Below are 138,828 nucleotides of genomic sequence, written 5' to 3' on the forward strand. Positions count from 1 at the left end.
CTATTGTCGTACCCACTCCTAACACAGTCTTTCCCGACTAGTTGGAGGGGAATGGGAATATTGGTCATATTAAGAAAAATATGGAAAATATTCTTTTATTAAAAAAAAAAATATATATAGAAACTAGCCGACCTGGCAAACGTTCTGCTATAAACTTTTATACAAAAATAATAAAACTCGAGGAAAATTAGTTTATATAGAAATATATACAAAAATCAGCTAGCTAAAATACATACTTATACTGCAGCGTTAAGTAGTAGAGAAATATCCCCATTTTGGCAAAAATAATTTTCGTTTATTATCATCATTATTATAATTAGGTAATTATAACAATGATGTTTACTGTAATTTATCTTGATTAAGATGATGAACATTACTAACCCCTTCTCCTAATTATTATTTTCCTACGATTATTATAGATGAGTAAAACTTTATACTATTCTAAAAAATATTCGCCAGAGCTAGCTTATGTGAGTAATCAACCCATATTCGGCTCACTGCTGAGCTCGAGTCTCCTCTCAGAGTGGTTAGGCCACTCCACCACGCTGGCCCAATGCTAATTGGCAGTTTACGCTAACCTACTTAACAAACTCCATAATTGGATACCGTACTTACTTACTATACTATACTTAGATACGTGATAGCCCAGTGGATATAACCTCTAATTCCGGAGAGTGGTGGGTTCGAATCCGGTCCGTGGCATGCACCTCCAACTTTTCCGTTGTGTGCATTTTAAGAAAATTAAATATCATGTGTCTCAAATGGTGAAGGAAAACATCGTGAGGAAACCTGCATACCAGAGAATGGTGGGCTATTGGCCTAACCCCTCTCATTCTGAAAGGAGACTCGAGCTCAGCAGTGAGCCGAATATGAGTTGAAAATGATGAACGAATGAGTTTTATAATTGGTTTTATAACTCTTGATTCTTTGAAGGCCAATGAAAATAAAGTAGGCCTAAGTTTGTTACACTAATTGAATCAAAAAATAATCATTAATTAAATCTGATAATACCATAAAAGTTATGCGTGACAATACATTTTGACGGCCTCCGTGGCGCAGTGGTATGCGCGGTGGATTTACTAAACGGAGGTCCTGGGTTCGATCCCCGGCTGGGCAGATTGAGATTTTCTTAATTGGTCCAGGTCTGGCTGGTGGGAGGCTTCGGCCGTGGCTAGTTACCACCCTACCGGCAAAGACGTATCGCCAAGCGATTTAGCGTTCCGGTACGATGCCGTGTAGAAACCGAAAGGGGTGTGGATTTTCATCCTCCTCCTTACAAGTTGGCCCGCTTCCATCTAAGACTGCATCATCACTTACCATCAGGTGAGATTGTAGTCAAGGGCTAACTTGTAAACAATAAAAAAAAAAAAAACAAAATATAAACCTCTTCTATTCTTTCATAGTGCAAGATATAAATTGAACAATCTACTAAAAATAATTTAATTTTATAAATAATAAAAATACTTTCGTAATGTTTCTCGTAGGTGCGTGAATTTATTCAATTCAATAACTTCAATTATTATCCAAAGTGTAAAATAAAAAAGTGAAAATGGAAAGTAAATTGGAGCTTTATTATTTATGTCTGGCCTTAAATATCTCCTTTGAGATGCTAAGTTACAATTTATCGACGGCGTGCTAAAAATGATATTCCTCAGGGCCATCCGAATAATTTACCTAATTCGTTCGCCCATCAGCTTCGTTCAATGCCGTCCCTTACAAAGCCTAAATAGCAGTGTCATTCAAACCTGCGTTTGTAATTGTTTGGTATGTTTATTTGCAAGATATTTTGTTTTTTTCTTTCTTGTATTTTTTTTCATTCTTTACTTGCGGACACCCGCGACTTCATCCGCGTGGAATTCAGTTTTTCACAAATCCCGCGGGAACCATGGATTTTCCGGGATGAAAAGTAGCCTATGTATTAATCCAGAGTAAAATCTATTTTCATTCCAAATTTCAGCCAAATCGCTTAACTAGCCGCAGCGTAAAAGAGGAACAAACATACTTACACACTTACACACAAACTTTCACCTTTATAATAGTGTGATAGTGTGATGTGACAAGTTAGCCCCTGATTACAATATCACCTTTAAAAAAAATAGATTTATCGTGGCATTCCCCGAGTGCCTCAATTGTTTTTTTTTGTTGGATACAGGATACTTTATATGTATAAATTGTTGCAGGTCTCAACCAATGTTCAGAGATGTTAAACTTGTCTCCAGCAAGTTATAGGAATGTTGATGATGAGGAGCGGACGGTGAACACCAAGAAGATATACTCCAGAAGGCCCTGGTATGCGCTGCCAATTGACCCCATAGAAATTATAAAGGAGTCTGGTGGTCCGTACGATATTGGTAAGTCGAAAAAGTCAACAATAGGGTAGTTGACTCATTTAATACAGGGTGCTCGGGAGTATATGACAAATCCACTTATAGGATCTGAACTGCATAATAATTTTTTTTCTACTAAAAAAAACTTTTTATGTTTTCTTACAAAGTAATTCAAATAATTCCGACTATCCGTGTAACACACACCTTTATCTATCCTTGCATTTTAAAATACGTAATCGTAGTGGTAGTAGTGCACATAGTTCGAAGAGCCGATGGACGTTGGGGTCCCAAAGTGCTGGAATGGCGACCCCGCACTAGTAAGCGCAGTGTTGGCCGACCCCCCACCAGGTGGACTGACGACATCAAGCGAGTCGCAGGGATTCGCTGGATGCAGGTGGCTCAGTATTGTGATGTTTGGAAGTCCTTACAAAAGGCCTATGTCCTGCAGTGAACGTCCATCGGATGATATGATGATGATGATGATGAATCGTAGTGGTAAGATTGTCGATATCTCGGTATCCGTACTCCGCACTTCACTATTAAGCTACTTCATGATATTTATCAATTAATAATTTAGGCTAGGTCATATTATAAGGATGCGATATAAAGGACACAATTTAAGATCTATTTACAAAATATTTTTTTTTACTCTGAAACTATTCATTTTATAACACATGTTCCTTTTTAATTTTTAATTATATTTCCTTAGAGAATATAACTAGAGTTATGGGAAATACTCCCGAGCAACCTGTATAAACAATATTAATTTCGTGTAGTACATAGAATAAAGTCCGAAATATATCGATATCAATCAATAAAGGTCAAGGATTTCATATAAAACTTAATTTAAAAATCACGTATTTTTTAAAATTTTCCAAACGTTAAAAACGTTGTCGTCCATTTTGTGACGTCACTAACACACTTACTAAACTACGAACTAATTGTTTATAAAATATTTTTGTCAAACAATCCAATTTGTATAGGATTTGTCAAAGTGACGTCATGAAACAGATAAAATATTGGATTATCGTATTGTCAAAAAATATTTAAAAATTTAAATTTTCATTTATTCACGTCTCAAAAAAAAAATGATAATCTCTTTTCAATCTAGTAGGACGATAATGAACAATTAAAGAACATTTAAAAAATGTGTCAATAAGCCTATTGGTATTATTTTGTTTCTGCAAAAAACATACTTATGATTTATCACTAGAAAAAGCCCCGCGGTTTAAGCCGCGTAGTTCAGTACAGACTAAAAGCTAACCGTGAATTTAATATTAAAATATATATAACAAGATTATATGATCTTCTCTAGTATACGACGAGTATCCCGACCCCGAAGAAGACCCTGGACAGCCAGAAGTATCTCGAGACATAATCTACACGCCAGTAGAAGACCCGGTGACTCCTATCCAGGTGGAAGCGCTGGGACAGGTGGAGTCATCCTCTAACACGGGATACGATCAACCCACTGCTGTCACTACTGTTTCGGAGTTCTCTTTCGCCAATGCTATTAATTTAAGAGGTAAGTTGATATAATTTATTTTTTACTAGCGGGCGTCCCCGCGTGGAATTAATTTTTTACAAATCCCGCGGGAACCATAGATTTTTCCGGGATGAAAAGTAGCCTATGTGTTAATCCAGAGTAAAATCTATTTCCATTCCAAATTTCAGCCAAATCGCTTCAGTAGTCAAAGCGTAAAAGAGGAACAAACAATCTTACACACATTTCACACTTACATAATATATTATTAGTGTGATTAGAGTGATATTAGTGTGACTAGCGGACGCCCGCGTGGAATTCAGTTTTTACAAATCCCGCGGGAACCGTAGATTTTTCCGGGATGAAAAGTAGCCTATGTGTTAATCCAGGATATTATATATCTTCGTTTTAAATTTCAGCCAAATCGGTTCAGTAGTTGTGGCGTTAAAGAGTAACAAACATCCATACAAACTTTCCCGTTAATAATATTAGCAGGAATTTCTGATGCTCTAAAGCTAGCTATATATACGTAATATTTTAATTTATGTGGAGTTAGACGTGTTACAACTTATGTCTGCCACTGAAAATTCAAAAAGCTCACATGCCTGCAGCGCTAACGGCTTGACCGCCGATAAAATTGATCAGTTTTATCGGACGTCAAGCTTTAGCGCTTCAGGATTATGAGATTACTTGATCGTCAGTGACTGACATTATGCAGTGGTTACGACTTTAGATTACCGTACCGTAGGCTCATGAATAAATGAAATTAAATAACTTTTTATTTGTGCTATTAAATAACAGATGCCAATATAAATATCATTAGGCACGCAATTTAAAAAAAAATCTTGCTCATACGAGTGTAATGGATGAAATGAATTAATAATACAAAAAATTAAAAAATAAACAAATAACATAAATTAAGAAATCTTAATCTTTCCAAACATTTGTATGTTTTAAATCATAAAATCTTAATATCGTCTAAATTTCTTACACAACTGGTTGAAAATAATTTTATTTTACAATAAATTAAAAAAAAGTGTGTGTAAGCTCCGACCCACGACTGGAGTTTACACTTTCAGATCGTCTGTCTAAATAGGTGTATGTTGCCCCGCAGCATACACTACGTATGTCTCAATACCTATGCCTAAAAAGTGAAAGGTGCGCAACCAAGGAGCAGCAGGCTGCGGCATACACGGTGAAAGGTGCGCAGAATAGGTTGCGCACAAAAACGTAACGCTGTCAATCGTTCATCAATTTTTTTGCCCATATTTTTTTTATACCGGGGGCTATTTATGAAAAATCGATTCTCAAGGAGTAAACTCCAAAAGCTCATACAAAAGATAGTAATTAGACAAAAAGGCCACTCAACATAGTAATTTCGTAACAGTTTAGTTTTTGATGAATTAATTTATTTTGAAAATTTGAAGTGTTAATTGTGGCAGGCGAGTTCGACATGAATATGCAATACATTTTGATTAGCTATTGTGCGCTCTCGACCTTTTGTTATTTTGCGAGTTATTGTTTCAGTAAATTACTTTTAAAACTAAACTTTTATAAAATTATAAAGTTTTTACAATCTTTTATTTATTAAGAAATTAAATTTATATATTTAATATTTTGTAAGGTTTGATTGAGATTTTTTACGCTTGACAATTCAGTAATATAGAGCCATAGAGCACTATTGTTTATGGTATCGAAAACTTTGAAATTGGAATCTAAACATAACTTCTGAGTTTGGCGGGAAAATCGTAGGAATCACATGTAGTTCTCGTTTTATTTCCATTGATTAGATGCATTTTATTCATTAACCGACTTCAAAAAAAGGAGAAAGATCTCAATTCGACGCGTATGGTTTTTTTTAATGTTTGTTACCTCATAACTTCGTCATTTAATAACCAATTTTAAAAAAATTCTTTTTTTGTGTGTAACTTGTTACTTCCAGGTTGGTCCCGATAAATTTCACGAAAATCGGTTTAGTAAAACAGTTTTTATTTCATCAGTGTAAGAATTTTTAGTGAGAGACGTGATAGCTCAGTGGAAATGACCTCTGCCTCCAATTCCGGAGGGTGTGGGTTCGAATCCGGTCCGGGGCATGCACCTCCAACTTTTGAGTTGTATGCATTTAAAGAAATTAAATATCACGTGTCTCAAACGGTGAAGGAAAACATCTTGATTAAACCTGGACGCCAGGGCATTGGGCATGGTGGACTATTGGCCTAACCCCTCTCATTCTGAGAGGAGACTCGAGCTCAGCAGTGAGCCGTATATGGGTTGATAACGACGAAGAATTTTTATAATCAATAAAGTATTTTTTGAGTTAAATAGTAACATTAGAGAAAAATCAAATCTCGTATCTCGTATGATATTAGTTTAGGTATTTTAGACATACTAAAACGTATAAGATCACACATTACGAGTGGTCAAATAAAAAGACACCGATAAACATTTTTACAGCTTGGAACACTGTCATGAATTTTGTAACAGGAGAAAGCTTTTAGGAAATGGCGCTCAAAGAACATAGCCTTGGATCGTTATAGACGGTTGAGAATAATAGATCGGAAATTGAAGTTATGTTTACAAAGCATTGTTGTAAGTTATTGTTACTAAACTCTGTTTCTTTCTTCTGAGACTTTCTGAGATACCCGGCTTACTGGGGTACAAGACGGGTTATGTGGAATTTACCACTAAAACTCCCTCGGTGGCCACCCTCAGCGCATTTTGGTAGGCTCCGAGACCTTACTTAAGAGTGCGCAATATGTAATTTGGTCGTTACAAATGGTTCTGGATCTCAGATTCTGGAAAAGTTAGGAACCTGATATTTGAGTAAATGATATTTCAAAGAGTTAGCTTCGTTATGACTATACAAAATACACAATTTGTAAAACTTTTCTCGATAGTTTATTTTTTTGAAAAATACATGTTTTGCTCACATTTTGCTTTGAATCTCAGGAAAAGCAAACTTATTTTCTTAAACTTTTGTTTTGTATAGAAAATTAGGTATATATCTTGAATATGGCTATTTTGTTTTTAGTTATGTTGTTTAATTTACTTGCAATTAGGTAAAAATGGTTTTGGCGCTCACGTCATAAAATTTGCGTCGCGCGTCAATCGCTCCGTGCTTTTCACTCACGTGAAAGTCATAATTCGGCGTCTCGCTTGCGCTTCGAATTTTATCCATATCGTACCGACGTGCTGCGCGCTCTTAAACTCGCCGGTGCTTCCGTTGCACTATGCCTCTGGTGCTCGTAAGCTTTTTGTTTTATATACCACGTTGTAGCAACTTGAACCACTCTAAGCTGCTACGAGAGTAGTATTGAATGCCTAGCAAGCAAAGGATTGAACCACGAGCGAAAGGTTCCAAAAATACTATATGCGTTGCGAGGTTATTCGAAGGCACGGGAGGTAAAAATACATGATGTGAAAATAAAAAAAAAACTAATACTAAATAAAATAAAGTTACGCTAGACAAATAGTCCGTTTTCCGTAGATGTATCGCAAGTGAGACACATACGATCAATCAATCAATTTATTTATTTGCAGATACATGCATTATATATACAGGTGGTCGGTAGATGTAGATGGTATATGTATCTTGCCAATTTGGTATGCAAATTATTTATTAAGTATTTCATGATTCAAATGACAATTTCACCATTTAAAATTTACATCTTTACAATAATTTTATAAGTAAATATTTTATAATTATATTACTAAAAAGAGTTAGTGTGTACATTTTAAATATGTAATATTCAATTATAATAGGAAAAGATTAAACATGTGACAAAAAAAAATAATAATATTGTATATGTAACCTATATAAAAAAAAAATTAAAATATGTATGGAAATAACTATAATATCAACTTAAATACTCATTTACACTGTAGAATGCCTGTTGAATTAGGTATTTATATAAACTATTTTTAAAGCAATTAACGAGGTCACTTAGACCGCATATCTTGAACAATACCCCTTGTTCAACAGAAACAGCGTTGGTGGCGATCAATGGTAGCTAGTGCATTTTGCATCTATAAAAAGCTCGCCACTGCACATTCATTTGTCAATAGATATATAGTCTGACAATGATGTAGGCGTTGCAATTTATCAAGTTTAACGAGTGATTAATTGAAACAGTGCATTGGTTTTTGTGTGCGATGCGAGGTTATTCGAGAGCACGTGAGGTAAAATACGTTATAATGATGTGAATAAAATTCCAATACTTTTTAGAATTTAAACTATCGTGAATGTTATTCATTCGGCCGTGGCTAGTTACCACCCAACCGGCAAAGACGTACCGCCAAGCGATTTAGCGTTCCGGTACGATGCCGTGTAGAAACCGAAAGGAGTGTGGATTTTCATCCTCCTCCTAACAAGTTAGCCCGCTTCCATCTTAGACTGCATCATCACTTACCACCAGGTGAGATTGTAGTCAAGGGCTAAACTTGTAAAAAATAAAAAAAAAAAGCGTTTCATATAAATTGATTATGAAACAAGGCTTAAACTCAGTTTGGATCGTGCCGCGATGCAAGAACGAGCTCATGACTTAGGGCCCTGTATGGGTTCGAAACTCGGCATACTCCGACCTATCACGTGAGTTTTGGCCGTGTTTCATAATCAATTAAAATCCAATACTAATTAAAATAAAGTTACGCTATGTAACCAATAGTCCGTTTTTGGTAATTGCATCGCAAGTGAGACACATACGAGGTCAGTTAGACCCCGTATCTTTGAACAATAAGTCTTCTCCCAACAGAAGCAGCATTGGTGGCGATTGGCGGTTTTTCGTAATTGCATCGCAAGTGAGACACATACGAGGTCACTTAGACCTCGTATCTTTGAACTTTGTCTTCTCCCAACAGAAGCAGCATTGGTGGCGATTGGCGGTGCTAGCGCGGCTGTGGTCCTTCTGCTCGTGATGGCGGGAGTGTTTTGTGCGAGGCGTCGTAAGAACAGCCCAAGCCCTGTACCGTCGCCGCCTATCCTGGTCTACCCTCCCCACGACATTGCTGCATCGTGCTATTTGTAAGTGCCTAAACTATTTTTAACTTTATTTATTTATTTATTTGGTCCACCAGTGACTGTTGCAGCATTTACACAAATACAATTAAAAAAAAAACACAAACACAAGGCTCCGCACAATTAAATGCAATGCAATTAATTTATTGTGAAACACGGCTAAAACTCTCGTGATACAACGTTGGCCCGACTAGTTACGAATCCATACTGGACATCCCCGTCTCCTCGACGAGAGGCAGCTGCTATCACTGACCGTCGACCGCCGTCGAGAGTCGACTGCAGTCGACAACCGCCGTCGCCTGCCGCCGAGACGTTACCGACTGCAGTCGTCGGTAGCAACTGTCGCTCGTGTTAATTTACCCTAACAGACGGAGGAGACTGAGACGGAACCAATGTAGTAGTAACGATTAGTCGTCATTTTGACGATAAAATGATGACTAGTCGACGTTCCGTGGTTTCACCCGCATAGTTCCCGTTTCCGTGAGAATACGGACACAAAACATAGCCTTTGTCACTCACAAATAACGTGGCTATCTAATGGTCAATAATTTTCAAAATCAATTCTTTAGATCCAGAGATTACCCCATATAACACCACAAACTTTACCTCTTTATAATATCAATATAGATACATTTTAATCAGGCTACTGTATTTGAATACATTTTTTCTTTGACTTTTATCTATACTCTATACTTAATATATAAAGCTGAAGAGTTTGTTTGTTTGATTGGACGCGCTAATTTCAGGAACTACTGATCCGATTTGAAAAATTCTTTCAGTGTTAGATAGCCCATTTATCGAGGAAGGCTATAAGCTATGTATTGTCCCCGTTTCCCTACGGAAACGAGAACCACGCGGGTGAAACCGCGCGGCGTCATCTAGTTTTAGGTATAAATATCTAAGAACTCCTTAATCTTGACAGACTTATTTCCGGCATGAAACCATCATTAATCATGAAATGGCATCCAGCCGTAATAAGAAATCTACCAATAATTATTATTAATGCCCACATTCATCAATAACGACGGAAGTTTTCTCTTTTCATTCCTTTCTTTTCCGACGCTTGATGGAATTTCCCAGCCCTACATATTTTCTTTGCACTATACCTATTAAACGTCTTTGGGTTGATTATGATAGTTAATATCTATACGCGCATAATATAAATATAACATGCTTTTTTATAGCATGAATATGTCATTGGATAAAGTGTTACTTAATACCGAAATGTTTGAGTTTGTGGCGTATTATAATTAATCATCAATGCTGTATAACGTATATCATATTATAGATATAATCTTTACTAATATTATAAATTCGAAAGTAACTCTGTCTGTCAGTCTGATCAATAGCAAAATCAAAACAGTAGCAAAACATAGCGTAATTTTTGACCCTAAAATTAAAACACAAGGGGTGAAATAGGGGTTGAAAGTTTGTATCAAAAATTCTTTATTTTTGGAGTTACAGTTATAAAAATGTGTATAAAAAATACGAAATATAATGTGATTCAATAAAAAGTTTACATTGATTTCCACGCAGATGAAGTTGCGGGCGTCCGCTAGTATCTATATTATATAAATATTACATGCTTTTACTTTTATTATAGCATGAATATATCTTTTTGTTCGAGTTTTTGGCATAAAAATTGATCATCATCTATGCTATTTATGGTATGCCATATTATACATAAGAGTATAATTGTTTATAAATGGTGTTCCTTAAATTTTACACGGTTATATTCTATTTTCTACTCAATCAAATGCCAAATATATCTCTGCGTAGACTGACACCTACAATCTTAGAAGTCTTTGATCATTACAGTCGTACTTCTAAAGGCTAGGCTTTTCAAAGGAACGTCTTACATTATCTGGTAATTTGTGCGAATAATGCTAGCCGACGTCATTAGGAATTACGACCCTCATTAGCAAAGTGGAGCGTGTGAGGAGTTTACTACACCGGTGCTAGAGTTACCAGGTGTGCGGGAAATCCGGGAATGTCCCAAAATTTTATGGCATCTCCAATATAATTGAACTTTTTTACTCGGACTCCGAACACATACTAAAGACTAGTTCGCTGTGCAATGTTTATCAACAAACAAATTGAAAATGAGGGTATATTATAATAAATTTAATTAATTTGTTCTTAAATTAATAACAATATTTGAATAATTAGATATACTTAATATCTTTCTTGATAAAATTAAAATAAAAATACATACATAATTCCAAAAAAATAGGCGTGGAATGACATGCGTTTTCTACCTTAATTTTTAATTTGTTTGTTGATAAACATTGCATTGTGAGTTAGGCTAGGTTAGTGTAGTTTTTTTTACAAAAAATATAAATATCTATTTATAATTTTTGTTAAGTTAGTAACATGTAAGGCACTGCAGCCAAGAGAGAGTTTCATAGTATTTCATCGGGCGTGTCTTTTCTCTCTGCATATTGTGATAAAGGCGTAAGACACGATTCAACTTACACCTTCACTGTTCCACTTTGTTATCACCCTATTAGCTTTAAATACCTATTGTAATACATAACTTAATGCTGTTCTCGTAAGACCAAGACCTGTAAGCAGCATATACCGAGAGTAGATATTAAAAAAAAATCGTATAAAAATTACGAGACGTAAAAATATTATTACATTATGCGGTGATTTTAATAAGGTACAAATAAAAATCTATTAATTTAATTAAAATCGTTCTACCTCGTCACCCTAGTATTGTCCCAAAATTATACCACCGTATTTGGTTACACTAACTTAAGCCGTGTTTATACGTCTTGTGCTCTTTTATGAGTGAAATGTTGCTTCAAAACGTACGTGCGATCATTAGATATATTGCTATTTAATGTAATTATGTGTGTAAGTGCTATTAGCAGGAAAGGGCGGATTAACTGAATAAAGTTATGCTCGTAGTTTTGTGTATTTCTAATTATATCTAAATAATTAAAGATCTTAGACGTTATCTTTTCTTGATGTGGTTAGCCACATACATAAAGCCTAAGTGTATGTGGTACACTAAATTTTATCAGTCCTGAAATATAAAGCACATTCGTTTTTTTACAGATAGGTTTTTTGATACAAAAGTTGTCCCCTTTTTTGAAAAAATACGATGGATGCTTTATATCTGTATATAAATGTAAATAATTGTCTATCTTAAGTTACACACAGTATGTTAATAAATGTGTAAGCTGTTTCCGCTAAAAAGAATTTGAATATAGAACACTAATTCAATAGCGATACAATTATATTTTTCTTATCTTTCAGGTACAATTTTATCTTTTACACAGAACACAAGAGTTTATCTTATCTTTCTTACAGGACAAAGGAGGTGAACTTCTCGCTGCCGACGCTTCGCTCGTCCTCCCTGGGGGAGCTGCGTGACGTCAGCGTTTCCAGCCTCAACAGTGACGTGCTCTGCCCGCCCACCTCTTCACAGTATCGGTCCAATTCGTTCAGTGAGTCGTTTTGAGTTTACTTGATAGAGAATAGAATAGAATAGAATAGAATAGAATAGAATAGAATAGAATAGAATAGAATAGAATAGAATAGAATAGAAATCATTTATTTGTTAACACAACACATAACTACATAATAACTTAAAACTAATACATTTACATCGTAATAATAACTTACAACAAATTTTAGCTGAGTCAGGTCCTTTTTCTTTTTTTTGGCACAACATATTTTCTATATATATATGTATAGAAAATATATTGTGAGTACATCAGTACCCACAACGCTGGTATTCTGTCAGACCCTTAGGAGGGAAGAACAGAACACATAAAATAATTATATCGCTAAGAAAATAAAACAAAATACAGTAGTGTAATCTCAGAAGACCAAAAAAAAAAAAAAAATTAATCTCAAAAGCTAGCAAACACAAAAGAAAAGAAAAATTTAAAAAAAGGAAAAAAAAATATATATATAGAATTAATTGTTTATTATTAATTAATAATTAATAATTGCCACAGTCTGCTTTTTGGCAATCTAACAAATACAAGCGAAAAATTTTCTTAAAAGTAAATTTATATTTTACCTCCGGAATAGGTGTTCCAACATTTTGTGGCAAGATATGACCGAATGGTAGACGTATCGATCTTAATTAACAATCTTTTTTTAGTATGATGTATGGGTCCATTTATCTAAAGAATCTGTACTTTAATACTTGTTCATTTCTGATGTTGTCTTTTTACTGATAATTGGTATAAATCCTCATACTCCATACATACGTAACGTGATAGCCCAGCGGACATGACTTCGATTCAGAGGGCGTAGGTTCGAATTCGGTCCGGGATATGCACCTTTTCAGTTATGTGCATTTTAAGAAATTAAATATCACGTGTCTCCACTGTGAAGGAAAAACATCGTGAGGAGTCCTGCATACCTTAAAATTTTCTTAATTATCTACCTGTGTTACTCGTAAGTGTGCTAATTAGCAGCGTGGTGGACTAAGGCCTAACCCGTCTCATTTAGAGAAGAGACTCGTGCTCAACAGTGAGTCGAATATGGGTTGTTAATGATGATGACGATGACTCCATACATATATCCATTGGTAACGTATTATAGTACGGATATGACCATGCATTCGTTTATATGTACTTTTAATTCATGAAAGACCGCCGGCTGTCCGCGCCTGTCTATACTAATATTATAAAGAGGAAAACTTTGTTTGTATGTTTGTTTGTTTGTTTGATTGTAATGAATAGGCTCAAAAACTACTGGACTGATTTTAAAAATTCTTTCACCATTCGAAAGCTACATTATCCACAAGTAACATAGGCAAAATTTTATTCTGGAAAAAAATAGGGTTTCGTAAGATATTTGGGTTTTTCGGACACAAGGTGTAAAAAATCAACCAGAAAAGTAGGGTAGGGGTAGGTAGGGGTAGTTAAAAGTTTACATCGAGTTTCAAGTGGACGAAGTCGCGGGCGTCGGCTAGTGCAAAATAAAGCACAATAAATCGATGTTTTTTTTAAAAATTTGTTTTATGATCACATTCTTGCAAAAATTACATTTAAAAAGTAAACTAGTTTTTAGTTAAATAACAAAACAATAAAAACTAGAACACTGAACTGTTTTCACGAATAAAACATTTTTATGATTCCTACCTACTTTTTCATTATGTTTTACGCAAAGCAGATCACGTTGTTTTGCAAGATGGTTATTATATTACGTCACGAGCGACCCGCCTTCGCACTTTCTGTTGTTGTTATTCATTTAACCCCTTTTTCAAAAGTTCGACGACATTAAACACGTCATACGTATAATATTTCCAATGCGTATTTTTGTAACAGCTTTTATTTCTGTGGGCTTCATAAGAAGACTGAGTCACTCAGCGCGTGATGCAGCGAATTATGCTTAAAATATCTCTGCGTGAGTGAACCACAAATGAGGAGATCCGCAGAAGAATTGAAGATACCGACATAGCTCAACCAAGGGAGGGGCAATTGTTCAAATTGGGCTGATGGACGTTGGGCACCGAAGCTGGTCCCAAGCGGGTTCCAAGCTGGGGTGCTGGTTTAACTAATGTACCTATATACATTTTCATTAAAGTAGGCTTGGTTTACAAGCACTTTTGATTCGTCAAGTTAGTTTATGATACTGATTCGAAGAATTGACAAAAGCCATCAAGAAAGACAGCAATAACTTTTAAGCCTGCCCCTATCAACCATATTTTACTTAACTACCATTTCAATTATGGTATGCCGTTTGGTGCACTGCGTGTAAGCACTTTTCAAGGCGACAGTCTCGGTTTTAGAGTTTGAAAATATTTGTCTAAAATAAAAATATCTAGTCCAGTTTTAACTCCACTTAACTAAATGTCTGGAGTTCAAAGCGAACTAGCCACCTGAAAGATGCAACTATAAATAGTTTTCAGGCCATGCATCTAAACTTAGGCAGTGAAATCTGCTTAAGTAGGCCCTAGTGATAATACTGTGAAAAAATACTATTTAAGATGAGGTTAGTGAGGTCCCCACACTTTTGCATTTAAACCTCTTCCTTAAATTGTACAAGGTATTTAAATAGACAAAATATCCTGTGCCTCTATTGAGAATAAATATATTATATGTAATAATAAACTAAGAATCATCATCATCATCATCAACCCTTATTCGGCTCACTGCTGAGCTCGAGTCTCCTCTCAGAATGAGAGGGTTTAGGCCAATAGTCTAATAGCGTGGTGGAACCTAAGAATAAAGTCTTGAAATTAAGTTTTCGTATTGGTAATGTTTTTTGTGCGCTTATCTGAGGAAGTATTACTACCTTCTATTCAAACAATTACCAGCATTGCTGTGTTACGCTTCAAATTGCAGAATGTGTTACTTTCAGACATGCACATTGCACAGCATTCTTTTGTTAAAGGCGAAGATTTTCACTTAATATTAGGTGTACTATATTATTTTTCTCATTTTTTTTTTATTTTTACAAGTTAGCTCTTTACTACAATCTCACCTGATGGTAAGTGACGATGCAGTCTAAGATAGAAACGGGCTAACTTGTTAGGAGGAGGATGAAAATCCACACTCCTTTCGGTTTCTACACGAGATCGTACCGGAACGCTAAATCGTTTGGCGGTACGTCTTTGCCGGTAGGGTGGTAACCAGCTACGGCTGAAGCCTCCCACCAGCCAGACCTGGACCAATTAAGAAAATCTCAATCTGCCCAGTATTCATAAATAAAGAATATTTCCCTTGTTTTCCTTTATTACTACGACTTACCGTTTCGGGACATAATACTTAATGGTACTTATTAATATTGATTAAGTAATGCGATTACAACGAAAGCAGTTTTCCAATGAATAACATATTCGTTTTGTTATCTTCCGCAAAAATATAAGAAAACAAAAGAGGCGAATATAAGCAAAGAAGTGCTTTTTGTAAAGCTATTCTGTATATCGATATCTTTTAACAATCACGTCACAAGACATTTTTTATACTCGTAAAACTAATTTTTATAGAAAAATAGATAAATTAATTAATTATCTATGGTGATTTTAATGCAAAGGCATGCTTAGAATAAACCACAAATGTAGACCCGATCGTGATATACATTACTAATATAAATCAATTGTATTACGTAGATAGTGCTTAGCCTTCTACGATATTTCTTCGTAGAGCCTCTACGGCGTAGAGCTTAGCTTTTAATACCTAAATGTTTTCTTAAATACAGTTATCTAAAGATCTACCTAAAGGTATACAATTAATCTGTTTTAAAGTTAAGGTTAAGTTAAGTTGACCTTTAGCAGTCCTTTTAAAGGTCTGTCTTCTCTAGACTTGATTATACTTGACGCCAAGAAGACGCTTGAATAATGATGGATTATATAAAATCGGCAGTAAATTGACGCTCAGGGAAATGGAACGAGATATAAAAGATACACTAATTGGGTCAAGCGGCTAAAGTAAAACTGACTTGTAATTTGTGACCCTGCAATCTAATTTGCTGAGTAAGGTCTCTTCTAAAATTACAATGGATACTATTTGTTCTACGAGTAACTCACAAAAACTTTAACGAAAAAGTCTGAATTTTACAGATGAAATCTAAAATTAGTGCCGGTATCATTTGACTAACGAGTTTACTTACAAAAACTGTTTCGAGTTTTGTTATGTTAACTTTAATGAAAATAGTCCATAATTTATAAATAAAATCTAAAATTGTAGTGGGTGTGTGTACCAACTATTGAAAAATTTAAAAAATTAGACTATTTAAATTATGTAAGTGTTACTCACATGATAATAGTGGTAATATGACCGACTAGTTACTGATTAGTTACTAAGTCCAGAGACCCATAATTGGCATTCAGTATTTGCAATTTCTTTTCATGCTTTTTTTTCTTTTTTTTTATGCATACAATGAAACATTGTGTCGCTGAATCTCAGTAACTGATTTTTTAATACGTTTTTTGCTCAACTTCAAAAGTTTTTGAATACCGAAATATTAGCTGAAATCCTAATTGAGACTTACTACTTCGGTAATTTTCGGCGATCCAAAGTCCAACGCATCAACCATTATTTATTATTTAATGAGCCTCAAGGCACATTTGTCTGAGTTGTAAGGCAGTTCTATTTCCAGCTCAAACCAATTATTATAAATAGGGCATGAACTTTGACCAAAATTGCCCAACTCACTCAGTTAAAGGACAAAATATTAATTATGGCTTAACTAACGACTCTGTTGTTAACAAATGTAGGGCAATATGTTTTGTAATGTTTTGTTACATTCTTATATCGATCGCGATAGACATTATATATATATATATATATATATATATATACTGATATTATAGATGCGAAGGTAAGTCCTTCTGTCTGTTACTTTTCACGGTTAAACGGTTGAACCGATCAAGATGAATTTTGGTATTGGTAAATGGGACATTGGAGCAAAACATAGAGTACTTTTTGATCCTAAAATAAAAAAGACGAAATGAATTAGGGGTTGAAAGTTTGTATGGAAAGTCCTTCATTTACAGTTTTAAAAATTTGTTTATAAATCTATAAAAAAATACGGAATATAATGTGATATAATAATAAAATCATCCCATAAAGTGGTGAAATAGGGGTTGAAAGTTTACATAGATTTTCACGCGGACGAATTCGCGGGCGTCCGCTAGTAAACATATAAATACAATTTAAGAGTATCTTTGTAATTTTAACAGTTTATATTAATTGTATGCCTTTAGTTAAATCATATGTACTATGTACTGTATTTAAGAAAATACTTAATAAATCAAGCCTCTACGCCGTAGAACCTCTACGAAGAAATATCGTAGTAGGCTAAGCGTTATTTAATACAACCTAATACACTTAGTTTATATTACTATATCAAGGGCGGATCTTGTAGATTTGTTGTTTATTTTAAGGATACCTAACTTTACCTCTTTACAATATTAGTACAGACACCGGTGTATATATTTTTTTTATTCATAAAAATTATAAGCTAATAAAACAATATAAATGCATTAATAGACCATCGTTCATCTATGCAGCTGCACGATCACGGATGACGACGTTCTGGGTACGAGTTCTAGCTCATAATACTGAGCATTTCTTTCATGAATATTTTTTCTTAAAAAAAATTCACCACGGTTTTCGTGGGGGGGGGGGGGGGGGAGTGTGTGACACAAGTGCACCCTCTTGCTTCTATTAAGTCAGTTCCTCATTCGCACATCAGACAGTGATTGTTAAAAAAAATATTTAACACTAGCGGACGCCCGCGACTTCGTCCGCGTGGAATTTAGTTTTTCACAAATTCCGCGGGAAACAAGGATTTTTCCGAAATAATGTGGTAATGCAGACTTTAATCTATTTTCATTCCAAATTTCAGCCAAATCGCTTCAGTAGTAGAGGCTTTAAAGAGTAACAAACATCCATACAAACTTTCGCGTTTATGATATTGGTATGAAGTAGGATTATCACCCTAAGCTTATCAACGCAGAATAGCGTGGTGGTCTAAGCTTCATATCCCTTCTCCTATGACGCAGTTCTAATCCAGTAGTGGGCTGTCAAAATAGGCTAATAATGAAGATTAATAAAACTAAATTTGTTAATTATTCGTTGTACTTACGAGTAGGTAAACATCATAGATATTCTATTATAAAACATAACTCAAATGCAAATTGTAAGCAAATAAAATCGCTATACCGTTACGAAAACGGCTAATAAATCTAACAAACTATATAAATATATAAGCACCTCTCATAACGCAGCGAATTTATTAACGTGAACATACTTATAATTTACGACCTAACAGCCTTTTTATACGTCAAGGTGTAAAAATATGTTGCACTAATCATTGTAAAGATTGCTTAATAAAAAAAAATGTTTTTCAAAAATATATTTTAATACAAAATGTAATTAAAAATTTATATTATGTATATAATTATTTACGAACTAACAGCTTTTTTATGTGTCAACGACCAACGTGTAATAAAATGCAATTGTAAAGTTTCCTTTATAAAGTAAAATGTTATTGAAAAAATACGTTTTCTCGGTCCTTTGTTTAAGCTGGACTTAATAACGGCCTTTGTGATGGTAATAAAACAATTTTAAGACTTAACGACGACGAAATTCTTTTTTTTTAATCTCTACAAGTTACTTGACTACAATCTCAGCTGATGGTAATTGATGATGCAATCTAAGATGGAAGCGGGCTAACTTGTTAGAAGGAGGATGTAAATCCACACCCCTTTCGGTTTCTACACGACATCGTACCGGAACGCTAAATAACTTGGCGGTACGTCTTTGACGGTAGGGTGGTAAATAGCCATGGCCGAAGCCTCCCACCAGCCAGACCTGGACCAATGAAGAAAACCTCAATCAGCCCAGGCGGAGATCGAACCGAGGACCTCCGTCAAGTAAACCACTGCGCCACGGAGGCCGTAGTTATAGTTTATTATATTGTGTAAACGTTCATTATTTTATGTAAATGCATTGTTTATCAATTTTACTAAAATAGGAAAGTGAAAATACAGAGGGTATTTGCGCGCATATCAAATAAATGTTTACTTTATAAATGTTGAATAAGAGTTGAAGGGTTATGAATACCTTATATACTACGAGTGAGTGGGTTCTTCGTTAGACAGCACTTATAAGGCCTGATGACCTTAAGTAGGTAGTAGAAAGTGGGTGGATGAAGAAGGCGAAGAATGTTTTTCTTCACAAAGAGCTAGCCAGCAGTGGATAAATAAAATAAATAAAATAAATAAATATACTTAAACAATACACATCACTATCTAGCCCCAAAGTAAGCATACAGAGTAGCTTGTGTTATGGGTACTGGTATAATGGATGGATACAGGATGCTGAAGGCTTCTAAGGCAGTACTAATGTTAAGCTCACTCTGCAGACGGCAGAGTGAGCAGAGTTAAATATGTTATAATTGCTGATAAAATATATTAGGCACATGATTTGACTTAACTTACCGTCTCTAAACTTCATCTTAGTCTAGAAATCAATCTTGGATACTCGTAGAGTAGATCTTCAGATGAGATTATAGCCAACCGTGATAATAGAAAAAGGCGTGATTGTAATAATATTAATGTCAGAAATAAAAATAAATTTGTTGCACACCACACTAGTTTTTATTAATCGCAAGCTTACCGAAAAATCTTATTGAAGTGTTAAAGATTATTTAAACAATAAAAAAAGCCCTCTTTTCCTGTCCATTGGACTATTGGCGTATCTAGATTCTAGACCCACTCCTAGCACAAGCTTTACGCTTTGGTTGAAGGGAAATTCAAAATAAATGTTAAAAAGTAGTTGTCAAATATTCTTTTACATAATAAAAAAAGAGTATCGAGCCTTGCTCTAAGCTGTTGTAAAGTTCCCGCTAAGTAAAGACGAAAGATAGCCTTGGATAAACATTTATCATCGTTTATTCAATAAATTAATTTGCGTCGGCCCTAATTAATCCGCAGGTTGTGCGCACCCTAATGAAAATGAATTATACAAAATATAGGTATAAATGAAGTCTTTTCTGTCTCTTTAATCTATATTCTACTAATAAACGCCAAGTTTCACCCGCACTGTTCTCGTTTCAGTGGGAATACGGTGATAAAATATACCTATCTTACTCGCAGATAACGTAACTTTTAATTGGTGATTTTTATTGATGATGAAGTGATTTTTAAAATCTGTTTAGTTTAATCATGTATAAGTTTTAAGTTAAGACACGTCACGTAGACACGTCCGTGAACACACAAGGTTTCACCTGAAAACCAGCGCCACAGCTCGCTGTGGCATCGTGCTGAGGTGGATACCTTTTTTGTCCACGACCAGATGTATTATATGTTATGTTTGTTTATTTTTATTTCATTACTTGTGTGTGGACAAATAAAGAGATTCTATTCTATTCTATTCTATTCTATTTAGAAGTTTAGACGTTAAAGTGTATTAAAGAAACAAACATTCGCATTTATAGCATTATGAAAGTTTGCATCCTTTAGAGAGAATAAGTGTACGTTGAATAAAATTAATATTTATAAATATCTCAGACCAATTATTGTATAGGACCTGCCTCGCTAGACGTTACTTTTCTGTCAAAGTATATGATCAACGATCTAATGCAATTATAAAAACTATCTCTATAGAATCGATGTTAAATAGTTGTAATCGTGTTCGTCGGTTAAAGAGCTCCGTAAAAATACTCTTTTGTGTAATTGAATTGTGTAAAAAACGGGCATAAACTTCTAGTTTAGTATAAGGTATATATCAAATTTAAGCTCGTTTTCCTCAGACAATGACAGACAATTTTTGTGACTATGAGTGCGATACAGGTCCTTCTCTAATTGGTCTGAGTAAAAATATAATATGTAGCGAAAAAAGATGTTTCTTTAATTTGGTTTGTCTTTCATTGGATTAGCCAACCCTTGGAACTATTGACGTATTTGCATGCATTTAACTATCCCGATGATCCGCGCGGGCCGGGGGGCGTGTAGCGATGAATGAAAATCCCACGACTGATGCGCCTCACTTCCCCACACGCACGATTTCACACCCGCGCAGTTTTTCCCCCCGTCACCCGCATATCACGGGATTGTCATAAATGAACTTTCCAGATTATACGCCTGAACCTATGTTATAGGTTGCATTTAACATGTGGAAATAGTATACCGATTCAAAAAACAAGGCACTAATAATTTAATAGCTATTTAAAAAAACAACTTGCTGTTTACATAAGTTTAGGTAACCACTAACAACATCTAATTAATAACGTATTTTATATTTAGGTAACTAAGTAGTTACCTAAATATAATAACAAGAACTAACCAATATATTTAGGTAGTTTGGATAACATAATATAATGGATTTTATACTGTTATTCTTTAAACTCACATACTTAGTTTATAATCCAATAAAATACCTATAAGACTTTTACATAAATGCTTTCGCAGAAAAAGGTATTCGCCGATATCTTTTATCCATTTCACGTAATCCTACCTCAGCTTCCAGAATATAGGTACTATAATATGTTGAACAAATTGTAGAAGCTAGTTCTAGACCATTTTTACAACTACCATTTTGTGGATTAGGTATACGGTTTACCTACATGCTGTTAGATTTATTTTATTTCACTGCCAGCTTTATTGCCTTTTTTTAGTTTAAAAGCAAAGTATTGTACAAAATTTCCATCGCGATAAACCGTTTTTCACGCAGAGGCGAAATAAATTTTGTCAAAAAATCGTGCAGAATATTATTAATTGTAGCAAAAATGTTCGTGTAGCTCTTCGTATTGTAAAATATTTTAAAATATATTTTAAACACAAACTTTAATTCTTAAATAGTACAGTCGGGAAAGTAGTCGGGCATACTCCGACCTTATTAGGTCGGAGTATGCCACGTGAGTTTTAGCCGTGTTTCATAATGAATTGATATGAATAATACTCATGATAGATTAAATTATTTATTATTTATTATTTGACGGCCTCCGTGGCGCAGAGGTATCCGCGGTGGATATACAAGACGGAGGTCCTGGGTACGATCCCCGGCTGGGCAGATTGAGATTTTCTTAATTTGTCCAGGTCTGGCTGGTGGGAGGCTTTGGCCGTGGCTAGTTACCACCCTACCGCCAAAGACGTACCGCCAAGCGATCTAGCGTTCCGGTACGATGCCGTGTAGAAACCGAAAGGGGTGTGGATTTTCATCCTCCTCCTAACAAGTTAGCACGCTTCCATCTTAGACTGCATCATCACTTACCATCAGGTGAGGTTGTAGTCAAGGGCTAACTTGTAAAGAATAAAAAAAAAATCCAATTTAGATTTTAGCCAAAATATTATCAAAGATATATACCGAATTTGGGTCAAATCGGACAATAGGACGAAAAGTCTAACTTAGCTATATAGATTTGTCTCACAATTACCTAATTTAGCTATTACCTAATATTGTCTCTCACAAAATACTAACAAGGCAAGTTAACCTTGTGAAATATATTGGTTTTTTCTTCTGCTATGGTCGAGATGCTATGCGGCTTTAGATCACGCGATCCTAGGTTCTAGTCCCGGATCAGGCTGTTAAATGTTCTTTTCTTTGTCCTTCTTTATCCTTCTATCTCAAAGAAATTCTCACTCAAAAATTTTAGCTCGAAGTTAAGAAATGAATGGTGTGACTTACGTGTAGCCGTGATAGTGGAGGGTGTGGGTTCGAATCCGATGCGAGGCCTCCAACTTTTCAGGTGTGTGTATTTTAAGAAATTAAATATCACGTGTCTCAAACGGTTAAGGAGTAAGTAAGTATCATGAGGATACCTGCATACCAGAGAATTTTCTTAATTCTCTGCGTGTGTGAAGTCTGCCAATCCGCATTGGGCTAGCGTAGTGGACTATTGAGCTAACCCCTCTCATTCTGAGGGGAGACTCGAGCTCAGCAGTGAGCCGAATATGGGTTGATAATGAGACTTGCTTCTAAGTAACTACACTGCACTGCCTGTGTAGTTATAATATATTTTAAAGTTTATTTATGTTAGTAACTGGCTTAATCGATGTATAATTTGCTAACTACCGCACCCCTTGACAGTCACGCCCTTGCTTATGAATCATAAATATCGACCATGGCTTTTTTACAAAGAAAAATTCTTTAGAAATTAAAACTTAATATTCTTGGAAAAACCTTCACATTTCGAAGTAGCCCTTTGTATTAAAGTACCAGAAATAATTATCACCATCAACTTTTGACGATGTAAAAACAAATAATATAAACATGTGAAAAACCTAGGTTAAACTTTATCTGAATATACAGGGTGTGCCATAATTAATGGTTAAAACGCAAATCTTAGATACAACACCTAATTATCTAAAAGTAGTTTGAATAGTTTCCAAAAAATCTTCAGGGTACTAAAATGTATTACAATATCTACCTACTTCTTTTTTTATTTTTTACAAGTTAGCCCTTGACTACCATCTAACCCAATGGTAAGTGATGATGTAATCAAAGATGGAAGCGGGCTAACTTGTTAGGAGGAGGATGAAAATCCACACCCCTTTCGGTTTCTACACGGCATCGTACCGGAACGCTAAATCGCTTGGCGGTACGTCTTTGCCGGTAGGTGATAACACGTAAGACATTAAAACTACTATACTTTTTCTCTTATTTATTTATTTACAATTATTTTTTTTAATTTTCAACAACGTTTGTAAAATCTTATTTATAAAACACACTTAAAACACTATTAAAAATTTATTATGTTATTCAAGTCTACATCTACATTATTCATGTTATATGAGTTTTCAAGTTGATATTTTAGTCTAGAAATGTTACATACTGATATGTGACCTAGAAGCTTACACACACACTGAGATGTGACCTAGAAGCTTGACTATTTTAGTATCTATCTTATCGAAGAATATCCTCACAGATACCGTATCGGACCAATATTTTTCTTCGATATACCTCATGTAAAATGTATTTCTTTTATCTTCCCGACCTTCTTTTGAAAACAATCCTTTATCTTAGTGAGTGGAGGGTAGACCAGTCGGTCTACCCTCTATACTTATATTATGAAAAATAGAAATACATTTCTCTTTTTTCAAAATATACAAAAGCGCGCGGTTTTTTCATGACACTAATAAATTGATCAAATAAGCCTATTTCCTTGTAGTATGAGATCCGGTATAAGAAAGATATACCCTCATTTGTTATTTATTACGGATCAGAAAAAAATTATACAAAATGTTCAGATTATCAGAATGCAAGTTAATTTTTATTTGATAGTGGATCAAACCCCACCTTTAGTGAAGTTTAGTTTCAGGTGATTTTATACTTGATAATTATTTTTGAATAGTTGCTTCAAGTAATGAAAGTTTAGTATTTTCTACTGCAAAGTAAGTTTTTTTCCAAAAAAACTTACTTTGCAGCATATTAAATGAACATGTTTTTAAGCTAGGCTATTAAATGAACAACTTTGCCTAGTACATTTTTTTTTTCAGTGTGACCGTTAAAAGTGTATACCAAAAATATCGCTTATCATAAAAAAATAATTAGTCCCGTTTTTTGAAAAAAACTTACTTTGCAGTAGAAAATACTAAACTTTCATTACTTGAAACAACTATTCAAAAATAATTATCAAGTATAAAATCAACTGATGGTGGATTTTTGTATTTTGTACAAAAATCAATAGAACTTAAAAACCATGAAAAACCGCCTAAAATATATTGTGTTATTTTAGTAGGTCTTGACGTCAGCTATCACTTTACAAAATAAACAATAAATCTGCAAACAAACAAATAAAACAATAAATCTTTAATCTATATAATATAAGTATAAATTGTGTAGCGTCAGGAGATTTTACAACCCTAGTACACCTAATAGTGCCCTAGTTACAGGCACAATCAAATTTAATATGAAAATAAATAAAAAAACTCGAAACAAAGAACGTTCAGGTACGATGAGCCTTATCATCAAGTGGCGATCTTTTTAAAATAGCCCTTGGGTAGGGACATTGCGTGGAAACGTTGATTTGATAAAGAAAATATGAAAATATTTTCTTGTTCGTTGTATTTCTAAAAATATATTTTTATTTCCCTTAGCTTTATGCGCACATTTGGATCGCCTGAAATTTATAATCACTCTATCTTAAGACTATTTTAAGACGATATTTTTATTTTATTATGGATTTGGATTTGCCTAGTATATAGTAATATTAAACTTGTTTGTTAAATAAAGTTACAACTTACCATCAAACTGCAGATGTAAATGAATAACCGATTCATTTTGCTGTTCTCTGCCAAGCATAGAGAAGGTAGAGTAGGTAGGTAGGTACCCAGACGCTAGAACTATACAGCCTTTCAAATTGAATACTGTTTACCAACAAATAAATTAGAAATGAAGGTAGAAAATGCATATCAATTCATAACTTTTTTATTTTAAATTAGGTTTGGTTCGTTTATAAAGTGTTCTAAGAAATATATATTAACCATATATAATTGTTCTAGGCTTATTAATCAAATTTATTTTCATTAATTTAAGAACAAGTTAATTATAATTATTATTAGGTTTGAAATGACTAATGATTTAAACCTCATTTTTTATTTGTTTGTTGGTTGGTAAACAGTACTCATCGAGAGAGGCTGTAGTATAGAACATGTTTTTTTTACAATCGAACATTTCCCGGTCACAATTACTAACGTTCGATAGTAATAACCCCATTAGACCCCAGCGTAATATGTGCAAATTCCCTCGCCTATAAGAAAAGATCCTTGTTGTTCTAATCTTACGTTATTTAAAATTGATAAACAAATTGGTATTTATATTTAGGTGCTTTAAATTCGTGATTCATAATATAATCTATAAAGTTAGAAATTATCTTTTGATCGACTGTTGTAAAATCCTATTATAAACTGCCTCTAGGCTTAGTCGCGCCCAAAAGTATAACCATACGTTCTCAACCTTATTTTTTCTATTGCCATATGTGTGAATATTTTTTTCCCTTAATTTTTTAAATCCGAATAAAAACCACATTTTGCCTTCAATCGAATTTAACGCATATTTGGTATGTAGTACTACAGTATGTATTTGTTTTAAAAATATAAGAAATTGTGACTATATTTTTTAATGCCCACATTTATCAATAGCCCACATCTCGTACCTATGTGTTCCAAACAAAAGTCTCAAAGGCCCAAAAGGGGGATTATTGCTCATGTTGAGAACCTATGAGTTGTCCCAATTAGGAGAAAAGTGCCCATTGAATATTTATAAGCTTTACGGTGCGGTGCGAATACTAAATTAAATCAACAAAAGTTTTCTTCGAAGTTGTATAGAATAAATAGCTCTACCATTGACAAAATACGAGCAAGTTTCGTGTAAACTTCATATTGTTCACCCAAGTTACAGTCACCCAAGTGCTTCTGGAAACAACTGTTTTGTTTTCGTTTAGAAACAATACACATATAATAAAGGTATTTGAATATATGATGACCGTTACTGGGAAACGCTAGAATCAATACATGTTGCTTATTACATGTTCATTTTGCAACATAGATAAATAAAATTTATATTTATTAAAATATGATTGTAATATAGTGCACTAGCAGACGCCCGCGACTTCGTCCGCGTGAAATTTAGTTTTTCACTAATCCCTCGGGAACTTTTCCATGGACCATGGACTTTTCCGGGATAAAAAGTTTTTTCAAATTTCAACTAAATCGGTTTAGTAGTTTCGGCGTTTAAGAGTAACAAACATCCATACAAACTTTCGCGTTTATAATATTAGTAGGATGAACAATTAAAAGAGTAACTCTAAAAATGAAGGACTTTCCATACAAACTCTTAACCCTTTCTATTTTTATTTTAGGGTCAAAAAATATCCTATGTTTTGCCCCAAGGAGTTTGTTGTATACTAGTGTTGTCTTCGGCGTCATTCTGAATTTTAAAGTTTTGATGGGAAGTTGATGGTCAGGATTAGATGCATTCGTTATTTTACGTGTAATACTATTTTAAAACCAATGACGGAGTTGACGGACATCTAATAATAATAGTTTTTACTCGCCAAAGTATTTTTTTCACTAAACAGCTTTATGTTTGCAAGCCAGTTCGAAATTTAAATTAAACCTTTAAGTTACATAATTGGTCGCCATGTTGTGGAGTGGAAGATCGTCTTATTTTTAATTTACATGACAACTATGATTTTACATAGTAATTTATTTGGCTGCAAAACAAACTTATTCACTGTGTTTAACACAATTTTAACACCTGTTTATTGAATGAAAAGGCATTCAATAAACAGATGGACGAAGGCATTTTCTAACTCGGTTATTATTAGATTATTAAGGATATCGAAATGTTTTTAGAAATATTAAACTACAATGCGCAAAAAACTTATCAAAAATATGTTTTTATTAGAACTGTTTAGGTATAAGAAAGAATGTTTTTCCCCATTCAAATGAAAATCTTCATGAAATATTTCTTTGATCTTAAGAATACAGTAAGTTACTCTTAGGACTTCTCGGCTAACGGCATGGATAGGGCCTGTAGGTACTAGAAAAAGGACCTAGAAGTAGTTGGGCAGACGACATTGAAAGGACGGCTGGAAAACAGTGGAAGAAAAAAGCCACAGATAGAGACTACTGGTAATTTCTGGAGGAGGCTTTCACCCTCAAATAGAGGGGCTTCGCACTAATTTTGTTATACTACCTATAAAATACATGTACTTAGTACATTGTTTTTAAATTTTAGAGACATACATGCCTTGCTCTTACATCAGAAATTAAAGAATTACCGTGTAATCTGGGACGGACGTACCATAAAAATATAATATAGTATTTATAAACTTGTTACATAAATTAAAAGTATAAAAATAACCTCTGAATGATATTTTCAGCTACATTCAGGTGTGTGTGTGTATAATGAAGGCTCACACACACAGTTACCCCCAGTAACCGCACCGTGAGATTATCTGCTCCCAGTTAGCTCCGTTCCGTTGCCGATTGCTTTCGATTCGGATCGCGTGTGATCTGGGTTCCGATTCACTGATTTTATCTACGTTTGATAGGTTTAGGATTTGTGAGCATGTACTGTATAACATTTTGGTAACATTTCGCATTATGTACATAGGTACTGCGGTCAAGTAAATAATAATATCAAAGTAAAAAATAGAGCCTCAATAACTCAACGGTAAGAGCGGTCGGACTCATCACCGAAGGGTGGTTGTTCGATCCCCGCCCCGTTGGTCTATTGTCGTACCCACTCCTAATACAGTCTTTCCCGACTAGTTGAAGGATAATGGGAATATTGGTCGTATTTAAAAGATATGGCAAATATTCGTTATAAAAAAAATTGAAATTCACTTATTTTAAAAAGGCTACAAAAAATAATTCCGAACTATTTATTCGTGGCTAGTTGCCTCGACTGCTGGACGAAGTTATAGTTATTAGATAAGTTAGTTTATATTTTCTATATTCTTTCTCAGTAGCTTTTCAAGCGCTTTTGAAACGTCAACTTTGACTATTGGTAAAGACTCTACCATTAGTTCGAAAGGCAGGTTCTTCTGAGAAGATCCGACAGGAAACTCAACATTTGCTCTTTTAAAATCATACTGTTAGAGCGAGGGCACACTAGCGGTGCGTTGCCGCAACGTTGTTATGTCGCAGCGGCGCGTAGCAGCGTTGGACAGTCTGTAAATCCTTGTGAAGTTGTGACACTGAGCGGTGCCGCTCTGACGTCGCAATGCATTTACCCCTCCCCGCCTCGTATCTATTGTTGCAAGTCCGGTGCGGCGCCTAAGCGCGTCGTGTGACATGCCACAGATATCTCTATGTAAGACGACGCAGTGACACCGCACCGGCGCCGCACTGACGCCGCAACGCATCGTGTGCCCCCGCTCTTATGTCACACGACAGAATATCTGCCTCATTGGGCCAGTGGTTAGCCTATGTAGTTTCAAATTACGAAATCCCTGGATTCCAGCTTTTCTTTTTCTTCTAAAAATTTCACAGTAAACATTCTCAGCTCGGAGTGGAAAAGTTGTTGTAAAACCCTCGTTCCTCGAATAGTGATCGGAAAATTTTAATATTATTATCCCAAGCCATTAATTTTGAACCTCAATTTAACTTTTAAACTAAACATTATTTAATTAACATAATTTTACAAAGGGTCGAAAACGTTTACAATTTATAAATCCTTCCTAACGACATTTTGTTAATGAAAATAAATGTTCATGGTTATTTATAATACCTACAAAGCCTTTAGCTTAGTTAGGTGCCATAGAAGGTAAATGTAGGCGGTCCGACAACTTCCCGAGATAAACTAATTTAATTTAACAAGATATATTGCGTCACAGGAAATCCTAATTTAATCTTGTTAGTAACTGAACTAAGGTGACGCTATACATTTATAACCCAAAGTATTAAAGTGCTTTACCATTTCAACAACACAGTCAAAACGTTTTCTACAAACTTTAATAATAATCTTGACGCGAAAGATTTTGTTCTTAGGGAGCCTACACACTTGTTGTTAACTGGAGAAAAAGAAAAAAAAAATCTGCGGTAGTCAATATACATAAAAATAACATATTTATATAAGCCAATCAGAGAGTTTCCTCCTTTTTGAAAGTCGAATATCAAGCATATTTAATGCTTTCTAAAATATTGCTAGGTTTGAATATAAAACATTTTGTTTTCATTAAACACATTCCATTAAGAAAATATTATGATATCACATTATATGGTTCGAGACATTTATTATTTTAAAAAGAAATAACATTTCACTTATTTACAATTAAAAAATCTGAAATTTAGAGTAAAAATTTATATATTTGTGAGCGCGCATGCGGGTAGTCTTGTGGCATAATAACAAAATCGTATACTGTGCGGCGATTACTATATGTAATAATAAAGCTACATACATACATACATGTACTTTGGCTTTTTTTCTTATATTTTACGGCTGCTTGTTAAATTTTTTCGCACTTTCGTAAGTAATATTCTTCTTTCCGCAGTCTGTTTTTGGTGGACGTAAGATTACATCATTAGCACTTCGACTACACATTATAGTCTGAATATGTACATAATTAAAAAGTTTTCTAAAGCACCAGGAAATCATCTTTAATCTCCATTTTATGTACCACGATTTATTTAACCTGGAATGTAAACAAATACATGAGTTGGGTGAGTGATTCCAGCAACGCAATACAGAACCGATTTGCATATTATTTTAGCTGTTTCCCCGCTGTAGTGAGTTAAAATTGTATTGAAACAGCTGCAAATGTAAATGCATATCTACCTCACGTCATCACGTGCCATTGAATCCCTCGCGTATCTCAGGATTATATAGTGCACATGAAGATCGCTTCCATATTCCGCTTGCTCAGTATTTTACACACACTTGCAGTGAGCAACAACTTTCCAGCTTTGCATAACAAATCTCTGCCTTCTCTACGAACATAACACACTAAGACTGAAAGTAATCCTGTACTCCTGTACAACTAATATGTCAAGTGTGAATGCTCCTTTACATTAGGGAACTCAAGTTAACTTATTATAATAACGATACAAATACCACGTTGAATGGTAGTAAGAATACTGGCTGCATTTCCGCGTTGGACAGCCAGGCTGATCCTTTGAGAAAAATGTGGAGTATGTCACCAGTCAAGGCGACTAGCCACGGATTTTGACGTGACAACGTCTTTTAATTCGATGAAGCCAGATGCAAACTCGAAAAAAGATGACGTCTTGCGTCGTTCCCTCGCTCTACGGTTGCCAACTTTTTTTTACAAGAAATGAAATATATTCTGGTCTATGAAGATTATTAAACAGTATTTTAGAAAAACGAACAGTATTTTATTTATTGTTTTAAATTCGTTAATTGAAATTTTCTTTTCAAAACTCCCATTCCATCAGTATTTTCTGTCGTTGTCACTTTCAACTATAGTCAGTAAACCGTCTTTACAGACAACCGATATTTTTTTTGGTACTGCGACTCCATGATCCAAGGATTCCCACGGCAAAAGGAACAAATATGTAACTCTCGGTCACAGAGGCAATTTTAGTTAAAATGTTAAACTTTTATTTTAGATGACGAGTAAAGCCGACAACATTTTCAAACGAGTCCCAATTGGGCGCCATAACTTTTATAGCTTGTTCAAATGGATCTAATTTTGTTTCGGCCGCCGCTTGATCGCGTCTCCGAGTTGTTTAAAAGATTCAAAAGTTACATTATTGAAAAAGTTAAGTTAATGTGTGTTTGGATATTTTTTTTTATAACAACTGGAATTGATTATATAAACATCAAATAGTAGGTAGTTATTAAAACACAAATATATAAACTTAACTATTAAAATATGAAATAAATTAACTAAATCTATAAAATTAAAATAAATTAAAACTAAAACTTAAAATTAATAATTATTAAAATTTGCCGCCCTTGATAGGCTTTCCATCAAACAGGCAGCATTTCTACGTTGAATTACGATAGAAATTTCAGCCAAATCACTTCATAATTTAGCTGCAGCGTAAAGGAGGAACAAACATACACACTTACACACAAACTTTCGCATTTATTATTAGTGTGATATATAGAACAAATATCAATAAGACAATTATTGTTGCCAATGCATATGGTAATATTTTGCATATGCAAGTATTTTTATCTCTATATACTTAGGTTAAATCTGCAGAGAGGTCAATTCTGTACATGAAATATATTTCCAAAATAACTATCAGGGGGTGATTAGTGATCAATACTGATGCCAAAAATGTAATCAGTAAAATTTTCGTCTGTCTGCCTATATGTTCGTTATAGAAACAAAAAATACTCGACGGATTTTAACGAAACTTGGTACAATTATTCTTCATACTCCTGGGCAGGTTATAGTATACTTTTCATCACGCTAAGATCAATAGGAGCAGAGCAGTGAAGGGAAATGTTGGGAAAACGAGAGAAGTTACTTCATTTTTACAGCGATACTACTGGCTGGATTCAATCAATCAATCAAAGCCTTTATTACTTCTTAACAATAAATTACATAGTTATTTTAAGTTTAATTTATCCTGTACTATTTGTGTTAGTGTATTAGTTTATTAATATTTAACGAAATTGCGTGTAGATTTTTTTTACAATTGTTTGTTCTGAAATAAGTGTTAGAAGGTTATAATTGTTACGTATGTTAGTATATTACTTAATATTTATGTTGAGAATCCCTCAATGGGTATAGGCCTCCTCCAGCTGATACATTTTTTTATTGTTTTGTATGTAGAAAAATAATTCGTTAATTATGTAGGTTTGCCATCCATAATACGTAAGTAATATTATAAGTTGATTCGTTTAATTGGACTTTATTGTAAGGACAAAATAGAGTAATATTAAATATGTATCAAATGAAAGACGGCGTGCACGAATTTTTACCCAAATAAAGAAAATTATGTTTTATGTAAAATAATAAAATAAAATAGATAAATAAGTAATAACTGGCTGGATTAAAGAGGTCTAAAGGCGGACGAAGTCGCGAGCGTCCGCTAGTTTAAGATAAAAACACACAGAAATACCACTGAACCAAAAGCATTTCATGATAAAGTAATAAATGTTAGTTATTGCAACAGCAAAATGAAGTTGGTTAATTTTAACGGTAGAATTTAATATCCCAGAGGGTAATCTACTAACGTCGAGGCTTTTATGCTACAGAATAGCTGTCTCTCCTATTCATAGCTTGAGCAATTTAACATTCACCGACCTAAGCCTGCTCGGGCGAACTCTTTGATGGTTTTGAGCGAATATTTCTACAACGACATTATGATTGAGTAGTTTTTTATCTAAATAAGAGATAATAATAAACAAACTTATATAAATTAACGCTATTCTATAAATTAAACGATAGATATAGATAGATAGATAGACAAAGTTTTTGAAGGGTTATTAAAAAATTAAATAACCCTTATTAAACGAACGTGTTTTTTAAGCTAGATGTACGACTTTGCGTAGTACATTGTTTTTTTCACTGTAGCCGCTAAAAGTACATACCTACAATAAAATCGTTTAACGTAAAAAATGCAATTAGTTCTGTTTTTTGGATAAAAAATACTCTGTAGTGAAAAAAAGTAAATTTTCATTAGTTGAAATAACTATTAAACAATAATTATCAATTATAAAATCAACGCTTAAGTAATTTTTCAGCATAATATGGTATGACTAAATTGCACTAAAAAAAATCAATATAAGTTAAAAACCGTAAAATTTCGGCTAACATAATTATATTGCGTTATTTTAGTAGGTCTTGATGTCAGCTATCACCCCCAAACTCAGACCAATTATAGAAGGACCTGTATCGCACTCACGAACAAAATTGTCTGTCATTTTCTGAGGAAAACGAGCTTAGATTTGGTATATATCTTATACTATGAGCCCCCAAAGTATGTCGTAGTATTTACGGAATAAATATCTTAGATATCATAGGTGTACAATAAGTTCGCAACAAAATAAATTTGTCAATACGTAAGTTTGTCAAAGTTTCCACAGACAAAGTCGCGGGTGTCTGCTAGTAAATGAATATACAAAGGTTTCAAATTAACATTTATAAAAATGTCAGACATTATGAAACAAATCAACATAAAAATTTGCGTAACTACATTAAAAATATTTTCATGGAAAAAGTCTGTGAAATTCTCTCCAAAAATAGCTTTATGAAATTAGTTAAACTAATTTTCTCGGCAAAGTTAATTAATTATCTTTTTAATCGTTAAAGTAAATTAACAATATTAGGTAAAACATTCAACTTTTAATCAAGTGAATTAAAAGGTGTTTTCTCATACATTAAGTAAAAGCCTACGAACATAATTTTATTTAATAGATCAATGTAGTTATTACAAAGGTCCTTATCTGTACGATAAAGTTGTTTTTAAGTACCTCAATAGCTCAATAATGTTGGTTGAGTTCATCACCGAGGAGCGTTGGTTCGATCCCCGCCCCGCATAACTATTGTCGTACCCACTCCTAATACATTATTTCCCGGTTAGTTGGACAGGAGTAGGAATATTAAGCAATCTTTTCCAAGCAAGCAAGCCAGCGTTTGCTTTTTTTTATACACGCGTTTGTCTATAATCTCACAAGATGTTAAAAAAACATTTACTTAGTCGAGGGTACTACAACATTGATGAGTTTCTTAATGATAAAGATGCTTGGAGGCCGTTGGATCAGCTTCCACCTTCACACAGGAAGTAAAACTATAAGAAATTGTAATCTTGTCATCAATTGTAATTATAATATTATTGTATGAATTTTTTAAGCAATGTGTTAAAAAACATTTACTTAGTCGAGGGTACTACAACATTGATGAGTTCCTTAATGATAAAAATGCTTGGAGGCCGTTGGATCAGCTTCCACCTTCACACAGGAAGTAAAACTATAAGAAATGTAAACAGTATTTGTTATTCATTGTAAATTATAATACTGTATGACTTTTTCAAAAGAGCAACTGTTGAGTTTTGTTGCCGGTATCTTCTCAGCAGAACCTGCCTTCCGAACCGGTGGTAGAATCTTTACAAATAGTCAACTGACGTGTCAAAAGTGCTTGTAAACTGAGCCTACTTGAAATAAATGATTTTTGATTTTGATTTTGATTTTGATGGTAAGTGATGATGGTCCAAGATGTATCGTGCTTTCATTTATAACCAGCTAGCAAAAGCCCGCGATTTCAACGAAACTCTGTTTTCTACCACAGTTCTTACATGAAAAAATCATTTCATTTCATGGAAATCTCATTAGAATTCGTTGTGAATTTCGTGAAAATATAATTTCACTTCATAGTGATTAATCACGTAATTTTGATAGTTAAACTAACGACAAAGTAAATAAACGTAGTTTGAAAAATCTTTGAAGAATTTCTCAAACAACGTCACACTTTTTGTTAACTTTTCTTATGTTTTATGATTTTTAGCGTCTTGTCTTCCAAGACGCGAAAAATAACGGACAAGTCTCGGCAGAAAGAAAATTAATTGCCTCGTTTATTTTATAAAGACTCGGCTGGCGTTACATCTTTTTAAATGGCATACAATAAGGCCTCATTCAGACTAGAGTTTTTTTAACGGACGTTAAAAAAGCGTTCAAATGTAAGGCGGCCAACCGTCCCGTATTCTGCGGGACCGTCCCGTAATGGTAGATGTAATCCCGCTTTGAAATATTTAGTAAAATAGTCCCGTGAAACGTAGGATGTGTCCCGCATGTCCCGCATTTTGTACCACACGACACACACATACACAACACCCACACGCGCGCACGAACGATAGCGCTGCATCTATATGCGACTATAAACTATGAACCTCATCTATCCACAAAAAGTCACGCATTCAATTTACAGAAAGTTGGCCGCGTTATTTAAATGTAGTATGAATTTAAATTTCCAACGCCCAAAATTGAAAACGCAACACTGTCATGCTGTCATGTCATAAACGTCATGTTTTAAAAACGCTGTTTTTAAACATGACGTTTTTGAACGTTTGAACGTTTTTTTTAACGTTCGTTAAAAAACTCGTGTGAATGAGGGCTAATACCACATATTTTTAAGTGATATGCAATTAATTGCGATTTAAAATTTTATTCTTACACTAAAAAAACGCTTAAACATTTTTTTTCGTTTTGTTTGATCTAACATATATAAAGGTGAGAAAGGTATATAAAAAAGACAAGTAGGAAAATCCCAGAGAAAAACCAAAAACGTCTAAAAAAGGTCTAATATAATTTGCACAAAAAAATAATTATTGATATTTAGTCGACGCCTCCCGTGACTGGCTGGTCTATATTTAGGTCAAAATTGCCATACAACGTGACAATACTGCCAGCCTTCTAAACACCTTACCAATGAACATCTATTTGGACGAATTTTACGATACCTAAGTCTCTATGTATATTTTTTTATTATATTTAATTTTTTTTTTAATTTTAAGTAGTTAATAGTTTATAGCTTACGATTATAAAACGTTTCTGAAAAATAAATCATGTTATAACTTAATGCTATCAATTGAAATAAAGTTCACCAGATCAGATATTCAACAATAAATAGGAATCGAAAAAGAAAAGAACTTGTTTAAAATTGCGGTCATCACTCTCAGGAAATTGACCTAAATAGAAAGTTTCCGGGCACGTTCGGCACAAAGTTCAAAGATTATCCTTAAAAACGAAAATACGGGGCTGTCTTCGAAGTGGATGGTCGAATAATTAAGATTAATGATTGGAATTAACTGCCAAGGAAAGTTTTGCACGATAATCTGTTTGAAAATAAAATCTTCTATATTTTACTCATAGTCTATCTCAATATAGACCAGCCCTCCCTCCTTATAGGGCCAGCAATCCCTCCTTATAAAGCCAGACCTCCCTCCTTAAAGGATCAGACCTCCCTCCTTACAGGTCCAGGCCTCCCTCCTTATAGGACCAGACCTCCCTCCTTACAGGGCTAGGCCTCCCTTCTTATTGGGGAGAGGATATAGAGCTTAGATCCATAACGATACTCCAACTCTGGGTGGCAATCTTAGGGTGAAAATCTAAGATAAACTTGAAAAGTCTTTATTCAATTTAAAAAAAATATATTGAAGAGTATTTTCCAAGAGCTTACTATGCATAATAACATTAGCGTTAAGCAAATTACTAGACGCAAGTTTTCCTACCATCCCGGTAAAGTAATTACAACTTCCAATAAATATTGCAAGGTTAGTTAACACAGACAGCGCAAAGCTTGACTAACCATGGCTATCCAACAATATGGAAATGCAGCCAGTATTCTTGCCAATAGTGGCAAGAATACTGGCTGCACATATCCACATAATTTGTATAACTCTACTCAAAGGCACAATTATCCGCCCTCTTTAATATGACGCGAGTATACTAAAGTGGGCAGATAATTGTGCCTCTAATTATATTATTTAGTGTACGTTAGCTATTCGTAAAGTGTTTTTCAGATAGCATAGGTACGGTCCCCGAACGTTTCACTGTTGAAAGTTAGTCGCGTTTACGATAATAGTATTATGAACGTCATACAAGCGACTATATCTGTATCTGAAAAAAACTTGAGAATTTCTTTTTATACAAGCAGATGCCCCACAATTTCAACCTTTAGTTCCGTTTTGAAAAGGATATTTGACATATCTTTTTAAATATGACTTAATATTCCCAGTCTTCTCCAATTAGTCAGAAAAGACAGTGTTAGGAGTGGGTACAGTCGGTCTAGAGTTTGTCCCCTAAAATATCACAAACTTTACCTCTTCATAATATTAGTATAGATTTATCGAAACTAAACTAATTCTTCTTTTACAGCAAACACAACGGACCTTGGCGTTTTGGACCCTTCGCTGTACAAAGCCGATTGTTTAGTAGAAGACCAGCTGTGGCCAGAGGGGCATGTTGTAAGTCTGAAATATCTTTACAACATAATTTGTTATTCCAAGATAATGTCTGAGAGAAATGACAAGAGGTTTGTTCGTCAAGTTTAATAAGCTTTAAGGTGAACAAGCGATAGGCTTAATTTTATACAAGTGACTAATTACGTTTCTTAGTGTAAAATGTGATGCGAAAAATCAGTAAAATGCGAAACTCCAAATATCACATGCTCCAGCTTATTATCCAGGGAAAGATAAAGGGGAAACGAAGGCCTGGTCGTAGACGTACATCTTGGCTCAAGAACTTACGCCAATGGTTTAATATGAGTACCAGATCACTCTTTCGGGCAGCAGTGAACAAAGTTAAATTAGCCTTAATGATTGCTGACCTCCGATAGGCGATGGCACTATAAGAAGAAGAGTGTAAAATGTAATACCATTTGTCAATCTGTATATTGAATGACAGCATATGTAATTAATTAATTACGGACATAATATTGTTGGTGCCGAGCCGTGATAGCCTAGTGGATATGACCTCTGCCTCCGATTCCGGTTTGGGTTCGAATCCGTTCCGGGGCATGCACCTCCAACTTTTCAGTTGTGTGCATTTTAAGAAATTAAATGTCACCGAATATTTCCCGGTTTGTCTGAGCATTTGAGCATTAACTGGAGAAGAGAATTAGAGTGTTAACTAGTTTAAAAGGATATCCTTAACCCTACTCCATCCTCATCATCATCAGTAATCCATCGGTTACAAGTCCGGGACTTCGCTCTAGGTTATTTTGTAACACTCGAGGATTTATTGCGAACATTGTTAGTGGAAATTGTTAGACTATAATAATAGGCTTTCATCAAAAATTCATTAATAGGTTTTGCTCTTTAAATCCTCTTCTGATATCTATTGTCTCCAACATTATAAATCCGAAATTAAGTACCAAGCTTACAAAGTTTCGACCATTTTATGAGGTTAATTTGTAATAATAATAGTTTCAAACACTTTCAGAAGTTCTAAACTAACAAATCGAGTATGTGTTCTCGCCCGAACTAACACTCGTTCCAATGGACCGAAACAATTTCAATAAAACTCCGTTTTCCATTTAGCGCCTCTCCTTGTATAAACCACCCTCGTCAATTTAGTCTTCACTTACACGCGAAATCACTAAATGTAAATCAAACATTGACGGAATTTTCGACTGTAACTATGTTCAAAGGACCTCTTGCTAATGGATTTGCACAAACTTCTGGCGAATGGCGAAGTGTTACTGTACCTATCTACAATCTAGTTTTCCTAAGTGAAACTTAGCTATAGTTGTAGTATACTTACGAGTATACATTTTTTATTTTATTTATTTATTTATTTATACTTTATTGCACAAAACAAAAACAATAACAAAGAAAACAAAAGAAAACATAGTAGACAAGTATGTGCAAAGGCGGTCTTATTGCTTATAGCAATATCTACCAGACAACCTTTGGATAAAGGAATTAATGTAATTAAATGCGGGAAAGTGCAACAAAAAAAAAAGAAAAATTATATAATTATAAAAATAGTACATTTATATATACTACATGTATAAATATCAAAATATACATAATAAATAATAAAATAAATATATATATAAAAACATAAATATACATTGTGTTAGCATCGACAAGTTAGCGCTTTATATACGATCTCACCTTAATGCTAAGTTACGATGCAGTCTATGACGGTATAAATTATTTGTATTTTTATAGAAGGTATGAATTGACAAATAAGATGGACCAAGCATTCCAAGGACCAAGGTTGGCTGGTGGAAAATTATCACCTGTAAACTTAGTAGTTGAGAGACGTAATATGACCTTTGCCTTCGATTCGGAGGGCGTAGGTTCGAATCCGGCATGCACCTCCAACTTTTCAGTTATGTGCATTTTAGGAAATTAAATATCACGTGTCTTAAACGGTGAACGAAAAACATCGTAAGGAAACCTGCATACCTGAGACTTTACTTAATTCTCTACGTGTGTGAAGTCTGCCAATCTGCATTGGGCCAGCGTGGTGGACTAAGGCCTAAGGCCCTCTCATTCTGAGAGAAGACACGTACTCAACAGTGAACCAGTGGGTGAACTTATAGTGAGTATAGTAGGTAGTTAACAAAATCAAACTTAGTAGTAGTAATAAATACTTCGCAGGGTATGAAGGATCATTCAAAAAGTCCTACCCTGTGCCGTTATCTGAGAAATAGGTGTGAAGCCTCACGTACCTAACTCTAATCACTCCAGCAGCCACACCTTTCAGACTAGAACACAATAATATCACTGGGCGACAGAAATAAGCATGATGGGAGAACCTTCCCCGGATAAGCTACTCGTATGTTGCAAAGAGCTCTTTTACTAATAAATTACTATTACATAATACTACATGATACTCTTTTACTAATAACTTTATAAAATTTACCGCAATACAGTAAAACCCCTGGATTGTACGCGGTATCGAATTGGAACGTTAAATCCCTTGCGGCACAAATCGAGAACTCAAACGAAATTAAAACTTTGTAACACTGTCCCAATTTTGCTTGTCTGTTGGTTATTTACCGGATATACTTTGGAGAGAATGAACAGGAACTTCAAAATCTGGTTCCTGTTTTCCCTTTCTACAACAGCAAGACTTTGCGTATGGTAGCATCATTGCTCGGTAAATATCCAGGCAAATCTGGCTAAATGTTTAGCATTTACGTTTCTAATTCGCGCAGCAAAAGTGTGAAATACCCTTCCAGCGTCCTGGATCCACCACCTAAAATCTAAACACCTTCAAATCAAGGGTGAAAAGGCATCTTCTAGGTAAGCGCGCCCCAATTTAGACTGCACGACTGCTTTCAGATATTGTCAAGTACATCTTATATAGGTACATACAAAAACCTTCGTCTGTGACGATAGATACTTATAAATATATAGCAAAAGTGAGGAATACCCTCCCAGCGTCTGTGTCTACCCACCTAAAATCTAAACACCTATAAATCAAGAGAGAATAGGCATTTTCTAGGCAAGCGCGCTTCAACTTAGACTACGCAATTGTTTTCCATTAGGTGTTGTTGTAGTCAAGTATATCTTTCATACATTACAAAAACCTTCTTTTGTTACTAACAAATAAAAAGCAAAAGTATGGAATACCCTTTCAGCGTCTGTGTCTACCCATCTACAATCTAAACACCTTCAAAACAAGGGTGAATAGGCATTTTCTAGGTAAGCGGGCTCCAAATTGGACCACACAACGGTTTTCCATCAGATGTTGTCAAGAACATCTTATACTTACAAAAACCTTCGTCTGTGACGGTAGCTACTGACAAAAAATAAATTATTATAAAAAGCAAAATCGTGGAATACCCTTCTAGCGTCTGTGTCTACCACCTACAATCTAAACACCTTTCAAATCAAGGGTGAATAGGCATTTTCTAGGCAAGCGTGCTCCAACTTAGACTACGCAATTGCTTTTCATTAGATGTTGTTATAATCAAGTACATCTTTCATACATACAAAAACCTTCTTTTGTTACTAACAAATAAAAAGCAAAAGTATGGAATACCCTTTCAGCGTCTGTGTCTACCCATCTACAATCTAAACACCTTCAAAACAAGGGTGAATAGGCATTTTCTAGGTAAGCGGGCTCCAAATTAGACCACACAACAGTTTTCCATCTGATGTTGTCAAGAACATTTTATACTTACAAAAACCTTCGTCTGTGACGGTAGTTACAAACAATTAAAAAAATAAATAGCAAAAGTATGGAATACCCTTCCAGTGTCTGTGTCCACCACCTACTATCTAAACACTTTCAGATCAAGAGATAATGGGCATTTTCTAGGCAAGCGTGCTCCAACTTAGATCGCACATTTCTTTTCCATTAGGTGTTGTTATAATCAAGTACACCTTTCATACATACAAAAACCTTTGTAGTTGTTGTTCCTGACAGTAGTTACAAATAAACTAATCTAACTAATTTACCAAAGCCAATGTAACTGCAGATCAGATCTCAGCCAATTTTTATTATAATACCAGGCCTTCTTTGCTATTACCAAAGCAAAGCTTCAGAGAGGTCGACATAAATAGACATAAAGCATCTCTTTCAAGTAACACTCAGTAGCAGTCCGGAGTTAAGTTGGAATCTTGTTTGAGAGTACCCCGGGGGAAATACACCTTGCTTATATCTGCCGTCAAGCGACTTTGCTGTGTTTTAGTTTCAAGGGTTTTCAACCCTTGTCTGACGTTGAACTTTTTAATGGATTTTAGGTAGTGTTCAACATACCAAAGTTAAATGAAAACTAATTGTGTGAGAGAAGTTTTACGTAAATATCTACAAAAATTAGAACTTCCTGAGTTTGGAAATACAGTAGTACAGAAAGTAAATTAATAATAAAAACCTCAGTTTAGAGTTGGAAAGTTTGTGGTGTTACAGCCCCTGAGAGTGCAAGTTAAGCCATCGGTCCCAGGTTTTATTTCAGTTCGTTATAAGAGTCAAACATTATTATCCTAACCGAGTCATCCTTCTTAAACATTGGAAGGGCGTGGTGACTTGGTGAGTCTAAACTTGGTATCTTAGTATATAAATGCGAAAAGTCATCACGAAATCTCGAAAACCGTTTGATGTACAAAGCTGAAATTTGGCAAGGAGGTAGTTTATAGTTAGTAGTTAGCCACAACGAGAAGAACGGATTTTGCGATAGGGCCGGATTAAAGAAGTCTAAGGGCTGACGAAGTTGCGGGCGACCGCTAGTCTCCTTTATGTTGGCCCCGTAGTGATGAGATAATAAATCCTTACCCTAAATTTTTTTTGATTTGATTACAAATTAACCCTTGACTCGAACCCATTCTGGCAATCGAACCCAGGACCACTCTGTTGAGGACCACAACATGCCCAATTGAGATTATCAAAAATGTTCTTATTTACCCATATTTTATGTCCAGGGGCGCGTATGGTTCACCCTGAAGTACGAGTCCAGCACCGAGCGACTCCAGGTGCATATACTGAAGGCCAAGCACCTCCCCTCCCGCACCCCGGCGCTGGCGAACGCGTGTGACCCCTACATAAAGTGAGTAGTTTATACTAATGGAGCAAGACCCTGCAATAGATAAACACACTTTATTATCCTCTACAAGTTAGCCCTTGACTATAATCTCACCTGACGGTAAGTGATGGAAACGGGCTAATTTTTTAGTAGTACCTTATTTTAAAAAGCTAGAACATCAGTCTATGCTCCTACTATAGATAAGTACGGTAGGAATAAGATAAACCATAATTAACTTGCATGAACTTCCAAACACCATGGCCTTAAGCCGCCAGCATCGAACGAATTCCTGCGAATCGCTTGATGTCGTCAGTCCACCTGGTGGGGGGTTGACCAACACTGCGCTTTCTAGTGCGGGGCAATTTGTAGGACATTGTGGCTGTTAAGTTGTTTAACTATATAATTAATCAACAGTAACAAAAACTGTTGATAAACTACCCTCCTCCGAACTTGTATTAATAGCGAGGTTATTAAAAATTGTTATTAACCAGCTATTTCCTGGCAACTCAGCTACCAGAATCAAGAATTTTCGTAAATAAAAAAATTTATCGTATTATCGAGATGAAACTACTCACGAAAAAATTTCTTGATAGTAGATCAGTTGTGATGACCTACGGATCCGAGACTTGGTCGCTATGGGCCTTATTAGAAGGCTCAAAGTCACTCAGCGGGCAATGGAACGAGCTATGCCTGGAGTTTCTCTGCGTGAGCGAATCAGGAATGAGAAGATCGGCAGACGAACTAAAGTCACTGACATAGCTCGAGTCGCGAAGCTGAAGTGGCAATGGGCAAGCCACATAGTTCGAAGAGCCAATGGACGTTGGGGTCCCAAAGTGCTGGAATGGCGACCCCGCACCGGAAAGCGCAGTGTTGGTCGATTCTTCACTAGGTGGACCGAGGATATCAAGCGGGTTGCGGGGAGCCGCTGGATGCTGGCGGCTCGAGACCGTTGTGCTTGGAGGTCCATGCAAGAGGCCTATGTCCAGCTGTGGACGTCTATCGGCTGATAAGGTAAGGTAAAGTAATCAGTTGTACTAGGAATTTTGTTTACGTTCAAAAGGCATGACTATTTTTCTTATTTTTAAATTGAATTGTATAAGACAGAAGAAAAACATTAAAATGCTTAAAGAGAAAAATACCTAAGAGAGTTGTTGAAGCGAATTAGAACCATTAACCCCCACTTAACCTTTATAGTGAAATGTGAAAAACACTTCACTCCAATCGCAGTACACACCGCTACGAAATGTGGAAAATATTATTTTTATATTATGATCGTGGAAAATATTTTTCCAGTGATGTGAAAATGTACGTACGTACATGACATTTTAAAATGTATATAGGCACTCGTGCTGTGAAAATGTTTGATATTTTAGTTAGACGTGTTGTTTTTCGTTTAACACTCACCGAAATGTCTATATTTTTTTACTCGGCTATAACGGAGCTATGATAGGCGGGCGGCGGAAAACAAAAAAGTGCTGAAGCCCTCATTCGCACGAAAGTTTTTTTTAAAACTTTGGAATGCATTTGGAATAGGGAGTTAGAGAGGGGTAGCGATAAAGCGGAAACGAAAGTACGGTCGGCTTCAGTAGCGTTCGAGCTGTCCACATATCTTGTTGTGTAATTCTTTATGGGTTATTTGGGATAGGCGGGGAGAATAACTTGAGCAGTGAATGGGAGTGTTGGCATGTCGGAGGGGATCCATTAAATGCCTGCAGAGTCACAAGTCTCTGGGACTGCTTAAGGTATTCTCTTCCATTCTTGGTTTTTTTTTTTGTTACAGCTTCATTTGTTAATAAAGTTGTCCTGACAAGTATTGTGAATATAAACGTAACCTTTGCTCGACTTTGTTTTCATATTTTTGTAACAAATTCTGAGTCTGCCAAAAATATTATATTCGTATCCACTCCTGGCAAATATTCGCTTGTTTGGAAGAGAAAAGCTTCATGTTTAAAAGATTTTCTTTCCATTTTCTTTAAAAAAAAGAATGACTACATGGATATAGACGGTAATAACAAAAATACCATCTGTATCCAAACTTAGTACCCATTCATAATTCAACCTTAATAAAAGGGTCTGTACGAGGGGTGTACACCGCATAAGTCCTGAGGACCCGGGACACTTTTTGAATAATAGATTTTATTTTTGTCCTTTACTTAGTATAAATTAGTCAGCTTATGTAGGGGTCACACGTTAATAGGGGTCACTTTGTTTGCATACCAGGGAGTGAAAGAAGAGATGCATTTGAAATCACTCACCAAAATATTTATATACTAGCTGGCGCCGCGCAGTTTCACCCACGTGGTTCACATTCCCGTAAGAATACGGAGATAATATATAGCCTATAGCCTTCCTCAATAAATGGGCTATCTAACACTGAAAGAATTTTTCAAATCGGTCCAGTAGTTCCTGAGATTAGCGCGTTCAATCAAACAAACAAACTCTTAAGCTTTATAATATTAGTATAGATTTATTATCATATTAACAGACGCACGGTTTCACCCGCGTGGTTCCCGTTCTCGTAGAAATACGGGGATAAAATATAGCCTATAGTACTCGGGGATAGTGTAGCTTCACAACAGTGAAAGAATTTTTCAAATCGGTCTAGAAGTTTCAGTACCTATTCAATGCAAACAAACAAACAATCAAATCTTTCCTCTTTATAATATAGAGATATGTATGCATCATAGAAACATAGTAGTCTCTGCCTAGTTCTACGGAAATAAGCCGCAATGATAGTTATGTATAAACAAAGTGTGATTTTTAGCTGCATATATCCCAAAAGGAAGAGTTTGATATGCTCACAGAACTTTAATCTTTAGAAACCCTTGTCTGTAGTTTAACGCAAAACCATTTAAACGATGTTTGTGAAAATTAAATGTTTTTTTTTATTCTTCACAAGTTAGAGAAAAGAATTTACTCTAATACTCGAAATTTTAAACACGACATCATTTTTAAATGTGTTATTTATAAAAATTTTGACATAATCGTGTTAGCAAAGTTTAACTTTGTTGATATTTTATCGTGTCGTAATAAAGAGCATTATTTGCTCGAAGCTTCACTACGCGTTGAGGCGCGAAATGAAAGGGACGTAAAAAGATTCTGTAGATCCATTAGAGGGTCGAGTCATTAATCAATGTGCTCGTAATACAATTTTGTCTTAAACTGACCTAGGGGGATAGTTATGATATTACCTTTTACATTTTTAATAACATATTTGTACCAAAATAAACTAAATGGCAGTAAAATACCTCTGAGATTATTTTAAATCAATAAAGATTCGAGTTATGAAAAATAAATTGGTACTTGACTAGAGCACACTTGGGACCATCGCAGTTTCTTTTTAATTCAATTCGTTCTACAACAAAACTCGTATACTTATTTTACTAGCACTTATAAGGAATAAAGGCACAATAAGGTCGGTCATTTTCATACTAATTCTGCTGACCGTAAAGGGTCGTGATCATAAATGACCTATTATTTATCAATAGCATATTTTTAGCAGACTCAGAAGTGGTTTACAAACAATGAGAAAGCTAATGTCGAACAAAGGGTATCACAAAATTTGTCAGGACAACTTAATTAACAAATCAAACTGTAACCTAATTAAGACCCTAAAATGGCAGAGAATGATGACAGTGGAGTCACGCACTTGTAAACGTTGTGTGTAGGGTTAAAGACGTCTTTGTTAACGCCACGAGCACACTGAAGCCGACCGGACGACGAGCGCCTTATATCGCAAGTCGTTTCCGCCGACTGATCGCTACCCCTCTCTAACTCCCTACTCTTTACGAAACAAGTCGAGCCACCTAGCGTCGGCACGAGCCAACACGAGATCGAGCGACGTCATATCCGTCCCAGACTACTATTTCCAACAATATAATATTAATCACTTTTTAAACCAAGGAACGTTGACGTAATTTAATTTATGTTATGAAGTTAGGAGTGAATTTTAAACTGACTTTTTCGCTAATATAATATTAATATTGTAAAGAGTACCTAAGTTAAAAACATACAAACCATTTGGCCTCATTAAAAATTTTGTTTATTTATTAGGATCCAGCTAATGCCTGACGAGAGGAGAGTGCTGCAGACTAAACAGAAGAAGAAAACCTGCAACCCGTTCTACGATGAGGCGTTTGTTTATCAAGTAAGTGCAGGAGAAAATAGATTTTTCTCTTATTATAAAGAAGACGAAAAATTCCCGACTCCCGACCGAATTGTTACGTGACTGCAAGAAGGGTTATGTTTTCGCGCGTATCTTGTATGTGTTTGTATGTATGTAATAATCTTTATTACCTCATAGCTTCCAAACCGCTCAACGGATTTACGCAATTAAGATTCATGTTATTAACTAAAATGTTCTTAAATAGATGAAATTAAAAAAAACAACAACACGACGATTGTGATACGCTATAAAATCTATAAACTGGAAGTAAACAAAAAAAAAATTTTTCGAGTATTGCAATATGCGTATCAAACAATTTCAAGGGCTCATCATGAGGATTTCAAAATCATGACCATATAAAAAAACTACTTAGAAAAACATTATTTATGAATTGTCTAAACAAAATACGTTAGGCGGATGACTATAGGTGCGAGCAGGTTTGTTATAAAGCACCTAAATAGACAGAATAAAATATAAAATCGTACAAGTGCGAGTCGGATTCGATTATCGAACTGTTACAAATCAAGTGTTTTATAAGTTATTTTTTATCCATATTGGGGTGTACGGAACCCTAATATTTCATTATAACCGAAGTTACGTAGGTATTTCAAATTTCGGCTTAGTCGGATGCCGGCAAGTAATTGGAAATCGGGTCACAAATTCTGAACCTAAAATAAAATATTATACAAACGTACGAACGTAGCAATTATTATTTTTTATAATACAGAAAGTGAACAAGCTATTTTTATTTGACTTTATAAAAGTATTGAGGTACTATTTTATGTGCTACTGTATTTACTCGATTTTTTTTAAAGCTTTTTCACGTACTTCCGTTTATTGGAAGGCATTTTGAAACTATTATTGTTAAATAGGGTATTTTTTTAGGTGGTTCAATATCTTTTATGACGTGAACTGGGTTCATTTTTGAATATTTAAATTACATAAGTGTTAGCCCAGATCCGTGATAGCCCAGCGGATATTACCTCTGCCTCCGATTCAGGAGGATGTGGGTTCGAATCCGGTCCAGGAAATGCACCTCTAACTTTTCAGTTGATTAAAACCAAGAAAACTGCTTCGTTGGTCCTGTGGTTAGTCTATGTGGCTTCTGATCACGAGGTCCTGAGTTCGAATCCTGGGTTGGGTCATGGAAAGCCTGCTGAGGTTTTCTTTCTTCTAAGAAGTTTTCAATAACAATTGTCCATTAATCTTACATTATCACCCTAATCTCGGAAACCCGTATCTCCATATCCCCTCTCTTATAGTTAGACGTGGGCTTCTCCTATAACATTAAATTAAGAGATAAATTCTTTAAAAAAAAATTGGTTGTTTGATAGTTGAACGTGACAACATCATAAGAAAATACTGATGGAATGGTTGCATTTTTCAAAAGAAAATGTTTGTTTTTCTAAACTACTATTTGATAATCTTCATAGACCAGAATATACTTTATTTCTTGTAAAAAAGTTGGCAACCCTAGAGCGAGAGAACAACGCATGACGTCATGTTTTTTCGAGTGTGCAGCCGGCTCCATCGAATTATAAGACGTTGTCACGTCAAAAATATGTACAACTTCTAATCAAGTAACTTTATTTAACAGATTCCACCAGGCAAGTTAGAGACATTGACCCTCAAGCTATCTGTCCTGGACGTAGGCAGAGTTGGAAAGAACAAGCAACTTATCGGGCACATAATACTGCCGCTAAGCGAACTGGAAGGGATCGCGCAGGATGAAGAGCCTCAACTTTACAAATTGGATATTGAAAAGGTACGAATTTTCTATAGATTTCTCTCAGGGATCGAACGGACGAAAAATGTGGGAGCCAAAAGTTATAAGATGATTAAAAGGGATCATTGTGCTTTATTGGATAACAAACCCGCCTTTAAAAGTTAGCAGAAAAGTTGCTGTTCTTATGAAATTTGAATAATAAAAGAGGAGAAATGTTTATTATTAGGTACAGGAACAAGAAAGCAAGTTTTAAGATACGAAACAGCGACTCTGGTTAAGGCACCAGCCCCTGTTGCCAAATGGCACGTCGATTTTCTTTCTACGATCGCTAATGCTTTGTTGTGTGTTTTCTGAACCTGGCGATAGATGTCGCTAGTTCTATATAAGTACGCGCTAGCGTTGTGTTTTTCGCCAGGGTACATAATCTGCTGGTTTAAAAATTTTTTGATAACTCTGGTTTCCCTTCAAAACGCATAAATCTTTCGCCTTTTACTAAAGATTTCCGTGGAGGGGAACACTCAAATGAGTATTTGAAATTTTTTAATGATTCTCTATGTATTGTAATTGTATTAGTATTTACTATTTAGTAATAAATTAAATCATTCTTTCAATTTAGTCTTTTTTAATAATAAATAATGTAGAGTCATTCTCACGTTTCTGCAGCACCCACCACTATAACTGATCGTGTATTGGTCGCTGTGTGCATGACGGCTCAACTTATGAAACGTCTTCGCTGCCGTTTGCGCTGCAGAAACGAGAGGATAATTGACCGTTAATGGCTGACTTAACGCTTTGAAAACTAGTAAAAATGTATGGGAATGACATTTGCTATCGAAAGGTCACGTGATCAAGATCTGTCACTCCCAAACATTTTTCTAGTTTTCGAAGCGTTTGCGATCGTAGAAATATAATCGACGTGCAACTTGGCTATAGGGGCTGTACCTTATAATAAATTAGAACTACGTTTGCAAATGTGTGACAGAGTATGTTTGATTCTAAAAATATATATTTATTATTAAATCGTTAATTTGCCTTTAGGTACCTATACAGCCTATCTTGATGAATACTGTTTACCAACAAATAAATTAGAAATGATGGTAGAAAACGCATGCCATTTCATAACTTATTTATTTTAAATTATGTATGGTTCGTTTAAAAAATGTTATATAAAATACATTAACCATATCTAATTATTCTAAGCCCATAAATCATATTTATTTTCATTATACAACAAGTTAATTAAAACAACAAGAACAAGTTAATTATTATTATTGTTAGGTGTGAAATGACTAGTAATTTATACCCTCACTTTTAATTTGTTTGTCGGTAAACAGTACTCATCAAGAAAGGCTGTAGTATAAAGAGTATTATCGGGATAATCGGGTATTTTTGTGATAGCTTATTCGGGGTACCATTATAATAGCTATCATTATTTATGCTAGAAAACATCGCGTGTTCTGTTTGAAATACGAGTAGTTATCAATGTTACAAATCCGTTTTTCCAAAAAAAGTTTTACGATATGAGTTGTCTAAAAGAGATCGATATTAGAGATGTCAGCGTGGATATCTTTGGCCCTTCTAATTTCAGAAAAATCCGTCACATACATTTACCACTTATAATAAAAGGACTCACAATCATGTAGAAATTTTTTACCTATAAACTAGCCCATTTTGCTTTGACATTATAAGAATTATTGGTAAAGAAAATTATACATAAAGCCCTTTAAATATACTCCAATATTCAATCAAATCCCAAATTCAGATTAAGTTTAAGGTTGAATTTGCAAATGCGACTACTTGAATTGAGTGCTAAGAAATTGTGTTTGGCACTCATTGAATGGGGATGTTTTTTGGTCGCTGATTGTGCATCCACTTTTTAATAAGAGTTTTGTACCACTTTAGTACTATTTGGATACTTATATATTTGGGTTTGAGTAAGGTATGTCGTGTCCCGGGTAGCGGTTATGGGTGATAAATAATAGTAGGCTCCACTGATAAAACACTTATATTGACTATCAGTTACAACGGTTAGGTAACGACTGGCGACAAACCGCCCGTATTGACTTCGTCATAATTACGAAAATGCTTAAGTAGCATTTTCATTTACAATCTATGTGTGTGTGACCACCACATCATTCCACCCCCTTTTTTTTTTTTTTTACAGAAAACAATGTATAGGTAGTATAGGGGTGTTTCATTCTTAACACTATAAGCACAATGCTGACAAAACGTTTCACGAGGAGCATACACTTGTTACACTTAAACTAATGAACTCTGTAAAGCTAACAACAAAAAAAAAATAAACATTAAAAAATATAAATGACAATGTAAAATGTGTATAAGTGTAATATTTTGTAAACAATTTTGTAGAACACCTTCAAATACAATTACTTTAAACAGAATATGGTTTTTACTTTAACATTGCACACTAATATATATTTACCTAACTTAATATATTACTTTTGATGTGCCCTGACTTGTGTTCCCTGCATTTTGTATTGCCGACATGCTGTCAAGTTTTATCACTGGCACATTGTTGTCGATTTGCCTCTTCATAAAATTTTTCATGTATTTTTGCCACTGGGCACGCACACCATACAATATTATAATTGACAACATTACGATTATTACTATTAACATGACCTCTACGTTATTCTCAGGAATTTGCACTTTGTGTTCGCTATTGGTAGTCTGCGAAATCACTACTTTTTCTTTATTATTTTGGTTGCCCATAATAATATCTTATTCTGCACTACTAAAAATATATGTGTATACTGCCTCGTGAAAACATATTCCTTATTTATATATACTTACTTATTCTAGAAAAAATTTTGGTACTACGTGATAAAATATAAATCATTTCTTAAAATTATAAACATGACGAAACAATTAACAATAATGCAACTAAGCATAACGTGCAGGTACGCGGCTGACGCGACCACTGCTCGTTGTTTTGCATTTTACACCGTTGGTATTATAAGGGACCGTACACACTGTGACTTTCTTTTTTAAAATCGGTTCCGTAGTTTTTGACGACATAGTATTTTGGGGATTATCGTTTTCCTCCAAAATATAAGCTGGTTTCAACCGATCTATAGAAACTATAACCTGACGTGTGGGTAATTGGACCTTAAAAACTTTCTCTGTCCTGCTAATTACTCGGTACGGACCGTCGTAAGGCGCTTGGAGAGGCTTACGCACCGCGTCGTTCCTGATAAATACTTTGTCACAAGTGTGTAAATCCTGGTGAACAAAAATTTTTCTCGAGTCTTTATTGACCCTTTTAACAGGTTTTAAATCATTAATTATACTTTTTAATTTGCTTACATAACTAGAGCTATCTAAAATATTATCCTTACTTATATCATAAAATTCACCTGGCAGCCTAATACTTGTGCCGTATACCATTTCAGCACAACTAACATTAGTGTCTGCCCGTACAGCGGCTCTTAAACCTAGTAAAACGGTTGGTAGTTCTTCTACCCAACTTTTAGTTGACAGTCTAGCCATAAGTGCTGCTTTTAAAGATCTGTGCCACCGTTCTATCATCCCATTACTCTGCGGGTGATAAGCGGTAGTGCGGATCTTTTCAATACCCATAAGATTCATGAGTTGCTTGAAAAGATTACTCTCGAAACAACGACCTTGATCGGAAGTACACTTAAAAAATACTCCGAAACGCGTTATATAGTTTTCATAAAGAGCTTTGGCTACTACTTCAGCTGTGATTTCTTTAATTGGGACAGCTTCTGGCCAACGCGTACCTCTATCTATCATAGTCAAACAGTATCTATATCCCTCGGGTGATGTATTGAGAGGGCCTATTATGTCAATCATTAAGTGACTAAAACGATCTACTTTCTCGAAAGTACCTAAATCGGATACAGTATGTTTTTGAATCTTAGATCGTTGACATGGGATACAGGCCTTAGCCCATCTTCGGATATCTTTATTCATACCTACCCAAAAGTATCTATCTCTAACCATTTTGTTGGTAGCGCGAATACCCGGGTGACTTAAACTATGAATTGCATCGAAAGCGATACGTCTAAAACTTTCCGGTAAGTATGGTCGGGCCTTATTAGTCGATGTTTCGCAAACAACGCAACTATCGGTGCCTGGCATCACGATGTTTTTGTATTGTATTTTTTTCTTTAGTTCGCTTAACTCTTCGTCATCATTTTGTACACGTGCGAGTTCCGTGAAATCAATGACCGTAGGACAAACAATTTCTTCCACGCGGGACAAAGTGTCAGCTACTATGTTATCTAACCCGCTCACGTGGCGTATGTCCGTAGTGAATTCGCTAATGAACATTATCTGTCTAGCTCGCCTAGGTAGCTCTTTCACGCTACCTATCTTTGAAAAAACATAAATTAGAGGTCTATGGTCAGTATACACAATAAAATTACGACCTTCTATCATATATCGAAAGTGAGCTATCGCCGAATAAATGGCTAATAACTCTCGATCATAGGTACTATATTTCCTTTGTGCTTCCGAGAACTTTTTAGAAAAATAAGCAATAGGTTTCCATACGTTACCTTCTCTTTGCTGTAGAACCGCACCCATGCATGACTCTGAAGCATCCGTCATAAGCGCCAAAGGTTTGTCTATCGCAGGATACGTTAACGTCGCGGCGTCACTTAGGCTCTGTTTACACTGCTCAAACTGAGCGTTTGCTGAATCAGTCCAAGCGATTTTTGACTTATCTTTTTTTTTTGTATTCGTTAAATAGCGATCCAACTCAGACTGCTTTTCAGCGGCACCTGGTATGTGTGATCTATAGAAATTTAACATACCTAAAAATCTCCGGAGTTGGTCCACAGTAGCTGGCCTCGGAAACTCGATGATGGCTTTCACCTTCTCGTCGAGTGGACGAATCCCTTCCGTTGTTACTTCATGGCCTAAAAACTCCATTTTTGTCTGTTCGAAACAACACTTTGATATATTCAGAGTAATACCGAACTTCTCTAAGCGACTAAATACTTCTTCTAAATGTTTTCTATGCTCGTCGACGTTGTTACTTGCAATTATTATATCATCTATATACACGAATAAAAAATCTAAGTCTGGGAGTACGCTATGACACATAAAACGCTGAAAACTTTGGCCAGCATTTCGAAGGCCAAAAGGAAGTCTGATGAACTCGAAAGCCCCGAAAGGGGTTGACACAGACGTCTTTTCAATGTCCATCTCGTTAACTGGTATGCAATTGTAAGCTCTGTTTATATCTAACCGTGAAAAAATTTTCTTACCAGCGAGTAAGTACGTGAAATCGCGTAACCTTGGTATAGGGTAACTATCGGGCTTAGTAATAGCATTTAGGCGCCTATAGTCACCACATGGCCTTATCTGCCCATTTTTTTTAAGCACTATATGCAGAGGGCTTGCCCACGCGCTTTTACTGGGTCTGCATATTCCCATTTCACACATTAACCGAAATTCCTCTTTAGCCTTAGCGTATCGGTCTGGCGGTAACGGTCTTGCTCGACATTGAACAGGCGGACCGTTCGTCTCGATGTGATGACAAACGCTATGCTTAGGAACTTCCTTAAAAGATACCGGTTTAGTTAAATCTGGATATTTAGCTAACAAACTATAATGTGGGTGTTGATTATGAATTGTAGTTATTGAACTTTCCATGCACTGTGACATACTAGCAATAACATTAAAATTTGTTACCTGATCCACTAGTTTCCGTTTACTAAAATCTACCACTAACTTATACTTCGTTAAAAAAATCGGCTCCTATTATAGGCTGTCTAACGTCAGCAACTATAAATGTCCACCGAAATGCTCTCCTTAACTTTAAATTTAATACTAAACTATGCAACCCAAATGTCTTAATAGGTGTACCGTTCGCGGCATACAGTCTATAGTCCTCGCACGCTCTATTTTTCTCGCGCACTGCCCACCGGGGTAACACCGACACATTAGCACCACTATCTATTAAAAACCGTAATTTACTGTTTTCGTCAGTTATACACAAGCGGTAATTTATCAACGGGTCACAGCCTCCCGCCGCAGACAGGACCGAAGCTAGTTTTCCGCACTGCCAGTAGGCTGGTTCGATGTCTTCCACGTACACGGTTGAACACATTTGTGTGCTCGGGCTCTAAACTTATAGTGGTAGTAGCAAAGCCAGTCTGGATCTGCCGGTGTCCTCTTCCTGCTACCGCTAGTGTTGCGCGTACGTGGCGCGCCGTGTGACCGTGATCGGCTTCTTCCACCGCTACGCTGGGAATTTTCAATTTTTCTTAGTCGTTCGCCCAGCTTGTGGATCTCCGCTATGACATCTGGAGAATCACTCCTTGCACTCCGTACTGCGGCCACCCCCTGTATAGGCATTGCATTTTCTGTCACCTTGTCTGCCATTCTGGCCAAAGCGTTAATATCGCTTAAACCTGATGCCGTGAGTATTCCTCTCACCCATCCCGGCAAATGGTTTTGCCAAAGGATGGTAAGGGTTTCATCTGTAACTTTGCCACTTGCCAGCTCTTGCATTTTCCTCAGCAACTGCGATGGCTTCTGGTCGCCAAGCTCCATTTCAGATATCAATTTTTGTACCTTTCTATTTTCTGACTCCTCATAAATGTCAAGTAATCTTGTTTTTAATGTATCATATTTACCATTTTCCGGCTGTTTGACTAATATGTCTGTCACTTGTTGTATAACGTCTTTTCCTAATTTCGATATGACAAACTGAAATTTTGCCTCGTCAGACATCTTCTGCGGGTGTAGCACTGCCTCCGCCTGTATGAACCAGTGTCGCGGCAAATCCGTCCAAAATTCAGGAATTCTCGCCGATACAGACACGCCGGAAACTGACACCTCTGGTTGAGCCATTTTAAATTCCAATGTGTGAGTCGTTACGTGTTGCTACCCGTGCAAAATAACCGCTAATAAAACCGAGTCGGGTCACCACTTTTGTACCACTTTAGTACTATTTGGATACTTATATATTTGGGTTTGAGTAAGGTATGTCGTGTCCCGGGTAGCGGTTATGGGTGATAAATAATAGTAGGCTCCACTGATAAAACACTTATATTGACTATCAGTTACAACGGTTAGGTAACGACTGGCGACAAACCGCCCGTATTGACTTCGTCATAATTACGAAAATGCTTAAGTAGCATTTTCATTTACAATCTATGTGTGTGTGACCACCACAAGAGACAATGGTCACATAATAAAATTTAATAATGTCATATTTTAATCATTTACATACTCGTATTTACACAATAACTTGACAATTTATATACCTTACCATTCCCTATAAGTTTTCGTGTAATGATATTTTAACAGACAAAATGGACATATAGTTTATTAAAAAAATATATATTTACAAAGAAATAAAAACAATAATATTTATTTCGTAGGAAGTACAAGATCCGACGTCAGACTTAGGTGAAATTGAAGTATCTCTGCTTTACAATGAAAATCTGCATCGGCTCACGGTTACGGTTATAGAAGCACGGAATCTGAAGGTAATCTTCGAAATTATAATAATGCTATACCAACATAAGCCACTACTATGACAATTCAGTAGATAGCATAAAAGTACGATGTCATTTTTGTATTTCATGAAGCGGGATGTTATTTTCATAATGTTGAATAAAAACAACAAACCAACACGATTATTTGATATACCTCATTATGTTCATTCAAACGTTCATCAAACAGAACAAATACTGTGTAATTGACACTGCTTTTCAAACTAAATAACCTAATCTATCTTCTTCTATATCTATACTTATAACAAATCTGTAAAGAGGTAAATTCTGTTCCTTAAATATATTTCCAAAATAAGGGTGATAAGTGATCGACACTGGTGCCAAAAATGCAATCAGTAAAATTTTTGTCTGTCTGTCTGGTAGTAGATGTTAGTTATTGAATCAAAAAGTCGACGAATTTTAACGAAACTTGGTTACAATTATGCTATATACTCCTGGGCAGGTTATAGTATACTTTTCATCACGCTACAATCAATAGGAGCAGATCAGTGAAGGAAAATGTTGGGAAAACGGGAGAAGTAACTTCATTTTTACAGCAATACTACTGTAAGTGCTGGATTAAAGAGGTCTAAGGGCGGACGAAGTCGCGGGCGTCCCCTAGTTAACACTATTTTTCCTACAGCTGGATCCAACATCAAGTAAAAAGGAGGTGGTAGTGCGAGTGACCCAGGAACGCGCGTGCCGGGGGGTCCGCGCGCGCAGAACCGCCGCGGTGGACGTGGCAGACGAGGGCTCAGCGCAGGTCGCCGAGTGCTTCCACTTCAGACTGCGACCTGATGAGTTGCACACCACCAGCGTCACTATACAGGCCTTGCAACCACACTCCGTATATGCCAAAGGTATCCAAAAGTTTTAGGTACTGTAGTGTTTGTGTATATATACACCGGTAGTGGGAGAAAGCGGGGCGTCTGTCTCTGGCATCGGGAGGAGGCGGACGTGTACTGTTGGACATTATCTATACTAATATTATAAAGCTGAAGAGTTTGTTTGTTTGTTTGATTGAACGCGATAATTTCAGGAACTACTGGTCCGATTTGAAAAATTCTTTCAGTGTTTGATAGCCCATTTATCGAGAAAGGCTATTATAGGCTATATATTGTCCCCGTTTTCCTACGGGAACGGAAACCACGCGGGTGAAACCACGTGGCGTCAGTTAGTAGTGTATAATATTGTAGTGGTGAGACGGTGACTTACTGCTATTACAGTAAGGACAAGGGACCTTACAGGTACAAACATTTATAAGTTACAAAAGACGACAGACAGATTTTTCTACTCTCATTTCTTATAACATGGCCGTAAAAAAAGTTTTTTATGCTACTCAAAAAAGAATCAAAATTCATTTATTTCAACTAGGCTCAGTTTGCAAACACTTTTGATACGTCACTTGATTATTTGTAAAGATTCTACTACCGATTCGTAAGGCAGGTTCTGCTGAGAAGAAACCGGCAAGAAACCTAACAGTTGCTCTTTACTGCACGTAAAAAGACATTGTAGTACTAGTGCTGTCAAGAATCACTCGGGCTACAATGGCTGTCATTACACATGACATTGGCATTAATAAGTATAGTAGTATTAACTTAAGTTTCAGAATTGGAAGATATTGTGTTGTCGAGATTAGGCATAAATAAAGCAAGAACATGCATTTTGGAAGTGTGTATATGGAACCCGTATTAAAGAGTCGTTAAAGGCTCATTAGAGTCATCAGGTGTCCCATTCCAAATCCCCGAACACTAGCACGTAACAGTAAATAGGTAAGTATAACTTTTAAGGAAGATACGCTACTGGCAGTTCGTTTACAGAGCGTAGAAGGTCCTAGGTACTACTAAGTCTCAGTATAATTTCTTGACCAGGTCAGTATGACCGGCCATCCGCCGATCACACTGGTTTCAGTTTACCAACCCTGCGGTAAACGTCTCTTAGAGAGTGACATTCAGACACTCCTCTCCTTAAGTGACTCCGTCATTTTGGCCGGTGACTTTAACGCTAAACATACAAGTTGGCTCAACGCTTATAATAACACTAGCGGCAACACTCTAAGAAGACTGACTGACCGCGACGATGCTAATTTCATTTTGCTCACCCCTGACAAACCAACACGTTACCCGAGACTGACGGACACACGAAACCAAACTCCGAGCGTACTGGATCTGGCACTCCTAAAGAACATCACTCTTGAAGTGAGTCCTTTGGAGGTGTTCTCGGATCTGGCCTCGGACTCGGACCACAGACCAGTTATACTCCAGCTTGGCCCCCCGCCCTCCACGACCCCCCCGACCAAAACTATAATTAATTACGGGAGACTGTCTGAGCGTCTCAAGTCCTTGGCTTCACAGCACCTAGATCAAATTCCTGACGAGATAGAAACGTTAGGCGAAGCGCTCGCAGCTTCTTCGAACCTAAATGGCCATATTCGCGAAGCAATAAAAGATTGCACCAAGGAGGTCCCTGCCTTCAGCAAGGCCCCCTTGTCGTCGGACCTACGGGCCCTACTAACGGATAGAAACGTCCAGCAAAGACGCTACGAATCTGAACCGACCCGACAAAACGCGAGTCTACTTTGGACTCTCGGAAGACGGTGCAAGCGTCGCTTGCGCTGGCGTTATGACAGACAATGGGACGACCGACTGAGAGAGCTCGAGCCATCGCACGTAGCCTTCTACGACGTGGCAAGATATCTCAAAGCCGACCGCCTCGCAGCCACCCCACCTCTCAAACGCCCTGGCCTCCCAAACGCGATCGAGGACATCGATAAGGCCGAATGCCTAGCCGACAGTCTGGAAGCCCAGTGCACTCCAAGCACTACGGCATTTGTAAAATCACACGCGAAAAAAGTGAAGTCCGAACTCACTTCTATCTTATCTCGCCCCCCGGACGGAGTCGAAATTACCCCTACGTCATGCGAGGAAGTCTCTGCGGTTATCAAGGGCTTGCGCAAAAAGAAGGCTCCGGGGCCTGATACGATTAGCAACAAAGCTTTAAAGCTTCTCCCGGTCCAGATAATCAACCTCCTGGTGAACATCTTCAATGTTCTCCTAGCTCACTGCGCCTTCCCAGACGCATGGAAAGAAGCCACGGTCATTGGCATCCACAAGCCGGGTAAACCCCGCGACCTCCCGACTAGCTACCGCCCAATTAGTCTTCTCAACACCATTGGCAAGGTGTATGAGATAATCATTTTGAATCGTCTCAAAGCCATTTGCGATGAAAAGCAACTTCTCATCAAACAACAGTTTGGATTTCGATGTAAACACTCATGTGTTCATCAAGTGCACCGCCTCACGGAGCACATTCTAACCGGTTTTAATACATTTCACAACCCCATCGCCACCGGGGCGCTCTTCTTTGACGTAGCTAAAGCGTTTGACCGCGTCTGGCACGAAGGCTTGATATTCAAACTAAACCGTTTCGGCGTACCAAACAAAATGGTACGCTTGCTACACAGCTTTCTGTCCAACCGCACCTTCAGGTACCGTATAGACGGCACTGTCTCTTTACCCAGACAGATTCGCGCAGGAGTCCCTCAGGGCTCCGTGCTCTCCCCGCTTTTATACTCGCTCTTCACAAGCGACATTCCCACCGACCACCCGGGCGTACACGTCGCCCAGTTTGCGGACGACACCGCACTGTACGCGACGGCAGTAAACCGGGTCCACATTAGAGCCCGCCTCCAGAAGGCGGTAAACATTATAGGTAAATGGTTCCGCCTTTGGCGTATAGAAGTCAACCCAGAGAAAAGCGCAGCCGTGCTTTTCACCGGCAAAGCGGTCTCCCGTCTCAAGTCCGGACTCAAAGAAGTCTCCCTTTACGGAGCACCCATCCCCTGGCAACGTACTGCCAAGTACCTAGGCGTTACCTTCGATAACCGCATGAGCTTCTCCATGCACGTTAACAAAGCGAGAAAAAAGGCCGCATACGTAATGCACCGCCTTTACGCTATGATAAATAAGAAAAGTAAATTGTCCCTCCGCTCAAAGCTAACGCTTTATAAAACTACGATCCGTCCGATCTTAACCTACGCTAGTGTAGTGTTTGCCCACCGTCCCAAAGCGACCCTTAGGCCGCTTCAAACCCTACAGAATCGTTTTCTGCGTCAAATCACGGGCGCGCCGTGGTTTTTACGCAATAATGACCTCCATAGAGATCTAGAATTACCGACAATAGCTAAGTACATGAAACAGCTCTCTCAAAACTATTTTGACAGAGCTGCCATCCATCCCAACCAACTAGTGGTTGAGGCCTGCAATTACACTCCCAACCTAAACGCTAACTGCAAGCAGAGGCGTCCCAAGAACGTCCTTTACGATCCAGACGATGACATAACAACCGACAATGCTTCCCAGGTAACACAATCACAAGCTACACAGCGTCTTCGCCGGCGAAGACGAGGTCCCCGATATCTAACGTCACCCGGACGTGGGTTTTCTAACTCACGATCTTGGGGGCGTCCGGACTGATTCACTCAGGTCACGGTTACCTCCTCCAGAATGGCCTTCTAAGCCGAGGTCCGAGTCTCATAGGAGACGCCCTTAGAGAGCCGTTCCGTCCTCTATCTTTCTTTCAGCCTTCGGGTCACATCAGGCGATGCTTCTGCGCTCGCCCAACCCCCCCGGTGACGCCGTAGTGGTTCCGCAGGGAGCTATCGGCACCTACTCAGACAGAAAAAAAAAAAAAAAAAAATAATTTCTTGATACTTGATTCGGACTTGGGAATGTGATGGTCATACATCCCTGTACATCGGAGAGATCTTCAACTTCGCTAAATTAATATTCCACCGTTGCTCCTAAATGTACGGAATCGTAACAATGTATTTTGATGAATGTTGTGTCAATCGATTTCTGATATAACCTACATTTGGTACGAGGAAAATCAATATGTCGGGTGCTTCATCCAAAAAAGGTCCCGCATAAAACTCCGTCTATCATGTGTATTTTTTTATAATTAATATTCACAGTAAGCCCTCATTCACACGAGCGTTTTTTATCGGGCGTTAAAAAAGCGTTCAAATACAACAAATGCATTCCCAAGTAGCGTAGCAGTTCACTCGACAGCGTTTTAAAAACGCGACGCTTTTTTTCGAGCTGTGTTGCATTTTTAATTTTGGGCGTTGGGAATAGACATTCATTTAACTTCATACTATATTCGAACGCTTTTTGCCCAGGGTGCCCACATTGCCCGGGTTTCCCCTATGGGAGAGGTGGTAATATGGAGTTTAGACTCATTACGCTGCTCTAATATGGGTGATAATATTTGATTTTGTGCGCCAACTATTACATGTACATAAATGTTAGGGGTGGCGAGAAAAGAAACTCGAGGTTCACAAACACACCACTTTAATAACTCAACTCTTCGAATATAATCACAAAAACTGAACCCGCCTCATCTATGAAACCACGTTTTTATACCTTTCTAACGGAATAAACAACAAGAACAAAATAGTCAAATATCAATATTTTATCTATACGGATAACTTTTACATAACTTCATTTATGAATTGTGTCAATATACGTTTTTAAATCTATTTATTTATTTTAGTATATTTTAGTTTAGTTTTAAGAACAAAGAATTACTCGTCATTATACGTCATGGTACCTACGTATATTGACAACACTACAGTTATAACCAGATTGTTTGTAACATATAATGTAGCATATCCGTTAATACAAATGCCTTCTTATTTAATTTTCTAACATAAATATCAAAATTTTTAGGTATATTAAACTTTTTGACATGACCAATTTAATTCATCAAAACATCTTGAAGTACTTACGAGTACTTATTTTGGGTTGGGTTCGATGTTAAAAAGATTATTCTTTTCAGATCGCCTATTAGGCAAGTTCGTGCTAGGATCCTACATGTTCGCCAGGGGGCGCGCGTTGCAGCATTGGAACTCCGCCATCGCGAGCCCCATGGAGCAAGTGAAGCAGTGGCACCCCCTCACCAATTGAACCTTGCATGCCAAACGTTAATCCGATCGCCTTAGATGTAAGTTTATAAAGCTATTCCTCACGTAGACGGATGGTATTACTACTTAGAGACCTATTTATGCTACGTATAGATCAATGTACAAGTTTTCAAGTACCTATATGCATTTTACATACAATTTATTCAAATTGGAAAATTTCTCAGGCGGCAATTTTTTTTTTATTCGTTACTAGTTAGCCCATCGATATAAATCGTTAGATGGGCCCCTCCTTATGAAGAACGCTCAATGTTACATCATTACTCAAAGACGTGCACGCACATCTTATCTTAGTACGCAACAAGCGCATGCTGTGAGTGGACTTGGACCTAAAAAAATATTTTACTGTTTTTTCTTGTTTAATCTCTTAATTATGCCTTTGTATTCATTTTGGAAGTGTAAAAACTGAAGCTGCAACACGAATATAGAGAAAGGTGTTACTTTTCATGCGTAAGTATTTGCGAAACCAATAACAATTCCGCGACGCTTCGGGGCCCATCTGACGTTTTACGATCGATGAGTAAGCCCTTGACTACAATCTCACATCAATGTTAAGTGATGATGCAGTCTAAGATAGAAGCGGGCTCACTTGATAGGAGGATGATGACAATCCAATCGGTTTCTACACGACATCGTTCCGGAACGCTAAATCGCTTGGCGGTACGTCTTTGCCGGTAGGGTGGTAACTAGCCGCGGCTGAAGCCTCCTTCCAGTCAGACCTGGACTAATTAAGAAAATCTCAATCTACTCAGCCAGAGAAGGAAGAATAGCTAAAACTATTCTGTAACGATGTTTTATACAACTCGCAAGTCCGAGTTTCGAATTCATCTCTATCTTTCTCTGTTTAACACGATACTATAGAAAGAGAATCTGTCGATTGCGAATTATACAAAACATCGTTTCAGAATAGCTCTCATTGGTTAGTAATCAATCTTGAGGGTAGACAGGGCATTCTTGCACCCATAAAGTGCAGACCACTGCTATACACACACTATACTATCCTACGTACTCATGTTAGTTCATATTTATTACTGTTACTAAGGCAAGGGGTTAAAAAACCGAGACCGAGACCGAGATAATATATTCTTACATATTGAAAAACTTGGCCTTATTAAATATTTTAGGCCACAATACATGCACGAGGAATAAAATTGTATCATAAATGCACCTGTTTAATGCATCTCTACCTACTCGTAAAACACTACTAACTGGTAACCACTTCAATTTAGTTAAAATTATGTACATAATTAAGCTTCCCTATGTGTTACCAGTAAAATATGCGCTATTATTTCTAGCACCGGAAAGTTTCATTGGAAACCTTAAAACCATAGCATTAAAGTGTATATTTACATGCGTCTACGTGAGGAACAATATTTGTCGACGTAACGGACAACTAGGTGCTGTAATTAGCCTTGCTTCCCACTTCAAGCATGCCTTAAGGCTTCTCTGCTTGTCAGTACTTTACTATACTTTTATATGTTTATATAGTCAAAGAGAGGCGACGTAAAAAACCATCATACTTTGTATTATAATAATATGTAACTACAATAGTAGCTAGTGACGTTTAAAAGGAGATGGTCCAAAATTGTATGGAGCCCAGGATCAGTCATTGTACCCTGGCGGAAAAATAAGAAAATATTTTTTTTAACAATTTTCTATCATACAAATCTACGAATTTACTTTAAATCTTTCGAAATAATTATCATTTTCTCCCAAGAAATGCAACATTAATATGAGTTACAATGGCGGATTGATGACTTTTTTTAACGCAATAGTCGTTTTGACGTTTGCTGTCAAATGTCATGTCATAGTTGCTTTATGGGCGCCATTTTGATATAACTCAAAAACTTGGGTTTTAATTGTATTATTACATTTATTCACTTATTTATATTTTAAATACCCGGTATTTTTAAATTTTAATGATACGGGGTACAAGACTGGACCTGAAATGGACCATCTCCTTTATTTACTTGGTTAAAAGTTTACTTTTTAAATACTTACATTTATCGACTGTGTTTAATAGTACTGGTTTATTTGATTATGGTAACGATAGAAACTAACTGCAAAGCTCTTAAGACGTTTAAACAGTCATTTGAAAATTGTTTGAAAAAAATGTTTTTATAAAGCTAGAATAATGATTTTCTTTGTAGTTCTCTAGTTATTTGTTATATAAACTTAGTTGTCCGCTGTTGTCAACGCACATTCCAAATACATTTAAAAAATATATAACAAATCTAATTATTTATCGACATTTTACATTTATAAAGATAATTGTATAATAGATTAACCACTTTTCGCAATTCTTTAAATTTATTAAATACCTACGACATGAAAGTGAGAAATGAAAGTAGCAACTATTTTAAGTACTTAATGTTTTAAGCATAATTTGTGAAATCAAAGCCAATTTAAATTTTTTTAAATACATTTAGTTACCTCTTTATAGCTATTTGTTCGCCATATTATGAAGTAATTTTGATATTTGTTTGTATGGAATTAGTTTTGTAATTAAATAGGCGACAGTTGTTTTCCTTGTATTAAAAAATGGTGGAATTATTTTCCGGTAGAAGCACACCAACTAAATGCTAAGAATTATCCAAATGGTTAGAAAACACAATAGTGGGGTATATTGTGGGGTTTTCAGTTTGTACTTTTTGACCGTATGCTCTTGTAGTATAAATTTTTCATGCAATAGTGTAATAGTAATAGCGCAGTAGCATATTTTGTGATTATTATTTTGAACTATTTTACTGGAATGTAATAAATAAAAAATATCTTGATAAAGTATCGTTTTCAGAATTTTCTAATTACTTCATAACGCATAAATATTATAAAAGATATTATCACTAAAAAGCTTTAGTATAAGATAGTTTTATATTAGACTATAACACCAATTTCAAAACACTAAATTTAATCAACTTTATAATTATATCAACCGATCTCAACAAAATATTTCTTATTATACTACCAAATGTCCGCTATTTCGACTGGGTTCATTTCCTTTACTTTCAATTAACTATTTTCCTACCCACCATTTTACACGGTAAAAGTCATAGCTCATTAGAGCCATCTTGCACCCGACCAGAATTGTATTTCCGTGCAGTTAGTAATGTTTAAATGGATCATTTATTTAATTAAATTTTTAAAATCTTCGTTACGTCACAATACTGACTTTAGCTGACAACAAGCTCAAACAATCACGATGTAAGTTAGGTGCCACTAGGCCTAATAAGTAACATGCGCACCACTATATATTTAGAGACAATATAAAGAAATATGTCAGCCAATAAATAAAATATCGATCTCTCTTTCGTTGCGATGGTGATAAACTTAAAAATAGGAAAACCTGGTTGAGTTTGTTGAAGGCTCCTATCGGAACAAGGGTTGTTTGGAACCCTCGTAACTTTAATTTTAAGTTTACGTCTAATTATTATCACCATTACAACATCAGCCGTCTGCGGCGGTGTTGAATGTTGGTTGAACAAAATCATTCAAAACTCTAGAATGTATTTCACGACATATGTTGTCGCTGGCTGAGCCTACTGGCTGTTATGAGCTATAACTTTTGTATTAGTGAAACTCATTCATTTCAAAGATTAGCGGATACAGAGAAATGTTTTTAAAAATTTGAACAGTGTTTATGTGAACTTTACTCTTCTCTTATTCTTTCTTTATTTCCTTCGTGTATCTCATGTATATAAGATCGGTTTCTGCTATTTTATCACATGTATAGATTAACAAATTTATAAACATGATATCATAATACCTCTAATATAAACTATTTATTATAACAATATAATACGCAGTAGTATAATTTCGATATTGAGCAAACAAAGAAATAAAGGGTGTAACGCCAAATTGGCGATGATAAAGACTTTTAATATGTATCCATTCAGTTCCTTAACTACCTCCCTGGCGAAGTTACGACTATAACATTAGGTTCATACCTTGGGTTGGGCAATGAAGAATCATCGGCGAAGAGTCCATATAGGCTGATTCCTTCCGGGTTACCTTTTAAAAATCCATACGTACATATTCATTAATGTAATTGATAAATATGTATGTATGTATGTATCCTTTTCTATGAGATGGCTTACCTTCGTCAAAATTCCATCCGTGTAAATAAATCACTTTAAACCCACCATCCGTGTAAGAGCAGCATGGTGGGTCCAAGTTCGAAATCATCCTCTCCGACAATCATAGAGTCCTGGCCCTGCAGTGGAACATTTATTTATTTTAATGACGATAAATATAAGTTATTAAATCTAATAATTACACATCATAATATACAACTTCTTAGGTATGCATAGAGGTAAATAAGTACCTAATACCAGGATATCTTCGGTCCTTAGAAAATAGTACTCATGTTACAAAGTTCTCAAAGGACTTCAAATTGCCTTTTAGAACTTCGAACGTAATTTAAGGTGATCCTAGGAAAACTAGCATTTTTGTTTATTATTAGGTATATTATTTTCCATAATTAGTTCTTTATAAAATTTTATTCCGACAATCCGCCAGTCAGCGTGGTGGACTATTGGCCTAACCCCTCTCATTCTGAGAGAAGACTCGATCTCAGCAGTGACCCGAATATATTTTGATAATGATGAATATTTTATTTATTTTCTTGAATTTTAATTTTAAAGTTAATTATACAAATTCTGTTTTTTAACAAACTTAGCTTTCTCTTTTTGGCATTTTCGAGAAACAATACCTATGAACATAAATACAAAAACTTAGGTAAAATTTAGTAAACTTTATATTTAGAATCTACCGTAAATTATTTTAAGTTAAACGAAATTATTCGTGCCTAAGCCATTAACCAAATCTTGCAATCTGTTTTACTAAGTGAAATAAACGAAAAAATATCGTTCTACCCACATTTTCACCTCATGATTTATAAACAGCTATAAAATATTATTGCGCCGTTTTTCTTCGCCTACGCTCTAGTGAGTAGATAGCATCTTGGGGTTCTGCACAGACCATTTACCTAAAGGTTTGTATTTTTTTTTTATTCTTTACAAGTTAGCCCTTGACTACAATCTCATCTGATGGTAAGTGATGATGCAGTCTAAGATGGAAGCGGACTAACTTGTTAGGAGGAAGATGAAAATCCACACCCCTTTCGGTTTCTTCACGGCGTCGTACCGGAACGCTAAATCGCTTGGCGGTACGTCTTTGCCGGTAGGGTGGTAACTAGCTACGGCCGAAGCTTCTCACCAGACAGACCTGGTCAAATTAAGAAAATCTCAATCTGCCCAGCCGGGGATCGAACCCAGGACCACCGCGCATACCACTGCGCCACGGAGGCCGTAAATTGTATTTGAGGTTAACGTTATAATGATTTAGTATACAAATAGTATACTATCGTACGGATATGACCTCTACATTCGATTCGAAAGGTGTAGGTTCGAATCCAGTCCGGGCATGCACCTCCAACTTTACAATTATGTGCATTTTAATAAATTAAATATCACGTGTCTCAAACGGTGAAGGAAAACATCGTGAGGAAACCTGCTTATCTGAGAATTTTCTTAAATCTCTACGTATGTAAAGTCTCCCAATCCGCATTGGGCCAACGTAGTGGACTAAGGCCTAACCCCTCTCATTTTCAGAGGAGACTCGTGCTCAATAATGAGCAAAGTATGGGTTGATGATGATGACTGTCGTACAAACTGCGCCCTGCGTAATCTGCGTAGATCTCGTGTTTGTGGTAATTTAAGGAATATTCGCCATAAACTTTTTTAAATATGACCAATATTTCTGTCTCCTCCCAATTAGGCGGGAAAGACGTGAACGTGTTAAGAGTGTGTGAGTGAACGTCTCGCGAAGCTGAGGTGGCAATGGGCGGGGCACATTGTTGAAAAGCCGACGGACTAAGGGGTTCCAAGGTGCTGGAATGGCGACCCCGCACTAGAAAGTGCAATGGTTGGTCAGACCAGGTGGACTGTCGACATCGCTGGAATTATACTCGTATATACTGAGCATGTTTTCTACAGTAGTACAGTAGTAGAAAAGTCCAGAATGCAAATATTGACTTTGGACTTTCGATACAGAAAAACTTAAATAGTAACAAGTAAAGTTTCTGAAGCCGTGATAGCCCAGTGGATATGACCTCTGCCTCCGATTCCGGAGGGTGTGGGTTCGAATCCGGTCCGGGGCATGCACCTCCAACTTTTCAGTTGTGTGCATTTTAAGAAATTAAATATCACGTGTCTCAATCGGTGAAGGAAAACATCGTGAGGAAACCTGCAAACCAGAGAATTTTCTTAATTCTCTGCGTGTGTGAAGTCTACCAATCCGCATTGGGCCAGCGTGGTGGACTATTGGCCTAACCCCTCTCATTCTGAGATAAGACTCGAGCTCAGCAGTGAGCCGTTATGGGTTGATAACGAACGACGACGACGAAGAGTTTCCATGAAGTTATGTTACCAAGGACACGATTTCCCATAATTATTAACTCGAAAAATGTGATAAAATTACACTTAATACTTGAGGGTCGGAAATACTATAACTTTCCTCTTAAAACCACTATAATCCAAACTTCATACTACAGTCCGTTTCATGTAGGATAGTGCGGGTGACAGTTCGTCTCACTCTTGATTGTTTACCGCGATTTTCGATAAAAGTACGTAATAAGAACATCATACAGGCGACTGTCATTTTACCCATGCTATCTGAAAAAACACTTCAGATACATATTTATCTATAGCAAAAATATGAAATGATGTACTTACAGATTGTATTAAACGACGAAGGTCTAACCGTTGCAAGCTGTTACTGTATCTACGTGCATACTACGAATATGCTACGCAGTTATTATATTCAGGCACGACACGTGTAGACTTAAATAAAATCTTTGAATTATGCTTTCAGGAACATACTGCAAATAACTGACGTGATTTGTCATCGCGTGTGTAAAATGTTGTATTATGAATACAAAACACATATTTTAGTATTCGTACAGCTTTTTGTATTAGGTCTCTTCCGGGGTAGTATACTTCGCCATGCTTATTTCCTTCGCCAAGCACTGGTGTTCCAGTCTGAAGGGTATGGTTATTAGTGCAATTACATACATAAACATCGTGAGGAAACCTGCATATCTGAGAATTTTCTCAACTTTCTTCGTGTGTGAAGTCTGCCAATCCGCATTGAGCCAGCGTGGTAATCTATTAGCCTTACCCCTCTCTTCCTGCGAGGAGACTCGTGCTCAATATTGAGCCAAATATGGGTTGTGAATGATGATGATAATTGTGTACCGAAATGTAAGTGCCTTTTCTATAACTTACAGTACCTATGTACTGTATGTGAGAGCCGTGACAGCCCAGTGGACCTCTGGCTCCGATTCCGGAGAGCGTAGGTTCTAATCCGGTTCGGGGCATGCACCTCCAACTTTTCAGTTGTGTGCATTTTAAGAAATTAAAAATCACGTGCCTCAAACGTTGAAGGAAAACATCGTGAGGAAACCTGCATACCAGAGAATTTTCATAATTCCATGCGTGTGTGAATTCTGCCAATCGGCATTGGGCCAGCGTGGTGGACTAATGGCCTAACCCCTCTCATTCTGAGAGGATACTCGAGCTTAACAGTGAACCGAATATGGGCTGATAATGATGATGACATATGTACTTATTAATTTCGATACCCAGTCTATTAGTATAATGACTATTCTATTATTATAAAGACCATGCCTAATTACCACCTTAACAATTAAAACGTGGAATTTATTACATCTTTATGTACATGTATATTTTTATTTATTTATTTAAGCCTTTACAATCTAAATTACATAATATTTATTACAGTTAAATTTATTACAGTTAAATTTCATCCCACTGCTGGGCAAAGGCCTCCCCCTTCCTCTTCCATTGTGTCCTGCTGATTTGCTGATCGGGTCCAGTATGTCCCTTCAAAGGCAATCAGATCGTCTTTCCATCTACTAATTGGTCTGCCTCTTTTTCTTTTTTCCTCCCTTGGGCACCACGATGTTGTTATGCTACTCCAATCGTCATTTAATTTTCTTGTACATATATATACGTATTGTACATGTATATACTTACATAAAATAAACTTTCCAGTTTTGTTCTAATAATAACAATAACTCATCACAGAAACTAAAGTATTTCAGCCTGCTAATTACGGCTACAAAAGTTTAGTATTGGATTAACTTTGCGGACTTTTATTAAGAAAACAGTCGAAAGTGTGTCAAGCAAAAGTAAATCTTATTACATCGACCAAAAGATTGAAATTCGATCGCATTTTCTTTGTTAATACAATATGAGAAATATAAATAGAAATACTTTCATCCAATTACTTGGTCTGACAATTTCGTAATCCCGTTTATTGCGGTGTCATTTGTTACCTAGGTACAAATTATACAAACAAAAGGTGAAAAAGGATTCGAAACTGTAAGTCCTAAACGTAAATCTAAAATCCATATCCATCATCATCATCAAATCAGCTGATGGACCTCCACTGCAGGACATAAATCTTTTTGTAGGGAACTCCAAACATCACGATCCTGAGCCACCTTTATCCAGCGAATACCTACGACTCGCTTGATGACGTCAGGCAGGAGGTTAACCAATACTACGCCTTCTAGTAAGGGGTCACCATTCCAGCACCTTGGGATGTCTTTTGGCTCTTTGAAGTACGTGCCCCGCCCTTTGCCGATTTCAGCTTCACGACTCGTTGGTGTTACCATATCCATACTAATATTATAATGCGAAAGTACTCGTAAGTTCGCCTGTCTGTCGTCTTTTTACGGCTAAACCACTGGACCGATTTAGATGAAATTTGGTATAGAGATAAATTGGACGACGAAAAACATGGTTTCTGCGTGATTTGTAAAAAAACTGAGTCTCATTTTGGTACTTGTCAACTAGCATAGTACGTCAAAGATAGATAATATTTTTCTTGTAAGAAAAATCCCAATAACCTATTGTTTCTTTTTGTTGGCCTGACCCGGGATTCGAACCCTGGACCTCGCTGTCCGTAGCTGAACCAGCTAACCACGGGACCAACGAGGTAGTTTACGCTGTATACGCTTATTGAAGTCTTGAAAGACTGCAAACAGTAGCTATCTACTGTTAGCGGTCTTTCAAGACTTCAATGTAACATGCTAAATGAAAGCTGGTTCAACATTTAATTAACAATAGAATTTAAAAGTTCCGTTGCTTTAAAGGTAATTAATTACTTTCAATTAAGAATACAGAATGAGCCGTTAATCTAAATTCTTCTGAAAACACTTAAGCAGTGAGTTAAATCAATTATTGCTTTTAGTTTAATGAACGCCAGCGAAAATAGAATAGCTGAAGCTTTAATTTGCTTTTCAATTAAACTTGTAAATGGTTGTAATATCTTGTACTTACAAGGTATCTTACGTATAAAACGTAGAATACATTTTATATCTTGATAAAACAAGGCGGCCTTGTTACCGTAAGTAACTTACCTATGGTAGAAGCAGGAGCTAAAAGAGTTTCAGCCCTTATACAAAAAGGCATGTCTGGCTAGTACAGACTCTTATACTATAAATGAATATGCAATTTCGAAAATTTAAAATGTCCAGGAATTAAAAAAAAATATTGTTTTCTAAAAGTAACTAGTGTATAATTTCTAAAAGTAACATTGTTACATTTCGAATATAGCCTTCGAAAATTACTAAATATATAGAATTGAGATACCTCCTCCTTTTTTTGAAATCGGTTAAAACTCAAAGGTGACTGACATAGTGATTTATCAACGCTCAGCCCAAACCACTGGACGGATCGGGCTAAAATTTGGCATACAGGTAGAAGTTATGACGTAGACATCCGCTAAGAAAGGATTTTGATCAATTCTACCCATATGGGAATAAAATAGGGGATGAAAGTTTGTATGAAACTTTGTTAATTTTGCGGCGATTCGGCTGAAATTTGGAATGAAAATAGATTTTAATCTGGATTAACACATTGGTTACTTTCATCCCGGAAAAAAATATGGTTCCCGCGGGATTTGTGAAAAACTGAATTCCACGCGGACGTAGTCGCGGGCGTCCGCTAGTTATTTATTATAAAATTAACGTAATGTGTTATTACATATTTTATATTTGCGAGATGTATGTATAGAATATCCGACCATTTTCGAAATTGCATATTAAAATATATTTAGATCTATAAATAGGTAATGGACGATTAAGGTTCACGAACCAAAAGTTCAGTTGAATTGAATTAATCTAAGTTTACTTAGGTGTACTACGCAAACTCAGATTAATCTTACAGCAATCAACTTAATCCTCAATTTGCGTTAAATCTCAGGAGCCCGTTACTATATCTAATCGTATTAATCCGGTAAACGATCTTATTAGCGAGCCTTTGATACTAAAATAGAATTAAATAGGCTTTAGAAAGCCCATCACTATGATGTCTAAGCCACTAACTTAACGCTCGACTGAGGCCTTCTAAACAACGTTATACAAGCAAGCGTCATTTCTAGTTAAGTTTTCCTTTTTATAATATACATTTGTTTAGTTTTTCTCTTATTAATATAAATTTAAATCTTCTATTCCGTCGTTAATTAATAACTACTTAGGTTAATTCAATTCATGAACTACGTTAAATCAATAAATACGTTGGTTTAACCCTTTTTCGCTAGGTTAAGCTTAGCATCAAGCAGGCTTTATTTTACTATTTTATTTTATTTTATGTTTCATCAACTTGTACTACTTCCTGAATTCTTCGCCAGTAGATTTGACACATTCATTGCTAGACAGTTGATGCAATAAACATAGTCATAATCAGCCTCTTTTTGATTACCCACTGCAAAGCAAGATTTCTTAGCTTATGGGAGATGTCCTTACCATAGGCCAACCGAGTAAGATTGACGGGTTTAGGGTGAAAATGACTGAATCAATCTATAATCATCAAATGTTACGAGTTCCACGAGTAAGGATGGTATTAAGATTCATTATTATAAAATGTAGGTATTTGTACGAAGTTATTGCAACAGTGATGGATATGAGGGTATTTGTTGACTTGAGTTCAGTTTTCTTGTTAAACAACGTGAACACCGTCACGCTGCTATTTGCGTTAGTGATTTTGTGCAATAATGTTTATAAATTGTTAAGTGTGGTCATGGAGAACATGTCGGGCAGAGGAGACAGTGTGACAGGACAGGGGAGGCATTTTAAAGGGTTCTCTTAAACCTGCACCCCAGGTCACAAGTCCTGGGACCTGCTCGAGGTGTTTCCTCTGCCACAAAATAATGGTACAATCACTATCGCTGATACCCGTCACGTCATACAATGTAACAGACTGATAATGTCCGGTACCGAGAATAACATGCTCTATGAGGCAGCCTCAACTACCCAGCAACGGACTGCTACGGGAACTTTTTTGATGAAAGATAAACCCAATAATAAACTTTGATTAGACGGCCGCGTGGAGCAGTGGGTAGTGACCCTGCTCTCTGAATCCACGGCCGTGGGTTTTATTCTCACAACTGGAAAGTAATTGTGTAATGAGCATGGGTTTTTTCTAATGTCTGTGTGTAAATATATAAGTATTTATATGTAGTATATAAATGTATATGAATATTACAATATCAACTATCTTAGTACCCATAATACAAGCTACTCTGTATGCTTACTTTGGGGCTAGATAGTGATGTGTATTGTTTAAGCAATGTAAAAAGTGTATTGTTTAAGTATATTTATTTAATTTTATCCTCATAGCCTGATCCAGTAATCGAATTTGGGATAACATGATCTATAAGCGAACAGTTTAACAATTAAACCAATTAGATATAAAGTAGTAAGTACTCGTATATGTTTACAAAGTTCCCGTACTATAAAGTAAGGCATCGCAGCTTTGAGGTTGCTTTTAAAAGCTTTGTTGGTTGTAAAATAAAAGCTAACTTCATTCGCTTTAACCATTAACTTTGTCAGAGTAATAAAGGTTACTAAGTTACAAATAACTTTTCACAACATAAAGATAATATTTTAATATAAAGCGTTTTAATTTAAACTAACTACAAATTATTCAAGATTCTGTGTCATATTCTGTAAGAAAAAAATGCATATAGTCTATACTAATAATAAGAGGTAAGGTTTGTGTTATTGCGACCAACACACTATCAGTTTTATCGGACGTCAGGCCTTTAGCGCTGCAGGCATATAAGTTTACTTGATCGTCAGTGGCTGACATAAGCGCACGATTTGCATGCATCTAGACCAGAGTTTCCCAAACTTATTTGATATTGATTTTCTGTATCCTACAACTTACACAAATTTATAAAAATATATAATATTTTTTTTACTTCATAGTTACTTTTAAAATAATGTATATGTTTTGATATTATAACATAATATGATGTAAAAAAATTACTATCAGTGTATGTGTTATGATCCACTATCGTGGAAACCATTTTCATTTAATGGACCCCCAAATTTTTTTTCGCTGACATAGACCCCTTGCAGTTTGTCATAGATCCCTGGGGGTCGATATAGACCACTTTAGAAATCACTGATCTAGACTCTAGGTTCCATTTACTTGTTAATACATTCTGAAATATCTTTGAAACTATTGTGCGAAATAGATATCCGTCGGTTCGAGTCGAGATTCGTAATCAAGTTCCATAAAGCTCCTTTCATCGTAACTGGATTTACATAGCCATTTTGGTCACCGAAATTTCCTTTGATACGGTCTCCAATCGAAAATACTGCCTTGATATTCGACTAACTCTGTTGAATCTGACGTACACTAGTCTGAATATCGACTAACTAAACTATACAATCGAGTCTCATCTTAATATTAGCTATAGAGTTATTTTGTTTTTTTAGGGTTCGGTGCCCTCATGTTACTTTGTTGTCCGTCTGTCTTTATGTATGTCTGTCTAGCTGTCATGATTATTCTTCTTCTATATTATTTTTTACTTACACATTACACACATCACCTCTTTATCTCCTAGTAAGCGTATAGCCCAGTGGATAGCCCAGTGGATATGACCTCTGCCTCCGATTTTGGGGGGTGTGGGTTCGAATCCGGTCCGGGGCATGCACCTCCAACTTTTCAGTTGTGTGCATTTTAAGAAATTAAATATCACGTGTCTCAATCGGTGAAGGAAAACATCGTGAGGAAACCTGCACACCAGAGAATTTCTTAATTCTCTGCGTGTGTGAAGTCTGCTAATCCGCATTGGGCCAGCGTGGTGGACTATTGGCCTAACCCCTCTCATTCTGAGAGGAGACTCGAGCTCAGCAGTGAGCCGTATATGGGTTGATAACGAACGAACGACGAAGCGTATAGACCTGTGTTATTGGTACTAAAATATATTTATTCTACACTGTTTTTTGTTTGTTATTTTTTATTTAATATTGTATATGTAATAATAACCAGTTCACAGTAAAACCAACTGTGGTTTGTGTTGCATTATGGTTAGGATTAATTAAAAATGTGTTTTGTAAATTAATAAATAAATATAAATAAACATACTTAATAAAAATACTCATATCACACTAATAATATAAATGCGAAAGTTTGTGTGTATGTTTGTTCCTCCTTTATGCTGCGGCTAATAAAGCGATTTGGCTGAAATTTGGAATGGAAACTCTCGATTAACATACAGGCTATATTTCATCCCAGAATATTCCATGGTTCCTGCGGGATTTGTGAAAAACTGGAAAAATTTTTGAAAACGCGGCCGAAGTCCTGGATGTCCGCTATTAGTGTATAAATACACCATCACACTGGAAAACACTCATGCTCATGACACAGATATTTTTTAATTGTGGTAATCGAACCCGCGGCCGTGGGTGCAGAAAAGTCGCTACTCACTGCGCCACACGGCCTTCAATTCGACGTTTTTTTACTCTTTACAAGTTAGCCCCTGACTACAATCTCACCTGATGGTAAGTGATGATACAATCTAAGATGGAAGCAGGCTAACTTGTTAGGAGGATGATGAAAATCCGTACCTAGCTACGACCGAAGCCTCCCACCAGCCAAAAGCAGGTTTTCTAACTTCGTAAAACATTTCGTTAAAACGTCAAAATTGAGTTTCCTAAACGTTTGCGTCCACATATCCGAATCATACGTATCGGTCGCATTGTATCAAAACGGATTTTTAATTTTATGGTAGATAAAATCCGTTAGATGCGATCCGTACGCATTAGTGGACGTACTTGTATACAAAGAATATTAAATAGTTTGATGCAATACGTCCTAAACGTACCTACGATGCGGATCTGTGGACGCTTGCCGTAACTCGACATAGGTACTACGCTCAAACCAATTACAGAAGGACCTGTATCGCACTCATAGTCACAAACAAAATTGTCTGTCATTTTCTGAGGAAAACGAGCTTAGATTTTGTATATATCTTATAGTAAACTAAAAGTTTTTGCCCGTTTTTTACTCAATTCAATTACACAAAAAGGTATTTTTACTGAGCTCTTTAACGACGAACACGATCACAACTATTTAACATCGATTCTATAGAGACAGTTTTTATAATCGCATTAGATCGTTGATCATATACTTTGACAGAAAAGTAACGTCTAAGAGGCAGGTCCTATATAATAATTGGTCTGTGGTACTACGTCACTACCGGAGTAGTTTGGAAATAGCCAGAAATAGAGAGGCCATCATATCGACTTGATGGCATACGAAATGAAGTTATGGTAACCAAAATGTGAACGTATATTCTGTTGTTACGTACCTAAGGGCACTTTGGTTTCATGAATTTCGAATACTGTTCTGACATAGCAAATGCTTTAAAGATTTTGATTTTGCTTTTCAAATACAAAGTCCTAGGTTCGCTCCTCATATCTTTTTTATTAAGTAAGAGCTTTTTCCTTCCAACTAACACACACATCCATCTCAACATACGCATTTCTTTCACATGCATTTTTCTACTACCTGTCCTTTCACCGCCCAACATTAAAATGACGGGAGCAGTTGATGGCCACCGTGGCGTAGTGGTATGCGCGGTGGATTTACAAGACGGAGGTCCTGGGTTCGATCCCCGGCTGGGCCGATTGAGGATTTCTTAATTGGTCTAGGTCTGGCTGTTAGGAGGCTTCGGCCGTGGCTAGTTACCACCCTACCGACAAAGACGTACTGGCAAGCGATTTAGCGTTCCGGTACGATGTCGTGTAGAAACAGAAAGGAGTTTGGATTTCTTCCTACTCCTAACAAGTTAACCCGTTTCTATCTTAGATTGTATCATCACTTACCATCATGTGAGATTGTAGTCAAGAGCTAACTTGTAGAGAATAAAAAAAAAGTTGTATGAAGTTGAATGAGGTCTATTTCCAACGCCCAAAATTGAATATTTAGCACTGCTCAATAAAAAAGCGTTCTTAAAAAACGCTGTCGTGTGATTATACTTGGGATATTTATTATAATTGAACGCTTTTTAACGTCCGTTAAATCCATTAAACTCGGGCTAAGAAAATACCGTGTTTCAGACGTAATAGGTAAGACTATTAGCGTGCATTTCATAGATGTAAACATCTCTGCCTATCCTTAACTTATAACGAGTCTCTATTAAACAAGGAGGACGTGATAGCCCAGTAAATAGGACCTCTGCCTCCGATTCCGGCGGGTATGGGTTCGAATCCGGGGCATGCACCTCCAACTTTTCAGTTGTGTGCATTTTAAGAAATTAAATATCACGTGTCTCAAACAGTGAAGGAAAAACATCGTGAGGAAACCTGCATACCAGAGAATTTTCTTAATTCTCTGCGTGTGTGAAGTCTGCCAATTTGCATTGGGCCAGCGTGGTGGACTATTAGCCTGACCCCTCTCATTTTGAGAGGAGACTCGAGCTCAGCAGTGAGCTGAATATGGGTTGATGATGATGATTATAAAAGGATTTTTTTAATTTTGTACTAGTGGACGCCCGCGACTTCGTATGCCCTTTGACCTCCTTAACCCTGCCTTGCTGGAATAACCTCTCAAGGACCTCTACTAACTATAAACTATAACTTCCCTACCTTCATCTTTGTGCGTGAAGAGATTTTCGAGGTTACGTAATGAGCCTTTCGCTTTTATAAATTTAAATGTTTAACTTACCTGTTTAAAATGCCTACCCTAGTAAAGACCATGTGAACGCCACTGAGTACGACTGTAGTCCAACGTGCGGAAACACGGCCAGATAGAGAGAGAGACCAGACCACAATATAATCTTCCAGATTTTATTCTGAACCCTAACCTATAATTAATATTTTAATATTTTTAGTAATTTAAATCTAACTCAGCTTAATTTATAAATCATAAAAAAAGTACGAAATATAATGTAATTAAAAAAAAATATATAACCCCTAAAGAGGTGGAATAGGGCTTGAAATTGATTTCCACGCGGACGAAGTCACGGGCGTCCGCTAGTCTCAAACAAAACGATAGTTTAATCGGCAATAGCGCAACAGTACTTTCATATTTTTAAGTCGGTATTGTAGGAGTTATCATGTACCTATTAGAACAATGTTGCAAGGTGATATTAAAGAAGGTGATACTGGAATGTGACCTTTACACTGCAGATAAGGGCGGACGAAGCGATAACTTAGCCGGTGCAATAACAAATTAGTGATGTACTCACAAAAGAAATGAGACCTTTCTTTATAAGTGTAGGCGTTGCTTGAACGTTTATTCAGTTATGTATAGGGTAATTAATTTCTTTCCTTGAAGTCTGTAGTGTAGGCGTTGGTCACTGTTATCTATTCATTGACAAAATGACGTCAGATCGCCTCCTTTGCGATTGTGCTTTCCTTAAAGTCAAAGTCAAAGTCAAAATTCATTTATTTCAAATAGGCTTATTTTTTTCTTTTTTTTTATTCTTTACAAGTTAGCCCTTGACTACAATCTCACCTAATGGTAAGTGATGATGCAGTCTAAGATGGAAGCGGGCTAACTTGTTAGGAGGAGGATGAAAATCCACACCCCTTTCGGTTTCTACACGACTTCGTACCGGAACGCCAAATTGCTTGGCGGTACGTCTTTGTCGGTCACCACCAGCCAGACCTGGACCAAACCTCAATCGGCCCAGTCGGGGATCGAACCCAGGACCTCTGTCTTGTAAATCCACCGCGCTTTCCACTGCGTCACGAAGGCCGTCAAAGTTTTACATCATAATTATACTTTTTCTTAAAGTTTACAATTCTTACGGACTTATCACAGGGCCTCGACAAACAATAATTTAAACCTTTGACATCACTAATAAACTTTTAAGTTCAATGAACGATTTGGCAATGGAAACTTATTTTTATTACATACAGTGATTTATTTTTAATAAATTACTGTCATTTACGTAATTGGATATATGCCTTATTGGACTGTTATCTGAAATATCCAGGTTCTAACTTTTAAAAGAAAGAATAGGTTCTAATTTGGAATAGAAAATTGTCCTAAATTTAAGGATACGGATTCTATTAAAAATTCTGTTTTAATAAAAAACATATAGAAAAGAGGATTCTTATTTCATTTAAGTATGCTGTCTACTAGTAAACTACGAAAACCACAAAGATTTCGTGAAATATTACAGTGCTAAAAGGTAAAACTTGTAGAAAATGCCTCAAGACAATACGTTGCGCCTTTGTAATATTTTTCTTTTGTACAATAAAGACAAAAACCATGTTTTCCCTACTGTAGTATAAAGGTAAAGGCACACTAATATATAATATCTAGAGGAATAACAAGTTTCCATGTTGTATACTCGTACTTGTTCTCTAATAACAATGCAAAACAGCCTGCTTATAAACACGTCAAGTTTAATCAACTTAACTTAAAATTAAGTGAATAATAGCCTGCAGGTTTGTCTATTGGTAGTAACTAGTGAGTTAGCCCTCATTCGCAATAGCTTTCAAATACAACTGTAATGTATTGTAGGTAGTTCAATAATAAATGTATGCAAGCAACTCAATAAAGTCAGTCTGAGTTCAACCGCCATTGTGTTTTACTTAACAATTACAAGTGGCGCAGTCTATTGGAAATATCGTCGAAAATACTGATTATGTCGTGTGGTAAATTAAATAAAAGTGATTTTTATGATGTAGTGGAGTCGGATTCACATGTACGACTTGTGGAACAATGTATTTGTTTAAAAGTTGGTGCGTTGCGAGCAGCCACGTTGGCGGGACAAGTCGATGACATGACATACTTATGTGGTCGCGACTCGAGTTTATCAAAGCATTTTGAATGCATTACATACTACAAACACAAAGTCTCTCGGCATCGGCAGTACAGATTTCGACAGCGGCGACGGGTAAAGATGTATAAAGACTTAAGTTCAGGCCCTGTCGCGGAATCTACGCGAAACAACAAGATGGCGGTGGAGCTGGCGTGTGTTAGTACCTGTGGAACGCCGGGCTCATCTGACTCAAGACTCAGGCAAGTGGAATACTGTCTGCATCGCGGGGCAGCTGCAGTTGTATCTGCGGGCAACGCGCGAGTGCGGAAGTCCACTTGCAGGACATGTTACATAGGACTCGGGCAGGGCGAAGAGGGACTGAATCGCGCGGCAGCTGTGGTAGGCACCACGGGCAGCGTGCGATTGCAGTTGTCTGCTTGCCTGAGGTGTAACAAAAGACTCCGGCAGGGCGAAGAAGGACTGCATCGCGGCGCAGCTGTGGTGGTTACCACGGGCAAGTGTACGAGTGCAGTGCTCTGTCGAAGGTGTAATAAAGGACTCCGGCGGGGCGAAGAAGGACTGCATCGCAGTGCAGCTGTGGTAGTCACCACGGGCAAGCACGCGAGGGCAGCAGTCTGCTGGTCGGAGGTGTAACCATGAACTCCGGCAGGGCGAAGACAGACTGCATCGCAGCGCAGCTGTGGTGGTCACCACGGGCAAGCGCGCGAGGGCAGTTGTCTGCTTGTCGGAGAAGTGATGGTGCTATAGATAGTATTGCAAATGTATAAAGCGAAAAGAGTCGCTAGTGTTAAAAAGCGAAAAGAGTCGTTAATGTAAAAAGCAAAAAGTGTTTCAAATGTAAAAAGCAAAAAATGATTCAAATGTAAAAAGCGAAAAGTGTTTTAAATGTAAAAAGCGAAAAATGTAGTGAAAATAGAAAAAGTGTACCTACTATTGAGCTAATTGAAATTGAATTTAATAAATGTTTTTGTGAATTACAAGACAAGTTAGCTATGTAAAGAGATAATGATGTTGTTAAAATATTGCACCCGAAGCACCATATTATGTGTCAGTGAAACAAGTAGGTAAATAAGGAAGATCCTTACTGTTAAGGTACAGTGTTAGTAATAATTTATTTGTTTACTTGCTAATTCTAAAAACGACTGTAAGTATAAGTCTATAATACGTAATAGAGTTATACAACATATAAGGAATGCTCATTGCCTGCCTGAGAAATTATGTCAATTGAAATTAAAAATTAAATTAAATAATCATAGATAATTTAGAAATTGTGTTTAGAATTAGCAACAAGGATGACTTAATTATGAATAATTATATATTACACTGGCATGGCTGTGAGATGCTAAGCTTAATTTGTTGTGATTCTGTACCTATGAATATGATACTTATTATTGGAAAAACGATGAGAAGGTACCTATAGATAATATTACTAATGATTGGTTGCTTGGAACCGTTATCCACAGCATGAGCCAACTATCCTGTGAAGCTATTATGTGGGTTATTAAAATACTAACAAAAATAATTGGTACATGTATGTGCCTATTTGTATAGCCTCTAGCCATGTGTGCAGTATATTATTCATATCAAAGGATAATGATATTTAAAGTAGATAGATATTATAAGGTCACAGTATTTATGTGGTTTTACACAAATACTGACCTAAGTACCATATGAATCTAATCTTTCCCTGGCTCATAGCTAAGTAAACCTCAGATCCCGAACAGATAAGATACCAGATCAGATAAGTACCTACTCGTATATTATTTAGAAATCGATTGAATTGGGCTGTGTGGGATATCCATAGGGTTGAGGTACCCATAGTCGTGAAGATTGTTAGATACTTAGGTTGGTACGTTAAAAATGGGAACAAAATAGGCTACTTGGTAGGTGCACGAATAGTTTTATAATGGTTTAATGATGTATAAATGAATAGCTATTTGATGGCTTTATCAACAATATGATATGTATGATATATCAATGTAGATATATATACGTACAAAATGATTGCAATTATTCTTATAGAAAAGTCAAACGTACATGACATGTGATCTCAAATGTTAAAATATGGAGTGATATATGTGTTCACATGTTGCTAAGTATGTATACTGCATTAATAATCTATATGTACGTAGAAACATTTTATAAGTTGAAGGCATCATACCTACCTAACATTATATACTTTGGATCACTAGGTATCAACATACATAGGATATTAGGATTATGGAGAATCTTACTGGTTGTAATACTAAATATTTAAATTACTGTATAGCAGAAAACTTTCAGAATCAGGTTGCAATGGATAAATGTTATAATAGGAAAGTAATCTCTCTGTTATTATGAGGCACAGAACTTGGTCAGATGTATTTTTGGGTAGGTATATGTATGTAACTGTTTAAGTGAATAGTAAGGATATATGCCAGTACCTATGCATAGGCTGGTATGTGTAGGACTTGTGGATTGTTTGTGATAAAGAATAGGTAATAAACGTAAAAGCATAAAAAATAGTGAATTTTGTAAAGGATTAAGTACCTACCTACCTGAGAGGTATAGTATATAAACAAATGTAAATATGTTATGTATGTATATGTATAAATAAATATCAAAGGATGTCAAAGATAGTCTTTAAACATTTACAAATTAAATTTTGTATTTCAAACTGGAGGTGTCTAGTTCGTGTAAGTTATTACATAGTTTAAATGTTTGATAAATATGTTTAAAAGTAATATTCTTCATGGAAATTTATTAAATTGGTTTGTTACTGTTTGCAGTGTATCTTAGAAACATACGTGTAATCAATTTTAATGATATTTTATTAGTTTTCTTTATCAATAATAATTGGGTAGTAGATTTAGATTTGGATAGGTTTTCAATAGCTTGTACAAATACGAGTCTAGTGGCCTAGTGCAGAAATGGTACTTTTTTTTTTTGTGTGTACATTCATAGGTAACTGACCATTGATTAAACAAATAATAATAATAATAAAAAAACAATACACCTTTAAATAGGTATTCCAAGCGTGTAGATATTGAAATGTACTCAGTGGCAAGTATCAAGTAATGTGGGTACTAAATTGCTTTGGTTTTCCATTCCTAAATAATTGTGTAAACAATTAAACTTGGTACCAATAATAATAATTAGTTATATGATAAGGTATAGATTCCATTATATGGGTACTTATTTGGTGCTTAGTTATATTTGGAATATGAAATTATTCAAGAAATGGTTAAAATACCATTTACTAAGTAGTTAGCAGGTACACACATCAGTTCAATAGTAAGATACTTACCTCAGTCAGTTCGAACTCATGACATATTATCTTAAATTGATAACAAATGTATACCCGCACTTAAAATAATATTATATCCAATTGGTTAAAATTTCTGTTCTGGCTATATTTTACGTACCTATATGTCAATATATTCTAATTATAAGTTGTATGCCGATTTAAGTACCTACTAATAGCTTACATACCTTAATTTTTTTTTTCTTAGAGGGGAAGTGTAATGTATTGTAGGTAGTTCAATAATAAATGTATGCAAGCAACTCAATAAAGTCAGTCTGAGTTCAACCGCCATTGTGTTTTACTTAACAATTACAAGTTTAAGTTCACACGACAGCGTTTTTAAAACGCGACGCTTTTATTCGAGCAGTTTTGCATTATCAATCTTGGGCGTTAGAAATAGACTTTATTTTAACTTCATAGTAGGTATATTTGAATCAAAGACACCGACATAGATCAACGAGTTGCGAAGCTAAAGTGACAATGGGCGGGGCACATAGTTCGAAGAGCCGATGGACGTTGAGGTCCCAAAGTGCTGGAATGGCGACCCCGCACTAGTAAGAGAGTTGCAGGGATTCGCTGGATGCAGGCGGCTCAGTATCGTGATGTTTGGAAGTCCCTACAAAAGGCCTATGTCCTGCAGTGGACGTCCATCGGCTGATATGATGATGATGATGACTATATTTGAACACTGGTTCGTTAAAAAAACTCTCGTGCGAATGAGGGCTTATAGGATAAAAATACAAAGTTTCTTTTATACTATTTATTTTAGAATTATTAAAATTGAAACAATGTTGATTTTCCTTTCACAAAAACCAGCCATTGTTTTATTCCCGTTGAATAAAGATTGAAGCGAACCTTTTTGTTCAAAGTTTTATTTAAATTAAACTCAACACAATTAAGGGATTTTCGGCTTTAACCGGTTACAGTTTACTAGGGTTGAAAATAAATATAATTTACCGACCCATACCTCGTTACTTTCTGTTAAGTAAAGACGTATTTATTACAAAAATAATACAAGACATCTTTATTTTTCAAATTAATATGCTTTACAAGCTTAAAAGCTGTGTTTCAGTCTAATGTAGGTACCTTTAATTACTGACATTTGAGGCTTAATACCTACGCCTCAGGTGGTTTTGTTAGGCGTATCTACTGTATTGGCACTTTGTAGAGAGTAACTACTGTATTGGCACTTTGTAGAGCGTACCTACTGTATTGGTACTTTGTAGAGCGTACCTACTCTATTGGCACTTTGTAGAGCGTACCTACTGTATTGGTACTTTGTAGAGCGTACCTACTCTATTGGCACTTTGTAGAGCGTACCTACTATATTGGCACTTTGTAGATCGTACCTAATCTATTGACATTCAGTAGGGCGTACCTACTGTATTGGCACTTTGCAAGGTGTACTTACTGTATTGGCACTTTGTAGAGCGTACTTACTGTATTGGCACTTTGTAGAGCGTACTTACTGTATTGGCACTCGGTAGGGTGTACCTACTGTATTGGCACTTTGTAGAGCGTACCTACTGTATTGGCACTTTGTTGTGTGTACTTACTGTATTGGCACTTTGTAGAGCGTAACTACTGTATTGGCACTTTGTAGAGCGTACCTAATGTATTGGTACTTTGTAGAGTGTACCTGCTGTATTGGCACTTTGTAGAGCGTACTTACTGTATTGGTACTTTGTAGAGAGTACCTACTGTATTGGCACTTTGTAGAGCGTATCTATTGTATTGGCACTTTGTAGAGCGAACCTAATGTATTGGTACTTTGTAGAGCGTACCTACTATATTGGCACTCGGTAGGGCGTACCTACTGTATTGGCACTTTGTAGAGCGTTCCTACTGTATTGGCACTCGATAGGGCGTAACTACTGTATTGGCACTTTGTAGAGCGTAATTACTGTATTGGCACTCGGTAGGGCGTACCTACTGTATTGGCACTTTGTAGAGCGTACCTAGTGTATTGGCACTTTGTAGAGCGTACCTACTGTATTGGCATTTTGTAGAGCGTACCTACTGTATTGGCACTTTGTAGAGCGTACCTACTGTATTGGCACTTTGTAGAGCGTAATTACTGTATTGGCACTCGGTACGGCGTACCTACTGTATTGGCACTTTGTAGGACGTACCTACTGTATTGGCACTTTGTAGGACGTACCTACTGTATTGGCACTTTGTAGGGCGTACCTACTGTATTGGCACTTTGTAGAGCGTACGTACTGTATTGCCACTTTGTAGGGAGTACTCGTATTACCTGTTAAGTGTTGCCAGAGAATACATATTTACAAGGTGTTTATACGGCTATGGTTACGGTCGTGGCTTCGACTCCCACAGCTAGAAAATATTTGTATTTGATTAGAATGGGTGTTTTTCAGTGTCTGGGTGTGTTTATACATTGTGTAAGTATTAATAATATGTATAATTTTAATTATGAATTAATCAGCAATATTTAGTACCCTTAAGACAAGCTACGTTTCTTTGGAGCTAGATAGTCATGATGATGTGTATTGTCCATATAAATTTATTTATTATTAGCGGACACCCGCGACTTCGTCCGCCCTTAGCCCTCTTTAATCCAGCCCTTACAGTAATATCGTTATAAAAATGGAGTAACTTCTCCTGTTTTCCAAACATTTCCCTTCACTGCTCTGCTCCTTTTGATTGTATTATGAAAAGTATACTATAACCTGCCCAGGAGTGTGAAGATTAATTGTACCAAGTTCCATTAAAATCAGTCTAGTACTTTTTGTTTTTATAATGAGCATAGAGACGGACAGACTAAAATTTTACTGATTGCATTTTTGGTATCAGTATCGATCACTTATCACAACCTGATAGTTATTTTGGAAATATATTTCATGTACAGAATTGACCTCTCTACAGATTTATTAGAAGTATAGATAATTGTCTTCTCGGACCATAGTTTTTATTAGTGTATAATTCTGTGTCTCAGTGCATAATTTTGTGATAAGTTTTTATTATTTATGGATAATTATGTTATTGTTTGTGCACTTACTTTATCATACGAATCGAATACATTGTTGAATGTTTACAAAACTTGGGGGGTAAGAAAGCGTAACCTTGTTTAATTTCATTTACATTGTAGTACTACATAATAAAATTACGATTTACTGACAAAACTGCGATGCGCCTGCGACTTTGTATGCTTGCAGTTCATATTTTTTTCGGGTAACTTCATCTTTCTATAGGCTAAACCTTAATTTTATTTGTTTTATAAATACCGTGATAGCCCAGTGGATATGACCTCATCCTCCGAATCCGGAGGGTGTGGATTCGAATCCGGGGCATGCACATCCAACTTTTCAAACATGTGCATTTTAAGAAATTAAATATGTCTCAAACGGAGAAGGAAAAACATCGTGAAGCCTGCATACCAGAGGTCCTGGGTTCGATCCCCAGCTAGGCCAATCAGGTTTTCTTAATTGGTCCAGGTCTGGCTGACGGGAAGTTGCGTCGAACGTCGATTCTTTTTCTACGATCGCTAACGCTTCGAAAACTAGAAAGATGTATGTCATTTGCTGTAGACACGTCACGTGATCAAGATCTGTCAAGTTAGGCCACTTGGCTAGGGGGGGCAGTACGATGTCACGTAGAAACCGAAATGAGTGTGGATTTTTATCCTACGCCTAACAAGGTAGGCCGCTTCCATCTTAGATTGCATCATCTCTCAGGTGAGATTGCAGTCAAGGGTTAACTTGTGAAGGATAAAAAAGGGTCCAAATCCCCTATCCTATAAGGAGAGAGGTCTGGCCATGTTGTGGACTTTTAAAATATAAGCTAATGGTAATGAATAACTAAAAATAAACTTAATTCTACTGTAACTATCCACATAAAATCATCATCATCGTCATCATTATTAACCCATATGCTGACCACAAGTCACCACTCAGAATGAGAGGGGTTAGGCCAATAGTCCACCACGCTGGCCCAATGCGGATTGGCAGACTTCACACACGCAAATAATTAAGAAAATTCTCTAGTATGCAGGTTTCCTTACGATGTTTTCCATCACCGTTTGAGACACGTAATATTAAATTTTTTTAAATGCACATAACTGAAAAGTTGGAGGTGCATGCTGCTGGAGGCAGAGGTTATATCCACTGGGCTATCACTGAATCCCACATAAAATACCTTATCGACAAAATAATTATTTGTTGCATTCATTATAACAAAATTAATAAGGTCAGTTCAGGTCAGGCGGTAAGTATATAATGGGGAGGTTTGGAAGTGTGGGCACAATTTGTCAAAGACTCGGCGAGGATGAAGGCGGTCTTGTGTTTGGTGCTGGGGCTAGCGGCCCTGGCTGCGGCGCGGCCTGATGTCGACGATCACATATTAGTTGGTAAGTGACAACCATTTCCCACATACACAACATACCTAATAGCTTACTAACCAATCGCAGACGCCCCGAGGTTTCACTCGTTAGTTAGGGTAATTCCCGTTCCTGTAGGAATCATCATCATCATCATATCAGCCGATAGACGTCCACTGCAGGAAATAGTTTTCACGATCCTGAGCCGCTTTTATCCAGCGAATCCCTGCGACTCGCTTGATGTCGTCAGTCCATCTGTTTAGGGGTCGACCAACACTGCGCTTTCTAGTGCGGTTTCGCCATTCCAGCACCTTAGGATACCGACGTGCATCGGCTCTTCGAACTATGTGCCTCGTCTATTGCCACTTCAGCTTCGCGACTCGTTGAGCTGTGTCTGTGACTCTGGTTCTTCTGCGGATCTCCTCATTTCTTCTGAATACGAGGATTAATTAATATAGCCTCTCACATAAAACGTGGATTTCTTTTGGCAACGGAATTTTCAAAATCAGTTCAAGATAGTCTCGTATTGCCTTTTTAGATTCGTCGACGAAAAAACGTAAAAACGCTATTTTTATTTAGGTAGCAATAAAAATTTAACTAATTATCTTATAACTAAAAACTATAAAACTAACTCTTTCCAGATAAAGTAGACACAATGGACATTAAGCAAAAGCAGTTCTTCATACTGAAGCTTCTGAACAAAGTCGTGGGTCCATGTATGTACAAAGACATCGTAGACATCGGCAAAAACTTCAAGATCGAAGACAATATTAACTTGTACACTGTAAGTCTTATTTCAAAGTAACGAAGTTAATTTTATATATTAACTTCCTGATACATTTAAGCGTTATTTAAACATAATCGTATTACAAACGATCATTTGTTTTTATTTTACAGAAAGAAGTTGTTGTAAAGACTTTCCTCGACAATTTCAAAGTGGGTTTCTTGCCAAGAGGTGAAATATTCACTCTTCACGTCGACCGTCAACTGAAGGAGGTGGTCACCATGTTCCACATGCTGTACTACGCTAAGGACTTCACCACGTTCATCAAGACTGCGTGCTGGATGCGCCTGTACTTGAACGAAGGCATGTTCGTCTATGCTCTCACTGTGGCAGTCAGACACCGCGATGACTGCAGAGGAATCATCCTTCCACCACCCTACGAAATCTATCCGTACTATTTCGTCCGTGCCGACGTCATCCAAAAAGCATACTTACTGAAAATGAAACAAGGCCTCCTTGATACTCATCTAACCGACTTCTATGGCATCAAGAAAACTGAGAAAGGCATCTACATAATCGATGAAAACATCTTTGACCGTCGCCATTTCTTGAATGACGAAGATAGGCTGAGATACTTCACGGAAGATATTGGTCTTAACACTTACTACTACTACTTCCATGTGGACTATCCGTTCTGGATGAAAAATGACGTCACTAACAAGTACATGGTCAGGCGTTGGGAACTTACCTTCTACGTATACCAGCAGATACTTGCTAGGTACTATCTAGAGCGTCTTTCCAATGGACTTGGAGATATCATTGACCTATCGTGGCACAAGCCTATCCGTAAGGGTTACTGGCCATGGATGGTGCTTCACAACGGAGTTCAACTGCCTGTCAGGTTTAACGACCAAATGTTTGTTGACAACAAAGATATTGGTATTGTTAACTTAGTTAAAGACTATGAAAGAATCATCACTGATGCAATTGTCAAGGGATTCATAGAGGTAAGATAGTACACCAAAGTAACACATTTATTATATATGAATAAATACGAAAAAATCAATAATTTCTCTTATTACAGATCAATGGTGTAAGGATCGATTTGACCAAAGCTGCAGATATTGACGTTTTAGGAAAGCTGGTATATGGAACTATTGAAAAGACGGACTTAACGAAACTTCAAGTAGATTCTTACCGCTACCTTCTCATATTAATGAAAGCTGTTGTTGGGCTGAACACCTGGCAATGCGATAAGTATGTACAAAACATTTTTTCTAATCTAAGACTAGTAGTATAGTAGTATCTAAGAGTAGTAGTAGACTTTGTTTAACTTATAAATATTTTCTTTTTGTAATTTCAGATACTTTGTTGTGCCAACGGTATTGGACCACTACCAGACTGCTCTCCGTGATCCAGTATTCTACCAACTGCAGAAGCGTTTAGTCTACCTGTTGATTCTCTTCAAGAACCGTCTCCCAAGCTACACACGCGAGGACCTCTACTTCCCCGGAGTTAAAGTTGACAACGTTGTTGTTGATAAACTCGTCACCTATTTCGACGATTACTTCATGGACATGACTAATGCAGTAACCTTTACCGAAGATGAACTCAAGAAGACTACATCTGACATGATCTTCTTTGTACGCAAACGCCGCCTTAATCACAGACCTTTCAAAGTAACCGTTGATGTTCTTTCTGACAAAACAGTCGACTCCGTAGTACGAGTATTTTTGGGACCGAAAGAAGATCACTTGGGCCGCTTGATCGATATCAACAGAAACAGAATGAACTTCGTTGAGTTGGACAGCTTCCTTTACAAACTTACAACTGGAAAGAACACAATTGTCAGAAACTCCTATGATATGCACAATCTTGTTAAGGACCGCATAATGACTCGTGATTTATGGAAGAAGATTGACGGCATTACCGACGTGAGAGATTTATTGATCAAGGACCTCAGAAACTACCACACTGGTTTCCCAACTAGACTGCTTCTGCCTAAAGGTCGTATCGGAGGAATGAAGATGATGCTCTATGTCATTATCACTCCACTGAAGATGGTTGACAATGTAGATATTTCAATCTTGGACACGACCCGCAAGGACTTGTTTGTAGACTTCAGATCCACTGTGTTGCTTGACAAGATGCCTCTTGGTTTCCCATTCGATCGTCATATCGACACTACGAAGTTCTTCACGTCTAACATGAGATTCGTTGATGTTATAATCTTCCACAAGACCCAGGTCAGCGATATGTGGACTCGTTGGAATAAGTACGTGCTCAAGAACTACGATATGCTTGACAAGACTCCCGTGGTTAACGACAGCTACTTCATCGACGTTGATGTTAACACCAAAGTAGACAAAGATGTCAACATATTTGACCTTTAATTCACTGAAGTTAAAGACGGATTTAGCGATTTATGTATCTATATAACTTATTTATAAACAGCAATGTATGTAATCGATAAATAAACTGAATTATTTATTGCAAAAGATTATTTACTTACTAAACCATCACGCCTCTGTCGCATTTCAAAATGCGTTTATGATTTTAAAACAAGTTCTTTGAGCAATTCAGAACTAAAAAGGAATAATAAAGAATTATGCCATTAGACCTGCTATAACTTTAAATGGCGCTCATAACATAAAACACTGAGTATTTTATGTTATGAGCAGTTTATGTATTTTAATTTAGACTAGTACCTAATTGAATTTTAAACATTAGTAGAGTAGACAAAATATAAACGATATTAAAGCTTTTTTTTTATTGAGGAAGAATACAATAAGGAACTTCAACTAACTTATCCTAATAACTATACAAATCATGCCCACGTAGAATGGTGGCAAGAATATTGACAGCATTTTCGCGCTGGACAGCCAGGCAGATCCTTTGAGGCAGATTCCTGGACAGCCAGGCCAGAAAAAAAAAAACAAAATGAGCCAGCCCTTCTGTCACTAGTCGAGGCACGAGGAGGTAGCGCAGAAATATTTATGGTGGCAAGAGCCCTTTTTATTATATCATTAAGAGAGCCATGCCGAAATAGCCTGCCGCCATACCTTTGGCATAAAGCTCGCTTTTCCACATGGACATTTGTGGTCTAAGCACAATGGTGTAACCAGTCTGAGTTGAGTCAGCTCTAGGAGAGCCACACGAAAACTTTCATTATCTAATAAAGTGCCAAGATTTTTCGATGGCAAGGCATGGAGCCAATACCCAGATTCCTTTTCGGATAACGCTAGAAGCCTGGCTTTAAAGCTATATATTCAATGTAAGAAGTGGTTTTAATGATATTAAGTAACGATTTTCAACATTATGCACCTATATATTTTAAGTTTTTATATAAAACTGCCAAGTTTATTCTAAGAACCAAATTTTACGCTTAAAAAAATCAGCGCATGTCACATTAAGCTCAACTCAACAAACCTTCATCTAAAAGTTCAAGGATCTATCAAACAGCCTAAAAATATTATAACACTCGCTCTCACAAAATTAACAAGCGCCTACCAAATTATCTGTAAAATTAATTAGTCTCGAGAGTTCAGCCTCTAAATTACTTGGAGGAATGCGCTTGTTTATAAATGAGTCTACAAGAAGTTTTTATTTCAAGCAAATGTTTCATTCAGATTAAAACAAGTTAATTCAGTATAATATTAATATGAAAAGGATGTATAATCTAAGCGCTAAACCCATGTGACACTGTTGTTGTTCTATGTACTCTAGTAGTACCTTTGAGCCCACTGAAACGAAGTTATTTGAAGTTAATGCTAGTAATCTTATAAAATGTTTCATTTATTTAAGTTACATCGTACATTACACCGAAATATGGCGATTTCTCATCAGTGCGATGAGTTACGTCGGCACAACCGATCAACGATTTTAATGCTACCTGCGTTGCCACAACGCACTACGTCGCAGCACAAGAGGACGATGGAGGCACCCAATCAGTCTCAATAATACATACAATACAAATGCTTTTTATGGAGCAGTGTCCGTCGTCCTCCCCTGCTACGTCTCTCGATCTTAATTCCGTTGAAATATCGCTTGCAACAACGCAACGCTTTGGCAAGTCATCCTACTAATATTATAAACGTGAAAGTTTGTATGGATGTTTGGATGTATGTTTCGATGTTTCTTACTCTTTAACGCCGCAACTACTGAACCGATTTGGCTGAAATTTGAAATGAAAATAGATTTTACTCAGGATTAACACACAGGCTAGTTTTTATCCCGAAAAAATCCTTGGATTCACAAGAATTAAGAAAACCTTATGATTTTGATAGTATGAGTGTTTGTTACTCTTTCACGCCTCGGCTACTAAACCGAATCGCCTGAAATTTGAAGTAAAATTCATCATTATCAACCCATATTCGGCTCACTGCTGAGCTCGAGTCTCCTCTCACAATGAGAGGGGTTAGGCCAATAGTCCACCACGCTGGCACAATGCGGATTGGCAGACTTCACACACGCATAGAATTGAGAAAATTCTCTGGTATGCAGATTTCCTCACGATGTTTTTCCTTCACCGTTTGAGACACGTGATATTTAATTTCTTAAAATACACATAACTGAAAATTTGGAGGTGCATGTCCTGGAACGGATTCGAACCTACGCCCTCCGGAACCGGAGGCAGAGGTCACCATATCCACTGGGCTATCACGATTCTTATAATTACGGGTCAGTTTATGGTTTTATATTTTCTTAATTCAGGTCTGACCTGTAAGCATTGGCCGTAGCTAGTTACCACCCTAACGACAAATACGTACCGCCAAGCGATTTAGCATTCCGATACGATGCCGCATATAAATTGTCAGAGGTATGGGTAGAATAAACTTGTTCCTCTTCCAAGTAAGCCCGCTTCCATCTTAGACTGCATAGACACATCAGGTGAGATCGATGTTTTTCAACGCATGAGTTCAAAGTGTGTTTCCTCGCAAGTTTGTCATAAAACGTCGTATGACATACGCGCGTGTTGATAATTACAGCCTCTGCTTCCTTACTATAGCTCTCGCCTCGGCTGTAATTTTCAACTTCATCATTATCAACCCATATTCGGCTCACTGCTGAGCTCAAGTCTCCTCTCAGAATGAGAGGGGTTAGGCCAATAGTCCACCATGCTGGCCCAATGCGGATTGGCAGACTTCACACACGCAGAAAATTAAGAAAATTATCCTTACGATGTTTTCCTTCACCGTTTGAGACATGTGATATTTAATTTCTTAAAATGCACATAACTGAAAAGTTGGAGGTGCATGCCCCGGACCGGATTCGAACCTACGCCCTCCGATATCAGAGGCAGAGGTCATATCCACTGGGCTATCACGTCTCTCATTTTCAAATTTTCAACTTGTATTACAAGTATGATGCAACTGTTTTAAGTAATGTAGCGAGGCGCAATCTAAGATATAATAAAAATGCTCTTTGGCCCTACGTATCGATAATAAATACAATAACAACTAACATTTAAGTGAAAAGTAATTAATATAAGTATATATTTAATAAAAAACAAATGGAAAAAAGGCAAAAAGGGTTTGAAAATACCCAATTCTGAGATGGTGAAGGCGAAGTTATGTATCAAATAAACTATTTCATATTGTTTTTTTTATTCAATTTATTATCCTATTCCTACATTAGGTACCATTATTATCAGCCTATTTTAACAACCCACTACAGTGTGACGCCTCTGTCTTTATTGGAGTGGGGATATGGAGCTTAGACCCACCTTTCCTTACCTTACCTAACCACCTAACCAGCCGATAGACGTCCACTGCTGGACATAAGCCTCTTGCATGGACCTCCAAGCACAACGGTTTTGAGGCGCCAGCATCCAGCGGCTCCCTGCAACCTGCTTGATATTCTCGGTGCACCTAGGGGGGTCGACCAACACTGCGCTTTCCGGTGCGGTGTCGCCATACCAGCACCTTGGGACCCCAACGTCCATCGGCTCTTCGAACTGTGGCTACTTATGTTGAGGATAATCACCGGGACATAATGTGCTCTCTGAGGCATGGGGTTTGCACCTGCAGGCTGAGAATATTTCTGAAAATTTCTTACCAGAAATTGCTCCGTAGTATTCCAAGTCCCGACCCAGGTGTCGAAGGTCCTCATGATCTTAAGACACACAATTATTCGTAACTACTAATCATTAGACCAACGAGGCTGTTTACTGTATTATATCATTCACAAATTAAGCGAAAGTCCATGCCTAATACACAGATTAATCAATACCAGGCAGATGGAGCGCGCGGTACACGACGGTGTCGTACCCGTCACAAATACAAAATTCAAAAACGTATATATTCTGGAGTCAATACGACACGAAGTCGCATCATTAATTTACAATATTATTCAAGAAAAATGGCGTCTTTAAATATTTTTAAGTATTTTACAAACTGTTTTTTAAAACTAGAGAAATAAGATGGAGTATTTTTTTATTATTATTATATTAATTTACGTAATTGTTGTTAGTGTTAAATTTTGAAATACAAATTATGAAAAAGTTTGTAAATGCGGATGTCAAGAAGACGTGTGACTTTTGTTTTTTTTTTTTGGGTTTCGCCGACTTCAGCACGCAGTTTGTAAAGACTCACTCTGGGTACTCTGTATCTCTCTCTAATGGGACTGAGTAGAACAATATAGAACGATCCTGGATAGCCAGACATACCTCAATTTAGGAAGACTAAAATTTGTTGGCATGTGCTGCTGTCAAGTGTCTGTTATTCTTTACAAGTTAGCCCTTGACTAAAATCACACCTGATGGTAAGTGATGATGCAGTTTAAGATGGAAGCGGGCTAATTAGTTAATTAGTAATGTTAGGAGCAGGATGAAAATCTACACCCCTTTCGGTTTCTACACGACATCGTACCGGAACGCTAAGCCTCCCACCAGCCAGACCTGGACCAATTAAGAAAACCTCAATCGGCCCAGCCGGGGATCGAACCCAGGACCTCCGTCTTGTAAATCCACCGCGCATACCACTGCGCCACGGAGGCCGTCAAATAATTAAAGGCCGTTAAATATAATTATTAGATTTAACAAGTTTTAGATATAATTAGCGGATCCGGTCAAGCATCGCTTTGACATATGTGCACTTCTTCCCAAACCTACCCCTACCCTACCCTACCCCTTGACTCTTAAACGTTTGTATGGGAAATAGAAAGGGTGTTTTATGGTTTTTAACCAAAAAGAGAGAACGACTGACCTAACGACAAGTAGTATCTTTATTTAAAATTGCATGCAGAAACATCAATGAATAGATGTCAAAGCCTAGTAACAACATTTAATTTTGTTACAAGTAGTTACTTATAACTGATAATAATTTATTGCCTAGATAAAACGTTGTTATTCATCTTATTTGTTTATATGCAAGTGTAAACTTTCACCGATTTCGCGATAACACTTCACCTAAAACAATAAGAATAACAAACAACATTTTGTCATTGTAACAAAGTAAGGATTTGAATTAATTCGGGTCAAAGCGGTCAGGGATGATTTAGTATAAATTGGTGTGGAAATGGTGAGAGAGTCACAGTTAGGAGCGAACTGTGGACGATGAAGGCAATACTGTGTGTGGTGCTGGGCCTAGCGGCCTTGGCCGCTGCCCATGTGGTGTACGACGACCACACCATTGGTAAGAATTTATTACAATTATTTTTCACCTATTCATATTTTTGACGACCTCCGTGGCGCAGTGCTATGTGCGGTGGATTTACAAGACGGAGGTCCTGGGTTCGATCCCCAGCTGGGCCGGTTGAGGTTTTCTTAATTGGTCCAGGCCTGGCTAGTGGGAGGCTTTGGCCGTGGCTAGTTACCACCCTATCGACAAAGACGTACCGCCAAGCGATTTAGCGTTCCGGTACGTGTCGTGTAGAAACCGAAAGGGGTGTGGATTTTCATCCTCCTCCTAACAAGTTAGCCCGATTCCATCTTAGATTGCATCATCACTTACCATCAGGTGAGATTGTAGTCAAGGGCTAACTTGTAAAGATTAAAAAAAAAACCTAGCTGAAGCAATGGACAGGCTACATACTCCAAAGAGCCGGTGGGCGTTGGGGTCCCCAGGAGCTGGAATGGCGACCCCGCACCGAAAAGCGCTGTGATGGTCGACCCTTCACTAAATGTAACACTATCCTTAGTAATTAGGAACACGACGCAAGGAGAAATCATGTAATTCGCCATCAGTCACTTAGCATCGCGCCAAACCCATCGAAAAACACCGTTGAAGACGCTGAAGCAATGGACAGGCCACATAGTCCGAAAAGCCTATGGGTCCCAAGGTGCTTGAATGGCAACCCCGCACCGGAAAGCGCAGTGTTGGTCGACCCCTCTCTAGGTGTAACACTATCCTTAGTAATTAGGAACACGACGCAAGGACAAGGATTACGAGAAATCATGTAATTCGCCATCAGTCACTTAGCATCGCGCCAAACCCTTCGAAAAACACCGTTGAAGACGCTGAAGCAATGGACAGGCCACATAGTCCGAAAAGCCTATGGGTCTCAAGGTGCTTGAATGGCAACCCCGCACCGGAAAGCGCAGTGTTGGTCGACCCCTCTCTAGGTGTAACACTATCCTTAGTAATTAGGAACACGACGCAAGGACAAGGATTACGAGAAATCATGTAATTCGCCATCAGTCACTTAGCATCGCGCCAAACCCTTCGAAAAACACCGTTGAAGACGCTGAAGCAATGGACAGGCCACATAGTCCGAAGAGCCGATGGACGTTGGGGTCCCAAGGTGCTGGAATGCCCCGCACCGGAAAGCGCAGTGTTGGTCGATCCCTCACTAGGTGGGCCGAGGATATCAAGCGGGTTGCAGAGAGCCGCTGGATACTCACGGTTTGTTTGGAAGTCCATGCAAGAGGCGTATGACCAGCAGTAGACGTCCATCGCCTGTTAATGATGTTGATGATGACGATGATGATGATTTTTGTTCACTGAAATTTGTCTTATAGAATATATAATTCTTTTAATTTTATTCCAGTTAACATGGACGTAAAGGAACGCCAAATATTTATTCTGAAGCTGCTGAATCACGTCATGGAACCTGTCGTTTACAAGGAAATCGAAGACATTGGCAAGAACTTCAAAATTGAAGACAACGTTGAACTATACACGGTATTTACGAGTACACAATGCATTACTCATATACTTAATTCTTAGCAAATTGATGTTGGAATTCCAATATCTCCATTTTTGCTGTAATTTATTATTAAACTACTTGTGAAAACCTCATGAAATATTTTCCTAGATTAGCATGCAGACAGAGAGAAAAATAAAAAGTATCACAACTAACATCTATAGTTTATTTAACAGTTTTAAGTAATTTGTGCATTTCAATTTTAAAATTACTTTTTTTTGTTTTATTAAACCTTGATTCATTTTATTTGCAGAAACAAGATTGCGTTAAAACATTCCTCACCAATCTGAAGTTTGGATTCTTGCCGCGCGGCGAAGTATTCACGCTTAATATTGAACGTCAAATGAAAGAAGTCATCACGATGTTCCACATGCTGTACTACGCCAAGGACTTTGTCACCTTCATCAAGACTGCATGCTGGATGCGTATGTACCTCAACGAGGGTATGTTCGTCTATGCCCTCACCGTCGCAGTCAGACACCGTGACGACTGCAGGGGCATCATTCTCCCACCTCCATATGAAATCTACCCTTACTACTTCGTCCGTGCCGATGTCATCCAAAGAGCTTACATGCTGAAAATGAAGAAGGGACTCATTGATCACAAGCTGTGCGACTTATATGGCATCAAGAAAACTGACAAGGACGTATTCATTATCGATGAGAACGTCTTCGACCGTCGCCACTACTTGAACGATGAAGACAGACTCAGATACTTCACAGAAGATATCGACCTCAACACCTACTACTACTACTTCCACGTTGATTATCCGTTCTGGATGAAGGATGAAGTGACCCACAAGTTTATGTTCAGACGCTGGGAGCTCACTCTATACGTATACCAACAGATCCTTGCCAGGTATTACATGGAACGTCTTTCCAACGGACTGGGTGACATCACTACATTCTCATGGCATAAGCCTATCAGAAAGGGATACTGGCCTTGGTTGATGCTACACAATGGTGTTGAATTACCAGTAAGGTTTAACAACTATGTGTTCAATGATGACAAAAACGTTGGCGTTATAAATCTTGCTCAAGATTATGAAAGAATTATCAATGAAGCTATTATCAAAGGATACGTTGAGGTAAAGAGATTTCTTAATCCTTCATATCGTATTACTATTATTGAACATTGTACTATTTTTAACATAAAAAAATTTACAGATCAATGGCCTAAGATTCGAACTTACCAAAACTGATGACGTGGAGACGCTAGGAAAGCTTATTTATGGTACCATTGACAAGCATGATATTCACAAGACTAGGTTAACGGCCTACAGATACATGCTTATTATGATGAAAGCTGTTGTTGGTCTTAACTACTTCACAAATGACAAGTAAGTTATATTTTCAGAAAGGTTAGGTTACCTGTAAAAGCCGTAAATTAATGTATTTCTCTTTTTTAAACTTTGATAATAATTATAATATTTTTATATGAAATGTTTCAGGTACTTCGTGATGCCAACAGTTCTTGACCACTACCAGACGGCTCTACGAGACCCAGTCTTCTACCAACTGCAGAAACGCTTATGTTACCTCTTCATGCTTTTCAAAATGCGCCTCCCTAGCTACACTCACGAGGATCTCTTCTTCCCTGGTGTCAAGATTGATAACATTGTTGTCGACAAACTCGTTACCTACTTCGATGATTACTTCATGGATATGACAAATGCAGTCACTCTTAACTACGATGAACTTAAAAAGACGAAATCTGACATGGTCTTCTTCGTCCGTAAACGCCGTCTTAATCACCATCCATTCAAAATCGTATTCGACGTTAACTCGGACAAGGCTGTCGACAGTGTTGTCAGGATATTCCTAGGCCCGAAGGTGGACCATCTCGGACGTTTGATTGATCTCAACAAGAACCGCGTCAACTTCGTGGAATTGGATTCCTTCCTCTACAAACTGAACACCGGCAAGAACACTATCACCAGAAACTCTTACGATATGCATAACCTCGTGCGCGACCGTGTTATGACCCGCGATCTGTGGAAGAAGGTTGACACCATCACTGACGTAAAAGATCTGTTGATCAAGGACCTCAGGAACTACCACACTGGATTCCCCACAAGGCTCCTTCTGCCCAAGGGTCACGTTGGTGGTATGAAAATGATGCTCTACATCATCGTCACACCATTGAGAATTGTTGATGGAGTTGACGTTGGAATTTTGGACACCAACCGTAAAGATCTCTTCGTTGACTTTAGATCAACTGTTCTTCTTGACAAGATGCCTCTCGGTTTCCCCTTCGATCGTCATATCGACCTCACTAAGTTCTTCACGCCGAACATGAAGTTCCTCGACGTCTTCATTTACCACAAGAAGCAAGTCTGTGACATGAAGACCCGCTGGGATCGCTACGTGCTCAAGAACTACGATATGGTCGACAGAACAACCGTGCTCGATGACTTCAAAGATGTTGACATCGAAACCACAGTTGGTGGAAAAATTAAAGACTTTTACTGAACAAACATTAAATAATAATGATCTGAGATAAAAGCATAGCATATAAAAAATAAATAAAGAATATTATGATAATTTATTTTATGTTTCATTTCGTAACTATTAAATACCTAGCAGATGCCCCGCAGTTTCATCCGCACAGTTCAAAATCCAAGTTTACCTCTTTATTACATTAGATTGGGTGAATAGTTCGTGCCTATTGCAGTGCTAAATGTTCTTTAAGGGTTCCATTTCCTTTTGAGACACGGAAACCTAAAAAATACTTTGATAGATTTATGAACCTTACATTCCATTTACATAATAAGTAACACCGCTATAGTGTTAACAAGGTCTGCCCCTGCATTCTGTAAAGTTACAACGCTCTAACATGGTTCCTTACAATGGATCTCGTTGTTAGAGTAGACCAATTTTAATTTTGCATTCCATACAAATAAAGTTCAAATTCGATTATGATTCTTTAGGATATTATTCCTTCGACGAGTGTAAAAAAGGGGATCGCACCTCTGATGGCTCCGTTACAGTATCGCTTAACTCAATAAAGTTTCCGTACTTTGGTCATTAATGGAAGTACCTTTGTTCCTACGTTTATAAAAATTAAATTGTATGTTTATTACTCTGTCAAGCAAAAAGAGCTAAACGGATTTGTATACCAATTTGCCTGACAGTTTTTAATTATAATTACACGCTATAACTTAACTTTACTTGTAACTATGTATTAAGAAAACCTTGGAATCTAAATTTGACCCATTTCCCGGTCTTTGATTAGGATGAAATTTTGCACACGCTCTGAATTCTGATGACAATACATGACTAGCTAAGAAACGTCATTACAAATCCAATATGGCAGCCTCCCCAAGATGGCGGACTGGCTGTTTGTAATCCACCCCCATGATCTATACTAATATTATAAAGCTGAAGAGTTTGTTTGTTTGATTGAACGCGCTAATCTCAGGAATTACTGGTCCGATTTAAAAAATTCTTTCAGTGTTATATAGCCCATTTATCGAGAAAGGCTATAAGCTACGCTATTTTATCCCCGTATTCCTACGGGAACGGGAACCACGCGGGTGAAACCGCGCGGCGTCTACTAGTATGGATTTAAAATGAAAGGGTTTGCTTCAGCCAGCGTCAGTAATACGAAAAAAATAGTCACGTGACTTAAATCCAATTTGTAATTTTTCGTACGTGATAAAAACGTGTTTTTTAGTTTTTTAAACTAAGTATTTAAAGTTATTTTAAAAGTATAAATGAAACTCGCTTTTTGCCGTCAGTACCTAAGTTTAGATCTTATAAATTATGCATCAGATTTTTCATGCATGCAAACAGTTCTCATCATTAGATTTATAGTACCTAATTAAAGAGGAAGGTTTTATATATTTAACATTATTTTCACGCAGGCGAAGACGACGGTATCGGTATATCTAGTAGGCATTTAATAACCTATTTATACAGACTGGACCAAAGATTTCATACTATTAGATATGTAATTAGCGCGTCAAAACTAAGGCGAACAAAGGTGGCTAATTGTCCTAATTTAATTTAATCGCATAGTAAACAACGAAAGTTATTAAACAAATACCTGTTAAACCTAAATATTGTCTACAATGTAGAGCTGTGCAATCAGGAAGTGTAAAAACTATATTTTCACTAAACTCTTGCTCAAAAACATTATCATATAACACTCCACAGCGAGGCTAAACAAGCATTTCAGCCTCTAGGAGCTAAAGCAATTTTGTTTTTTTAATTTTTGTCTGTTACGAGTACTAGCCACGTACTAGCTTACTTTGTAACGAAGGAGGTTTTATTCGTAAATAGAATCATCGTAGGTAAGGCCCTTCTTCTTCTTCTTTTAGTTATATGGCTTCGCGCGCCGAGCGATTGAGCCAGAGGTAAAGTCCTGATTAGTATTTGCTAAATTCGGATCACTTTTTGCGGTGATTTTTTACATTAGCTCTGTCAACATGAACGCCTTAAAAGTATTAAACAAGAGTCTGTGTTAGTCAGACCTACTTCATTTTACAAAGGCCAAAGGCTGGTCACTCCATGCTCCATAAGTACGGTAGCCGATTATGGTGTCACCATGGTAACTTTGTATGGTCGAAGTATGAAACGCAATTTTTTGATATTTTACTGCGAGATAAAATAAAGCATCATGTCTCCAGTCGCCAGACCCATAGCTTAAAGACAACCCTTCGCTTCGAGACCCGTTTACGTTTGATCTTAACGGAATGTATGTATTTTTTGAAAGAAATATTTTCTTATACCTGAATTGTATGATTTATAATCGTACTATGGTCTACAGCACAAAACATAGAAAGCGCTAAAGCTACAATTTTATATGATTTTCATAATACAACTTTCCGTTTGGAAGAGCAAAAAACCCTTATTAATGTATTATTAGTATGACGAAAAGCAAATTCTTTAATTATCTTGACACTTTTCTAGACAATTCGTGGTTTTGTAAATTTGTAATTTAAAAAATGGTTAATTAAAAGTAAAAAATAAATTCGTTAAATAAAATGTTTGAAAATAATAATTTGCTATAAAAAAGTGTTAACAACGCCATCTAGCACATAAAAAAGTAACTTTACTAGCGACATCTGACAATACACAGCGTTACTTTTTCAGAAACTAATTGTTTCGTCACATAGTATTTATGATATATACTAGATGGCGCTATTTAAAAAGCCTAAACCTGAGATCTGCAACAGTACAATATATTCATTCTAATAATAAGTATTAAAAAAATAAACTCTGTAATAATTTCTCGGTGATGCACGGTGAAGGAAAAACATCGTAAGGAAACCTGCATACCTACCTGAGAATTTTCTCAATTCTCTGCTTGTGTGAAGTCTGCGAATCTGCATTGGGCCAGCGAGGTGGACTGTTGGCCTAACCCCTCTCAGTCTGAGAGGAGACTCGAGTTCAGCAGTGAGCCGAATGGGTTGATAATGATGATGATGATGATATGTTTAGATGGAGATTAAGATAATAATGATATGTTTTACCTATTTAGCAACCATGGGTGCTTCTTTATGCACTTACTAAAGTAAACGGCCTCCGTGGCGCAGTGGATTTACAAGACGGAGGTCCTGGGTTCGATCCCCGGTTGGGCCGATTGAGGTTTTCTTAATTGGTCCAGGTTACCAGCTTAACGGCAAAGACGTAACTCCAAGCATTCCGGTACGATGCCGTGTAGAAACCCAAAAGAGTGTGGATTTTCATACTCCTCCTAACAAGTTAGCCCGCTGCCATCTTAGACTACATCATCACTTACCATCGTGTGAGGTTGCCGTCAAGGGCTAACATGTAAAGAATAAAAAAAAAAGTAATTTGAACATAAGCGGAGCCAAACAATTGAATTTTAATTATTAAGTTAGATAATTAACTTTCAATATTAAACCCTTTAATTAAGAAATCTTAAAGTAGATAACCTATGACTCTATCAAAATATCTATTTGTAAATAAACTTTTTAGATAGTGACATCAGTAATATGTATTAACTAGCGGATGCCCGCGACTTCGTCCGCGTGGAAATAAATGTAAACTTTCAAGACCTATTACACCACTTAAGAGGTTTAATTAAAAAAAAATTTGAATTACATTATATTTCGTATTTTTTATGATTTAAGAAAAAGAATTTAAAACTGTAACTCTAAAAATTAAGGATTTTCGATACAAACTTTCAACCCCTATTTCACCCCCTTCTTATTTTATTTTCGCAATAAAAAGTATGCTATAACTTCTCCGTATTATGCTTTTAAACCGTGCCAAGTTCCATTTGAATTCATTCATAAGTTTCAGCGTGATGCCCGAATAACAAAAAAACACGGACAGACAGACAGACAGACAAAAAATCAAAAAAGAATATATTTTTGGCTTCAGTATCGACAGTATAATGCACTGAAGAAAAATTCATGGTTCCCGAGAGATTTGTGAAAAATTAAATTTCACACGGACGAAGTCGCAGGCGTCCGATAGTAACATATATTAATACCTATAACATTATGTATTCACGTCTCAAAAAATATTTTTTTCAATCTAGTAGAACGTTAGTGAACATTTTAAGACCATTTAAGAAAAAGTATCAACTAGCCTATTGTCGAAAGTAACCTTTAGACTAAACTTCTCAGCCCGGAGTGGGCAAAATGGAAGTGTTACACTCCGTGCTTCGGAGAGCACGTTAAGGCGTCGGTCCCAGTGGATTTACAAGAGGGAGGTCCTGGGTTCGATCCCCGGCTGGGCCGATTGAGGTTTTCTTAATTGGTCCAGGTCTGGCTGGTGGGAGGCTACGACCGTGGCTAGTTACCACCCTACCCACAAAGACGTACCGCCAAGCGATTTACCGTTCCGGTACGATGTCGTCTAGAAACCGAAAGGAGTATGGATTTCATCCTACTCCTAACAAGTTAGCCCGCTTCAATCTTAGATTGCATCATCACTTACCATCAGGTGAGATTGTAGTCAAATGCTTACTTGTAGAGAATAAAAAAACAGTACCTCTAACTTTTATTACCTATAAAGTTTAATATTATCATCCTAAGCTCTCGATCTCAGCTGAGTTTCTCAACGTGGCTTGTAAATGAACATGAGTAAGACGAAGATCATGTCTAATTCTCATGTACCTATCGCTTGACCCAGCTATTGTTGAGGACTCTGCGCTAGAAATTGTTGATAATATATCTAGGACACACAGACCAGTTAGGTGGGTCCAATTTTGAGAAAGAGGCGAACCGCGAAATCCAGCAAGGCTGGGCAGTGGGCAGCGTTCGAGAAACTCCGCGACATCTTTATGTTCAAAATTCCTACAGTGCCTTAAGACGAAAGTCTTCGAACAGTGCGTGTTGTCAGTGATGACCTACGGATCCGAGACTTGGTCGCTAACTTATTAGATAACTCAAAGTCACTCAGCGGGCGATGGAGCGAGTTATGCTTTTAGGTTTTCTGCGTGATCGAATCAGAAATGAGGAGATCCGCAGACAAAGCAAAAACACTGACATAGCTCAGCGAGTCGCGAGGCTGAAGTATCAAATCATACTCTGGATAATGGATCTCCTCATTTCTGAACCTCCAAGCATAACTCGTTAATGCGCAAAATGGGCAGGCCACATAGTTTGAAAAGCCGATGGACGTTGGGGTCCCAAGGTGCAAAGCGCATTGTTGTTCGGCTTCCCTAGTAGGTGGACCGTTGTGTTTGGAAGTCCATGCAAGAGGCCTATGTCCAGCTGTGGACGTCCATCGGCTGATAATGACGATGATGATGATGCTCAAAAGCCCGTAAAGCCACATTGGCGGGTCTAAGCTCTATATCAACTCTCCAATATAAGAAGAGAGATGAGATATGGATAGATGGATAATCGGTAGGTATAAAGTACCAAGCAAAACATATTGTTATTTTTTCCAACTTAAGTAATCATGGATTATTGACCCAACAAACTTTTGTCATTTTAGTACTTATTAAGTAAACAACTAAGTAATTTAATGTAATAATTGAATCACACATAAAATAATAGGTGCATTCAACTATTTATCGGCTATATTGAAAATAAAAATGTCTGTGAACCTTTCTATCTGTATAGTATAAAATGAGAAATTTCGTTTAGATAGTTTGCATTATACAATAGAAAATGAAGGGGGTGATCGTGTTTTTAGTTTCTATATTGTGCTTACAAATTAAGGGATACCTTATAAGGGTCCCTACATCTGCTACGAATACTTTAGTCGGTAAGTTAGTTTTTTTTTTTAATATAAATAACGGACCAGGCATTTTTATTAAATGACAAGTTGTGGGCCGATTGAGATTTTCTTAATTGGTCCAGGTAGGGTGGTAGCTAGTTACCACCCTACCGGCAAAGACGTACCGCCAAGCGATTTGTAGTCGTTCCAGTACGAAATCGTGTCGTAACTGAAAGGGTTGAGAATTTTTATAGTCCTTCTAACAAGTTATTCCGCTTCCATTTTAGATTGCATCATCACTTACCACCAGATGAAATTGTAGTCAAGGGGTGACATTTTCTTTTTTTTTTTAAAGAATATTTGCCATTTAATAAGACTGTATTGAGTGGAGTGGGTACGACAATAGACCAACAGGGCGGCGATCGAATCACCGCCCGCCGGTTATGAGCCTGATCACTCTTACCGTTGAGCTATTGAGGTTCATATTCTTTTTACCCAACTTCAAAAAGACGGACGGGGCCTATTAAATAATGTAGACCAAAATCAAATCATGTTTCTAATTGTTTCATCACCTGTTATCTAATTTTTTTCTACAATTGTGGACTGGGCTTGTTTTTTTTCCTTTCAGTTTTTTTATTGCTTTTTTTTAATTTTTTGAATCTATACTAATATTATAAAGTTGAAGAGTATGTTTGTTTGTTTGTTTAATTGAACGCGCTAATCTCTAACGCGCTCTCTTAAAGCTATATATTATCCCCGTATTACTACGGGAATGAGAACCACGCAAGTAAAACCGCGCGGCTTCAGCTAGTTAAATATAAATATTCTTGCCAAGCTATATTGCTTGGCGTTTTATGTCAAGGGTAGTTTTCGGTTAAATGAAAAAAATACTTAAGTATTAATTTTTTTACAGATACTGGTGGATGGGTTCACATTCAGAAGCTTCTACTTCCGCTATTCGAAAATGTCTGCGAGGAAAGCACAGAGCCTATCATCGTCAGAAATAATGAAGAGTTTAAATTAAATCCTTCTAGTGGTGTTTATTTGGTAAATATAACTGACTGATCATAGTTTTAACTTCGTTACAGTTAATTTGTATTGTGTTGTCTAAACAGGAAATTATTTTTTGATTTTTCTTTCAAGAAATTCTTAGTAGCACCGGATCATATTATGCTTGTTTTCTCCATTTGTCTGGTTATGAAAGTAATATGACTCTTAAGACAGGACTAAAAGCTCCTGTATTTGCGTGCACACTTGTTCACTAAAATATCTTTTGGTTAGATGCCTAAAATAAAATTGACCGCTGGCCGTGACTAAAACTTGGTCTAGAAGACAATCATATTTTTATTATTCTATTTTATAATTTATATATACATATATAGTATAATTTTTCAGAATCCAGACGTTGTTGGCAATTTCCAAAACCTCAAAGCAAAAGGTTTATTGGCCAAGGGAGAAATTTTCACAGAGTTCAACCCTGACCACATGAATGAGCTGCAAGTAATTTACGAATTGTTGTACTACGCAAGAGACTTTGATACATTTTACAAAGCAGCTTGCTGGGCCCGTCAAAATGTCAACTGTGGTTTATTCATTGACGCCATATACTTGGCTATTCTTAACAGGCGTGACACAGAAAAGGTATCATTACCTCCACCCTATGAGATCTTACCAAACTATTTCGTTAGGAAGGGTTATATAGTAAAAGCATCATCTTTGATAAGAGGTGAACCAGTTTTGATGACCGACTGCGTACGAAACGAAGGAAACTCATACATTCTGAGCGTGAATTACACAAGTGACTATGACGATACTGATGACAAACTGGCCTATTTCCACGAAGACGTCGGTCTAAATTCCTATTTCTTTTTAACAAAACTCAAAACTTTACCCTGGCTTAATGACTCACAGAGAAAGACTTACGGTCTATATTTATACCACATAATGAAACAAATGATGGCAAGATACAATTTGGAGAGATATTCGAATGGATTACCAGAAGTGGATAGAATCGACTGGGATGATATAGACAAATCATCTTTCGATCCTTTACTTATTTATTCTAACGGTAATCAATTCAGTCAAAGAATGTCTGGAAGAACTGGGGACAGTGAACTATTAACAACATTAAAAAATATAGAAGATAATCTTCAAGGCGTCGTCTTACATATGGTAAATATATATTTTAAATATGATATAGATTATTTAAATATTATATTTTAAAAACTCCCTCATAATTTATTGAAGTACAAATATTTGCAGAGAGATGGTGGATACAGCAAATCTGATATCATGACCCATTTAATGGAAATTCTCGTTACAAGTGAAAGGAGTTACCTAAACATAGCTCAACAGTTCATCAATGAAGAAGGACTAGTATCGAGGTAAGATCAATTAATGTAGCATTTATATTGAGTCATATAATTAAATTAGAATTTATTTTATATCCCTTAATTACAGCACGTCACACTTTATTTCAAGGGAATATTTAAATTTTATTTGATTTTATATTTTTTTATCATCATGATGCGATAAACATATAATTTTACTGTAACTGTGTTCTTGTTTGGCATTATAAATTTAACGTGGGACATAGAATTTTCATTAAAAATAATGTTTAATTTCAATTTCAGGTATCCATCGGTTTTGGAACATTACATGACATCCGTAAGAGATCCGATGTTTTGGAAATTGAAAAAAACAATTATTGATCTGGTAGATAATGCCCTACAGGTATTGCCAAGTTACTCCAGAAATGAACTTTACTTCCCCGGCGTGGAGATACAAAATGTTGAAGTGAAAAAGATGATGACAACATTTGATAATTTCAAGTTTGACGTCACCAGTGCCCTAAAGTCGGAAGGAGAAGATACTAAATTTGAAGTAAAAATAGAGCAGCCAAGATTAAACCATAAGCCATTTTCTTTTAAAATATCTGTACTATCACATGTAGCACAAAAAGCATTGGTAAAGATATATATAGGCCCAAAAGTTATGCCCGGAGAATTAACGGAAAATAAAAATCTTTTCATGCTATTGGACAGATATGAAGTAAATCTTAAAATTGGTAGCAACATATTGTCAAGAGCTTCTAATGAAATGACAAGCCTTTCCGAAGATCTTCCGTCTCTGGAATCTCTACATAAATATGTTCTGGATGCTGAGTTTGGAATAGATGCCTTACCTCATAAATCTATTTGGTCACAAATCGGTTTCCCATCTCGATTAGTTCTTCCAAAAGGAACTAGTGAGGGTCTTCCTTTACATGTATTTGTATTTATAGCGCCGTATACTAAAGCAACTATTGGTGGTTCTAAAACTAATGTAGATTTAAATACAGACGCAATTTTTACACCTGGATATCCCTTAGACTTAAATATTGAGATCCAACAGTTGTTTAATCTCCCCAACGCCATGGTTAAAGATATAATGATTACACACAAAACTGAAAGCACTTCTTATACTAAACCCACAAACAATTACAACTCTGCATCAAATGGTAGGGTGTGGCCAACAGATGACCAAGAAACTGATGTTCCAAATGGTCCCTTGTATTTAAGTACTCGTCCCGAATTCACAAAGAAATCTTTTGATTATAAATCAAAATCCAATCAATATGGAAAGAAAACTGATTATGAAGCTAAAAGAGGTTATTATAATAAACCAAGTATTAAACCAGAAGAAAACACTGTTCAATTAGAAAAGGATGTAACTAATATTGTCACAAATAATGAAGCGTGGCCCACTAATAATAATGATTTTAATTCGGGAACTTCTTCGTATTTAAGTTCTCGACCTGAATTCACTAAAAGAACATTTGATTATAAATCAAAAACAAATCAATATGGAAAGAAGTATGATTATGCAGCTAAGCGAGTTAATTACGATAATCAGAACAAAACACCAGAAGACGTTAAAAATCATCAAGAAGACGAGAAAACTTTTAAGGAACCTGAAAAAACAGAAATTGTAAATAAAGTTTACATAGATACCGATAAAGAATACGATACAAATCGAAATTTTAATAAAGATACAACATTTCATAAGATTATATTAGATAAAGACAACGAAATTTACACCAAGGTTGAGGATGAAAAATACTTTAAAGATTTTGATAAATTTGTTGATGTCAAGACTCACAAAATACATGATAAGACTGTACCCGATACCATGGATGTTGTAAATAATATCTATATAAGTCGTGATCATGATGAAGTCCCAGAAGTTAATGACGATGAAACTATACATAATGTATTCATATTAGACAAACATCAAATTGATGATTTATTAGACATAAATTCCAATGAAATAGATAATGATGACTTCGAAAAAGTAATTGAAGTGAAAAATTTTAACGTGAAGCCACATGGATTACTAACTATGCCTAAAAGAAAAATGTCTAATATTTTTAATATTATTTTCAAACCCTTAAAAGCATTTGATTTCGATGAAAAAGTGTACGAATAAAGACACGTAGCTTTTTAAATTATGTTCATTGTTTTGTTATAATAGAGATTTATTAATAGATCGTAAGAAATTTAAATAAAATGTTTAACTGTCTATAATGTGTTTTTTTTTATTTTGAATTAAAATCTGTTAATGCTTAGTTAGGCTCCTGGTTTGCCTTAGTTAGAAACACAAATTTCTGGTGTCGATTCCTAAGTTTGGTTAAGAAGAACTGACCTTTAATTTCTTACAAAAAAAATCATTAAAAAAACATCAGCTTACTTGATGGTGTAATGCTTCACCTCTGTGCCTCGGACAGCAAGTTAAGTCCCCGGTTTCAGACATTATCAGTGTGCCTAGTGGGAGTTTTCAATGTTTTCAGACTGTTACTATCGCGTTAAAAGAAAGTTTTTATGGAATTGGAACAGTTGTACCGTAGTGCCACTAGATGGCGCTGTTTAAATTCCTTAGAAATTCGCGTTTACGTTACCGTGATCGTCACAGTTTCAAACTGCCACTAGGCCCTCTGATAGTGATCATTTAAAAGTCACATTAAGTACGCCAATCCTGTTTGGAGCAGCTTGGTGGGTCGAAACACCGTATCCCCATTCCTATAAGGAGGGAGACCTGGCCCTGTATTGGATAGTTAAATGATACTGATAATGATAGTAAGATGCTGTCTGCAGCAAAAGGGTTTTTCTTGTAACTTTATAAAAATATAAAAATTCACACATTTTTACAAATACTACAAAAGTTAAAGGATGTAATTACTATTTCCCGATATTCTATCATTATTTCTGGAACTCGTCCAAATACTTTACAACGAATGTTACGCTTTCCCTATTTTCAACGCAGAAAATTTAAAAACCATCGGTCACTAATGTGACAACCGCTAGAACACAAACAGAAATATTTTACAGTTGATTACAAGGTTTCCCTAACGTTCTTAAACCATGTTTATACCTACTAAAACTATCATCATCACCATAATCTAAATAGTCCACTGCTGGGTTCACATTCTTCAATAATATATTAGTTTTAAGCTCAAACCCACCAATCTAATCCAATGCAGGTTGGCATTATTTATAGCGATTACTTTCAGAAGCCGAGTATGACGTGAACATGCTCAAAGCACAAAGAAAATCAACTTCTTACTCCACGTTAATCTACGCTGATATTATGAACAGGTAAAGTTTATGGTAATGTAGGAGGTAATCTCCTCCAAAAGCCGTGATAGCCCAGTGGATATGACCTCTGCCTTCGATTCCGGAGCGAGTGGGTTTGAATCCGGTTTGGAACTTTTAATTTGTGTGCATTTTAAGAAATTAAATATCACGTGTCTCAAACGGTGAAGGAAATCATCGTGAGGAAACCTACATACCTGAGAATTTTCTTAATACTGTGCGTCTGCCAATCCGCATTGAGCCAACTATTGGCCAAACCGCTCTTATTCTGAGAGGAGACACAACCTCAGCAGTGAGCCGAATATGGGTTGATAACGAATCTCTGGATCTGAACCGATTTTGAAAATTCTTTTACCACTAGAAAGCCACTTTATCTGTGAGTGTTATAGGTTATATTTTATCGCCGTATTTTCACGGGAACAGGTACTACGCGGATGAAACCGCGGGGCTTCAGTACACCGATGTTTTTTTATTGTAAATTTTGTTTGACACATTTTATAGTACGTAGATATTTTAATCGTCATGTTCAACGCGCAATAAATAATATTAGCTATTGAAATAAATCATTCAACATCATAACCAGATGTAGCGGCAGATTCTTCAGCTATTTATTCCAGTCGTACAGAATCGCTAACATTAGAGATGAGTTGAGACTCATCAAACGTGCGAACATTTATTACGTTTAAAATTATTTTGTTAGACCTTATTTTATAGATATTAAAGCACAGAATCGATTATTAATATAACAGAAATTCCAAATTGTAGTATATTATGCTTAAATTCGGTAACACATATATACATCCACTTCTAGCAATTAACAGAAATAAAAATAAAGTTTAAAAACAATAACCCGACTACTTAATAAAGATGTCTAAAAAAGGACGATACAAGATCAAAAAGACTAGGTACTACTCAGTAAAAAGTAAAAAAATACATAAAAAAAATATACATTCGATACATCGAATTGTTAATCTATCTGTCTTTCGTCGGTTGAAAAAAATTTTAATAAAAAAAATACAACCGACTTCAAAACCTAAAAACGTACCCACTAAACTAAAAAGCGAAAAATAACATCATAATATGTTCTACCTGCTGATCAGTATGAAGGCGGTGCTAAGCCGGTGATGTATTAATTCAAGCCATGTGAGCATATCTTATAGATTTAGATTTTGCAGACAATGTCGTTTCATGTGGTCCTGTCAGAAATGGCTTAAATTAAGACAACACCGGCTAAGCACCGACTTCATACAGATCAGCAGGTAGAACATATTATGATGTTATTTTTCGCTTTTTAGTTTAGTGGGTACGTTTTTAGGTTTTGAAGTCGGTTGTATTTTTTTTATTAAAATTTTTATTATTTTTCAATTTTTAGTGTAAAATTTCATCTCAAACGAATACATCAGACCCCTAATGACAGTCACAACCCATCTTGGTACAAAATTCTCAGCAATACAAATTAATCAAGCCCAAGCACAAGGTAGCTACCGTAAACCGTCAAGGGGTTCCCTTCATTGACCTTGGTCTTCATCATCAGACCCCTAATAACAGACACAACTCATCTAGGTAGAAAGTTCTCAGCAATACGAATTAATCAAGACCAAACACAAGGTAGTTACTGTTAACTGTTAAGGAGTTCCCTTAATTGTCCTTGGTCTTCATCACCAAACCCCGAAATGACAGTCACAACCTATCTATGTGGAAAGTTCTCATTAAGACAAATTAATCAAGCCCAAACACAAGGTAACTGCTGTAAATCGCCAAGGAGTTCCCTCGTCTGTTTTATGACTCCATCATCAGATTGATTTTAAACCTTCATAATTTTGTATTTCTGAAAGGCACTAAATGGAAAAGTTCACGAACACACTAGACACCCATATAATTATCGAAAGTTCCCCTCAATTTCTCCAGGATTCCATCATCAGATCTTGTCAAGATGGCAATGGGACCAAATGGGGACTATACCGTTTCAAACAAAAAAAGAATTTTTGAAATCGGTCCAGGCGTCTTTGAGTAATCGGTGTACATACATAAAAAAAAAAAAAAAAAAAATACCGACCGAATTGAGAACCTCCTCCTTTTTGAAGTCGGTTAAAAAAAAAGTAGAGCCGTGGTACCTACTCTTGCTTTTGGCGTCGCCGTAGTCAGGTAAAAAAATCAGGTGCAAACTTCTATTTGTAAGTAGCTATGAGTATATCGTACTCGTAAATTCTAGAGTTAATTTAACAAATGTTGCTTTAATTAGACTGGGGAAGTCAGTCTCATTCACTATTATTAGCATTACTGAAAACAGTCGTCATTCGTTAATAATAAAGGTATCACCCTAATCTCTCCTAACCGCATTGAAAAAGCTTTGCAAATCTAAGTTCTACACTCCCTCTACTGAAAGGAAGAATGTTTCTTTTAAAAAATCAGCCCATATATTCGGCTCACTGTTGAGCATGAGTAAATATAATAATCTTCCAATAATGAGAGGGGTTAGGTCCACCATGCTGGCCAAATGCGGATTGGCAAACTTCACACACGTAGATAATTAAGAAAATTCCTTAAGTTTTCCTAAACCGAAGGTTGCCTGGAAGAAATCGCTACTTAGCGATAAGGCCTTCCGCCGCCTTTTGTATGCTGATCTCTTCCTAATTTGTTTTTATTTCACTTGTTTTTGTCTTTGTGGTGTGCAAATAAAGTATATCTATCTATCTAAAATTCTCTGGTATGCAGGTTTCTTATGTTTTTCCTTCACCGTTTGAGACACGTGATATTCAATTTCATTATGCTTATAATAGAAAAGTTAGAGGTGCTAACAAGACAAGATCATTTCCCCGATAACTGTATAGCGTTACGATCAACCGCACCTCGTTATTAATGAAATATTAATTTAAATCAAGTAATACGGAGGCCATTATTCATTAAACATCTTGTCTCATTGCCATGTCGGACACGTGTGCAGCTAACACACGTAATGCAGTAATCTACAATAAATAATTTATAATTAAACTAACAGATGTTCGTGATTTTGCTTCAGTAAGACAAACTGGTATTGATTGATAGACAAAAAGCCATAACCGCCAATATATAGCAGGTGAAGTATCAAATCAAAATTCATTTATTTCAAGTAGGCTCAATTTACAAGCACTTTTGACACGTCAGTTGACTATTTGTAAAGATTCTACCACCGGTTCGGAAGGCAGGTTCTGCTAAGAAGATACCGGCAAGAAATTCAACAGTTGCTCTTTTGAAATGAAAAAGTCATACAGTATTATAATTTACAATTGATAACAATTACAATTTCTTATAGTTTTACTTCCTGTGTGAAGGTGGAAGCTGATCCAACGGCCTCCAAGCATCTTTATCATTAAGGAACTCATCAATTTTGTATTACCCTATTTATTACTAGGTTTTACTACCCTTAAAGAATTCAAGAAAATAATCCAGAAGATATGACCTCAGCCTTCAATTTGGAGGTTCAAATCCGGTACGAGTGATGTACCTACCTTTCAATATAATATCCCGTATCTCAAACGGTGAAAGAAAAACATCGTGAAGAAACTTGCATACCCGAAAATTTTTCAAATTTTTTACGTGTGTGACTTCACAATCCGCATAGGCCCAGCGTGGTTGACTATTAGCCTAACGCCTGGTATTATTGGCTGGTGGGAGGCTTCGGCCGTGGCTAGTTACCACCCTACCGGCAAAGACGTACCGCCAAGCAATTTAGCGTTCCGGTACGATGCCGTGTAGAAACCAAAAGGGGTGTGGATTTTCATCCTCCTCCTAACAAGTTAGCCCGCTTCCATCTTAGACTGCATCATCACTTACTATCAAGTGAGATTGTAGTCAAGGGGTTAACTTGTAAAAAAAAACCCCTCTCATTCTGACAGGAGACTCGTGCTCAACAGTGAGACGAATATAAAAACTTTTAGGGAGGCTTTTTATGATAGCTGATAAAAAATATTGAAATTTATTACCCGATCAACAAAATTTCCAAAGGACACAAATTCTGTAACTATTTTCAATTTGGCATCTAAATCTCACAAATGAGTCCAGCAAGGAAAACTGCAGCTTCGGTGCCAAAATAAAGATATATTTTCCGTTTCATTGACTGAAAACTGTCTAAACTTCACGCTTGACAGCTATATATTATTAACTAGGAATTTACTGTAAATAAATACAATAATGTAGGTGTTTAGTAAGCGAAGGCTACGCGTCATTCTTAATGGCATAATAACTATGAATTATTTTTATAAATTTGATGCATTTCCACGTCTTAACATATGATAGAAAGTAATAGTTAAATTATCATAAGTTACTATTTGTAAGAAGGCTCAGAGTCACACAGCGGGCGATGGAATGTGCTATGTTAGGAGTATATCTGCGTGATCGAATCAGAAATGAGGAGATCCGCAGAAGAACCAAAGTCACCGACATAGCTCAACGAGTTGCGAAGCTGAAGTGGCAATGGGTGGGGCACATAGTTCGAAGAGTCGATGGACGTTGGGGTCCCAAAGTGCTGGAATGGCGACCCCGCACTAGTAAGCGCAGTGTTGGCCGACCCCCAACCAGGTGGACTAACGACATCAAGCGAGTCGCAGGGATTCGCTGGATGCAGGTGGCTCAGTATCGTGATGTTTAGAAGTCCTTATAAAAGACCTATGTCCTGTAGTGGACGTCCATCGGCTGATATGATGATGATAATGATGACTATTTGTAAAAAAAATATCAAAATAATTAAAATTTAATAATACAGAATATTAGCAGGATTAGCAAACTGCAGTGCCCACTGCCCTGCTGCACTGCACTTCAGCAAGGCAGTGGGCACTGCAGTTGGGCCACATCTGTCGTAGAACAGATGGCCGAGGGCAGACGTGTTCTGGAGTGAAGACCACGTACTAGCAAGCTCAGTGTAGGACGCCCTCCAGCTAGATGGTCCGACGACAACAAGAAGGTAGTGGGAAGTGGCTGGATGAGGAAGGCGGAGGATCGTGTGTGGTGGCGCGCTCTCGGAAAGACCTATGTCCAGCAGTGGACGAATACAGGCTGTTAATTAATACAGAATATTAAAATTACTTTGTCATTGAAAAAAAAATTAGAAGAGAGAAAAAAGAAAAAAATATATTATTACTAGCTATTACATAAATAGTTATATATTATTACTAGCTATTACATAAATAGTCGATGATTTTTTAGCACTTGATTCATCTGATGTTAAGTGATAATGCTTTCCAAGATAGTAGGTAGCTATGCCAATTAGATAACAGATGAAAAGCTGCAGATAAACTAGGATGTGACCTCGGCTTTCGTCTGAACGTATCTATGAATAAGTATATGCAGATACTTATTATATAAATGGAATTCTATTTTCCTTACATACTTACTTTCGTATTTTAAAATATGTTTATTTCTTATCTATATATATATATATATATAAAAGAGAGTCGTGTTTATTACTCTTACTTATAACTCAACTATATACTTTAGGGTAGGGTAGGGGTAGGGCAGGGGTAGGGCAGGGGTAGGGCAGGGGTAGGTCAGGAGTAGCGCAGGTGTAGGGCAGGGGTAGCGCAGGGGTAGGGCAGGGGTAGGGCAGGGGTAGGGCAGGGGTATGGCAGGGGTAGGGCAGGGGTAGGGCAGGGGTAGGGCAGGGGTAGGGTAGGGGTAGGGTAGAGGTAGTTGAAAGTTTACATCGAGTTTCACGCGGAAGAAGTCGCGGGCGTCCGCTAGTTACAAATAAATGTATAAAGTAAAATCTCTCATATTTTTAACCGACTTCCAAAAAGGAGGAGGTTCTACGTTCGGCTGTATGTATGTTTTTTTTTTTTTTTTTTATGTATGTCCAGCGATAATTCCGTCAATTATGGACCGATTTTAAAAGTTCTTTTTTTGTTTTGAAGGGTTTACTTCCAGGGTGGTTCCATTTTTTTCATGTCAGGATCTGATGATGGGATCCTGGAGAAATCGAGGGGAACTTTCGAAAGTTGTAGAGACGGCTAGTGCGTTTGTTAGTGTTTCCATAAGGTATTTAAAACCACTACAACTTAATGAAGGTTTGGAGTTGGTCTGATGATGGAGCCGAAACACAGACGATGGAACTTGTCAAGGATTTACAGCAGTCACCTTTTGTTTGGGCTTGATTAATTTGTATTCATGAGTACTTTCCACTTATATGGGTTGTGACTGTATTAAGGGTCTGGTGATGAAGACGAGGGACAGTGAAGAGAACTCCTCGACGGTTCACAGTAGCTACCTTGTGTTTGGACTTGATAAATTTGTATTGATGAGAACTTTCCACCTAGATGGATTGTGACTGTATTAAGGGTCTGGTGATGAAGACGAGGGACAGTGAAGAGAACTCCTCGACGGTTCACAGTAGCTACCTTGTGTTTGGACTTGATAAATTTGTATTGATGAGAACTTTCCACCTAGATGGATTGTGACTGTATTAAGGGTCTGATGATGAAGACGAGGGACAGTGAAGAGAACTCCTCGACGGTTCACAGTAGCTACCTTGTGTTTGGACTTGATAAATTTGTATTGATGAGAACTTTCCACCTAGATGGATTGTGACTGTATTAAGGGTCTGATGATGAAGACGAGGGACAGTGAAGAGAACTCCTCGACGGTTCACAGTAGCTACCTTGTGTTTGGACTTGATAAATTTGTATTGATGAGAACTTTCCACCTAGATGGATTGTGACTGTATTAAGGGTCTGGTGATGAAGACGAAGCACAGTGAAGAGAACTCCTCGACGGTTCACAGTAGCTACCTTGTGTTTGGACTTGATAATTTTGTATTGATAAGAACTTTCCACTTAGATAGGTTGTGACTGTACACACGCAGTAGGTATGCTAACACTAAAAATAAAAAAATAAAAATTTTAATAAAAAAAATTCAACCGACTTCCAACTCAAAAAATAACTTTAACTAAAAAGCAAAAAATAACATCCTACCTATGTGCTACCTTCTGATCAGTTTGAAGGCGGTGCCAAGCCAGTGATGTTTTAATTAAACACGTTTAAACTACAAAATTTCTGTGGTTCTTTCAGAAACAGCTTTAATTAAAACACGACACTGGCTTGGCACCGCCTTCAAACTGATCAGAAGGTAGCACATAGGTAGGATGTTATTTTTTGCTTTTTAGTTAAAGTTATTTTTTGAGTTGGAAGTCGGTTGAATTTTTTTTATTAAAATTTTTATACCACGTATTCGTACTTCTAAGGATCTAAGTTAGTAGAAACAGTATCATGCGCACTCATGGCCGAAATTAATCGACGTCGTATAAAGATGCGTATACGAATCATTTATTTGTCATCGTAATGTTATTTTTATAACAAAGTCAGTATGCCAAGGAAATAGAAACATTGAATGGAATTGAAAGCGATAGTCCAGCTAGGGCTGTCGCTAAAAAACTTTTAAAACTAACGTTAAATCATGAACCAAAGATTTCATTTAGTTGCATAGTAAACACCAAAAGTTATTTAAACAAATAATATTTAAATGTATTCCACAATATCAAGTTTTTTTTTTATTCTAAATAGACTTGCGCTTGACTACAATCATGCCTGGTGGAGAGCAATAATGAGGTCTAAGTTGGAGCGCGCTTGCCTAGAAAATGCCTATTCACTCTTGTCTTGAAGGTGCAAAGTTGTGTGTTCAGGAAGTGAAAAAACTATACAGAGACGAATATCTTAACAATCCATGGATTCACCGTGCGGGTGAATCGCATGGTAGAGAGAAAAACTCCGAGCAAAGTCCAGGACTTGTGATCTGGGTGTAGGGTTAAGGAATTCCTTGACTATAGATCAACACTGCCCTCCTCCGCTCGTGTTGTTCTCCCTGCTTAGCTCAAGTCATCAAATATCCTCTACTATACCATCACTGTAGTAAAAATTTCATACAAATACCTCCTTTTTCGTCATCATCATCATCACCATCGACATATCAGCCGATGGACGTCTACTGCAGGACATAGGATTTTTGTATGGAAACGATCCAAATCCAAAACATCACGATCCTGAACTGCCTGCATCCAGCGAATCAATGCAGCTCGCTTGATGTCGTCCTTTTATAACAATGTAAATATTAAATGTTAACTAAAATTTAAAAAAAAAAAAATATTACCATCCGCAAAGTGCTGGCAACCCTAAACCCAAGTAAAGGCCGCCCACAAACAGTTATATTGACGTTTGAAATCGTTATAAATAAAGCGTACCTATTTCTCCATCGCGAACATAAATCAAAGACGGTTTCAGGACGTGAAGCCACAGTAAAAAAAGTATTCCACATATTTTCTCTATTTGTAAATTGGCTTAAGACATTTTCATACTAAGCTAAAGTAAAAATAACTGTACGGAAGGTTGAAAGTTTACACTTTATGTTTTAGAATCAAAAACCTTTAATTATAACATTAAGATGTATATCGAAAGAATAAAGATGATGAATAAAGATGTTAATTTTGAGGTTCATTAAACGCATCAGCAATTAATAAAACAAATCGGACAAGTTCGAATCCAACTCGTCCACCGAGGATTTTGTACAAATCTTTAGTCGTCTTAATACTATACCTCATAAAAATAATTGATAATCTGTGTAAGCTTTTGTTTTTTATATTGAAAAGCAACTATTACGTCAGTCGTCCGTCTTCATCCGTCTGTACGTCCGTCCGACATCCACTGCAGGACATAGGCCTTTTGTAAGGACTTGCAAACATCACGATACTGAGCCACCTGCATCCAGCAAATCCTTGCAACTCGTTTGATGTCGTCATTCCACCTGGTGGGAGGTCGACCAACATTGTGCTTTCTAGTGCGGGGTCTCCATTCCAGCACCTTGGAACCCCTTCTATCGGCTCGTCAAACTATATGCCCCGCCCATTGTCATTTTAGCTTCGCGACTCGTTGGGCTATGTCGGTGGCTTTGGTTCTTCTGCGGATCTCCTCATTTCTGATTAGATTACACAGTGATACTCCGAGCATAGCTCGTTCCATACCCGCTGACCGCATCTCAACAAATATTTTTTGTATTTGGTTTATGTTAAATGGTACGTTGTTCGTTGGATATACTTTAGATTTCGCGAACGAACATATTAAACGAAACCTACTAAGAATAATTAAGCCTTACTCATAACTCTCGACCAACACTTTAAGCAGCTTTCGCCTAACTGTTGGATAAAGGGTCGGATATTGAAGGCAGTGATTCTTGAGACAGTGCGTATTGTGAGAAGGTAAGGTCTGCGTCTCTCTAGACCCTAACCACCAGTTTCTTGGGCACTTGAAATATCCCGCAATGGGAGGGCTAGTATTTTTTATATTTTTTTCTAATTTGTATTTAATTTCATTCTTAAAAATTAAAAAAAAATGAGAGTCAAAATAATAAGAGGTTTTCATTAAATTAAACTGATTCCGGTAGTAAGACACCCTTAAACTTGCATCAATGTAAACGGAAGCGAAACAACAATAAAACTTTTACAATGCAATACACGTCAGACTTATTTTTTGATTCCATTGTCTTAATTCATTGTAGATGTAGACGGGGAATCCATGTGGGCGGAGCTCACGCATCACGGTTCAACGTAGACAAAGAAGACAATAGGCAATAGGCGTGTACGATTTTGCTATTCCAAAACAATAAGCTAAACTATTTTTTCATCAATCTATATCTATACTAATATTATAAAGAGGTAAAGTTTGTGAGAGTTGTAGGGAATCTACAGAAACGATTTTGAAAACTTTATTACGGTTACAAAGCTATTTATTCACTGACTGACTAACATACAGGCTATATTTTATTCTTGTATGAACTACGCGGGTTCAACCGCGGTGCAATCTAGTATATTATAAGCAAACTGGTTACTTCTAATTTGTATCAAGTTGAGGCTGTAATTTCGTGTTCACAATACGTCAAGACTATAAGCAAATCGCTTTTCCCCATCTTTCAGAGTAATTCTCTTTCATTTATTTGGGCTATCTTAGGTGGAGGCCGGCTTAATGGAAAAAGTTACTAGTAAATTATACCTCTGACGGTTTCTAGCGGCATCGTACCGCTTAGTCACTTTGCGGTACGTCTTTGCCAGTAGAGTAGTACCCAACGAGCCACGGCCCATGACACCAGACCAGAATTTAAGAACAAAATCCTAAACTGGCCTAAGAATCGAACCCAGGACCTCTCTCTGACCAGAAATAACACTACCATCTGTGCTGAAACATTCTCTTTTTGTGGGAATACAATAGATCCTTTCTATCGGTCTATTACATCTGTGTCTACGTAGTTCACACTCATTGTGGCGCTGAGAAAACAAAAATTATAGCCGATCACCGACATTCTATATCTGCCCGCGCGCCGTATAACCCGTTGCACGCGTCAGTGGTCGCAAAGTGACGCATGCTGAAAGCAGTTTCCGAATTTTCCTGCTGATTACTAATACGAAAATTTGTCGTATTTGATGAAAAACAAATAAAAATCGCTGTAAATTTGAGGTGTGATAAAATTAAATTACATTACATCTAGCTGATCTGTTAAACTTTAGACAACCGTTAAATAAAAAAAATTGAAATAGAAATCAGTACACAAAAGTGCTAATTTAAACAAAACGGAAAATATATTCAATAAAAATAAGGAATTTCCAATTTTCAAAAAGGAAATTTCAGTTCATGTCTGTTCTCAAAATTTAATAAGTAAACTCATAGTCCGGGATCCGTAGAACATTTTTTACAACTACAAAATTGTATTTTTATCACGTCACCGCAAACGCCAATCATAAACTGTGACGTCATTCGCTACAAGGCATCGGTTTGTTATTGGCGCTTGCGGTGACGTGATATATCACATCACTGCAAACGCCAATCACGCTGTTATCTCAATGAATGACGTCACTTGTTAAAGTATTGTGTTTCGGCGGCAAAAATTTTACGTAGAAATTTTTTATTTATATTAAATTTTTTACTGGTTTTTGACGGGACAAAATAAAATATAGCTTATAATACTTCCATAATTCAGTTTAAACACTGTTTACAAAAGAGGCAAGTAGCCTATTATCCAAGATTTGATGCATCCAATCAAAAGGTGCCCTACTCCTGGCGCCTGGAGTCTGTCCTTCCAACGGGTTGTGACGTTGCTATGCGTAATATTTTCATTGGATTGTTTTGGAGTGGCGGCCGCTTCTAAGGAATTTCCTGTTCTCAAACGGGATACTTAATAAGCGCATACCGATTGGTTTCTGGAACATTTTAATGTAGAGTATGAACGCGATAACCTCTCATGAAATACTGTAATTGTTTCAGAATCGAAAACTAATTACTTTATTACACTGTGGGGTACTTTCATCTTTAGTCAACACATATACTAAAGTTCGTTTCACGTAGCATGGTGCGGGTGACAGTTTGTTACACTCTTGAAAATGTGTCGCGATTCACGGTAATAGTACGTATGTCATAAAGCGACTGTCGCCGTACCCATGCTATCTGAAAAACACTACAGGTATAATACTGTTTGAAGTACTAGTGTAAGAATTTCTTTCTCCGAATATGTGGATTTTTATGTGAATCTAAAACTAATTAGTTTATTACACTGTAAGATACTTTTCACTTTAGTCAACACATTTATTAAAGTTCGTTTCACGTAGCATGGTGCGGATGACAGTTTGTTACACTCTTGAAAATTTGTCGCCATTCACGATAATAGTACGTATTATGAATGTCATAAGGCAACAGTCACCGTACCCATGCTATCTGAAAAATACTACAGGTATAATATTGTTTGAAGTACTAGTATAAGAATTTCTTTCTCCGAAAATAAGTGGATTTTTCGGACTTAATTATTGCACTAGTAGTTTTATATTACTAGCTTAAATATAAGTTAAAGTCAAAGTCAAAACTCATTTATTTCAAATAGGCTTACTTTACAAGCTCTTTCGAAACGTCAGGTAATATTAAGCTCAAGATAATGGTGATAATAATCATTCGAAAATGCTATACTATAGCTACGGATCATCAGGGGTTAGGTGTCAAGGCCCATAATAATGTTATCGGGATTTCTTAACTAAAAGCCTTTCTTATTTATAATCAGAAAATACACATTTTTAATCGCGCGAAGAAGCCAGGACTAGAAAAAACAGAAGGAGCCAAATCATCCCTCTAAAAGATCTTTACAGATGAGAAGTTTAGATCATCTTCTGTGAAACTTGATGCTCAGCTTGATTTAAGCTAAGCTTAAGCATAAGTCGAACTTGTTAAGCTACGTTGAATTCGATGAGCCCTATAACTATATTGGCCTAGTAGTCTGATCCTGAATACTGACTGACATAGTGGCGTTTTCGTACAAGCACTTCAACACTTAATTGTACGAATGCCTTTAGTCAATTCTGCATCTCTGCAAATTCGGGCGGTGCTAAGACACATCTTAGCGCAGGTCAAGTTTCCACCGAATCGAAGGCTTTTTAGTCCACAAACGTAAACCAAGCGGATAGTTATACTCTTGGGCCTTCTGAAAACTTGCCTCAACTTGTCTTCTGAAAACTTGCCGTATGAATGTGCTCTATGGTACTAAAGCCTTTTCGGAATCCGGCTTTTTGGGAGGCTGGAAGTCGTCAAACCTACGAGCGAGACGATTCATAATAAATCCAGATAGACTGACAACATCCAGCGAGTCGCAAGGATTCGCTGCATACAGGCGGCATCAGAATAAATGGAGTGGACGTCCATCGGCTGATATGATGATGATGATGATGTCCTGCAGAAGAGAAATAAGAAAGATGGACAGCCTCAACACTTTTACAGATAGTACGCCGCCTACAGAAATTAATACCTATGCCTTTTACTAAAAAGAGTTTAATTCAAAACCAATACAGTTCTAAATTTAAAATCCAACAATCCCCAACGAAAAATTAGACGGTAGACGCAAAATACGTGGCAATAAATAAAATGTCACAAACATTTTCCCTTCCTGCAATAATTTCAGTGGCTGACGTATAAATACTGACGATGAGCGTGAAACGTCACTACGAGAACACAGTAGCTGATTTTTACTTATTTTTGTATTCCGACGGTGGAATGGTCTATAAATAGGGGTGCCACATGAATGTAAAATCCAGTGTAACAACACTCGCACTCGGATTTGGTTCTTGTTACAACTGCTAACTGCTAAAACAACATGGTGAGCTTTTACAAGTGTGTGTGTTTATTGTCATGCAATAAAAAGTGACCAAGTGAACAAGTGCTTAATTTTTTTATTGGTGTTACTTTAAGTGCCATTATATTGTTATTGGCAAACGTTTAGCTGGTTTAAATAGTTTGTTTATTTTGTGCATTATTTGTATTGACTTTAATCAATATCCTGAAAACTTTGTAGGTTATAGTTTTTCAGCTTACAGAAGAAAAATAAATTCAATTTAATATCTAATTTAACCCTTTCTCCAGTGAGCCTTTCAGTGAGTCTAGGAAACAGTAATTAGGTTTATTAATTTTATTCTGGACCTAATGATGTCTCAATTTAATTTTATGTCTTTAATTTTAAATCTAAATGAAAATAATATTTTTCCACCTTGTGACGAAAAATACATTTGTGTTGTACAGTTTAATATTATAATGTGGGGACTGAAGCTTGTACTGAATGAAAGCTTGTGTTGTAAGGACCTTCTCCCTGTACATACTGAAGGGATAGAAGCTACCCTTATAAATAATACATTAATACAGAATTTTAGTAATTTAAAAAAAAAACATTTGTGTATTATGAATAAGATGTATAAGTAAGTGTACACACCCGATGACCCTCACCGAGATGGCTAATGGATGAAAATATCAAATAAAATATATCATTAATTTAAAAAGGGTTGACTAAAAAGTTTCAATCCAGGATGTTATTATGACGATGTCCTGTATTCAGAAATGATTTCGCAGACAACCCTATTCCACCGTGTAATATATTTATTTTAACTTAACTTTAATTAATTTGCCGGACCTTGTTATCCACTAGTATCGATTAACCAAGAAATTACCCAAGAAAAAAATAGTTAACCTAACGTATTCTATAGGTTTTATATTCTCGCTTGCTCGATTAGTTCAGAATTTGTCTATTACTTAATCTATTTTTAAAGAATGAAAGTGTTAATTATTTTTCTTCTCCATCCATTTGCAAAATATTACTGACATATTTAATTTGATATTTTCGTTCAATAACCAGCTCAACGACAAAGAGTTCATGCAAGCCGATTCCCGCCGGGTTACCTCTAAAAATCCATGCATATTCATTACTGTACTGTGTCTAGATATATGAGAAATCGGAGTTTGTATTACACAGTATGAATTTCTTTTTTTTTGGGACAGCTCACCTTTAATACGTTCGGTGCGGCACTGATTTTTTCTTTACTTTCCTCTGGTTTTTTGACCTCATACTAAAACTTTATGTGGTGCGGGTCGAGGTCAATCGACCTCGTATCTCTTGACGACACTATACTACGAGGTCAATTGACCTCGTACCGCAGCGAACGTGTTAACTAAAGTCCATTCTTCGCCACTAAAAGTAAATTGTGCTGTTTTAGCATAGCCAAAAGCCGTTAAAATAAAGAAGGTAAAGAAAATAGAGATTAATACATATCGTTTTAATTTGTAGGACTCTGACGATGAACAGAAGATGGCCATGCTCCGCAAGGCTTTCCAGATGTTCGACACCACAAAGTCCGGATACATCGATGTCCTCAAGATCTCTACCATCTTGAACACAATGGGCCAGCTGTTTGATGACTCTGAACTGCAAGCCCTCATCGACCAGAATGATCCAGAAAGTAAATACACTTTGTAATGATTAAGACGTTAACCCTCTAGAACAGGGTTTCTCAAACTTTCGGTTGCACGAACCCCTGTTAAAATTTCAAAGTGACAGCAAACCCCTTATTAACTGATGGAACCCCCCCTCCCCCTTCAACAGTCAAATTAATTTAAAAAAAAAATATTTGACTGTTAAAGAAAATAAGGTTTTTATTTGAATAAAAGGTAGCACATAAAGTACCAAAAGATATGTCTTTGTAATATTAATGTTATGTGCTTGTTTCTTCTCGCAAATGGATTCAATGTTAGGATTAATTTTAGACAATTTTAACCTTAATTCTGACTTGGTATCAGTTGTCAAGCCATCATTACGTTAACCCCCTGCTGTCGAATGGCGGTTCGCGTACTGAACTTTGAGAAATCTTGCTCTAGAAGACTCAGAGTATTATATAGCCTAGGTATAGCAACAAAAATATTTCATATTCCACTATACAGGATGCTCGGGAGTATTTCCCATGGCTCCCTATATCTATATAACTAGAGTTATATTCTCTTTAAAAAATATTTCTTTTTTAAATATGTCTTAAATTGTGTTCCTTATATCGCTATATTGATAAATGTCATGAAGAAGCTTACTACTAAAGTGCGGAGTGCCAGTTGCAATATCTCGTCGATGTCGATAATCTTACCACTATAACCATTATGTATTTTAAAATACAAGGATAAATAAAGGCGTGTGTTACATGGATAGTCGGAATTATTTGAATTGTTTTGCATGAAAACATAAAAAGTTTTTTTAGTTAAAAAAAAAAATAGTTATGCAGTTCGGCTCCTATAACTGGACTTGTCAACACCTTGAAGTTATGGGAAATACTCCCGAGCATTCTGTATAAACTAAAATTTTCCTACTCTGGAACAATAAGGAACATCGAAGGTTCATTTCTCCTTTACGTTTTGCTCAAGTCACAAAAAACTGCTTTGTACTAATCCAAAGAACCGGTGATCCAAGGAACGTGATACAAACAAGAATCCCCCTGTGTCAAGTTGTCAACAAAATGCGTTTTGTCTTGTAGTATCTAAACTGGATGCCCACGGCTCTGTTCGCGTTAAAATTTTTGGCCTAGATATATTAAGGAAACCATGGACTTGTCGACATAAAAAGTATTCTATATATCAATCTTCGTTTCAAATATCAGTCAAATCGGTTCAATTGTTGCAGCAAGAAGAAATACGTGTTTACACACACAAAAACATTATTTTATAATATTAGTGTGATATTTTACTTTTACTCTACATTCTAAGTGGTAAATTCCTGAGCTAAAAATACTAAACATTTCAAACATCTGACTTGAAAAAAAAGCAACATCGCAATAACAAGATACATTAATCATAGATTTGAAACAAGCCATCTTGACGACATCTTCAAAGATACAAGAATATTTTTACATGCGGTCGTTATAATGAGTCTATTTCCGTGCGAGTGTCTCCACAAGATTTTCCAACACGTATTTTGGTGTATTTAGAGTTCAGACCAGTGGTTTCCAAACTTAAATGGGCTCCGGTCCACCTAATAAATACGGATTAAGTTGGGACCCACCTCCGTCTTAAAAATGGCCACAAAATATTGGTAACGCTCAGATTACTCAGTCTTTGTAGTCAGAGAAAAAAAAATCGCCTACGAAATTCTCATGTCCTCGGCCGTTTGAGAGTTTGTACCAAAGTACTTATTTTTAATTGTCATTTAATTATTATTTATTATTATAATCACAGGCAACAATAAATAATTATTGTAATTTAACAACTTTAGTTATGGTTAGTCTGTAGCCGTCCAGGTAGCCCGAACGGTCAGGTCGATCGATGGGTAGCTTAAAAGTTCAAAACCCACTCAATATTCGCTCGCAACCCACCACTGGATAGCTACCCATACTTTGGAAACTCCTGGTTTAGATACATCCAATTGCAACGAATGCTCGTAATTATATTTATAGATGCATTGCACGTTAAATTTAATGGCACGTGATTATTTATTGATAATTAAAATGTCTGAATGGATTTGACAGGGATTAAACGTTATATCTTTTTGTGTTTACGAAATATACCTAATGAAATCGTCACTTATATAAGTAACCGTAAAATGCTTGTATGATATATTTCCACATCTTTCACTGAGATCTCATTGCATGTTAAATTTTGTATTAAAAGTGGTAGCGTACTTAATTGCCGGCAAATTCACTACCTTTGACGTAAGTTTGCTACCTAAATATAATTAACATCAAATCCAATAACAACCGTGTTGTATAATGAAACCAGAGTTAGGATGACAACTACTTTATTATCGAAGTACCCACAACACCTTCCCCATAAATAAAAGAATAAAAACAAACTTAAAAGGGATTATCTTTCCCCACAAACAAAAAGAAAAAAAAAAATAAGGTGGAATATAATAAAGAACTTAAAATAGGTAAAACAAAAACAGATTACAAATATTTTTGAATATCCGTGTACAACTTTTTAGCCTTTCTCTTTGGCAAAATGTTTGGATTGTTTTCGACCTTCACATTATCAGCACAGTCTGCATTAGGACTGCTACATGCAGCAGTTGTAACGCTCGTGCTTGGACCCGGCTGGGGAAGGGGTTCAGAGCAATCATGGTGATCTTCAGGTTCACATTTTCTTAAATTTCTGCGGTTTCGACGATATATTCTACCAAACCTGTTTTGAACCATATATGAACGCGGAGCAGAGGCTTTCATGATAACCTGACCTCGGGTTTGCTTTTCCTGATCATGAATGATTACTTGATCCCCCACGTCTAATTCCGGCAACAACTTACAATGTTGATCATAATATTGTTTACTTTTTATCTGTCTATTTACCAATTTATCGTATTCACATTTACTAACCGGTTTTGGTTCTAATAGACCCGGATGGACAGGTAACCTACAATTTAATCTACGACCCATTAACAGTTGTGCGGGAGAACTCAAGTTGCTATCGCGTGGCGTGTTCCTATAACTTAGAAGATTTAAGTAGAAGTCACTATTACTATTAATTGATTTAATTAGTAGCCTTTTCACCGTTTGCACAGCACGCTCACTTTTCCCATTTGATTGGGGATAATTGGGCGATGAAGTCACGTGATCAAAACCCCATTCTATTGAAAACTTTTTGAAATCACGTGAGGTAAAATTCGTGGCGTTGTCACTAAATAAAATTTCTGGAATTCCATAACGTGAAAAATTTTCTTTCATTGCAGTGATAACCGACTTTGACGTTATATTTTTTAAATAATTAACTTCAACAAAGCCAGAGTAATAATCAACCAAAATTAAATAATATTGCTTTCTATATTCAAATATATCAGCCCCGATTTTATTCCACGGTAGCCGAGGAATCTGTATCGGAATCAAAGGTTCTTTAGTTTGCATATTTGAGTTCTCCTGACAGACTGCACATCGCTTAACATACAGTTCGATATCTTTTGTAATTCCAGGCCAAAATAATACCTCGCGTGCGCGCTTCTTGCAACGATCTATTCCGAGATGGCCGTCGTGTACAATATTTAACATTTGAGATCTTAAGGAACGTGGAATTAAAATCAATTTATTCTTAAAAATAATCCCGTCTACTACAATTAACTCATCTTGTAAAGACCAGTAGGGCTTTAATATATCGGAAATATCGCATTTACGTTTGGGCCATCCTTTTATTATATATTCACATAATTGATTAAGATCTTTGTCTTTTGAAGTTTCACTTCTCACTAGATTTAACTTATTGGCCGACATCTGAACATTGTCCATTAATAAACTTACTTCGTACATTAACTTTTTATCTAGTTCACTTTCATACGAATCGGGAAGCGGCGCACGCGACAATGTATCAGCAATATACATATATTTACCGGGTACATATTTAATAATTAAATCATAGCCTTGCAATCGAAGTAACATTCGCTGCAAACGCATGGGGTTAGAAGCTAAAGCTTTCTTAAAAATACTCTCTAACGGTTTATGATCCGTTTCTACGATTACAGACTTTTTACCATATATGTATTGATGATACTTTTCACAGGCGTATACAATAGCAAATAGCTCCTTTTCAATCTGGGCGTATCTAGTCTGTGTGTCCGTGAGTGTCCGCGAAGCGTACTCCACTGGCCGTCCGTCCTGCAGCAGCACAGCGCCGAGCGCCACGCTGCTGGCGTCGACCGACAACACCACCGGTCGCGACACGTCATACAAAGCTAACACCGGCGCACGACTTACCAATTCCTTCAATTTAGAAATTGCCTTATTGTGAATATCATCCCAATACCACGTCGATTCTTTTCTAAGCAATCGAGTAAGATGAACGGTATAAGTTGAGTAATTAGGAATAAATTTCGAGAGATAATTAGTAGCCCCCAAAAATCTCTCTAATGACTTTTTATCATTAGGTACAGGCATATTTATTATAGCCTTAACCTTTTCCGCATCAGGTTTCATGCCACTTTTGTTAAATACATGGCCTAAGTAAACTACTTCACTAACACAAATTTTACACTTATCCTTATTAAATTTCAAATTAATTTCTTCTGCCCTATTTAATAAAGCCGTCAGCCGTTGATCGTGCTCATTTTTAGTTTTTCCCCAACAAATTATATCATCGATAAATAAATCGACCCCTTCTAAATCTTCTAATAATTGTTTTAAAGTCGAGTGAAATACCTCGGGCGCACAGTTCAATCCAAAGGGTAGTCTTAAAAATTGATAACGGCCGCCTAACGGAGAGCTAAAAGTACACAAATCCGCACTTTTATCGTCTAATTGAATAGCCCAGAATCCTGAATTAGCGTCTAAAACAGAAAAATATTGAGCGCCATGAAGTTTAGTCGCTATCTCATTAATAGTAGGTAATTGAAAATGCGCGCGTTGAATAGCACAATTAAGTGGACGCGGATCAAGACATAGCCGTATACCACCGTTTTTCTTAGCCGCTATGACCAAAGAATTTACCCACTGAGTGGGATGAGTAACCTTTCTTATGACGCCCGCTTCCAGCATTCTATTTAGTTCACCCAGTAACTTGTCTCGAAGACTCAGAGGTATCTTACGCGGCGCGCTCACTACCGGACTCACAGACTTGTCAATAACAATACTATACGTACCGGGAAGGCAGCCTATGCCGCGAAACAAGTGATCGTACTTTGATAAGTTAATATCGTACACACGCTTAACTAGACCTAGTTCGATACATGCTTGCCTTCCTAGTACACTTTGACAGCTGATACTTGCAATTGCAAACTTCAATGTATATAATATATTTTTATACGACCATTTTAAATCACATATTCCTTTTATAGGAATTATATTTCCACTGTATGATTGAAGTTTAATTTTACTCTTATCGTTTATTAAACTGACATCGTATCCGAGTAACAAAAACCTTTCTAAAGATATAACATTTATATCAGCCCCGGTATCGAGCTTAAATTTTTCAACGCCACACTCACCGCGTAGTGTTTCATACCAGTCCTCCGCATAGGTACCTTGCGGCGCCTTCGCAATAATAGATACAAAAAACGACTCGCCACCGTCACTATCAGAATCTTTATCGTAATTTTCCGCGCACACATCATACACTTTTTTAGATTTATTTGAGCACATTCGTGCAAAATGAGGCCCACGACAAATGTAGCACTTTACACCAGCAGCAAAACACTGTGAACGCAATTCACAAAACTGCCCACAATTAGGGCATGGCGTCGCCGGCGCCGATGCACTAGGACGAGGCTCGAACCGACGGCCGACCGCGGCGTTACCTCCACGACGAGACGCGGGCGCACGACTTTCACAGCTGTTCGCGTTCCATCGCCGGCCGACTGCGCCGCGGTCCCTGCCGCGCGCTTGCACCGCGTCGATGGACGCTCGCCCAGATCTTCCCACGTCAGACTCCAACTGACGCGAACAATCCATTGATATTTCATCGGCCTGACAAATTTTTATCGCCTTTTCTAATGTTAACTCATCCGAGCGAAGTAGACGATCTCGAACTACGGTATTTCTTATACCACACACAATTCTATCTCTTAATAGTTCCTCTTCCAGTGACGAAAATCCACAATTTTTGCTTAAAATTTTTAATGCCGTGACGTACTGGTTTATAGATTCGCCTTCCGTTTGGTTTCTAGTAAAAAAATTATATCTGGCTAAGGTAATATTAGGTTTTACGCCAAAATAGCTGTCGAACTTTTTCAACAGAACTGCAACGTCATCGCGTTCCGTCTCCTCTTCGAATGTAAAAGTTTGATACACGTCGAATCCATCCGGCCCAATTAAATTAATCAATAAACTGGCCTGCACTGCTGGATCTTCTTTGTGAACGCCGGCAGCTTTGATAAATAACTGAAATTGTGTTTTCCACTTCTTCCAAGCATCGGCCCGGCCGACGGGGCTGCCATCCATACTGAGCTCCGGCGGTGGTCTTGCATGTTCCATTGTTACACACACTACTCACGACTACACACGGTACTCAATTATCGATTAAATTGATAATATAATAGTTTTTGCACACTAATAATGAATTAAAATCCCACCGCTGCCACCATGTTGTATAATGAAACCAGAGTTAGGATGACAACTACTTTATTATCGAAGTACCCACAACAAACCGCAATTATCGTATTCCGTAAAGCCAAAACAAAAGTTACTATGTAAACAGGGTAATGTCATCAAAATTGCATCAATCCAATAAGAACATTCCCAAAGTTCGTTTTAGATAGGAGATCAAGGTTATAAATTGAAAAACTCACTGCACTGCATTATTGCATGAGTTTTGTAATTTATAACCTCGTGCTAGATATATTCATGCTAGGAACGCAGAGCCAACCATAGATTATAGAGGAGCATAGAATGTTATAGTTGGTCTATGGTTATCTAATCTGTGGTGTTAAAAATGCCGGTCGTAGATTCTTATTTCGTTAAATAATTAATTGTGTTTGATGATTATATGGTGCTTAATTAATGTAATCTCGTGTTGTTCATTTAATTATCACAAACCACTTCTGATTATGACGTCGTCAATTATAAACAGTGTTTCATATTTTTTTATTTTTGATTCTTCAGACTCTGGAAAAATCAACTTTGATGGATTCTGCAACATCGCATCCCACTTCTTAGAAGAGGAAGATGCTGAAGCTATGCAACAGGAACTGAAAGAAGCTTTCAGGTAATATTTCATTTGTGATGAGAGTATTAATGTCAACTGACCTTCCCGCTCTTTCTTCGCAAGTTCTCTCGTCAGGGGTTGGCCTGGTAGAGATTACTTAAGGCCGCCTTTGCATGCTAGGTTTCAATTATCTTTTTAATGTTTTAATTTATAATTGTATTTTTGTGTGCAATGAAGTATTTCTTCTTCGTCTTCTTCTTCTTCTGACTTTGGCTGAAGATGTGCCTTTTCTTTCTTTGGTAATACGACCACAGATTTAATTTTTTATAATATTACATTTATTTTGGAGAAGAATATTTTATTATTTTAGATGAGTGATACGACAGTAAGATGTATTTTTGATGGGTTTTGATTTTTGATTATAGGGGTTTTTTTAATATTGGGGAAAATAATTTAAATTAAAGACAATTTAAACAACAACTAGCAAATGCCATGCGGTAGACCCATCTAGTTGCAATTCCCGTAAGATTACCTATGCCCTTACGGGACAATACAGGTTTCTAAAGTAAGAATTTTTTAAATTGCTTCAGTAGTTTCCAGTAGTACACTCCTAAATCACTCCTTGTGATTGTTTGTTCATATGAACTGAATGAACTGAATACAAAGACTATTCAGTTCATATGAACAAACAATCACAACAAAATATTAGAATAGATTGTTACAATAGTTTGCTAATATTAGATCGAAAAAATATTGCTAAAACTAGACAAAACATTGAACCCAACGCCCACCAACCAACCTTTAGGAGTGTAGAACATATAGAGAACGTAAGTCCTAAACCATGCAATTATTATTATTATTATTATTCTTTACAAATTAGCCCTTGACTACAATCTCACCTGATGGTAAGTGATGATGCAGTCTAAGATGGAAACGGGCTAACTTGTTAGGAGGAGGATGAAAATCCACACTCCTTTCGGTTTCTACACGACATCGTACCGGAACGCTAAATCGCTTGGCGGTACGTCTTTGTCGGTAGGGTGGTAACTAGCCACGGCTTAAGCCTCCCACCAGCCAAAAATGCAATGACCAATTGAAACATAATTTATATATTTATATTTATAATAATCGGTTAATAATAGCAGTCCTCACTGCTATTATTAACCGATTATTTATTTATATATTAAATTAAGTGATGTTCATATACTCTACAACGTATTTTTTTTTTTTTTGTTTTTAATGACAATGGTAAGACGTCGACTGCGATCTCATCATGTAAAGTGACGATGGTCATCTAAGATGGCTTCCATCTTCGTTCGTTATCAACCCATAATAGGCTCACTGCTGAGCTCGAGTCTCGTCTCAGAATGAGAGGGGTTAGGCCAATAGTCCACCACGCTGGCCCAATACGGATTAGCAGACTTCACACACGCAGAGAATTAAGAAAATTCTCTGGTGTGCCGGTTTTCTCACGCTGTTTTTCCTTCACCGTTTGAGACACGTGATATTTAATTTCTTATAATTCACGCAACTGTTCTGGAGGTGCATCTTAAGTGAGACTAACTTGACGTGTAACACTGATGGTTTCTACGCGGCATCGCGCAATGGCTTGGGCGTCTTTGTCGGTAACCAGCCAGCGAATTACAAAGTTTGTACAGATTTTAAATGGTTTTTTTCCAGGTTATACGATCGTGAAGGCAACGGCTACATCACCACGTCAACCCTTAAGGAGATCCTGGCTGCTCTGGATGACAAACTGAGCAATTCTGACCTTGATGGTATCATCGCTGAAATTGACACTGACGGCTCTGGTACCGTTGACTTCGATGGTAAGCAATTAAACTTTTTCTCTCATGCCATAAAACTTAACCATGATTTGAAAAATTATAACGCCATGATTATAATTAATTAAAACAGTTTATTTAAAAAATACAGCATAATTACAATCTTGTTGAGTAAAACAATGTGCTGTAATTAACTGGATTGTACTTCTTTTCTTATTTAGTACAGTATTTTTTATTGTGCCGAGTGCCGTGATAGCCCAGTGAATATGACGTCTGCCTCCGATTCCGGAGGGCGTGGGTTTAAATCCGGTCTGGGTCATGCACCTCCAACTTTTAAGTTGTGTTCATTTTATGAAATTAAATATCACGTGTCTCAAACAGCGAAGCGCGTGGAAATCTGCATGCCAGAGTATTTCTTAATTCTCTGCGTGTGTGAAGTCTGCCAATCCGCATTGGGCCAGCGTGGTGGACTATTGGCCTAACCCTTCTCAATCTGAGAGGAGATTTGAGCTAGCAATGAGCCAATTATGGGTTGATAATGATAATGATTTTTTATCAATTTTTGACGGATGTAAAGAATTTTTGTGAGATGTAAATGTGAATTATAAAACCTTTATACTCTTTCAATCAATCAATCAATTCCAAATTTGCAGTAGGTATTAGAAGTTAGGCATCATCTGATATACGTTTAAAGACGACATGTGTAGAGCACAGATTAAACATTTAGGAGAGTTTGACAGTGACTATTGTCGTGCCTACTTACTCTTAGCCACGGCTGTGGGGAAGACAAACTTTATTTGACGTTTTTTCCTTTTGAGAGCAAGACAACAGTGGCTGGTTTTACGTCTAGGTCTAGATCAATCGAAGAAATCGTCAATAAGATTCAATCGAGAACTTCCTCATAAAGCTAAGTAAATGATGGCCGACAAATGTTGATTTAATTATAGACTTATCTGGCTCTAGACTTACTTATTTTCAACCTCTGTTATAACGTAGGTACTTGACTTTGTGTTTTTTTTATTCTTTCAAGTTAGCCTTTGACTACAATCTCACCTGATGGCAAATGATGATGCAATCTAAAATGAAGGCTAACTTGTTAGGAGAAGGATGAAAATTTACACCCCTTTCAGTTTTTACACGACATCGTACCGGAATGCTAAATTGCTTGGCGATACGTCTTTGTCGGTAGGGTGGTAACTAGCCACGGCCGAAAGCCTCCCACCAGCTAGGCCTGGATCAATTGAGAAAACCTCAATTGGGGATCGACCCCAGAACCTCCGTCTTGTAAATCCAATGTGCCACAGACTAAATTAGCTGCAATTGTGCTCTATTTTAACCCCCCTGCAAAGAATATATCTTATTTCCAGAGATTAGACTAATTTTTTTCAATTATTCTATTACCACTGATTAATATTTTTATTTATTTTTGTTACAGAATTCATGGAGATGATGACTGGCGATTAAAAACAACGTTTACAATTTACCATAGTATTATTTATTCTTAGATTTTTATTCACTCTCGTAAGATGTAAGACTTCATCAGTACAAACAAATGCGGTATTAGCATGATGCATGTTGGAAATTCAACTGTGCACTATTAATCTATCTTATAGATAGGTATTTAAAATTATAAGTGATTTTATAATTATATTCGTTCCTATCGATTATTTCCATGATAATTTGAATGAAACGGATTCCATGCGTTTTGACAATTATATGCTAATATATATAACGCAGAACACGTATTTTATTTCTTAAACTTCCCTATAATAAGTAAAAGTGTTTTCTTATTTTTTGCATCCAAAACAAATTGCCCTCATATGGACCGAGTGCCACTGGTTACAGGTATATATGTATACTGTATATACCTTCTACCATAGGTAAGTAAAAGCACAGAAAACATATGGTAAAAGTAGAATTTTTAGGCTTCTATTCTATGCAACTCGGAACTGCACTCCGTCGAATTTGTTTACTAAGTATTTTTTTACTACATTATTAGAAACAGTTAGTTGATCAGAGTCAGTCAGTCAGTCTGGATTTTATATTAAAATGATTTTATATTAGTCGTATATCTGTGCAATGTTCCGGAGGAAAGAAAGAACTACAATCTTAATAATATTTTACCCGCAGCGCAAAAGTGTATCAAAATGGATCAGAGGGCCTAGTGGCAGTTTGATACTGTTACTATCGCGTTAACGTAAACGCGAATTTCCAAGGAATTGAAACGGCGCCATCTAGTGCAACTACTGCACAACTTAATTCAATCCATATAAAATCGCGTTTACGTTAACGCGATAGTAACAGTATGAAAATATTGAAACCTCCCACTAGGCACACTGATTGATATGTATAATAGGGTAGTTAAAACTCATATCAAATTTAATATAAACAATATTAATTTCATATAGCACATGAAGTAAGTATTAGGGGAAATATATCGATATTAAGTAATAAAAGTTAAGAATTGAATTTACAAATCATTTATTTTTTCAAATTTTCCAAAAGTCAAAAACGTTGTCGTCCATTTTGTGACGTCAAAATGTTACTTCATGTACTAAACGTACGACTAATTACACACTAATATTTTTGTCAAACGCTCCGTTTGGTAAAGGATTAGTTAACGTGACGTCATGAAACAGTTATAGACCATCATGGCCGATAGCGTTTTGGCTCGCATTGTCAAATAAATATTTAAAAATTGAAATTTTCATGTAATCATGTCTGGAAAAAATAAGATGACGGTCAATTAAAAAAAAGACCATTAAAAAGTGTTAACTTGCCCATTTGTTAGTATGATACTCTTTTATCATCATCTCCTTACCCTTATCCCACTTAAGTGGGGTCGGAAAAATATGTCAATCTTTTCCATTCGTCTCTATTACTCGTCAACTCATCATCCACTCCTTTTACACACTTGTCCTCTTTCACGCAATCCAACCATCTCTTCTTTGGCCTTCCTCTCCTCTTATGACCTTATATAGTCTATCTAGTAATCTAGTAATATGACTTTCCTCTCTACGCATTACATGTCCATACCAAGCTAACCTTCTACTCCTCAATTTTTCTGTCACTGGCGCCACCTTCAGACTTCCTCTTATATACTCATTACTTATTTTATCTATTCTTGTCACACCACACATCCATAACAAGATACGCATTTCGTTCACATGGATTCGTTTACTATCCGTCCGTTTCACCGCCCAACATTCTGATCCATACAGCACGACAGGTATGATACTCTTTTATATGAAATAGATTTTAAATAAAACTTTACAGGAGTCTAAACATTACCGTAAAATTTTAATCAGAATTAGAAGATACCAATATGCTTCCGCTGTTCCTTGAAAAATGTTTTGATACACACAATATTTCGTTGAACGTCTGTTACTTGTTCCTCAAACAAAAAACTAATATTAGAACGAGATGAAAGGAGGTTGTTTGTAAAACAATTGTCAGATAATAAAGTGTGTTGTGGTAGCCAAGGTGAGAATGTACATAAACTATCCGGATCATAACATTAGATACATATAATGGAGAGTACGGTAAAAATATTGCTACACATCTGGTTTAGATGCTATATATAATAGGGTAGATGACTCATATTAAATTTCGTGTTGTACATGATATAGACACAGTATATATGTATAGGGGTCCGAAATATATCGATATCAATTAATAAAATAAAAGTTAATAAAACCGTCCGTGATAGCCCAGTGGATATGACCTCTACCTCCGATTCCGGAGGCTGTGGGT

General features: G+C 36.7%; 5 protein-coding genes and 1 non-coding gene across 7 annotated transcripts; all 6 read left to right on the forward strand.

Annotated features, from left to right (window-relative positions):
• Window positions 1-2,180: 2,180 nt before the first annotated feature.
• On the forward strand, window positions 2,181-65,869 carry LOC112045133 (synaptotagmin-15-like; the record flags this gene model as incomplete). Its single annotated transcript, XM_052887396.1, is given in 11 exon segments — window positions 2,181-2,351; window positions 3,643-3,852; window positions 8,668-8,830; window positions 12,143-12,279; window positions 37,543-37,631; window positions 42,546-42,670; window positions 46,700-46,793; window positions 48,409-48,576; window positions 55,920-56,027; window positions 56,677-56,893; window positions 61,872-65,869. Coding segments are annotated over 11 exon segments (1,590 nt in total). The 3' UTR covers window positions 62,000-65,869.
• Window positions 48,986-49,099, forward strand: LOC112045144 (U5 spliceosomal RNA). Its single transcript, XR_002886789.1, has one exon. It is a non-coding gene; the product is annotated as a U5 spliceosomal RNA (small nuclear RNA).
• A 21,819-nt stretch (window positions 65,870-87,688) lies between the features above and the next one.
• LOC128199159 (basic juvenile hormone-suppressible protein 2-like) lies at window positions 87,689-90,971 on the forward strand. Its single transcript, XM_052887395.1, has 5 exons — window positions 87,689-87,779; window positions 88,391-88,533; window positions 88,647-89,480; window positions 89,558-89,730; window positions 89,837-90,971. Exons 1-5 carry the CDS (start codon window positions 87,698-87,700, stop codon window positions 90,864-90,866), a joined length of 2,262 nt encoding a protein of 753 aa, XP_052743355.1. The 5' UTR covers window positions 87,689-87,697; the 3' UTR covers window positions 90,867-90,971.
• Window positions 90,972-95,961: 4,990 nt separating this feature from the next.
• LOC112045124 (basic juvenile hormone-suppressible protein 2) lies at window positions 95,962-100,164 on the forward strand. Its single transcript, XM_024081205.2, has 5 exons — window positions 95,962-96,107; window positions 97,462-97,595; window positions 97,871-98,704; window positions 98,784-98,956; window positions 99,068-100,164. The coding sequence occupies exons 1-5, from the start codon at window positions 96,029-96,031 to the stop codon at window positions 100,086-100,088; spliced, it is 2,241 nt and encodes a 746-aa protein (XP_023936973.2). The 5' UTR covers window positions 95,962-96,028; the 3' UTR covers window positions 100,089-100,164.
• Window positions 100,165-105,677: 5,513 nt separating this feature from the next.
• Window positions 105,678-110,321, forward strand: LOC112045125 (arylphorin subunit alpha-like). 2 transcript variants are annotated; one of them, XM_052887385.1, is made up of 5 exons: window positions 105,678-105,809; window positions 106,675-106,808; window positions 107,157-107,933; window positions 108,009-108,145; window positions 108,395-110,321. In XM_052887385.1, exons 1-5 carry the CDS (start codon window positions 105,713-105,715, stop codon window positions 110,226-110,228), a joined length of 2,979 nt encoding a protein of 992 aa, XP_052743345.1. In that variant the 5' UTR covers window positions 105,678-105,712; the 3' UTR covers window positions 110,229-110,321. The 2 variants fall into 2 exon arrangements, with proteins under 2 accessions (XP_052743345.1, XP_052743346.1); XM_052887386.1 differs by having other exon boundaries at window positions 108,024-108,145.
• A 14,054-nt stretch (window positions 110,322-124,375) lies between these two features.
• On the forward strand, window positions 124,376-136,814 carry LOC112045131 (troponin C). The gene is made up of 5 exons (XM_024081212.2): window positions 124,376-124,532; window positions 125,988-126,159; window positions 133,249-133,351; window positions 134,972-135,120; window positions 136,511-136,814. The coding sequence occupies exons 1-5, from the start codon at window positions 124,530-124,532 to the stop codon at window positions 136,537-136,539; spliced, it is 456 nt and encodes a 151-aa protein (XP_023936980.1). The 5' UTR covers window positions 124,376-124,529; the 3' UTR covers window positions 136,540-136,814.
• The last annotated feature ends 2,014 nt before the right edge of the window (window positions 136,815-138,828 follow it).

Source organism: Bicyclus anynana, chromosome 19 (assembly GCF_947172395.1).
Source record: "Bicyclus anynana chromosome 19, ilBicAnyn1.1, whole genome shotgun sequence".
Classification (NCBI taxonomy): Eukaryota; Metazoa; Arthropoda; class Insecta; order Lepidoptera; family Nymphalidae; genus Bicyclus; species Bicyclus anynana.

Coding starts and splice junctions, on each gene's coding strand:
- LOC128199159 (XM_052887395.1), top strand. CDS start 87,698: ATGAAGGCGGTCTTGTGTTTGGTGCTGGGGCTAGCGGCCCTGGCTGCG. Junction 87,780..88,390: donor CGACGATCACATATTAGTTG/GTAAGTGACAAC, acceptor AACTCTTTCCAG/ATAAAGTAGACACAATGGAC. Junction 88,534..88,646: donor ACAATATTAACTTGTACACT/GTAAGTCTTATT, acceptor TTTATTTTACAG/AAAGAAGTTGTTGTAAAGAC.
- LOC112045124 (XM_024081205.2), top strand. CDS start 96,029: ATGAAGGCAATACTGTGTGTGGTGCTGGGCCTAGCGGCCTTGGCCGCT. Junction 97,596..97,870: donor ACAACGTTGAACTATACACG/GTATTTACGAGT, acceptor TTTTATTTGCAG/AAACAAGATTGCGTTAAAAC. Junction 98,957..99,067: donor AACTACTTCACAAATGACAA/GTAAGTTATATT, acceptor GAAATGTTTCAG/GTACTTCGTGATGCCAACAG.
- LOC112045125 (XM_052887385.1), top strand. CDS start 105,713: ATGAAGGGGGTGATCGTGTTTTTAGTTTCTATATTGTGCTTACAAATT. Junction 107,934..108,008: donor AAGGCGTCGTCTTACATATG/GTAAATATATAT, acceptor AATTTATTGAAG/TACAAATATTTGCAGAGAGA. Junction 108,146..108,394: donor GAAGAAGGACTAGTATCGAG/GTAAGATCAATT, acceptor TTTCAATTTCAG/GTATCCATCGGTTTTGGAAC.
- LOC112045131 (XM_024081212.2), top strand. Junction 126,160..133,248: donor CGACCAGAATGATCCAGAAA/GTAAATACACTT, acceptor TTGATTCTTCAG/ACTCTGGAAAAATCAACTTT. Junction 135,121..136,510: donor TGGTACCGTTGACTTCGATG/GTAAGCAATTAA, acceptor TTTTTGTTACAG/AATTCATGGAGATGATGACT.